At 64.3% G+C, this 136587-nt stretch overlaps 5 protein-coding genes and 1 long non-coding RNA gene across 12 annotated transcripts; 2 read left to right on the top strand and 4 right to left on the bottom strand.

Moving 5' to 3' along the window:
- The first annotated feature begins 3413 nt into the window (after positions 1-3413).
- On the top strand, positions 3414-5973 carry LOC307109889. The gene is made up of 3 exons (XR_013814419.1): positions 3414-3533; positions 3633-3805; positions 5542-5973. It is a non-coding gene; the product is annotated as an uncharacterized lncRNA (long non-coding RNA).
- Positions 3495-28187, bottom strand: CARS1 (cysteinyl-tRNA synthetase 1). The gene is made up of 22 exons (XM_079788846.1): positions 28102-28187; positions 21524-21615; positions 20340-20428; positions 19874-19970; positions 18783-18881; positions 18442-18591; positions 16153-16293; positions 15946-16034; positions 15187-15308; positions 11091-11203; positions 10650-10778; positions 10046-10175; positions 9763-9866; positions 9418-9515; positions 9125-9314; positions 8124-8192; positions 6753-6834; positions 6045-6125; positions 5515-5582; positions 4500-4559; positions 4077-4160; positions 3495-3635 (listed from the first exon to the last, which is right to left on the bottom strand). Exons 1-22 carry the CDS (start codon positions 28124-28126, stop codon positions 3501-3503), a joined length of 2247 nt encoding a protein of 748 aa, XP_079644972.1. The 5' UTR covers positions 28127-28187; the 3' UTR covers positions 3495-3500.
- LOC307108703 (uncharacterized protein) lies at positions 11350-14712 on the top strand (the record flags this gene model as incomplete). Its single annotated transcript, XM_079786850.1, has 3 exons — positions 11350-11448; positions 12872-13673; positions 13812-14712. 3 exons carry the CDS (start codon positions 11350-11352, stop codon positions 14003-14005), a joined length of 1095 nt encoding a protein of 364 aa, XP_079642976.1. The 3' UTR covers positions 14006-14712.
- Positions 28188-39718: 11531 nt separating the features above from the next.
- On the bottom strand, positions 39719-111265 carry OSBPL5 (oxysterol binding protein like 5). Of its 3 annotated transcripts, none has more exons than XM_079788849.1 (23): positions 111155-111265; positions 93105-93261; positions 92728-92810; positions 89128-89208; positions 88765-88866; positions 86857-87060; positions 85675-85759; positions 84599-84770; positions 83719-83914; positions 83118-83302; positions 82780-82861; positions 81146-81244; positions 80808-80904; positions 80439-80537; positions 65130-65227; positions 64642-64731; positions 64423-64559; positions 62987-63172; positions 62659-62785; positions 62058-62190; positions 61481-61577; positions 59543-60658; positions 39719-39832 (listed from the first exon to the last, which is right to left on the bottom strand). In XM_079788849.1, exons 2-22 carry the CDS (start codon positions 93238-93240, stop codon positions 60520-60522), a joined length of 2628 nt encoding a protein of 875 aa, XP_079644975.1. In that variant the 5' UTR covers positions 93241-93261; positions 111155-111265; the 3' UTR covers positions 39719-39832; positions 59543-60519. The 3 variants fall into 3 exon arrangements, with proteins under 3 accessions (XP_079644975.1, XP_079644973.1, XP_079644974.1); XM_079788847.1 differs by having other exon boundaries at positions 64642-64815; XM_079788848.1 differs by lacking the exon at positions 39719-39832 and having other exon boundaries at positions 59402-60658; positions 64642-64815.
- LOC307109770 (uncharacterized protein) lies at positions 46075-58934 on the bottom strand. Of its 5 annotated transcripts, XM_079788650.1 has the most exons (9): positions 58785-58934; positions 53609-53732; positions 53056-53184; positions 52105-52219; positions 51454-51527; positions 50032-50147; positions 49592-49726; positions 49156-49196; positions 48577-48852 (listed from the first exon to the last, which is right to left on the bottom strand). In XM_079788650.1, the coding sequence occupies exons 1-9, from the start codon at positions 58881-58883 to the stop codon at positions 48732-48734; spliced, it is 954 nt and encodes a 317-aa protein (XP_079644776.1). In that variant the 5' UTR covers positions 58884-58934; the 3' UTR covers positions 48577-48731. The 5 variants fall into 5 exon arrangements, with proteins under 5 accessions (XP_079644774.1, XP_079644773.1, XP_079644775.1 ...); XM_079788648.1 differs by lacking the exon at positions 50032-50147 and having other exon boundaries at positions 46075-48852; XM_079788647.1 differs by lacking the exon at positions 49156-49196 and having other exon boundaries at positions 46075-48852.
- Positions 111266-125589: 14324 nt separating the features above from the next.
- MRGPRG (MAS related GPR family member G) lies at positions 125590-126450 on the bottom strand (the record flags this gene model as incomplete). Its single annotated transcript, XM_079788786.1, has 1 exon — positions 125590-126450. One exon carries the CDS (start codon positions 126448-126450, stop codon positions 125590-125592), a length of 861 nt encoding a protein of 286 aa, XP_079644912.1.
- Positions 126451-136587: the final 10137 nt, after the last annotated feature.

The following is a 136587-nucleotide window of genomic DNA, read 5'->3' on the forward strand; positions in this document are numbered from 1 at the left end:
GGCCCGCGACGGTAACCTTCTCGGGGACGCCGCGCGGGAACAAAGCGCCTCCTGACCTTCAGGGCCGCGCCGGGGGCGGGCGGAGCGGAGAGGAACATCCGCCGCCCGCCGCCGCCGCCCGGCCTCCCGGCGGGCCCGCGAGCCACCGCCGCTCGGGGCGCCCCGGCCCCGCCCCTGCCGCCTTGGCCTCCCGAGGGCGCCAGCCTGTTCCCCGGCCCCGAACCCCGGCCCCACGGCCACCCCAGCGCGCCGTTACCCCGCCGAGAACGCGCGTCCGCACCTCACGCCTCCTGCGGCAGTAGCGGCGGCTGTGGCTTCGCTTGCTCCTGGGATAGCGCCGCCGTGGCCGCCAACAACGCCTCCCCCTATTGGCCGAGCCCACTGGCCCCGCCCCCCACGAGGAAGGCGGGCTACGATTGGACTGTTTCGGCGCAAGTCAACTACGCCTCGGCGCCGGCGAAGAGGACCAATCAGAGGCTGCGTCGCGCAAGACCCGGGAGCCATATGCAAATACTGGGTGCGACGCCGGCCCGCGTTCCCTCCGCTTTCTGGGGCGCCTCCTCCGGGGTCTCCTGCCCCCGGGGGCCGGCGCCACCCCCGCGCCCTCCAGGCCCCTCCAGCTTGGCTCCACCCCAGAATGCGCGTCCTGGCCCCGCCGACCTCCTCCGACCCTGTGGCCGCGTGCCTGGCCTCCTTCCAGGAACCCGCGGTCTCCTCCGGTCCCGGGGCCTCGCACGTGGAGTCAGCCCGCCCCCCCCCCACCGGCTCACCCCCTGCATCCCACGCACAGGGGGGCCCCGCGGGCCAGGAGGCAGGATGCGAGCAGTGCGGGTGCGGCCCTGAGGCTGGGCACCTCCCAGGGTGCAGAACATAATGGAACTAAAAACACGGGAGTGATGACAATTGGGTTGGAAAACTGGCCCCCAGGCCGGGGCTGCGAGGAGCTTCGGGTCCATGCTGCACCGGAGCCTGGGGTTTTCATGGCTTTGGTTCGTTTATTCAGAAACTCTCGTTTCTTTGCGTGGGGTTGCTTGGGAAGAGTTTCTAACTAATCTTGAGCAAGGTGTGTCCTGTGCCATGGTGCTTGGGGGGGGACATGGAGCCATCCAGAGGCCCCTGATTGAGGGGCCCTGCCGGGCGTAAGGTCAAGGTGGCCGGGGGCACCAGGCGTGACCCCCACATCCGAGCCTCTTGGCTGGTGCACTGTTGGGGGGCTGCCTTGGAAATGTTCGGTGATAACCTCGCTTTGCTATCAGCCGGGCGGGGGCGGAGCTGGAGGGGGAGACAGACGACTAAGAGAAAAGACAAAAGGAGCATTTTCAGGTTCGGAGGTCTTTCCTCCCGTTTAATGAAGGCGCTCGTTCCCCAGGGATCAGGCCCTGCCCAAACGCCCCTCCCCTCCCCGTGGTTGGGAGGCAGGAAGCTGGTCCTGGTCTTGGGGGTCTGAGGAGGGTGGGCCGGCTGTGGTCGTGGGGACTTCCCTTGGGTCACTTCAGTGAGCTGGTGGGAACGCTGCGTGAATTCCCACGGCAAAGGGCCACGAAGGGGGGAAGGAAGCACAGCAGATGTGGGCTCTCGGCTCAAGGCCAGGCTAGGAATCGAGGTGTCGGCCGGGGAGGCTCCAGGGAGGGTCCCTCCGGCCTCCCCCAGCTGCGGGGGCTCCAGGCACCCCTGGGCTGTGGCCTCATCACCCGTCATGCCCTTTGTCTCCCTGTGGCCTCCGAGTCCCCGTGCCTCAGGAGGCCACTCCAGTCACCGCACTAGCACACACCCTAATGGCCTCGCCTTCACTTGGTGACATCGGCAAAGACCCTACTCAGTGCCCGAGCCCGCAGCCCTGTGGGGTGTTGGTGGGCGGAGTACCAGTACATCCCGGGCAGACGCACCCCTCGGAGGAGGAGCCCAGAGGGTCCCCAAATGGTGCCAGGCTCCCCACGCCCTTTCAGGGACGCTGCCTCTAGACTAGTGATTTTCTGGCTCTTCCACGGGGTTGTCAGCGTCACAGGAGTGAGGAAAACACCCTGCCCTGTTCCAGAGGGTGGGCCCTGCCTGCCATGGTGCCGGCCCCGCCCAGCCCGACACCCCTGGCCACCTAAGGCGCCCTGTCCCCGGTGGGCATCGCTGGCACTGGAGACCTGGATGGCTTCCCCAACCATGACTTTATCGTTGTCCTGAGAGAGCTGTGAGGGGCAGACATGAACATTGGGGACCAGCTACAATGGTAAGAAACATTAATCCTGCTGTTACCGGTGGTGGCTGTTCTGCTTAGGGAAAGCACATTCTAGCCTGGCTGGGAGCTGAACGCCCTGGGACAGGGGAGCCCGCGTCGGAATGCAGTCCATCCTCCTGCCGGAGAGCTGCCTACCATCACGGAAAGACTGACAACCTCGTGGCCGAAGCCACCTGGTCCCGGAGGCACCTGCACTTCACAACCCCCATGCCCTATGCCTGTAATCTGGTCCTGGGGCGCCTGCCCCGTGTGTGACCCCCCCCCCCCCAGCCTGCATGCCTTGTGCCCTGTAATGACTATCCCGTGCCCGCTTCCCCATGCCTGCAATTCCTGCGTTCCCATGTAATCCTTGTCCTTCTACCCAAAATAAGCAGCTGGCTCATGCGGGGCGGGCGAGGGGGGCGTGCAGAGCAGATTTTTGCACACGACCTGCTGCTCTCCCGTGCGGCCGGCAGGAGTGGAATAAGCGCTCATACGGTTCCACCCTGTCTCTGCTGAACTGGCTGAAGGAGGGACAGGCAGCCTGGACCCTCGATTGTCCGGTGACAGAGCTGCCCGTGGCCCAGCTTTCCAGGTGCGGAGCGGGCACGGCTCGGCCAGCACCCTCCGCAATCAGGGCCGGCATGGTGCGTTCGGGTGCAGGTGGCGATCCTGAGCCCTAGTGAGCAAGGACGCGGGAGCAGGGAGGGGAGGGCCCGGTGACCTGGGGCCGCCCTGCTGCGTGGAGGCCTCCTCCGAGCCATGAAGGGCGCACTGGGCAGCGGCCAGCGGCCACCTGTGAGCCAGCCGTGGGAGGTGGTGGCGGTGGCCGAGGGGGACGGCCGCGACAGGCTGCAGCGCTGACTCATCAGAACCCGAGGGAGGCCGCCGGGCAGGCTTTGTGTGGGCCCCGCGCTGAGCCGGCTTTTTCCTGCTCACAGCCTCCCCGTGCGCCCACACGCAGAGGTCAGCAGGTCGCATCTGCATGCGGACATTCCTGGGCAGCTCAGCTGAGCGGGCTCCTGGGGTGACCTGCTGAGCAGGCGGCGCGGGCAGACAGTCGGGCCTGGCTGTGGGAAGACTTTATTACGGCTGAGCCGCGGGGCAGGCCCCGGAGCCACAGGACCGGCGAGGCCGCCGTGAGCGTGCGCAGACCGCCGCAGGGCACAGCGCCAGCAGCTGGAGCTGGGCCTGAGCCTCAGTCCCCACGGTCGCTGAGCAGAGCAGGGACAGTCACCGCGGGCAGAGGGCCAGCGGCCGTGGCCGGACGGCGCCCCCCGCCTCGCCCCGCTCACGAGGAGCCTCCGCACGGGGCCATCTGCAGGTACTCCGCGTGCAGCTTCTGCTGGGCTTCGAAGAGCTTCCGCAGCTTCTTGGCCTGGCCCTTGCTCAGCTCCTTGCCCTCCGTGTCGTGTGTGGGCAGGCCCTGCGGCAGCACCGCGGAGTCAGCCAGGGCACCAGGCCTCCGCCGGCTCACAGGCTCCGCTCCTGACGGCAGCCCGCCCGCCCGCCCGCCCCCCGGGCACCTGCTGACAGCCAGGCTCTGGGCCAGGCACGGCGCCCACCCCACTCGGCGCCGGCTCCCGGGATGTGCAGGTACACACAGGGCGGCGGGGAGGCCGAGGGGCTCGAGGGAGCGCAAACGGCGCCATGAGGGGCCTGGCGCGGCGGGCACACCAGGCCAGCTCGGGGACAGGCCACAGATTCCCAGGCGGTCACCTTCGGCTCAGCCCCGGGCACCCTGGGCCACAGGTGCCAGGGGACCCCCACCTCCCCCCCAGCTGCACCCCAAACAAGACCTGCCCCCCAGGTGCCAGTTCCTGCATCACTGGCAGGTGACCCTGTTTTGGGGAAAAGTGGTTCTTACGTTTTCGTCAAACCTGGAGTACTTGTCGCCTTCGGACAAGAACATCTCGCTGGGCGGGATCTTCATCTTGGCCAGTCTGGCTGCCTGGAACACAGATATGGGCCACTGCACAGAGCCACATGGGCCACTGCACGGAGCCACATGGGCCACTGCACGGAGCCACATGGGCCACTGCACGGAGCCACCTGGGCTGCTCCCGGGACCGCCCGCTCCCAGCCCCGCCCCCAGCGCAGATGCCGCCGCCGCCGCCGCCGACAGGCGAGGGGACGGGAGGCAGTGCCTTTCTGGGGAGCAGTGGGCTTGTCTACGCGGCGCCCAGGGCCGCTCCCAGCCCGTGGGGTGTGCGGGGAGCCTGGAGGGGCCTCGGGGGGATGGAGGCAGAGGGCAGAGGGCAGGGCTGAAGCCCCCACACGCGAGCAGTACCTCCTGTTCTTGCTTTTTCCGGGCGGCCTCCTCTTTCTTCCTCCTCCTCTCCTCCTCCGCCTGGGGGCACAGTGCACGCCCGTGACCAGGTCTGTCCCAGGCCCTCTGGGTGGGAGGTGGGACCCAAGGCCCCCGCTGGCCCCTGGGGTGTGGACGGCCTGCCCCGGGCATGGAGACGCGCCACCGAGTGAAATGGGCTCCAGGAGCACCCTGGGCCGGGCGGGGCCGTCGGGCCTCGGAGTGCCCAGCCCTGCTCTGCACCAACACCACGCCGGCCGGAGGGTCTGAAGGACAGCCCGGGCGAGCTGGCCGGGGTCCCTCATGGTGGCCAGGGGCAGCCGTGCGGCCTGTGTCCCCGTGGGCACCCTGAGCTCTGCCCAGTTCTGGCACCGGCTGTGTCCCAGCCGCTCCCTCCACGGGACACCAAGGCCCTCCAGGGGCCCTGGCCTGGCTTCACCCCTGGCCATGGGGGGGCTCAGCTGCCCAAGGCACGTGGGGGGATGGGTTCTTGGGGGGCAGTTACAACTGTAACACACTGTACCCCGGTGACAAGGGAGACACCCCTTCAGGCAGGAGCAAGGTGTGACTGAGCAGGTCGGCTCCATCTACCCGGGACCCGCCTCCCTCCCCGTCCGGAGCTTCCTCAGAGCGGCCCTTCGGAGGGACGTCTCCTTCGTTTGGTATCAAGTCGCCAGTTACTTATTTATGTTGTTAGCGTTTCCTTCTTACACGTGCAATTCCTGGCATTTAATAAAAGTAGAGCCCGGCCAGCGGGGCTCAGAGGCTGAGCGTCGACCTAGGAACCAGGAGGTCAGAGTTCGATTCCCGGTCAGGGCACAGGCCCGGGTTGCAGGCTCGATCCCCAGTGGGGGGCGTACAGGAGGCAGCCGATCCATGATGCTCCCTCACCGTTGATGTGTCTGTCCCTCTCTCCCTCTCCCTTCCTCTCTGAGAGCAATAAACTATGTATCTTTAAAACGTAAAAAACAGTCAAACCACCCGCGGTTCCACTCACCCTTCTCTTCTCTTCTCTCTCTCTCAGGAGCGTTTCTCTGTCCACCAGCTTGACCACGGTCGGCAGGCCTGCAAGCCAAGCGGCGGAGGGAGCTGAGGCCTGGTGTCCGTCTGTCCTGCCTCCCCGCACGCCCCACGGCCGCCCGCTCACCACACCCTCCCTCCTGCCCCCGGGGGTCCCTGGGGGGAAGCAAGGTGGGCCCCTTCCTCGCTGCTCGGGACAGAAAACCAGTCACGGAGCACGAGTCACCGGAACCCGTGAGCCTCCGGCTGTCTCTGAACCTCCCAGCAGCGCGTGACACAGGCTGTCGCCTAAGTGACAGGAAGTGGCCCGGGCCCTCGGCCGCAGGAGTGGGCGGCGTGGCGCCTCTGACACGCCCCCAGGATCCCCCCCGCCTCCTCCCCCCCCACGTGTCCTCCCCCCCCCGCATCCTCCCTCCCCCGTGCCCTCCCCCCAGCATCCTCCCAGCACCCGCCATCCTGGCGAAAGCTCCTCGCGGTGAGTCCCCAGAGACAGCGGGCAGCACCCACCTTCGTGATCCTCCAGCCGCACCCCAAGTTCAGGCAGGACGTCGTCCCGCAGGGCATCGCTGAGCTGCAGGACCTCGGGGACTGGGCGCAGAGGAGCGAGTCAGGGAAGGCCCGGGACCCACAGGACGGGCGCCTCCCGAGCCTCCGGAGGGAGCAGAGCTGCTCGACCCGACCAGACGGATCGGACCGGACCCCCGGGAGGCAGAGCGTCCAGCGCAGCCAGCAGGCCGGGTCCGCACCCCCAGGACGGTCCCGGGCCCCGTCTCAGGACCTCTCAGAGGAGGGCGGTGTCTGGGGCTGCACAGACAGGCCCGGGGTGCCACGCAGGGAAAAGCTGGGGGGGGCTGGGCCCCGGCAGGTCCACGGAACTAGATGCCGCCACGTGGCAGTGAGGCTCAATGGGCACCCGCGGCCCCCGAGCGGCAGTCCTGACAGGCAGGCGCGTTCCGGTCCAGGCCCAGGGGCCCGGGGCCCACTAGCTCTGGGCCTGTGCCCTGAGGCCACCCAGGAGGGCACACGACGCACCTGGACACATCGGTGGGCGTCACAACTTGGGGGAGGGGACTACCAGGTCCAGGGAGCAGGGCCAGGCGTGTCACTGCCGTGACGGCCCCACGAGAGAGAAGGGCTGGCCCAAACGTCCGCAGCGTGTCCGCGTGAGCCCCCGGCCGAGCGCCCGTGCGGAAGCGGGCCAGGGAGCAGCCTCACCGTGCTTCTCCCGGGCGATCCTGCGCACGTCCGCCCGGAACTCCGACAGCACCTGCAGGTACGGCATGACGGCGCCCTCGAGCTGTGGGGAGAAGGTCGATCCTGAGGGGCTTGCCCTCGTGTTTATTAGCCCCGCCTCTGGCACGGGGGGGGGGGGGGGGGGGGGCGGGGGGAGATGGCCTCACTGCTCACTCCCTCAGCGAGGGACTGTCCCTGGCAGGCCACACCCCTCCTCCTGCCGCCCCTCGGGGTGCCTGCGGGCCACACACACGCTCGCCCTGCTGTCCCTCGAACCCGCGGCAGACGGGACGGCGACGGAGCGCAAAGCCACTGGACAAGCCTCACGGGAGGGGCGGGCACAACTGGAAAAGCCAGGAGGTGGGAAAACTGTTCCATCTGCCACACTTCCCTGGCGACAGCGCCTTAACCCAGATGCTAACCATCCAACACCAAGGCTGGTGAGGGGCGGGCCATCCGTGCCGAGGGCCGTGACCCTGCGGGGGAGCTGGGCTCCGGGGTCTCAGTACTTCTCTGCCCCCTCCACCCCCGGCAGGCGGTCGGGGAGACCCCGGCAGGGAGGGCGGAGGCTTTCACGGCTGGGCCTGGGCCACGGGCAGCGACCACCCAGTGCCGGCCACTGCTCGGTGCTGAGCTGCCTCCCCGGCTCTTGACACTGTTCGGGTTTGGAAGCGAGCCGTGAACTTCAAATGGCGTGGACTGCACGGCACCCTTGTGCCCGGCAGGCTCACCCAGCCACGTCCTGTGGAACCCGCACCCACAGCCACTGAAGACCCCCCCCGGGGCATTTAGGGTGCAAAGCGTTCTCTGTCAAGTTCAAAGGGAGGCTGTCCTCAGGAGGCTCTCTGTAGAAGGGAAGGAATGGCTAGGGTCACGTGCAAGAGAAGGAAGCAGCTGGGGGCTTTCTAAGAGCCGAGGCGGTCCCAGGCGGTGACATCAGCGGCCAGCTCTGAGGCCGCGGGCGTGGGGCTGGGGGAGTTCTGCTGTGCCCGCCCTGGGGCTGCCGGGGGCCGCTCCCTGCAGCTCCCCGACCTTCCCGCCGATTCCCCGCCTCCTGCTCCTTTAGGTCACGTCCTTAGGTCTAAGGCTAAGCGTCTCCACCTGTCCTAACCACATAATCACAGCAGCCAGGTGACCGTCCGCACCGGGAGGGCGGCCCACCACACTCAGCCCCCAGCCAGGTCGGCCGTGACCGAGGCTCGGTCCGGAAGGTCAGGGCGGTGGGACCGGATGCCGGTCCCCCAGTGCCCACAGGCTGACCCCACGGGAGCAGGGAGAAAGGCGGGGTGCTGTGCGCGCAGGAGGGGCCTGGCAGTGGGTACCCCGTCCCAGGGGCAGGGGGGCTGCACTCACGTTTAGGCTGCTTCCGGCTCCCCCGACAGGGAACCCCAGGGAGCTCTCCTCCTCGATGGCCCCGAAGATCTAGGAAAGAGAGGCGTGTGGGAGGCAGAGGTCCTGAGACGCGGCGCTGACGGGTCCTCCAGACACCTGCTGCTCGTGGGAGGGCGCCCGCAGGTGCTGCTGCGGCACAGACCCAGGACCCTGGGCACGAGGTGGGCGCAGGGCAAGGCCTCTGGTTCTGCTTCCCACACAAGATGGAGGGGAAACTGAGGTGCACAGGTGTGATCGCTCAGTGCCAGGGCCCGGGGCTCACCTGCAGCAGGTGGGTGAGGTGGGGGGCAGGGCTCACCTGGAGCAGGTGGGTGAGGTGGGGGGCAGGGCTCACCTGGAGCAGGTGGGTGAGTTGGGGGGCAGGGCTCACCTGGAGCAGGTGGGTGAGGTGGGGGGGGCTCACCTGGAGCAGGTGGGTGAGGTGGGGGGCAGGGCTCACCTGGAGCAGGTGGGTGAGTTGGGGGGGCTCACCTGGAGCAGGTGGGTGAGGTGGGGGGGGCTCACTTGGAGCAGGTGGGTGAGTTGGGGGGCAGGGCTCACCTCTAGCAGGTGGGTGAGGTGGGGGGGCTCACCTGGAGCAGGTGGATGAGGTGGGGGGGGCTCACCTGGAGCAGGTGGGTGAGGTGGGGGGGGCTCACCTGGAGCAGGTGGGTGAGGTGGGGGGGGCTCACCTGGAGCAGGTGGGTGAGTTGGGGGGCAGGGCTCACCTCTAGCAGGTGGGTGAGGTGCGGGGGCTCACCTGGAGCAGGTGGGTGAGGGGTGGGGCTCACCTGGAGCAGGTGGGGGAGGGGGGCTCACCTGGAGCAGGTGGGGGAGGGGGGGCTCACCTGGAGCAGGTGAGGGAGGTGGGGGGGGCTCACCTGGAGCAGGTGGGTGAGGTGGGGGGGGGGCTCACCTGAAGCAGGTGGGGGAGGTTGCGGGGGCTCACCTGGAGCAGGTGGGGGAGGTTGCGGGGGGCTCACCTGGAGCAGGTGGGTGAGGTACCGCGCGATGCTCTCCAGCAGGGCGCGGTTGGGCCGCCTCCTCGCGGCCTTGCGGGCAGCCATGTACAGGTTGCACTGGCTGACCAGCGCCCGCATCTCCTCCAGGGCGGAGCGCGTGTCCACGTTGTCGCAGAGGGCTTCGTGCACCGCCGTCTTCTTATCGTAAAAGCTGAGCGGGCGGGGGAGGGAACGGGACAGGAGCCCACAGCCTCAGCGTCGCTGGTCGGGGGGCACGGGGCCCAGCACGCCTGCGACCCCAGGAGAGCCCTCACCTCTCGTTCAGCGCGGCTTCCTCCTCCTCCCACTTCTCGAACTGGCCGGTGACGTCCACGGGCGTGCGCAGGAGGTCCTTCACGTTTAGGAAAAACTCCTGAAGGGCGAGAAGCCGTCAGCAGCAGGCGACAGCCTTCCCCGCAACCTTTCCCGCAAGAACGCTGACCAAGAGCGGCCGCACTGAGGCCCTCACGCGGGCACGGCCCGGGCACAACACGCACTGCCCACCCAGGGGCATGTGGCTCCTTCGCTCCTGGGCACTCAGACGGCAGCTCAAGGCCGGCGGCCGGCGGGTCCCCTCACGCCCACACGCTCACCCACGCCCCCCTGAGCAAGGAACTCACGTTCATGAACTTCTCGTACTGCAGGGCCGACTCCATGGTGTTGCTCGAATAGTCCAGCGTGTCCTTCCACGCGTGCATGAGGAAGGCCAGGCGCAGCTGCCTCGCTGCAGAGACGGCACCGCCGACTCATCGTCCTGAGGGTCCCGGCCCGTCCACATCCCGATCTCAGCCCCCGTCCCCGTGCCCATCCCCATCCCCCATCCCCATCCCCGTCCCGTCCCCGTCTCCCCCCGCCCCCCGGTCCCCGAGCCCGAGGGGCAGCGGCCACGGGAGGGGTGCTCACCCGAGTGCCTCCTCAGGGCGTCCTTGATGGTGATGAAGTTTTTGAGCGACTTGGACATCTTGCAGCCCGCGATGGTCAGGTGGCCCGTGTGCAGGAAGTACCGCACCCAGCAGTCGTTCTCAAAGTAGGCCTGTGCGGACACGGGGCGTGGACACGGGGCGCGGACACGGGGCGCGGACAGGGGTGCGGACACGGGGCGCAGACAGGGGCGCGGTGGGGCGTGGACAGGGGCGCGGACACGGGGCGTGGTGGGGCGCTGAGTCCACAGCGCGGCTGCTTGCGGGAGGTGCCCGCGCCGGGTAAGCCCTGTGCGCCCACCTCGTGGAGGGCGCTGCCTTTCCCAGGGGGCCCCGGGCTCAGAGGGTGGCTGGGGACGAGCGGGAGGGAGCCAGGGGCTCCAGTCCAGGCCTGTCTGCGGCCCAGGCCAGGCGCTCGTGTGGGAAACCAGCCTAAACAGTTAGGATCCAGCCCCACGGCGAGCCCCCCTTCTTCCCCAGCTCCCGCGGGCGCCAGGCTTTACTCCCTGCCCCCCCCCCCACCTGGCGAGAGCCCCCCTTCTCCCCCAGCCCCCGCGGGCACCAGGCCCGCCCCGGGGACCGCCTACCTCCGACTGCGCCAGCTCGTTGTCGTGGTGGGGGAAGCGGAGGTCGAAGCCGCCCCCGTGGATGTCCATCGAGGCGCCCAGGAGGGTGCCTGCCATGGCCGAGCACTCGATGTGCCATCCCGGACGCCCCTAGGGACCCAAGGACCCAGTGACCGGCGGGCCCACCCTCCGGCTGCCCTCCCCCCGACGTCCCGACCCGGAGCCTGAGCTTCCCGGGAGCAGGTGGTGAGTTGCACCCGAAAGCGAGGGGACCCGCCTGCTCGGACCCCCGCGGCTCCGGGCGAGGGGCGTGTCACGGAGTTCAGAGGGGGCCTCGGCCCGGAATACTCAGGGTGAGAGCCATTGGGTGCAGCCTCCTGGGGGGTCCCCGCAGCCCACAGGCCTCGAGGCTCAGGGCACCCGGGCCCAGGAGGGGCCTGCCCACGCCCTCTCGGTGCTCACCTTCCCCCACGGGCTCGGCCAGGACGGCTCTCCCGGCTTCGAGGCCTTCCACAGCGCGAAGTCGTTGGGGGACCGCTTCTCGCTCAGGCGCTCTGCCGAGACGCTCAGGTCGCCTGCACGGACAGGGGTCGGTCAGCGCGGCCTGGATGCCATCGCCGCGCGTCCCTCTGACTGCCTGCTGTGCCGTGGCCAGGCACGCCTCTGGGCGCTCTGCCCAGGTGCTGGGGGGCTCCACGTCCAGGCTGGCAAAGTCCTGGTCATGAGCTCGTTCGTCCTGCTCCTGGCGAGCGACGGCTCTGGTCTCCGTGAGGCGACGTGGCCGGCAGCTCGCGGGGGCCCTGGGGACCTGGCTTGCGAGGCGGGGCCGGGGTAACACCTCAGCTTGGTCCTGGGCAGAGTGAGGACCAGCCAGGCCCGTGCGGCTTCTCGGCCAGAGGGGGCCCATCGGGACACTCGCCCGCCTCCCGTGGTCACAGCCAGAGGTGCCGGGAGGAGCTGCGGCCCCAGAGAGCAGACCAGCGGCCGCTGTGGCCCCGGGCCTGGCAGGAGCAAGGGGGGTACCTTCCCCACGGCGCCCCCGGGACACGCCGGGCGGTGACGGGAGGAGCTGGGCGAGTGGGCCGAGCAGGCCCGCCGCCCGCACCGAGGCCCCACAGGGTCTGCCAGGCCCCTGTCCTGGGAGCGGCTGCCCCCTGGTGGACGGCTCCAGCACAGGCAGCCGACCTCACAGATGCCAGGATCCAGCTACCAGCTCCCAGCTCCGGTCCGCTGCCCCGAGACCACGCGGGGAGCACGCGGGAGGCGCTGGGAAACAGGCGGGAATCAGGGCCCAGGGCCCAGTTCCTCTTCGCCCTCCGACGCTGAGCTGCAGGTTTGTGGGCTCTAAAACCTGTGCGAGCACAACACCGACACCCCACACGCTCACCCGCCCAGGTCCTGTCTGCCCCCGGCGAGCTTCACCCGAGCGTCCAGGCTGTGATGGGCGCCTGGCACCCCTCGCCCCGCCCTCCGCTGACAGGCAACGGGCGCTTAGGTCCGTGGCTCCACCCGCGGGTGTTTCTGACTTTTAGGAACTTATTCCGAACAAATTCTGCATTGGAGGGCAGGGCCTCGCTCTCACCCTGCCCCTCGCCAAATGTCGCTGTTGGGCGAGACGATTTGCTGGAGGTTTCTGAGAGAGGGAAGTACCCAGCCTCTCCCTCGCCCCTGCTCTCCCCCTCCCGTGTCACTCCCGCACCTCGGGGCCCGTCAGGAGGGCCTTCACTGCCACCCACGCCCGTAGTTCTCGGAGAGCGAGCAGGCTGCCCGCCCCGGCGTCCCTGCAGCAAGTGGCCGAGTGTGACCGCGAGGGGAGGTGGCCCTGTCCCTAAGGGGCCTGTCTCTCCTCGCCCTTTGTCCGCTGTTGGACGCCTCTCCCCGTCTCTGGGACGTGGACTCGGAGGTCGGCGGGGAGGACAGGCCCAGGACGAGGCTGCCTAACAGGACGGCCAGCGGCCCAGAGGCCGGGACCCCAGCTCCGGGAGGCCCTGTTCCGCGTGACTTTGGGGTCCGGCTCTCGCCCTGCGGCCCCTCCGGCTTTGCCCGTCCCCTCCTGCCGCGGACCTTCGAAGGCAGCCCGGCAACCCTCCCACAACCCGCCCCCTCCCGGCACAGGAGCCGAGCACCTTCCCAACCCTCGGAAGCACAGGCACGGGTCTGGTCCATCCAGGGAAGCTGTGGCCGCGCCGGCGGGCTCAGTCTACTGGACGGTCTGAGGGGGGGCGGCCGGTGCCGGCTGACAGTCAGGGGGCGCCGGTGAAAACCACCTGCCGAGCACCGCCGCGTCCACCGTGGGCCTGACGGTCCTCGCGTGTCCGGAATCTTCCCACGAACCGTCTCCCCCGGCGCTGTCCTGCTTGTGCGTCTGTCTGTGCAGAGCCCGCTGTGGACGGCTGTCTCCTGCCTGTCCTTCCCCCCACCTGCTCCTGGACGCAACGCGGCACCTCGCCCAGGTCTGCGCCCCCGCCTCTGCCGCGTGCAGTGCAGACGCCCGTCCCGTCCACACGGGGGCGCCCCGCCCTCCTGGAGACCTGGGATGGCCCCGGGCTGGGAGGGTGGTATTTCCCTTCTCCGCGAACGCGTTTCAATCGGCGCTGGCCTCGCCCGATGACCCAGTCACACACGCCTTCTCCGCCGCGTCCGCACGGCCTGTCACTGTCGGCCTGGTGCTGGGGCCCTGCCGTCCACAGCGACACAGCGCGTCGCCGCCGTCCTCGGTGCCACGTGAGGCCTGTTCTCCGGGGGCGCCCTTCCCAGGAGGGGGGGCGCCCGGGGGCCGTGGGAAGGCGGGTGACGTGCGCGCCTCTTCCTGTGGCCGTGGCGCGGCCGCGGGGCAGGAGGGGCCCCGCCCCAGGTTTGTGGTCTGTGTCCCTGCCGTGGGAGGGAGGACGGGGGACGGACAACACGTCTTCATCCTGGCCGGGCCCACGAGAAGCCACGCCCCGGGACTTGCAGGGACGCCTTTGTGTGGCCTGCGGTGCACGTTGGTGCGGCCCCGTGAGGAGCCCTGTGTGTGTGTGTGTGTGTGTGTGTGCGCGCGCGCGCGTGTGGCCCTGTGTGTATGTGTGTGTGTGTGTGTGCGGCCCCGTGTGCGGCCCCGTGTGTGTGTATATGTGTGTGTGTGCGGCCCCGTGTGCGGCCGTGTGTGTGTGTGTGTGGTCCCACGTGCGATCCCGTGTGCAGCCCCATGTGCGGCCCTGTGTGTGTGTGTGTGTGTGTGTGTGTGTGTGTGCGGCCCCGTGTGCAGCCCTGTGTGTGTGTGTGTGTGTGTGTGTGGCCCTGTGTGTGTGTGTGTGGCCCTGTGTGTGTGTGTGTATGTGTGTGTGTGCGGCCCCGTGTACGGCCCACGTGGTCTCCCTAGGAGAGCACACGCCTAGCTTCCTGGGGTGACGCTGTGACCGTGAGGCTCGGCCGCGAGTGCCCATCCTGTCCCGGCCCAGGCCCCGGCCGGGTCCATCCTCCTGGAGGAGGAGCCCCCATGGACGGGTGTGCCCACCTGCTGGGCGCCCGGACGAGGAGGCCCTGCCGTCTGGTCGGGCCGGAGCCCACGCGGGTCCCCCTGGGGGACGGGGTGGGGGGGTGAGACTTCAGCGTCACGAACTCGCCTCGAGCGCCATCAGGCTCATGGCCCCTCAGTCTCCCTGCGAGGTTCCCCGGGGTCTTACTTCGGTTCTGGGGTTTCTGCAGCACAGAGCCCGAACGGTGAAGTCACTGGAGCCAAACGTGCGAACATTTTAACGCCAGACTGCCTTCCGGAAACACCGCGGGTGATGCGGTGTGACCAGCCGTGGGGGGACCATGGGGGGCCATGGGGGGCTGTGGGGGGCCGTGCCTGGGGGGCTGCTGTGGCCCGCCCCATCCCTCAGGGCGCGAGGAGAGACGCTGAGAGCCACTAGGACCCGACCCAGTCCCGAGAGACCTGGTCCCGAGAGAGCCTCCCATCTGCTTAAAACATCAGATCAGGAGCGGGGGGGCGGGGGGGGGGGCTGCTGTTGCGGACATGGGCGCGCCCATCACTCCGCGGCCGGGGTTTCGCCTCCGCAAGTGGGACTCGGACCCAAGGGAGCTCCTGCCCAGCCCGGGGCGGCCGCACCCCCTCGTCCCGCCTGCGCCCGCGTGCTCCTCGCGCCCGGCTCCAGGCTCCCCGCTCGCAGCTCCTCACCCTGCCCGGGGGGCTCGGCCCCACCTCCACCCGCCAGCCGTGCTCAGGCCCGGGTTCGCCCAGCTTTTCAAGCGGCACAGCATCCACGACGTGACGGTCAGGGCGCCACGCCCCGTGGAAAACCCAGCATGACCGCTCCGACCCGACTCCCCACAGCCGCCGACTGCAGCGTCGCCGCGCCGCGGGGCCACAGGCCGCAGGTGAAGGTGCGGTTCCCTCCCCGCTCCGGGCCACAGGCCGCAGCCAATGAGCGCCGAGTGAGTGAGGCGGCACACCGGTGCCCCCCGCACCCCACCCACGTCAATCAATAAAAATAAGTAAATAATGCTTTTCACAGCCTTCGTGTGGAAAATCCCTAAACCCCTTCTGGTCCGCACCCCCGGCCGCCCCGCTCACCTTCCCCCTCCTGCAGGGCCTGCTGGTCCCCCACGGCCTCGGGCACCAGCTTCCCGTACGAGTGCCTCTCGCTGGACGCGAACTTCCCCGTATCGAAGTAGACGGACCCGCTGGAGACGTAGCTGGAAACAAGGCAGAAACTGGGAACGTGTGGCCGACCCAAGGCCGGCCCGGAGCCGCCGCTGGGCGCCCTGACACCGAGGGCCGGCAGGCTGCGGCCGCCCAGCCCCGGCTCCGAGACGAGGTGCTCAAATGCACGGCGCTGTGCGGCCTGAGCCGGACACGACAAGGACACGTCACACGCAGAGGCCCAGGCCTCACTCCCCGGCCGGAAGCGTGTCCTGTGAGCACGCAGCTGGCGCGGGGGAGCGCGAGGGGGGCCGCCAGCGTGAAAGGGGCGCAGTGACCCACTGCGATGGGTGCAGTCCTGAGCCCAGTGCCTGAGTGGCTGTCAGCTCCCAGAGGCGACCGAGGGGGCCGGGCCAGGTGGCCGTCAGCAGGGCGGTGTCCTGACCCGAGATCGGGGCTCAGGGAGACACGGGTGCACGCAGAGCCAAGGCGTGCGGGCAGCACCTGCCGGCCTGGAGGGGCCTGGCCCAGACCTGCCCTCGGGGCCCGGGGCCGGGCCTCTGAGCGCCGCCCCAGGCCCCTCACGGCCGCAGCTCCGACAGCGCCGGTCCCGCCCCCAGAACCGACTGGGATGGGGAGACGCTCGCCCGGGAAACCCCCCCGGGAGCCAGGGGCTCGGGGCTGACTCACCCGTAGCCGTTGTCCACGATCCTCTGGACAAAGCGCACGATCTCGGGCACGTACTCGCTGACCCGGGTCAGGACGTCGGGAGGGAGGACCTGCGGCAACAGCCGGTCAGTCCTGCCCTCAGTCCTGCCCTCCTGCCCTCAGCTGGGCCGGGCAGCGGGGCCGGGCAGTGGGGCAGGGGCGGCGGGGCAGGGGCGGCGGGGCACTCACGTTCAGGGCCGCCATGTCCTTGTGGAACTCGGCCTCCCAGAACCGGGGCAGCTCGGAGAAGATGGAGTTGTCGGTCACCCCGCTGCCCAGGGTGGAGTCCAGCCAGTCAGACAGCACATCCCGGGCCTCCTCCAGCAGCACCTGGGGAGCAGGCACACGCGTGAGGCCCACAGGTCACATCCACCCACACGTGTGAGGCCCACAGGTCACATCCACCCACACGTGTGAGGCCCACGGGTCACACCCACCCACACGCGTGAGGCCCACGAGTCACATCCACCCACACACGTGAGGCCCACGGGGTCTCTCACACACACACACACACACACACACACACACACACACACGTGCCCCGGCCAGCGGTGCTCCCGCACATGGTAAGAGCACGCAGTGATACAGCTGGGTCACCGGGAAGAGCTCACAGCCCTCAGACGCAGCTCACACCAGGGCCAGGCCCGCAGCTGCAGGAGCAGGAGACGGGTCCCCGGTCCCGCGGAGACCTCCACGCGCCTCCCGGGGAGACCTCCGCGCGCCTCCCGCGGAGACGGGCAGATGGGCGCGGAACCAGCCCGGCAGGCCCGGCTGTGACGGGCACACAGACTACCTCATCCAGCACACGCCTCCCAGGCCCCACGGAACAGTCAGCAAGACCAGCCACAAGCTGGGCCGTGACCAACGGCCGAACAAACATTAGAACAGAAGTCAGACCCGGCCGGTGTGGTTGACCATCGACCTACGAACCAGGAGGTCACGGTTCGATTCCCGGCCAGGGCATGTGCTCGGTTGCGGACTCGTCCCCGATCGTGCAGGAGGCAGCCCACCCACGACTCTCTCGTCACTGACGTCTCTCTCGCCCTCTCCCTCCCTCTCTGACGTCAGTAAGGGTTTATGTTTTTAAAATCGGCGCCGGGGAAACCAGTGGGGAGGGCCCAGCAGCACTGCTGAGGCGGGGAAGCAGGAGCGGCCCGGGAGCGGGGCCCCGGCCTCCACGCAGCACACCCACCGCGTGGGGCCTCTCAGCACACCTGAGGGACGCCCTCGTCCGAGACCAGGGCCCCGACCCAGCACCCACGCCACCTGCCACGTGAGGACACAGGGTGACACCCAGAGCCAACCACAGGGCGGGGTAGGCCCACGTCCTGCTGTGCCGGGACACCAGCCGCAGTGCCCTCAGCGGGTTTCACAGGGTTGGAGGGCGACCAGCAGGGGGCGCAGGTGTGAAGGAGAAGGGCCATCTCACTGGTCTGCTGGGTTCTGCAGGGCATGGCCCAGGGAGATGGGTCTGCAGGGCATGGAGGGGAGGGAGGGGGTGGTCTGCAGGGCATGGGGGGGGGGTCTGCAGGGCATGGCCAGGGGTGGGGGGCTGAGGGCATGGCTGTGGGGGTCTGCAGGGCATGGCCAGGGGTGGGGAGCTGCAGGGCATGGCCAGGGGAGGTCTGCAGGGCATGGCTGTGGGGGGCTGCAGGGCATGGCTGTGGGGGGTCTGCAGGGCATGGCTGTGGGGGGTCTGCAGGGCATGGCCAGGGGTGGGGGGCTGCAGGGCATGGCTGTGGGGGGTCTGCAGGGCATGGCCAGGGGTGGGGGTCTGCAGGGCATGGCCAGGGGTGGGGGTCTGCAGGGCATGGCTGTGGGGGGCTGCAGGGCATGGCTGTGGGGGTCTGCAGGGCATGGCTGTGGGGGGCTGCAGGGCATGGCTGTGGGGGGCTGCAGGGCATGGCCAGGGATGGGGGGCTGCAGGGCATGGCTGTGGGGGGCTGCAGGGCATGGCTGTGGGGGGTCTGCAGGGCATGGCCAGGGGTGGGGGGCTGCAGGGCATGGCCGGGGGGGGGGGCTGCAGGGCATGGCTGTGGGGGGCTGCAGGCTGAGGGTGGCAGGTGACAGCACAGCCCCGTGTGGCAGCTCGGGCAGGGAGCGCCGGGGGGAGGGGCCCGGGCACTGGGCAGCGGTGCCCTCACTGTCCGCAGGGAGGCCTTTCAGAGGCAGAAGAGCCGCCCCAGGAGGGCCCAGGTCGGCAGGTGCCCCCCCACCTCCAGCTTTAATCTCCCCTCTTTCTGCAGGTGCTGCCGTTAAACGCCGGGAAGGGCCCACCTGAGGACCTGAGATAATTCCGAGGGAAGGCTGCTCCCCACACCTCGACCTCGCTCCTGCTCATCTGAGGGCGTTGGGGGAAGGGGTGGGGAGCAGGGGCAGGAGAAGGGGGGGAGGGGCAGGAGGCGCACTGCTCGCGGAGTGCCAGGACGCAGGATCACCGTGGCCAGCCCCGCAGTGCAGCGCGGCCGGGGCTCTCACCTGCGCACGGCGGTCGACCTCCTCTGCGGCCAGGTCGGAGCGCACGGCCTCCTCCAGCGGCTCGGTGGCGAGCTGCACTGCACGCTGCATGCGCTCCAGCATCTGCTTCTTGTCGGGATCCGTGGTCTCACTCAGTTTCACCGAGAGCGGCTGCGACGCGGCAAAGAGGGCGCCCATGAGCCCTGCTCACAGCCCCGCCAGAGGCCACAGCCCGAGAGGCCGTCTCCCCGCGCCCACCGGACGGACTGGCCTCGGCGCCGAGCCCGAGGAGCCCCTACTCCAGGCCAGCGACACGCGAACACGCAGCCGTGACCAGGATCGGGAGCACAGCCGGGACCCACCTCCAGCGCGGCGCGCACGTCCTGCAGGAGCTGGGCCGGGCGGGGCCGCTGCCCCCGGTACTGCTCAAACAGGTGGTTCTGCCGGGCCCTGCGGATGATCTGCCGAGAGAAGGCCACGCGGGCGCAGCTCAGAGCCCACGCCCGTCCCTGCGGCAGGCGCACCCGGGGTGAGGGCCACCGTGCCTGAGTGCACGCCACCAGTGACCGCGAACACCCCCTCCAGCGCCCACCCGCCGGCCCCGAGCCTGTCCCAACGTGGCCCCAGCGGCCCCCGGGGCCCCTCCCGTCATCATGTGACCAGCCGGGTCCTGAGCAACCTGCCTCTAAGGTCTGATTCCTGGGCACGGTCATTTGCACGGACTGCGACACTCATTCAGGGGGTTCCAATCACGCCCAGCAGGTCAGGACCCCAACCGGCTCAGGCCGACCTCGTCCTGTTTCCTTTTCCCAAAGTCGTTTCTTTAACATGTTATCTTGCCCTGGTCGGTGTGCTCAGTGGTTAGAGCATTACCCTGTGCACCAAAGGGTCTCGGGTTTGATTCCCGGTCAAGGGCAGGTACCTGGGTTGCAGGTTAAATCCCCGACCCGGTCAGAGCGAGTACAGAGGCAACCAATTGATGTGTCCCTCTCACATCAATGTTTCTCTCCCACCTCCCTCCCTCCCTTCCACTCTCTCTAGAAATCAAAGGGAGAGGGGGGGAAATATCCTTGGGCAAGGATTCATAAAAGATAGGAACTAAAAACGAAATCTATATATATAAAAGCCTTAGCGACCATTCGACCGGTAGTTATGATGCACACTGGCCACCAGAGGGCAGACACTCTGACCGGTAGGTTAGCTTGCTGCTGGGGTCCGGCAGATCAGGACTGGGTGGGACAGGCCGGACACGCCCTGGAGCCCTCCCACGGTCCCTCCCTGGCCCCAGTCGTGCACCAGTGGGGTCCCTCAGCCTGGCCTGAGCCCTCTCGCAATCTGGGACCCCTTGGGGGATGTCCGCAGGCCAGGCCGAGGGACCCCACCGGCGCACGAATCCATGCACCAGGCCCCTAGTAAATAAATAAAATGACGTGTGCTCTCGGGCACCCATTACCTTGTCGTCGATGTCCGTGATGTTCATGCAATAAAACACGTCGAACTGGAAGTAGTCCCTCAGCACCCGCCTCAGGATGTCGAAGGAGATGTAGGACCTGGAGCAGAGAGGCCGTCTCCCACTGCACGCCAAGCCGCCCCAGCCACGGCCACTACTGCCACGGCCACGGCACACCCCCCGCCACGGCTCACCCCTGCCGGGGGCCGCCCGCCTCAGGTCAGAAGGCGGGGAACCCAGCACCTGGGCCCTCCTCCCTCCCCCCACCCCCTCCCGCCCGAGCTGCGGGGCGTGCAGGAGGCAGCCCATCCGTGATTCTCTCTCATCACTGATGTTCTCTCTCACCCTCTCCTGTCCTCCCTGAAATCAATAAAAATATATTTAAAGAAAACAACAAGAGAAGAGACGTCTGGCTGACCCCCCTTTCAGATGCCAGGCTCTGCGGCAGGTCCCGGCCGTGGCCGCCTACCTGGCGTGCCCCATGTGGGACGCGTCGTAGACGGTGGGCCCGCAGCAGTACCAGGTCACCCGTCTCCCGTTCTGCGGTACGAACACGTCCTGGGCAGAAACGAAGGCACGGCCGTCGCAAGGAGCGCAGGGCCCAGGCCGGACCAGCCGGGCCCGCGGCCACCACGCCGCAGTGCGCGCTTCACCCAGGCCGACGAGGACCGTGAGGTTTGAAAAGTCACACCGTGGGGGCGGGCGCAGGCCCGTGAGACCCGAAGGCGACTTCCCACGGAGCGAGAGGCCCTGGTGGTCGCCCTCTTCCGCCCCGGGCGCTGCTCCCGGCGCAGGCGGGAGAGGGACCGTGCTTCCTGCTGAAATGCTGTTTCCCCACCAACAGCGCGGGCCGCCGGCGGCTCAGTGAGCACCCGCCTACCCGTCCGCCGAGCCGGAGGTCCCGGTTCAATCCCCGGTCGGGGCACGTGCCCGGGTGGTGGGCTCAATCCCCAATGGGGGGCGTGCAGGAGGCAGCCAATCCGTGATTCCCTCTCATCACGGATGTTTCTCTCTCTCTCTCCCTTCCTCTCTGACATCAATAAAAAACACACAAAACCAGCAGCTGTGATGGGCCACCGTGTGCCGGGCCCCGCCGAGCGCTCGGATGGCCCTGGCCTGGCTCCTCGAAGCACCCGGGAGGCGGGCGCTGTGTCCTGTCCCCGGGAAGACACGGCTCCACGCACCTGCCCGGCCCGCACCCGAGTGGAGCAGCTTGGAAGCGGGACCCCTCGCCCCGCCCCCCGCCCCCCGCCCCCCACCGCCCGCAGCCTCAGGCCACCAGGGCCGGCCGCCGTGCGCTCGCTGATGGAAACCCCACGGCCCGACCCCTGGGGCCACTGGCCATCCACGCGGAACCAGCACCGCACACGCCCGGCTTCGCGGTCCCGCTGGCCACACGGACATCCGCCGTCCCCGGGCGCCTGAGAGCAGCCGACACGCGGCTCGGCTCTGAAGGGCCGAGGGCCTCCTCCGCACCCACAGGCGAGGGCGGGCTTCCTGCCAGGCGTGCCCGCGTTGCCCGGCTTCAGAGCACAGCGCTGCCCGGGCCGCCGGGAGGGCACCCGGTGAGCGGCGAGGTCTCACACCCGGACTCTCGGGCCCGGAGCCCAACAGGCAGGCGACACGGTCCCCACCCCACGCCGGCCCGCTGACCTTGTTCCGGGTGAGGCTGTTGTACAGGCGCAGCTTGCAGGGCTCGGAGCCGGCCGGAGGGGCCCACGGGGGCTGCGCGCGCCGGCCTTTACCTGCGGGCAGAGAGAGCAGCTGGTCTCACGCTCCAGGCCTCGTCCTCACGGGGAGGCACTGAACATACAGTGAGCACGACACGGCACTGAACATACAGTGAGTATGACACAGCGCTGAACATAGAGTGAGCACGACACGGCACTGAACATACAGTGAGCATGACACAGCACTGAACATAGAGTGAGCATGACACGGCACTGAACATAGAGTGAGCATGACACAGCACTGAACATACAGTGAGCATGACACGGCACTGAACATACAGTGAGCATGACACGGCACTGAACATACAGTGAACACGACACAGCGCTGAACATACAGTGAGCATGACACAGCACTGAACATAGAGTGAGCACGACACGGCACTGAACATACAGTGAGCATGACACAGCACTGAACATACAGTGAGCACGACACGGCACTGAACATACAGTGAGCGTGACACGGCACTGAACATACAGTGAGCACGACACGGCGCTGAACATACAGTGAACATGACACGGCACTGAACATACAGTGAGCACGACACGGCGCTGAACATACAGTGAGCACGACATGGCGCTGAACATACAGTGAGCACGACACAGTACTGAACATACAGTGAGCATGATACGGCACTGAACATACAGTGAGCACGACATGGCGCTGAACATACAGTGAGCACGACACAGCACTGAACATACAGTGAGCACGACACAGTACTGAACATACAGTGAGCATGATACGGCACTGAACATACAGTGAGCACGACATGGCGCTGAACATACAGTGAGCACGACACAGCACTGAACATACAGTGAGCATGACACAGCACTGAACATAGAGTGAGCACGACACGGCACTGAACATACAGTGAGCATGACACAGCACTGAACATACAGTGAGCACGACATGGCACTGAACATACAGTGAGCATAACAGAGCGCTGAACATACAGTGAGCACGACATGGCGCTGAACATACAGTGAGCACGACACGGCACTGAACATACAGTGAGCACGACACGGCGCTGAACATACAGTGAGCACGACATGGCGCTGAACATACAGTGAGCATGACACAGCGCTGAACATACAGTGAGCATGACACAGCGCTGAACATACAGTGAGCGTGACACAGCACTGAACATACAGTGAGCATGACACAGCACTGAACATGCGCATCCACCAGTGCCGCCGCCGCGTCGAGCAACTGCTCCTCCTCAGCTCTGCTCGCCATCTGCGGAGCCCGCGGTCGCCAGCCCTCCCCTGCCCTGCACACACGGTGCCCCGCTCGCTCACACGGGTCCCCTCCCGCTCACACGGGTCCCCCTCCCGCTCACACGGGTCCCCCTCCCGCTCACACGGGTCCCCCTCCCGCTCACACGGGTCCCCCTCCCGCTCACACGGGTCTCCCTCCCGCTCACACGGGTCCCCTCCCGCTCACACGGGTCCCCCTCCCGCTCACACGGGTCCCCCTCCCGCTCACACGGGTCCCCCTCCCGCTCACACGGGTCCCCCTCCCGCTCACACGGGTCCCCTCCCGCTCACACGGGTCCCCCCCCCGCTCACACGGGTCCCCCCCCCGCTCACACGGGTCCCCCCCCCCCGCTCACACGGGTCCCCTCCCGCTCACACGGGTCCCCTCCCGCTCACACGGGTCCCCCTCCCGCTCACACGGGTCCCCCTCCCGCTCACACGGGTCCCCTCCCGCTCACACGGGTCCCCTCCCGCTCACACGGGTCCCCCTCCCGCTCACACAGGTCCCCCCCCCCCCCTCCAGGGAGGACAGGCCCCTCCCCGCTGCCTGTGGGGGCCGGGATGGGCGGGCGCAGGAAAGTTCATTCCCTCGTGTCCATTTTCCTTAATAAACACTTTTTATAACAATAAACACGCCCACCGCTCTGCGCACCACACGGCCCCACAGCCGGGGGCTGCCCATCCCTCGTAATGCTCGGTGCCGCCCACCGCCCGGCACAGCCCGCCCGGCACAGCCGCGCCCGCGAGGCCTTTACGAGCAGCTTTGCCGGCACCGCCCCGTGCTGCCCCTGTCATTACACCGGCCCGAGGGGTTCCCGGCGTCACCGCCGTGGGCACTGTCGGGGCAGCTGGCGCGTCCAGAGGGCAGGGCGCCGGCTGGGAGGGCACAGACGCCCGGAGCCCGTCCCGCGGGGCAGACAGTCACGGGGTAATTGCAGCCGCTGCCTCAGCGCGTCGGGAGGGAGCAAAAGCAGGTCAGCTCTGGGGTGACTGAGCGGCTTTTGAGCAGGGGACCCCCTCCCCCACCCTGCACGTTCCCTGGGGGACGCCGCCTGCCGGGGGTCGGGAAGGGGCTGGGAGAAGGGCTGGAAGGCAGCGGAGAGGCCGTGCGCCCGGGGCCCGGGGCGAGGCCATCCGAGGACCCGGGCCTCCTCCCCAGCCTCCTGCCCCAGGGCCCTCGCCAGCCCCCCTCCCTCCTGAGCGCCAGCCCTCACCTGCGCGGGGGTGTCCCAGGGCTTCATGTCTCCCCCAAACCTGGGCACAGGCCCCAGGGAGGGGGTGGCCGCGTTCCCCACACCTCCCTTCTTACTCCCCGGATGGAGCCTGCGCCTACCCCAGGCCTGCCCCCTGCGGCCGGCCAGGCCACCGTGTCCTGGGTCCTCCCTGGCCTCCCGGCCTCGGAGCCTCTCCTGCCGCCCCCTCCACCTGAGGAGGCACGAACAACACTTTCCACCGCAGAGGCAAGACCGAAATCCCGGAAATGTGCGCCAGGCCCGGCAGACCCGGCCCAGAGGCCGACCTGACCTTGAGCGCACCTCCCGCTCTGGCCTGCGGAACTCGCTGGAAGCCACGCAGCCCTTACTGAGGGCCCAGTGCCAGAGCCCCCCACCCGACCCCACCCCCCTCTCTTCCCGGTCCAGAGCAGAGGCTGGGGCTGCGAGGAGAAGCTGGGTGACCACGTCTGAGTCAACGTAGGGAGGGGACCCGGGAGGTGACCAGGGCCTCCTTAAAGAGCTGGGAAGATGCTTATTTATTTTTCTTTTTAATTTTTCCACTGATTTTTAGAGAGAATGGGGGAGGGGAGAGACAGAGAGAAACACTGAGGTGAGAGAGACACATGGATTGGTTGCTCCCTGCACGCGCCCCAACCAGGGCCCAGGCTGGGGAGGAGGCTGCAAACGAGGTGCAAGCCCTCGATGGGAGTCGAACCCGGACCCTTCAGTCCACAGGCTGACGGTCTATCCACTGAGCCACACCAGCCGGGGGGGAAGATGGTCCCTTTGCAGGACTCCAGGCCGGGGATCCACCAGCCTCAGAAACGGAGATGCCCCGGCACCCCTAGTGCTGGGGGGCCTCCGGCATCTCAGAGGCCCCTCGAGGAGGGGGCGCCGGGGACGGGGCCGCGTGGGTGGCAGCAACACAAGCGCTCGAGGCTCAGTGCCGGGCGGCCCGGCGGGCGATGCCCGAGGTGAAGGCCCAGGAAAACCTGTCGGCAACGGGCATCCTGGGCGGCTGGTCCCAGCCCAGCACCAGCCTCCACACCAGGCCGCGTCCCCCGGGCTCCCAGCCTCGGGGTCTGGAGCTATGGCTTTGAAGGACAAGAATTGAGTAACAATAAAGACTGGATTGTCACCCTGGCCGCTTTGGCTCAGTGGATAGAGCATCGGCCTGTGGACTGAGGGGTCCCGGGTTCGATTCCGGTCAAGGGCACATGCCCGGGTTGTGGGCTGGATCCCCAGTGGGGGGCGTGCAGGAGGCAGCCAATCAATGGTTCTCTCTTATCATTGATGTGTCTATCTCTCTCTCCCTCTCCCTTCCTCTCTGAAATCAATAAAAATATATTAAAAAAAAAAAAAAGACTGGATTGTCCAGAACAGCCGGGGTAAAGCTCGGGGCAAGGATGGCTACAGAGAGATGCCAAAGACCGGATCCACCACTGTGGAGTCACCCCCGCGGCCAGCTCCCCCCTGGGTGAGACGCCGGCGGTAACGGCAGGCTTCATAGAGAGCGGGGCGCCCGGAGGAAGAATTCTCTCTGAACTGACTGCACTGGACTGAAGGGCAGACAACACTTGAACCTGGAAGGTCCAAACTGTGATTTTGAACTCTGTGACGTTTTACACTGGTTTAATGTGACTGCTTCTTCCACAAATAGGTATGTGTAGACCTTTACCATTTAAAATAAAACTTAATTTTTATTATCCTATATAAGAAAAGGCTAATATGCAAATCCACCGAATGGGGAGGGAACAACCGGTCACTATGACGCACACAGACCACCAGGGGGCCGACGCTCAACGCAGGAGCTGCCCCCTGGTGGTCAGTGCGCCCTACAGGGGGAGCGCCACTCAGCCAGAAGCCGGGCTCACGGCTGGCGAGCACTAAGGATGTCCGACTGACGGCTCCTGGACTGCGAGAGGGAGCATCCCCCAAGTATACGAATTTCATCCACTGGGCCTCTAGTTAAAAAAATGAAAAGAAAGAAACGGAAAGCAAAAACAATGTCATTTACGGTCAAAAACGAACCAAGCCCTGGCCAGTGTGTTCAGTGGTTAGAGCGTCGGCCCAAGTACCAAAGGGCTGAGGGTTCGAACCCAGTCAAGGGCACGTACCTGGGTTGTAGATTTGATCCCCAGTCCCACTTGGGGCATGTGTGCAGGAGACAACCGATCGATGTGTTTCTCTCACATCAATGTTTCTCTCTCTCTCTCTCTGTCTGTCTCTCTCTCTCTCTCCCTCTCTCTCTCTTCTCTCCTTCCCTTCCACTCTCTAAAAATGAATGGGGCCAGCTGGCGTGGCTCAGTGGTTGAGCGTCAACCTATGAACCAGGAGGTCACAGTTCGATTCCCAGTCAGGGCACATGCCTGGGTTGTGGGCTCGATCCCCAGTGTGGGGCGTGCAGGAGGCAGCCGATCGGTGATACTCTTTCATTGTTGATGTTTCTACCTCTTTCCCTCTCCCTTCCTCTCTGAAATCAAAAATATAAACAAAAAACAAAACAAAACACACCATTATGGTCAATTATTAAAAAATAAATAAAAATAAAAATCAGCCCTGGTTGGTTTGGCTCAATGGATGGAGCGTGGGCCTGCGGACTGAAGGGTCCCGGGTTTGATTCCGGCCAGGGGCACATGCCTGGGTTGCAGGCTCCATCCCCAGCAGGGGGCGTGCAGGAGGCAGCCCATCAATGATTCTCTCTCTTCATTGATGTTCCTGTCTCTCTCTTCCTCTCCCTTCCTCTCTAAAATCAATAAAATATATTTTAAAAAATAAAATAAAAACCAATGGGAAAGATTGATTAAGATCCTGGGGTGAGAATTAGCAAGGACACCAAATGAACCAGGAACACACTTCTCTAAAAGACAAGGAGACAAATATGTGATACCTTAGTCAATAAAGAAATTTAAGGAAAAAATAAAATAAAATACAATAAAATACAATAAAATACAATAAATAAAAGACAAGGAGAACCAGGCTGCGGGGGGCCGCTGTGTGCCCGGCCGCCCACACCCCGCAGGAGGCCGGCGCCTTCCCGAGGGCGGGGCCTGAGGAAGGGGCAGAGCTGAGACCCCGGCCCGCACCCAGGTCCCGAGTCCGGCGCGACCCAGGGGAGTGCGTGTGGGTGGACTTCTGGGCCGCCTGGCCCCGGGTGGAGCCGGACGGCAATCCGGGCGCACCGGTAGGTGGCAGCCGCGTGCCGGGAGGGTGGGTGCCCGGGTGGCTCCGCAGCCCCGGCGTCGGTGCCGCCCACTCAGCCAGCTCCCAGCCGGGGACCCCAGGGCGCCCGGGGAGCCTGGCACGGCCCCCCGAGGTCGGGGGGAGAAGCGGGCGGGGGCGGCGTTCCCGAAGACCGGGCGTGTCGTCCGCCAGCCGAGGGCACAGGACCGGCACCCCGCGTTCCCCGGAGGCGGCGGCTGCCCGCGGTCAGGAGCGCCCGCTGCGCCCTCGGCACCTACAGCGCGGCCCCCGGAGGTCCCCTGCGGGCGCCCCGGTCCACCCCGGGGGACACCAGGGACCGGTGGGCCGCGCGCGGTCGCTCTCGGAACCTCCCCGGGCGATAAAGCGAGTCGGGGCGCCGTGTGCCCGCCGCGGGGAAAGCCTTCCTAACACCGGCCGGTCCGGTGCGCGCGCCCCTGCTTCCCAGCCCCGGCTCCCCAAGTGCCAGCCCCGCGCACCCCCAGGACGCTGGCGAGCTCGGCCCGACCCGAGTGCAGCGGGGGCAGCGGGGACCCCGGCTCAACCCGACGCGGGACGGGCCGGGGGGTGGCGCGGCGGGGATCGTCCCGCCCCCGGGCCCCGTAGGGTGCGCCGAGGTCAGGGGCAGCCCCGCTCCCCCCTCTCCCCCCGCCCCGGGCCCGCTTCACCCCGCCAGGCCCGGGGTCTCCCCTCTGCCCCGCAGACCACGGTCGTCCCGGCGCCTCGGCCCCCGCCCAGCCCCAGAACCCACCCCTCTCGCCCGGGACCCAGTCCCCTGGCCCGGGTCTCCCCCGCCAGGCCCGGGAGGGACACCCACGCCGCGCTCACTCACCCTGATCCGCGGAGGAACCTGCCATCCTGGGAATCCCGGACCCGGTCCCCAGCCACAGCTTCCCAGAATCTGATGCAACTGCCGGAAGTCCCGCCCCGCTCCCGGTCACTCGCCAACCTCCCGGAGGGCATTCTGGGAGTTGTAGTTCTGACTTAGCTGGCTGGAGTGGCGTCCTCCGGACCACGCTGGGTGCTGGGCAGGAGCGCCAGGCTGCAGGCGAGGCCGCCGGAGAGCGAGGAGACCGCGTGGAAGACACAGCGTGGAGACTCGGGCAGAAAGCCGGGACGAGGGGACAGGAAGCGGAGCAGCCAGGGACACAGCGGTGCGGCCAGCTGGGAAGGTCAGATGCCCAGCAGGCTGCAGCCACCTCGCCCACCCCATCTCCCCTCAGCTAAGGACACTTCAGAGCACATGGTTCGCCCTTCTCCTCCCCAACCAGCGGGGAAAGAGCCGAAGCCACCCACTCAGGGACAGCAGAAACCCAGGTCCTGTGGGACCTCAATGCTGGACGTTTCCCATCTCCAACAATTAGCTTCTCACCCTGAAAACCCAAGTCTCTCGGGTGAAAACAAGAGAGAACGCGCCACGGAGTCCGTTTCCCTCTGTTAACGCCTCAGGGGGTGGTCCTGGGAACGTTCTTTACTGTATATTTCCTTTCCTTTGTGTTAAATTGTCACCTACATTTTGTGTCCTTTTTGTGTTTAAAGTGTTTATTTGTAAACAGTGAACAGACACGGCTGTAGATAAGAAAGGTTACAGCAGGGCGACCTCTGGGGGCTGGAAGGGACAAGTCAATGCACACACTTCTGGTGGGAAAGCACGATTCGGTGCACACAGGTCTTTGGTTCATCTCTTCCCTCCCACCCCCACCCCCTTCCCTCCACCCACCCCGACCCCTTCCCTCTGAGACTCCACAGTCTGTTCCTGCTCCATGGCTCTGGATCTGTGCTGTTCATCAGTTTATTGTGTGCATTAGATTCCACATGAGCGAGATCATGTGATCCTCGTTGTTCTCTGACCAGCTTCTCTCGCTCAGCAGAATCCTCTCCAGGGCCCTCCGTGCTGTCGAAAAGGGTCAGGGACCTTCTTTCTACGGCTGCACGTACTCCCAGGCGTACATGTGCCACGGCTCCTTATCCAGCGTCTGCTCGGGGCACCTGCTCTGAACATAGGGCTGCGTGCATTCTTTCTCATTGGAGTGTCAGGTATGGAAGGATGTATTCAGTCACTCACACAACCTTCGGCTAAAAGAACATCTTAGCAAGGCACTTAAAAAAGGTCTCTGACCCTGGCTCAGAGGATGGAGCACCGGCCTGTGGACTGAAGGGTCCTGGGTTTGATTCCGGTCAAGGTCACATGTTGTGGGCTCAGTCCCCAGTAGGGGGTGTGCAGGAGGCAGCGGATCAATGATCTGGGATGGTTCCCGTGGGGTGGAGGCCGCTCCCTCCTGGCGGGTCCTCCCAGCCAGCGGCATCTCAATACAACGAGCGGCATCTCGCTACAACGTGGCCGTGGGTTCCGGGGCTGCCGTGGCCACGCATCCCGCAGCCATTTCCTTCCAGCCCGACTGCCACCATGAGGCTCTAGTCACATCCTGGGGCCTCAGGTCCAAGTTCACAATGGAGCCTATCGGCGGCTGAAGAGGGAAATCGGAGGGAAGACGGGACTCACACTTCCGGAAGGTGCGTGTGGCCAGGACCTGGCGCGGCTGCTGACCTGCCTGCCTGTAGCTCGCTCGTCCTGGAGCCCATGACCCCGGCAGAAGGGACCCAGGACCCGGGGGAGTCGGCAGCCCTGGGGGCGGGGAGGGAACGGGTTTGGGGAGGTTGGCCCTGCGCTTCCTCTCCAGCTCCCAGGCGGCTCCGTCCAGGGCAGCCAGGCTGGGTCGGAGGCCGGGGCGAGTTCTGCAGCCTCGTGGGCTCCGGGCCGCTGGACTTTGGCCTGTGAAGTGGGAGGTGTCCCAGAGCTGCCGAGAGGACGGGGTTCCAGAAAGCACCTGGCAGCCTGGCTGGTGTGGCTCAGTGGATAGAGCATCAGCCTGTGGACTGAAGGGTCCCAGATTCGATTCCAGTCAAGGGCACCTGCCCAGGATGTACGCTCCATCCCCAGTGGGGGGCGTGCAGGAGGCAGCTGATCCATGATTCTCTCTCATCGTTGATGTTTCTCTCTCCCTTTCCCTCTCCCTTCCTCTCTGAGATCAATAAAATATATATTTAAAAAAGAAGTCCTTCCTCTTACACCAGTAATGGCAGCCCACAGCCAGGAGGGCCCCACTGGCGAGGTTACAGAGTACCCCACCTGCCACGCGTGGTCTCCTCAGAAACGCGCACGCGTTCTAAAACCAGGCAGCCCGCCACCTTCCTTTAGGGCAGTGGTTCCCTGCCTTCCTAACGCCGCGGCCCTTTCATACAGGTCCTCACGTTGGGGTGACCCCCAGCCATACAATTATTTTCATTGCTCCTTCATCACTGCAATTTTGCTACTGTTAGAGAACCACTAGCAGGGTCGCCTAAGACCGTCGGAAAACACAGATATTTACATTACGATTCTTAACAGTAGCAAAATTACAGTTACGAAGTAGCAACGAAAATAACTTTATGGTTGGGGGTCACCACAACACGAGGAACTGTATGAAAGGGTCACGGCATTAGGAAGGTTGAGAACCACTGCTTTAGGGCCAAAACTTATCCTTGAAAAAGGCCCATTTCCCCAAGGTCATCGGTGAAGGTGAGAGTGAGTGGCACCCTCAGGCCCTGCCCAGGAATTGCTGCAGAGCCGGAGCGGGATGGCTCACCTCAGGGCGTGTCCTTCACAAAACAGGTGTTTATGTTCCTGCAGAGAGAAGAGAGCATTGTCCCAGGACAGCCCTGGCGGTTCGTGGGGGCTCGGCAGGGGCGGGGACGGGCAGGCGGAGGTGTCAGCCCTGGAGGCTTCATAGGGGCGCAGCCAGGGCGGGGGGGGGGGGGGGGGGGGGGGGGGGTTCGGCCCCCGGCCCATAGGTCCCGCCGGTCCGCGCACCAGCCGGGCTGCGGGCGGCAGGAGGCAGCCTGTAGGTCCATGTCCCTCGTCCCTGTTCCTCTCTCTCCATCCGTCTCCCTTTCTCTCTCTAAGATTCAACAAAAACATGTTTTTTTAAAAAACAGCCTTCAGCCCTGGCCGGTGTGGCTCAGTGGATGGAGCGTCGGCCCCGCGGACTGAGGGTCCCGGGTTGGATTCCGGTCAAGGGCGTGGACCTGGGTGGCGGGCACATCCCCAGTGGGCGGGGGGGGGGGGGGGGGGGGACAGGAGGCAGCCGGTGGGTGTTTCTAACTCTCCATCCCTCTCCCTTCCTCCCTGCAAGAAATCAATAAATTATTTAAAAAAACCAAAACAGCCTTTAAAAGATCACACGGGGCCACCTGGGCTCACCGCGCCTCCGCAGGTCCACGGGGCGCCCGCACCCCTCCCCTCCCCACCCCCAGCCCCCCCACCCCCCACCCCCCGCACCCCTCTCCCCCCACCCCTCTCCCCCCACTCCACCCCACCGCCCGCACCCTCTCCCCACCCCCACCCCCCGCACAAAGTCCCCCCCGGCCCCGCCCTGGCCGCGCAGGATCGCGAGGGGGCGCTCACCGGGCGCTCTGGGCTGCCCCTCCGGCTCCAGTCCCGGGCGGCCTCCCCGCCGAGGCCCGTGGGCTCCGGACCCGCAGGAGGGAAGGGTTAGGGTTAGGCGGGCGGCTCTGACCCCGCAGGTGGGTGCGCGGCCGGACGTCCAGCCGGCCTCTCAGGCCGGCACCCTCGGGCCCAGCTCCGGGCCCCGCCGCCGGTCCCCGGGGCTCCCCGAGGGGGCGCACCCGGCACCCGGGCTCCCGCCCCCTCCCCGCCCCGCCGGTCCCCGCGGCTCCCGGAGGCGCCCACTCACCCGGGCCGGCGGCGGGAGCAGGAGCAGGAGCAGGAGCAGCCGTCGCGGGCGCATCGCGCGGAACTGAATGAATGAAAGGCCTGGCTGGGGTATATACCCCGGATGTGGGCGGTGGGCGGTGACCTCCGGTGTGATTCCCGGACGGAGGAAGCAAAAATCTGCAGAGAATCAAATAACCCACTTAATAAAGCGGGGATGTGCGGACCGCCCTGATGGCAGGGCCACTGGCAATGAAAACAATACAGGAGACCACGCTGCCTTAAAAATAATAATAATAATAATTGTGGACGAAAGGAGCCACATGCTAACCTGACAAGCTCAGGGGAGGCCTGCGTGGCAGTCTTGCAAACTCAGAGACCTGGAATAACCACAAAGGATGGTTTGAAAATTAAATATTTAACTACAAACAGGTTATAGTGGGCAGTCATTCCTAAGCTGATACCTTCCCTGACAAAGATCAACTTAGATCTTCTTTCCTGAGCCCATTTGCCTTTTCGCCTCTAAGATAACATATCTGTGAGATGTCTGGGTAACTTGTAACTTCCTTCTTTTGCTGGAGCCCCTGGGGCACAACCAAATGTGGTAGGCGCCAGGACAGATGCCTCAAATTCCTTCATTATCCTGTTAATTGTTCCTGTACCCACCTAAGTATGTGTCCATCATTTTACTTTTTGTCCAATCCCAGGGGTTTCCCACCATTTGACTTTATCCAATGAATTTCATGTAGCCCACCTATGTCCCTCCTTTGATGGCAATGCTTAAATACAGATGTAACCCACCATTCTTCGGAGCATAATCTCAATTCGTTGAGGTTCTGCTTCCCGGCATATGTCGACAGTTTGGCTCAAATAAACTCACTAAAATTCTTTACAGGTTTCAATGGTTTTTTTTCGTTAACATTACTTGGCGTAGTCGTGGCAGGATTCCAAAGAAAACTCACCCGGGATCATCCCTTGGACATGGACTTGGAGCTAGGATCCAGCAAAGGGCCCCTTGAGCCCACCGGTTCTCCGCCCATTGGGTGAACGTGGGTGAGTCGTCTCTTGGATCCAGGACCTTCCCTCGCTTTGGTAGAGGGTCTGACTTTATTTGAGCTGTTTTAAAATCCTCGAGGTGGAACCAGGGTTGACAGAACCCCAGGTTAAGGGTTGGCAGAACCCAGGCTAAGGCGGGACTGGAGAAAAAAAAAATGGGTGGCTGGTTTTGATTTTGGCTTTTCAATTGGAATTGCTGAGAGTCTGAGCAAAAGTAACTTTCGCCGTATAAATGAGCTGAACTCATTCAGCTCCGAAGATAAAGGGGCAACATTTTCTTTATTTTTAAAGAATAGTCCGATTCTGAGGTGTTCTTAGGTGACTAAGAATTTTGTGGAAGTGTCAGAAATGCAGGAGCCCCATCTGGAAGTTCCGACACAACTGTAATTAACTAAATGGCTTTTCTAGGGGGCCACCATAAGGTTTGGTCTGCCCGGGCCCCAAAATTTTTGTGGTTTTAGACAGCCGGGAGAGAAACTGAGGCCACATTTGACCTACTACATAACATATCTAAAGTTTGCTCAGACTACAGATATCCAAAAATAAAAAAATTTAACATGGGAAATTGTGCCTCCAAGGCTAGAAGCTCCCAAGACCCCAGCCCTCATTTAACACTCCTGATAAGAAGCCTTTACTTGCAAGTACTTAACAGAAATGAGAAAATTTAACCAGAAAATATTAACTGAGGAATGGCCAGAAAAAAGAAAGAAAAAAAATGCAGTTTGTTTGGGGTACCTATGTTAATATTTTGCATGCAGGAAAAAAAAAAAATGCCGGCTCTGAAATTAAAGTGAATGAGTATATGGGAAGCGTATCTTGATTTGGAAACTAGAAGCTTCTAAGAAAAAATTTTCTTCCAATAAGATGGAAATTAATAAAAAAGATTTTCAGAGACTGTTTCAGAACTATTTTGAAGTTAACAAATGTCTACAGCCATTTTTGAATAGTCCTTTGGGAATGTACTGAAATTCTAGAGAGAGGCAGTTCCCGAACCGGGGACAAAAGACACTGCTTTGGTAATTTTAATGCTAGACATTCTCTGGTGTAAATTCTTAGTGTGTTTTCTGCGCGCCTGTATAAGAGTGTTGATGTTTTTGTGTCTCTTTGTTGTTGTTTAATTTGTTGAAAGAAGAGGCAACTCCCGCTTTGGGGAAGCCTAGTTGTGTGTTGTGTGGTTGAAAGCGTGAGAGAGATTGCAAGAACGTCCCAGCAGCTGCCAAGAATTCTTATTAATCTTGGGGGCTCTTCTTGCTCTCCCTCTCAGGGTTCAGCCTCCAGAAACAGCTAGTGAGATTTCTGTCTGTTTGTCTGAAATATAATTGTGGCTGTCTATCTTTTAGGGATTTGGTTTGCTCTTTCCTTATTTGTTGTGAGAATAAACAAATCATCTTCTCTGTCAAAGAATAGTTTAGACAGCCTCCATTTTGGACTGTGACTTGGCAGCCGCCATGTTGGCCGCATGGTTTGCTTCTTCCCTTGAAAGAGCAAGGGCCAACCCCTCCCTTTGAATTAGCCAATCGGGAAAGACCGTGTGCCTGAGCTCCAATCAAGAGCAAGGACAGGTCACGTGCGTTGTTAAGGCACTCTGCTTCAGAAAGAAACTTGCAGAGATTCTCAGAGCCAGGTTCAAACAGGAAACTTTAGGAGGGTAGCATGTGTCCAGTCAGGGACACTGGCAAGCCAAGAGTCATGATTCCCTGTGGGGGCGTCTGCCAGTGATACTCTGGGTATTTGCGTTTCACATATTGGGAGTTTATGTATTATTTTCAATGCTCAATACACTGCTTGCAATAAGCCATGTGCCTCATTTTAAACTCTTACATATTATTCTTTATATGTTGAAATTATAATTGAATCTAAAGGTATACAAATTTTATATTATTCTCTATGTCATTTTACAGGGATTATTACTTACCAAGAAGTTGTTGTCTTGGAATGTTATATTTTATAGAAAAGCAAAGTTTTTATCAAATCTATAACCATGCCACTTTTAAATTTTTGTCATTTGTGGACAGCTTTATTCTGATGCATTTGTAGGTATATATGTCTAGAAAAATCCATGAAAAGGACTCAGATTTACTCTAACTTGCAGGCTTCTAAGCAGGTCATATTTTGAACTGGATGAAGATTTATAGAACTTCAAGGAATAAATAAACAAAAACAACTATGGGACTAAATGAATTGAAGATAATTATTCTTATGATTCTATTTAAAATATTGTTGACTCTTAAATCTCTTGTTTCCTGAATATAGGGAAAAGTAAAGAGCAGACATTCTGCATTATAGGAACTAACAAATTGGTAACAGATTCATTTCACAGTGCGCTCCCGGGAGACGAAGCATTCAAAGATCATGGCTTACAACCAGGAGATTTGCTGTCTTAGAAAAGACACCAAATAAAAAACTCTCCAACCTCATTGGAGGGGACCTTACCAGGTATTACTAACTAACCCATGTGCAGCTAAGCTTAAAGGAGTTAGCTCATGGATTCACATTTCTCATTTAAAAAAGGCATCTGACTGAATGGACATCTACTCCCATCTCTGACACCATCTCCGTCTGCAGCGGAGATCACAGACTTTTCAAGGACGAGAAGTCGCTGACCACGGAGGCAGACAGCTATCCCAAGATGACGTCAACAAGGCCTGTATACTCACAAACTGATAGCTTGTTTTTATATCATCTGATTGATACTGATTGAATGTACATAAAATGATTTTCATATTATTATTATCCTTATGGTTCCCTAGTGGAAACAATGTCTACCCCCCAGACCTCTTTCTTTATTAGATATGAAAAATTTAACTTAGATACCTGCTAACCTTTCCTACCTACTATACAATGATGTTCTGGTTATCAGGTATGATAGTGAAATTAATGCCTTGTTAGCCACACATTGGTCTTCTGCTATCAATATAAGCTTTGGTTGTTGTTGTTGTTTTCTGGCTCTATCTATTATAAAGGACCCACCTTAGGCAAATACCTCCAAGAATATTTCCCTGATAATTCCACTGGTAGAATTGTATATGGATGTAATCTGGATGAATATTGTATGGCTATAGAGATGGGTGATGAATAGCTAAGAAAAACACCTGGATATGATGGCCAAAGGCTTGCAGCAGCCTGTCCTATCTGTCATAGCATACCATGTCCTCGGACTCACCAGCCATGCTCTTGTGGCTGGATGTCTGTGAAACAAGAAAGAAATCAATGGATCCCATTTCAGAAATTATTGACATCATTTGGTGGGTAGAGATGTTTATAATTACCCCTCCATCCTTGCATCCTGGATGCTTGTGGGAAGCCCTATGGAATACTCAAACTCTAGCTCATTTGGGGGTCACCTTCCCATTTAACTATGGCATGGGAAACTCAACATTTTGGGCTCCACTCAGTATACCCTAACTGCTCCCAAGCCATAGCTACCCAATGGCAACAACATTTCTGGTGGATCCAACAACATTGGTCTCCCTAAAAGAAGCAAAAGAGGAATACTTGGAGGAGCAGGGGCTGGCCTTGGTATCCGGGACAAGCTGAAGTTGTATGTAGCTAATGAAGAATGTCATTCATTAGAAAAAGATTTTTATCTCAAATAGGTCACATAGAGGGAATGCTGTTTCTGGAAGAAGGAACAACAGTGGGAAGCAGCATGGAAAGATAATAAAGCCTTAGTTTAATGGATAGAACAGGCTCGACAGACTAAAAACTCATGCCCAAACCCAACAATGGGAACATGCTTGTGCCCTAATTCAACTGGGCCTGTTGTCTATGCTAATGCAAGGAATCTGAAGTGGCTATGAAACAATGGCCAACTATAATGGCTGCAGAAGCCCAGGCCAGACACTTATGGGACTCATATGGTTCCCCAGGCATTTGGAAAATTTTAAATGGGAAATGTGATCTACAATATTGTGTTTTTAAAAGCCCAGGTGCGAGTTAAATCCTAGGCTTAAATTCCCAGTAGTTCAACTGGCCGGCATAGGGACCATCCTCAATAATACTAGAATACTTCCAATGGGAAGTAGATGGGCCATATTTAAAAATAATAAACAATGTGAACCCATCTCACTGTCTGAAAATTGGAAAAGTGAATGGTTATGCCCTCAATCCATATGGAATACTGAATTCACCCAGTCCTGGCTTATTGTATCTACCCCAACAAATAACAATATAGTATATAGGAAAGGGGCGTTTTTGCTGGGAAGGGTTAAAAGCAATCTTTACTGTAGTATCACCAAGTTTACATTAAATAATACTAGAATATGGTGTAATACTGAAATTATAGTCAGAATGACTTTGCCTGGTGTTCATAAAATCTGTGATAATATTGATACTGAAAAACCAATGTATTGGGAAATTGAACTCCTCCCCATGAAGCCATTTTTATGGGAACTAATTGGCCAGAAGAAAATTAGAGCTTCTAGATAATGAAATAGTAGAGTCTTAATTCATTTGGCCAAACATATCATAAGGTACAAATGACAGTGGATGAAGGAGGAAAGCATAATTAGCTTAATAAAAGATTATGATAATACATGTAAAGGGTTTTTGGTTAGCTGTGATGCTTGTTCCCCTTAGAATTTTCCTTGTCTAGTATTAGACATTTTCTGTTCCTAATCAGTGTTATTGGTTTACTATTGTTACTTTTGTTCTTGATATGTAAATGTTATATTAGATGCAGAAAAGCAAAACCTAAGACAAACAGCAAAAAGACTCGGATCATGGTGGCTCAAAATTAGAAATGATCCAGAATACTTTTTAACAAGGACATATAGGATTTGACTGCCTCCCATTTACCTGCCTTTTTAAAATATATAATTCGACCTTAAATGCCATCTAAGGTTATGGTCTTGCCCCATCCCCAGTGGTCCACCTGTTCAGCAAGACATGCTGACACTGAGACATCCTAGGAATGAGCCTTCCTAGCACCGTGGGACTCCATTATCCAACCAAAAGGTTGGTCATCAATGCATCCTTTGGATTGATTTATGACCAAAAGGGGAATGTGTGGACGAAAGGAGCCACATGCTAACCTGACAAGCTCAGGGGAGGCCTGCGTGGCAGTCTTGCAAACTCAGAGACCTGGAATAACCACAAAGGATGGTTTGAAAATTAAATATTTAACTACAAACAGGTTATAGTGGGCAGTCATTCCTAAGCTGATACCTTCCCTGACAAAGATCAACTTAGATCTTCTTTCCTGAGCCCATTTGCCTTTTCGCCTCTAAGATAACATATCTGTGAGATGTCTGGGTAACTTGTAACTTCCTTCTTTTGCTGGAGCCCCTGGGGCACAACCAAATGTGGTAGGCGCCAGGACAGATGCCTCAAATTCCTTCATTATCCTGTTAATTGTTCCTGTACCCACCTAAGTATGTGTCCATCATTTTACTTTTTGTCCAATCCCAGGGGTTTCCCACCATTTGACTTTATCCAATGAATTTCATGTAGCCCACCTATGTCCCTCCTTTGATGGCAATGCTTAAATACAGATGTAACCCACCATTCTTCGGAGCATAATCTCAATTCGTTGAGGTTCTGCTTCCCGGCATATGTCGACAGTTTGGCTCAAATAAACTCACTAAAATTCTTTACAGGTTTCAATGGTTTTTTTTCGTTAACATAATAATAATAATAATAATAATCAACCTGCGGAGGAGCGCCTTCCGCGGGGCAGGGAGAGCCCGCGGGGCTGGCGGCGGCGGGTTGGGTTCGGGCCGGGCACCCACCTGGTGGCGGGCGGTCCGGTCCGATCGGATGCGATGTCCGCCCTCCCTCCGCTCTCAGCGCGTCAACGGGAAAGTCCCCGCGTGGTTAACAGCAAACTTTACTTATTCATTTTTATTTTATTTAAAAACCCGTGTGGGTTTAACCGGCGTCTCCCCAATAAATTCAAATAGGGAGGAGGGAGGGAGAGAGAGAGAGAGAGAGAGGAGGGGGGGGGGAGGAGGGAGAGGAGACGATCGGTCCGCGGGTCCGGGAGCCCCGCCTCGTTCCGGGGTCAGTCCCGGCGGCGGAGAAGGTGTCGGCACGGCCTCCCGGGAGCGGCTCGTGCGGCGGCGGCGCCGGGACCCCTGGAGCCGGAGAGCCCCACCCCCCCCGCGGCCGGGACCCGGGAAACCCTTTCACTTTCAACCACCGGCCGTGCCCCGCGGCCCCCGCGCCTGCTCCGCCCCGCGCCCCGCCTCCGGCAGCGCTGCCCTCGCTCCCGGGTGACTGCGGGCCGGGCGGGCGCACCGGGGGGCGGGGGGAGCCTGGGCGCACCGGGGGGGGGCGGGGGGAGCCTGGGCCGCGGGGCTCCCCAGACCAGCAAACCCTCGCCTCGGGTTTGGGCTTGGTTTTTGGCTTTCGACCGGGTTTCAGTTTCACTTGTCGCTTCGAGGGAGGGAGCGGGGAAGGGGCGCCGCCACCCTCTCCCCCCCCCCCCTGGGCCCCCCCTGGGCCCCGGGCTGCGAGCGCGGGAGCCCGGCCAGAGCGCCTGCAGCCGGGCCGCCGGGAGCGCGGAGGGCGCAGTCGGGCGGAGGCCAGACGAGGGCGCCTCACCGGACGGTGGTGGGACCCGCCTCCGGGCACTCGCTCCGCAGAGCGGCCTCTTCTCAGGGCTCCCCGCAAACGGCGCCCCACCCCGCCCTGGGCCCCTCCACCTCAGGGCCTCGGAACCCCTCAACGAGACACCAGCGAGGTGTGTGCCTTTATTTCAAGGAATGGGGCACAGACGTGTCCCCGAAGGGGGGGGGGGGCAAGAACATGGATACAAAATCTGGAAAACGAGGCCATCCGCTCAGAGGGCCCCCACCTGTGCAGGTGCTCACACATGCACACACATGCACACACACGCACACATGCATAGCACACACGTGGCATTGACACGTGCATAGCACACACGTGGCATTGGACACAGGAACTGAGGCCAGGCGCTGCCTAAAATACTGCGACTGCGTTTATTTAAAAAGTGTAGAGCCCTGGCCGGTGTGGCTCAGTGGATAGAGCGTCGGCCTTCAGAGTGAAGGGTCCCAGGCTCCATTCAGGTCATGAGCACATGCCCGGGTTTCGGGCTCCATCCCCAGTAGGGGGCGTGCAGGAGGCAGCCCATCAGTGATTCCCTCTCATTGATGTTTCTATCTTTCCCTCCCTTCCTCTCTGAAATCAATAAAAATATATATTTTTTTAAAAAGTGTAGAGCCCAGGCCTGGTTGGCTCAATGGATAGAGCGTTGGCTTGGGGAGGATTCTGGTCAAGGGCATGTACCTGGGTTCCAGGCTCCGTCCCCCAACCCAGTCTCAGCATGTTTCTCTCTCTGTGTCTCTCACCCTCCCTCCCATTCTCTCTAAAAACCAATGGAAAAATTACCTCAGGTGAGGATTAACCAAAAAAAAAAAATTTTTTTTTAATAAAAAATGAAAGAAATTGTCCTTGCTGGACTGGTGTGCTCAGTGGTTGAGTGCTGAGCCATGAACCAAGACTCCTAGTCAGGACAAATGCCTGAGCTGTGGGCTCCGTCCCCAGGAGCCCATCGGAGCACATCGGTGTTTCTCTCCCTCTCCCACCTTCTCTTGTGGACGATGGGGCCACGTGCTGACCTGACAGCTCAGGGGAGGCCTGCGTGGCCGTCCTGCAAACTCGGAGGCCTAAAGCGACCACAGGATGGTCTGGAATGAAACTGTAACTAAAGCAGTGATGGTGGGCAGTCACCTCCTAGGCCGGCATCTTCCCTGACAAGGTCAACCTTTACCTTAACTGACCCTGTCTTTTTGCATCTATGGTAACATGCGCTTGAAATGTCTGGGTAACTTGTAACTTCCCTTTTTCTGGAGCCCCTGGGGCCCAACCTAATGTGCTGGGCGCCAGGACAGAGACCACACATTCCTTCATTATCATGTTAGTTGTCCCTGCACCCACCTAAGTGTGTGTCCATCATTTTACTTTTTACCCAATCCCAGGGGTCCCCCCGCTCCCCGCTTTGCTTTCTCCCGCCTCTCTAGTCCATCCCCAATGGATTTCGTGTCACCCACCTTCGTCCCTCCTTCGATGGCAATGTATAAACACAGGCGTAACCCGCCCTTCTCCGGAGCATTCTCTCAGTCCGTTGAGGCTCTGCCTCCCGGCCTATGTCCACAGTTTGGCTCAAATAAACTCACACGAATCCTTCACAGGTTTCAGTGGTTTTCTAGTTAACACTCTCTAAAAATCAACGTAAAAATGTATTTTTTAACCAAGAGCCATGCGAAGCACCTCCCCCACTTTTGTGAAAGGCCAAAGGTCAGCCAGTCAGTCAGGCAAGAGGAACGCTCCCTTCCTAGCAGGTGGGTCACCTTCTATGTGGCAACCCCAACACATCCCAGGAAATAAACAATTCGCGCAGAGGTCAGGGCCAAGCCCCACCGTGACCCCTGACCTGTGGACCCAGCCCGGGGAGGCTTGGCAGCAGCTCACAGCCCCCCCCCCCCCCCCGCCCCCAGTGGCCCTTGACCCAGAAACAGGCCTGGGGCCCAGTCCCTGGACGGACCTGGTGAAGGCCAGGCGGCTGTGGGGGCTGGGGCTCCCCTGGTCTCTCTGCCCCTCACGCGCCCACCCCCTCCCCACCCCCCACCGCTGCCTTTCATGAGTCAAACACAACTTCAAGGGCTGAGAGCTCCTCCTGAGCCCCCCCCCCCGCCCCCTCCCTCCTAAGGAACCCCAGGCCCAGGAGGGCACGAACCCGGGGCAGGTTCCAGGAATCTGGGCCCAGGAGACCAGGGGAAAGCCCCGGCCGAGGGCGCTGGCAGCCCGGGAGGGCGGGCCCTCGGGAGGAAGGAAGCATGGCCAAGCTGCAGAGGCGGGGAGGGGAGGCAAAGGCAGGGTGTGGGGTGGGGGGACCCCCCTGGGGCAGAGGGGGCCTGGTTGGCTGAGCTCAGCTGGGGGTCTGGGTTCAGGAAGGCGCTCCTGGGAGGCCAAGTGCTCCGGACCTTGTCGCTGTGAGTCCCTCTTTCCAGGCCCAGATCTGAGCTCGGGTTTGGGTCACCAGGGGAACCATCAGTTCCGCTTTGCAGGTTCCTGCGCATAAACCACACTTTGACACTGAACTTGGGTGGTTGTTGGCTGTGGTTTGTGGTTCATCGTCACCTGGGCGTGTTTTTCTATGGATTCTCAGAGAGAGCGTGAGAGGGAACCCCTCCCACAGGGCCCGGCTGATGGACGCTGCACCCACCCACCTGCCGGGCCCGGAATCCGCGCTGGACCCGTGGGTGCCTGGGCCCAGGCGCTCACCCTGGGCCCCGCCGGCCCGGGCCGGAAGGGAACGTGCAGATTTCACAGAACCATCTCCCAGCTCCGGAGAACAAGCCCCGTAACCGAGTCCTTAAATCCAGCGGGACCGCGGCCCGGCGCACCCTGGTCTCCCGCGGGGACCCTCTCCGGGGGCCAAGGCCGTGAGGGGGAACAGGCGCCCGGAAAACAAGAAGCCCAGGGGCCGATGCGGACGGGGCGCTGCCTGGGGGGGCAGGGAAAGCGAATGGCGACCTCCTGGTCCCTAGGTCGACGCCCCACCACTGAGCCACACTGGCCGGGCAGGAAGGTGTGTGTTATTTTGGTAATCCTCATTTGAGGATGTTTTCTTTTTTTAAATTTCTTCATTGATGAAGGTATTACATATGTGTCCTTATTCCCCCCATTAACCCCCCCAACCCCCCCTTCATGCCCTCACCTCCCTGGTGTCTGTGTCCATTGGTTAGGCTTCTATGCATGCACACAAGTCCTTTGGTTGATCTCTCCCCCTTACCCCCACCCTCCCTACCTTCCCTCTGAGGTTTGACGGTCTGATCGATGCTTCTCTGGATCTGTTTTTTGTGTTGTTTTTTTTTATCCAAACTGGTTTATTTTCAATACAAGATAAATACCATGCTTGTTACTAGTGCAGTTTAAGGCCAACAATGGCCATATAGTAAACTGCTGAACAATCGCCTAAATGCTAAAGAAAGGAAAGACAGAAAGTAAACATTAAACACAAAATTGCAATTACAAACATTTTAATAAAATGGAATGAACTTTCTAGTGAAAGCAAATATGGAAGTCTAGTTATCATGGACACCAAAAATATGTCATTTGATTACCTTACCTTTTGCACAGAAATCTTATTGTGTGAAGTCACCATAGAGTCTCAATAGCTAAAATTTCAAGACTTCCTTTGGCCTTCTGGTATTAGACAAATTATTTACAAACCATGATTCAGTAATTCATGGATACTGGAATATGATACAATATTTTTGTTAAGGTCTTTCCATCAAAATTGTAAAACAACTTTGTAAGGCTGTACAAGGCTGTAAACTACTTTGCTAATATACCAGTGGATGAAGAGGAAGAAGGAATAATAGACCTTTTTTAAGGCTAAAGTCATCAATGTTATAGATGCATTCCTTTTTTTCTTTTAATTTCTTTATTAAGGTGTCACATATTTGTCCTCATCCCCCCATTCCCATCCCCCACCCCTCCCCACGGATGCCCCCACCCCCCTGTTGTCCTTAACCATTGGTTAGGCTTGTATGCATGCACACAAGTCCTTTGGTTGATCTCTCCCCCCCCCCCCCCACCCTCCTTCTGAGGCCCGACAGTCCAATCGATGCCTCCTTATTTCTGGGTCTGTTCTTGTTCATCAGTCTATGTTGTTCATCATTTCCCCTAGATGAGTGAGATCATGTGTTACTAGAAATCTATCTAATAATAGAGTAATATGCAAATCATCAGTCCGCTACACTCACAACACTCCGCTACATCACTCCGCTACGCCCACCAGCCACGCCCCAGCCACGCCCACCATCCAATCTGAGTGAGTATGCAATTAAACTGAAAACATGGCGGCAGCCCTGCCCCCCAGCCTCTCCAGGTCTCTGGGAGTTGGAGAAGTCAGGCAGCAGCACCTGAGGCTGGCTGCAGCCACGGAGACCAAGAAGCCACCTGCCCCATGATCCCAGGCTGCAGCCAGCCTCAGAAGCCTCAGGTCTGCCTGCCCAACGTCCTGGGGAGACGGAGAAACCGGGCCCCAGCACCTGAGGCTGGCTGCAGCCACGGAGACCAAGAAGCTGCCTGCCCCGTGATCTCAGGCCTCAGCCAGCTGGAGAAGCGGTTCACCCCACGTCCTGGGGGAGACAAGAAACCAGGTGCCAGTGCCTGAGGCTGGCTGCAGCCCGGGAGATGAAGAAGCCGCCTGCCCGGTGATCCCAGGCTGCAGCCAGCAGCAGAAACCTCAGGTCCGCCTGCCCCACCTCCTGGGGGAGAATGAGAAACCGGGCGTCAGTGCCTGAGGCTGGCTGCGACCTGGGAGATGAAGAAGCAGCCTGCCCCGTGATCCCAAGCCGCAGCCAGCTGGAGAAGCCGCCCTCCCCACGTCCTGGGGGAGACAAGAAACCGGGTGCCAGCACCTGAGGGTGGATGCGATCTGGGAGACGAAGAAGCTGCTTGCCCTATGATCCCAGGCTACAGCCAGCTGGAGAAGCTGCCCACCCCATGTCCACCCGCCCCACGTCCTGGGGGAGATGGAGAAACCGGGCCCCAGTACCTGAGGCTGGCTGTGGCCTGGGAGACAGAGAAGCCGCTCACCCTGCGGTCCTGGGCACCAGTAACTGCAGCTGGCTGTGGCTTGGGAGACAGAGAAGCCGCCCACCCTGCGGTCCAGGTGCCAGCACCTGCAGCTGGCTACAGCATGGTAGATGGAGAATCCGCCCACCCTGCAGTCCCGGGCACCAGCACCTGTGGCTGGCTGTGGCCTGGGAGACAGAGAAGCCGCACACCCTGCTGTCCTGGGCACCAGTACCTGTGGCTGGCTGTGGCCTGGGAGACAGAGAAGCCGCCCACCCTGCGGTCCTGGGCACCAGTAACTGCGGCTGGCTGTGGCCTGGGAGACAAAGAAGCCGCCCACCCTGCGGTCCTGGGCGCCAGCACTTGCAGCTGCAGCACAGGCGAAGCCCCCTGTCCACCATCCCCTGAGGCTGCAGCCAGCCTGGGCGCCTATGGCTGACCAGAGGGAGGGAAGCCCAGATCCTGGGTGCCTGTGGTCAGCTGGAGGAGGGAATCCTGGGTACCAGGTGTGGGCCGAGGCAGAGGTAGTTAGGGGCAATCAAGCCAGCAGGGGAGCAGTTAGGGACAATCAGGCTGGTAGGCAGAAGCAGTTAGGGGCAATCAGGCAGGCAGGTGAGCGGTTAGGAGCCAGCAGTTCTGAATTGTGAGAGGGATGTCCAACTGCTGGTTATCCCATGAGGGGTCCCAGATTGGAGAGGGTGCAGGCCAGGCTGAGGGACACACTCCCCGCTGCCCGCCCCCCCCCATGCACGAATTTCGTGCACCGGGCCTCTAGTATACTTATAAGAACCGAATGTGAGACGAGCAATAATAGTTATGCTGACAGGCAAATGAATCAGTCTGTAGTGAGTTTCTTTCTGGACCAACAGTTCTTTTGAGACCCAATATCAATGTCCACCAGTTCCTTATGTGTACATGTCGGCACTGACCCCTCAGCTCTGGATGGCGGACAAATGGTGGTAATGCAGGTCCGACTCCCTCTGGTTTGGTCTCGCCCGGACGCAGGGGCACGGCTTCACCCGGACTCAGGGGCGCGCGGCCTCACCCGGACCCAGGGGCGCGTGGCCTCACCTGGTCCCGGGATCCAGCCTCACCCGGACCCAGGGGTGCATGGCCTCGCCCGGACCCAGGGGCATGTGGCCTCTCCCGGACCCAGGGGCGCGGCCTCACCCGGACCCGGGACCCAGCCTCACCTGGATCCAGGGGCGCACGGCCTCACCCGGACTCAGGGGCGCGCGGCCTCACCCGGACCCAGGTGCGCGCGGCCTCACCTGGTCCCGGGATTCAGCTACACCCGGACCCAGGGGCGCGTGGCCTCTCCCGGACTCAGGGGCGCGGCCTCACCCGGACTAGATGCATTCCTTAAAATACACTATTACCCAAAAAATTCCTTTCCCATTAAATACCACCTGAGTACTTCCATTTTCAACATAGAAAAATAAACATGAATCCACCATTGTATTTTAAAATAACTAACAAAATGCTGAGAAGTGTTACGTAGTAACAATGTAACAAGAAAGAAAAATCTTCAAAGTGAAATGTTTAATTTCATTTATGAGTCTAATTATGAAATTAATGTAAAACATTGACACCCATGGCAGTTTTAGAATACTACTCACACACGGAACGGAAAACTCTCTGTAGTATATACTATCCGCAGACAACATTTTAAGATTTGTTTGATCTCAATAAAATTCTCCCTAATATTTTAAAAGACTCCCATTACAACTTCAATATAGCAGGAAGTTTTTAAAACATTAAAAACCATACTAGCTGCATACTCAGAGCGAATGCCAAAAACCTGAAATTTTAAAGAAACATTGGTTAAGCCAAATCTGCATTAATCTGAACAGGATACAATTGCCTCCATATTTTGAATATTCATAAAAGTTCATATTGCTTCTTTCTAATGCCAAGAAAGGAGATTACAAGAACTTCCTCCCAGAAGCCTGGACATTTTAGCACATTTTCTATTTCAATTTAATGCAACTTTAATCCTGAATCCTCTGATTTCTCTAAATTAAAACTCTCACATTACTAACACAAGGAATGCTCTATGTAAGGCCACATCTTAATAAATTTATAATTTTTGGTTGAATATTTATTTAAAAATTAGTCTAAGGCTTCTAAGAGTCAAGTTGCTAAAAAAATACACCAGTGTTTAAACTGAAAATTAATGTAAAAAAAATAATAAAACAGCCGAAACCGGTTTGGCTCAGTGGATAGAGCATGGGTCTGCGGACTGAAAGGTCCCAGGTTCGATTCCGGTTAAGGGCATGTACCTTGGTTGCGGGCACATCCCTGGTGGGGACTGTGCAGGAGGCCGATGTTTCTCTCTCATCGATGTTTCTAGCTCTCTATCCCTCTCCCTTCCTCTCTGTAAAAAAATCAATAAAGCCCTAACTGGTTTGGCTCAGTGGATTGAGCTTCGGACTGAAGGGTCCCAGGTTCGATTCCGGTCAAGGGCATGTACCTTGGTTGCGGGCACATCCCTGGTGGGGACTGTGCAGGAGGCCGATGTTTCTCTCTCATCGATGTTTCTAACTCTCGGTCCCTCTCCCTTCCTCTCTGTAAAAAAAAAAAAAAAATCAATAAAATATATTTAAAAAATAAATAAATACACCAGTGTTTAAACTGAAAATTAATGTAAAAAAAAATAATAAAACAGCCAAAACCGGTTTGGCTCAGTGGATAGAGCGTCGGCCTGTGGACTGAGGGGTCCCAGGTTCGATTCTGGTCAGGGGCATGGATCTTGGTTGCGGGCACATCCCCAGTGGGGGGTGTGTAGGATGCAGCTGATCGATGTTTCTCTCTCATCGATGTTTCTAACTCTCTATCCCTCTCCCTTCCTCTCTGTAAAAAATCAATAAAATTTATTTAAAAAAATAATAATAATAGAGGACAAATATGTGACACCTTAATCAATAAAGAAATTAAAAAAAAAATAATAATAATAAAACATCACACACACTTTAAGAACAGAAAAATAGAATGCTTTGCTACAAAACCCCCACTTAATGTATTTTATGGATCTGTTTTTGTTCATCAGTTTATGTTGTTCATTATATTCCACAAATGAGTGAGATCATGTGGTATTTTTCTTTCTATGCCTGGCTGATTTCACTTAGCATAATGCTCTCCAGTTCCATCCATGCTGTTGCAAACGGTAAGAATTCCTTCTTTTTTACCGCAGCGTAGTATTCCATTGTGTAGATGTACCACAGTTTTCTAATCCACTCATCTGCTGGTGGGCACTTAGGCTGTTTCTATCTCTCATCAATGATGAATTGTGCTGCTATGAACATAGGGGTACATATATCCTTTCTGATTGGTGTTTCTAGTTTCTTGGGATATAGTCCTGGAAGTGGGATCGCTGGGTCAAATGGGAGTTCCATTTTCAGTTTTTTGAGGAAACTCCATACTGTTCTCCACAGTGGCTGCACCAGACTGCATTCCCACCAGCAGTGCACGAGGGTTCCTTTTTCTCCGCATCCTCGCCAGCACTTGTCGTTTGTTGATTTGTTGATGATTGCCATTCTGACAGGTGTGAGGTGGTACCGCATTGTTGTTTTTTGTTTTGTTTTGTTTTATAGTTTGGAGTTACATTTATTCCGCGCGGGTCCTCATTGTCGTTTTGATGAGGATATGTCTTCCATGGAGTCTCCAAAGGGGGTGTAAGGGAGGGAGGGAGGGGGGCGAGAGAGAGACACATCGACTGGTTGTCTCACCCAGGGGCTCTGACAGGGGGTGAGGGGTGAACCTGCAACCCAGGTCCGAGCCCTGGACCGGAAATGGAACTTCCGACCCCTCCGTGCACAGTCCGACGCGCTAACCACGGAGCCACGCCGGCCACAGTGGGAACGTTTTGATTGCAGACCGTCCTGTGTGGCCACCAGGTCTCCGAGGCGGGACGGCGGCCTCGCGGGCCTCCCGGGCTCCTCAGCGGCTGCACGTGGCCCCTCTGCGCCCACACGACCCACCGGGACCTCAGCCTGACCCCAAGGCCGGGGGGGCGGGGGGTGAAGAAGGGTCAGGCCGTGGTGACCAGCGTGGGGGCCCGGCCTCGTCACCCGCCTCCGCCTCCGCCTCCGCCTCCAGCCACGGGCCGTCCACCCCCGCCGGGCTCTCCGGGGCCCCGGGGAGGATCAGGGGCTCGTACGCCACGTCAGGGCGGCCTTCAGGCAGGCGGCGGCCCGTCCTGGGGACCGGAGCGTCTGCATCTCGGGTCTCAGGCGATGACACGAAGGGCCCTGAGCTCTCAGGCACCTGGAAAGGCAAGACGAGGGTCAGGGGTCAGCCCGGGCACCCCCACAAGAGGTAGGGGCCCACAGACCCCACGCTCAGTGGGGCCCGGCCGCCTCTGGTCTCAGCTCTGCCCTCACGGCTGGCTCCGCGGGCCTCGGTGCCTCGGTTTCCCCATGTGGATTGGGCCCTCCAGAGACTAAGGCACATCCAGCTCAGGCCCTCGGCTTGTGTTCGGCTGACGCTCGGGCAGCGAGGGCCTCGCTGGAGCTGGAGTGGGTCCCGCCTCCTCCCCGCTCGGGGCCGGCTGGCCTGGGCGGCACTCACCAGGCTTTCCCTTCTGTAAGGGCGTCCGGGGGAGACACATCCTGGGGAGACAGACGGCGGGTGGTTACGGAGGTGCCGGGGGTTCCTCCGAGCTGAGGTGGCTCCACAAGCGATCACCCCCCCCCAATCAGGGAAGCTGCAGGAAGGTCCCCTGTGCCTCGTCCCCGTTTTCTGCTTCCAGAACCTGCCAGGAGCCAGCGCCCGAGCTCAGCCGCCCCTGGCTCTGCCCCACTGACCTGCCCACACCCTGGCCTCGGCCAGGGCTGCCACCCGGGATGGCGCTGGCACCCATCCATGGCGCAGGAGGGACCCCAATCTAGCCAGACCTGTCCCTCAGCCCCAGGAACCGGCAGCAAAGGCCCAGCCCTGTCCCCCCGGCGCCCGGACCTGCCCGGGTGTCACTGCCTCCCGTCCAGTGCCCGGCTCCAGGGCCCACCTGCAAGGGGACAGCAGCGGGCCGCCGGGCGTCCTCCGCCTCCGGGTTTCCTGACGTGGAGAATGACGAGGGCCCCAACCACCGCCGAGAAGAGCCAGCCCGCGACCCACAGGAGCCGGTGCCTGCTCGCGGCCCCTGCGGAACAGACGCGCCTCAGCAGGCCACCCCACCCTTCGCGGCCCCGGGACCGAGGCCCAGACCCAGCGCCGCGCCCAGGAAGGTGCCTGAAGGACACGCAGCACGAGGCTGAGGAGGTCGGCACCCCGTGTTCACGGGCCACGGCACCGCAACCCCCTGTGCTCGCGGGCAGAGGAAGTACAGAGAAGTTACGTGTAGCTCACATGCGTGTGCACACACATGCACATGCATCACACGTATATGCACACTTGCATGCATCACACATATGCATGCACACGCATGCACACGGGAACATTATTCACCCTTAACAAGAAGGACTTCCTGCCATGGGTAAGAGCGTGAATGGGCCGGAGGCGCTGCTGGGGGCTGAGTAGCCGGGGAGACAGACCCTGGGGATCGCATCCCCGGGACGTGGACCCTAAAACGAGACAAACTCCGAGAAAAGGAGGACAAACCAATGGAACGGCGTCTCCACTCGCCGGCCCAGCGGACGGGCCCTGGGGAGAGGCCTGGGGGCGGGCCCGTCCAGCCGGTGAGCCTTCCTGGGGGCCGGCACCCCCAGGGCAGGTAGCGCTGACCCCGCCCCCACGCGGAGCCCAGGGGCCGGGTCTCAGGGGGGTCACGGGCCACGTGAGTGTTGGCCGAAGTGGAGCTCTGAGGTCCCCCGCAGGGACGTCCCGGGTCAGGCCGTGTCCCCGGGGACCCACGGGACCCACACCTGACGTCAGGACACTTTCCTCTGCTTTCCCCGCTTTTTAACCAAGTGGACATTTTTATTAACTTCAGAAAGGGAGAGGGAGAGACAGACAGAATCATCAATGACCGGAGGGAATCACTGCTCGGCTGCCTCCTGCACGGCCCCCACGGGGGATCGAGCCCACAGCTAAGGCCTGTGCCCTGACGGGGAATCGAACCCTGACCTCCGGGGTCATAGGTCGAGGCTCACCCACCGAGCCCCGCCGCCCGGCTGTGTCTCCTTCCAGGTGAGCTGCAGCTTCGCTCCGACAGTGAGGGCTGGGCTCCCCGCGAGGCCATCGTTCTCCCCCCAGCACCGCCCCGAAAACTCGCCCACCACGGCCTCGGCTGCAGGGCGGACTCAGGAGAAACTCTGCCCAAGTTCACCAACAGGTGACCGACTCAGGACGGGGCCCAGACCAGCCTCCGTGGGTGTATCAGCCGCCCGAGCTCTCACGGGTCCCACACTCAGCCAGGACCTGAGGACACGCTGCCGAAGGGAAGCAGCCAGACACGCAGGCCACAGGCCACACGACTCCGTGTCCATGGCGTGTGCGGACTGGGGGAATCTGGCACCGGGCGCAGATCAGGGTCTGCTGGGGGCGGGAGAGGATGGGGAAGCTGCTCTTTAATGGGCGGGTGCGACTGTTTCCGAGGAGACCGAGGTGGGTGCTCAGAGCCACTGAACTGTCAGCGTAGCCCGGCCGGCTGTGGTCAGCGGGGCTCAGCGGTGGAGCGGGGACCTGTGAACCAGGAGGTCACGGTTCGACTCCTGGTTTCGGGCGCCATCCCCCGTGTGGGGCGTGCAGAAGGCAGCTGATCCACGATTCTCTCTCATCACTGATGTCTCTCTCTTTCCCTCTCCTTTCCTCTCTGAAGTCAATAAAAATATATTTAAAAAAGTAAATTGTTCACCCTAAAATGGTGAATTTTCTGACGTGGTTCTTGTCCCCAGAACGTACACGTTACACACGACAGGAACGCCTTACCTGGGCCGGGCGGGCCGCACTGCGTGTCCGCCGTGGCGTTGCACGCCTGTAGGATGACCTTCCCCTCCGGGCACCTGTGGGGGGAGACGCCGCTGTTCCTCCCGCCGCGTGTGCCCAGGGCCCAGGGCGCTGTGACCACAGAGGGTGGGCTCCGGGCCGGCTCCCGCGGAGAGCCCCCACCCCGCTGTGGGAGCACCGTGTGCCCCGAGCCGAGGGCCCTGGGCACGCAGAGCCCCAGCGCTCACCCCAGAACCGGCCTCTCAGAGGCCATGGCCCACATCCCACGGGGCGGGCGGGCGGGGGGGGTGGGTGGGGAGCCCCGGAGGTCCCTCCCGGGGAAGCTGCTGGGCCTCGTCCGCAGGCCTGGGAGCGGGGGAGCAGGGTCAGTCCTGCATGTGAGAGGCCCGGCCGTCAGGTGTCCCTCGTGGACTCCAGGGGGGCTTTGGAGGGATGGGCGGGCGGTGGCTCCGGGGGTGGACGGAGCCCTGGCCTGAGGGCGGCCCGGTGGACACAGCCAGGCCGTGGGCTCGCTTTCCTCTGCAGGCGCCTCCACGCGGCAGGTGCTACCAGGCTCCGGACGGGAGCCCCGAGGGGGCCGCAGCGTCACCGAGGCAGACAGGCCCCGGGCGGGCGCGGGGACCCAGGCGGTACCTGGTGCAGCGGTGGCAGCTCTCCGGGCAGGGCTCCGCGTCGCAGTAGTACTTCCCGGTCTTGCACCGGCACCGCCGGTCCCGTGTCGGGGTGCAGTCACTCTCCATCTCCTGATCTGCGGGGGAGGGGAAGGCTGGGTCAGGCACCAGGGCTGGTCTCCGTGGGGGGCACTGTGCGAAGTCACGTGTCGCTGTACCCCGCCCTCTCTGCCAGTGGACACGGGGTGCACACCCCGGCTCTGACACCTGGGGAGAGCGGGCCCCGGTCTTCACGGAGGCGGGCGGGCGGGCGGGGAGTGGCGTAGGCCCGTGGGAACGTCACCACTACACCCCAGTGTTCCTTCCGAGGGCTGGCCCTGATCCCACGTCTCCCGTCGGCCAGGAGTCCCCGCTGCCCTGCGCCCCCACGTGCGGCACCGGCTCTGGCGGACGTGAGACGGTCCACCGCTCCACTCCTCAGAGACCCTTTCTTTTTCTCTCTTAAGTATATTTTTACTGATTTCATTCATTCATTCATTCATTCATTCATTCACTTATTTATCTATTTATTTATTTGGTTAATCATCACTCCAGGATATTTTTCCCATTGATTTTTCTTTTTTGGATTATCTTCAAGTTTAGATAAAAAAGTTTGGAAAAGGCTTTTTTTTTTTAATTAAAAAAAAATATATATATATATTCTTGCCATGGCTGGTGTGGCTCAGTGGATAGAGCGTCGGCCTGCGGACTGAAGGGTCTCAGGTTCGATTCCCGGTCAGGGCACATGCCCGGGGTTGCGGGCTCTATCCCCAGTGTGGGGCGTGCAGGAGGCAGCCGATCCATGATTCTCTCTCCTCATTGATGTTTCTCTCTCTCTCCCTCTCCCTTCCTCTCTGACATCAATAAAAATATATTTTAAAAAATAAAAAGGGGCTTCGGGGTCAAGGTCAAGACTCGAGGGGCCGGGACTCACCCTCGCGGCAGGTGGTGCACAGCAGGCAGGACCGCAGGCCGTTGGCGTGTCCCATGTACGTGCCCGTGTCACACGCCACACACTCGCTCCGGGTGTGGGGGCTGCTGCACGGCTCCTCCACATAGTGACCTGTGCAGGAGGTCGGGGTGCGGTCAGACCACCAGGCACGCCCGGCGCCCCCCGTGCGGCCTCCACGCCAGGCCTGGGCGGGCTCTCCGGTGAGAAGACACAAATCCCTGTCCCTGGCGTTTGCATTCGAGTCGTCTCCGCACGTTACCAGGCCGTGGAAATGACAAAGCCACTGCTCCCCGACAGCTGTGTGGTGGGGCACCCGGGGACCCGACCCCCCCCCCCCAGGACACCCCTGAGGCCCCCCAGGCGCAGCCCAGCGTCCAGGTGGCCATGGGGTCCCGGGTCCAGCCCGGAGGGCCCCGCGGTGGACACGCGCTCCGCTGGCCAGCACGGTGCCGGGCCACCCCCTCCCGCCGCCCCGTCAGAGCCAGGCCAGCCGTGCATCTAGTGCGGGGCCCACGGACGGAACCCGCCGACTCACCCGCGGGGCAGCACCGGCAGCAGTGCCGCGCAGACCGGTACTCGCCGGGCCCGCACCTGCTGCCCAGGCCCGGGCACGCCGCGCTCAGCTCGGACGACAGGTTGCTCCAGGTGCTCAGGGTCAGCTGCAAAGACGGGAACCTTGTTTCCCCGCGTTCTCGCCCTCCGTCCCTCCCATGTCACCCCTGCGGCGGCCAGAGCACGCCCGCCCACGCAGAGCACCGCCCCGGAACGGGAGGGTCACGCGTGCACTGGCTCTGCATGCAGCAGCCTCGGGAAACAGGGGGCCGGGGGCTCCCCGTGCTGGTGGCCCAGGAACCGGGGGTCACGCGTGCACGGGCTCCATAGGCGGGGTCAGCGGCCTTCTCGTCCCACCTCCTCGGGGTGAACGTGTCCCCACGTGTCCCCACTTACAGGTTTTACACGTGACAAGGATTTAGCAAGAACATGAACATCAGCAGAGACACCCCTCCGGCCAGCGGCTCTCAGGAGCAGGCCGGGGTGCCCGGGGGAGGGGGTGGGCCTGACCCGGAAGAAGCAGGCTGAACCCCTCAGCGGGTCTGAGCCCCGGCAACCCCCCTGCAGAGAGAGCGGCCGGGGTTGGGGGCGGCTGACAGATTGGGGGGCAGGGCAGCGACAGTGATGTGACCACATGGTTGAGGGCAACATGCGTGCGACTCTGCTTGATTTCAGGAGAGAAAGCGGGGGGGGGGGGGGGGGGTGCCCACCAGCACCTGGGGCCCCAGCCAGCACCCTGGCAGAAGGTAGACCCTCCTGCACAGTAACTGCTTTACATGCAAATGCGTCCGACTCGCCCATCGCAGACAGAGAGGAGGATGGGGGAATAAACCATTAGCCGCACGACCTCTCCGAGACCCCTCTCTGTCCAGATGCACCGAGGCGGAAGGTGAGCCGAGGGGCCCCTGCCGGTGTGGTTAGAGCACTGGCCTGTGGACTGAAGGGTCCGGGGTTCGATTCCAACTCAATCCCCGGCCCTGGCCTGGGCGCGTGCAGGAGGCAACCAATCGATGTCTCTCTCTCTGTCTCTCTCTCTCTCTCTCTCTCTCTCTCTCTGTCTTCCCTTCCACTCTCACTGAGAGTCCATGGAAAGCTGTCGCTGGGTGAGGATGAACAGGCACGTGGAAGCCGCGTTTAAACGGCCGTAGCAAATTCTCCTGCGAGTGCTTCAAAACGACCATTTCAGCAGGAAGTCATCTCACTGTAAGTCGTATGAGGCCAGATGTTGATGTTCAAACTAGACGTCTGGTGCACGAAATTCGTGCACTGGGGCGGGGGGTGCGGGGGGTGGATTCCTCAGCCCAGCCTGCGCCCTCTTGCAGTCCGGGAGCCCTCGGGGGACGTCCTTAGCGCTGCCGTGGAGGCTGGAGAGGCTCCCACCACCGCCACTGCGCACGCCAACCATGAGCCCGGCTTCTCGCTGAGCGACGCTCCCCCTGTGGGAGCGCACTGACCACCAGGGGGCAGCTCCTGTGTTGAGCATCTGCCCTCTGGTGGTCAGTGCGCGTCATAGCGACCGGTCGTTCTGCCGTTCGGGTGATAGCCTTTTATTATATAGGATGGAATATTAAATTAGCCTCCCTCCAAAGCAAACCATGAAAGGCAACAGTGTTCTAACCCTCAGGACGGCGCCCCTCACTCCACAGTCCCCGGCCGCAGCCCCGTCAGCCAAGGCACAGAGTTCATGCACCTGTTCCCCACGGAGCGCTCAGCGGCCGGACACAGACCCACAGGGAGAATCCTGTGGTTTGTATGGATTTTAAAAGACTTTGGACCCTGATCTCAAGCTTTGGTGAGGAGCCTCTGGGAGCCAGCTCCCTGGGGGCTGGCCGGTGAGCAGGGCGAGGGGGGGGCACTTTTGGGGGTGAGGGCTGCACCCACTCTCCTGCAGGGCCGGTTTCACTCACGTGAACACGTCAAAACACCAAACTGCACCCTGTTTTTTTGCCACGTGGTAGAATAACTAATGAGAACAAATTCCATGACAAATCACATAAAAGAACCTTCTTTTGAAAGACACCCCAGACCACCTGCACACAAACCCAGAGGAGGCCCCGCGCAGCCGGACAAGGGAGTTACAGACCCCAGGCCGGGCTGGAGGGGACACACGTCCATGAATAAGACAAGTGCACAGCAGTCCGGGCGGGTGCGCGTGGGGAGGGCGGCACGGCCGGAGGAGCCGTGGCCACCGCGTGTGACCCGGCGGCTGTGGGCGCTGCGTGGGGCATACGGGGTGGGACCAGGACTCGCACCTCCTCCGAGGGACTCCGCAGGCTGTCGGGGGGCGCCAGGCAGGGACCTCACTGCCACTCACACTCGTAGACATCGGGCAGGCGCAGGCCACGCCCCGGCACCCAGTGTGACAGAGCCACGACCCCGGGCAGGCCCAGCTGCAGTGACTCCCCCTCCCCTGCAGTCGGTCCCCATGCAGACGCGGGGGTGGGGGGTGCCCGGTGCACCCACACCGCTCTGGTCGAGCGGGCACCCCCCACCCCCCAAACGGGCTCTTTGGCTTAGAGGCTCCAGAAACACAGGCCCCGGAGGGGCCGCCTGGCATGTTCCCACCAACAGAATCCTGAGAAGACGAACCTGCTCCCGGGCCTGTGCCTGCGCCCGCCCTGCCCATGGGACCCGGGCTGTAGGCCCGAGCCGTGCAGATGCCCTGCTAATGCCCGGCGTCCGGGACGGGCGGCGTGTTGCCTCGGGAGTTCCTGGGAGCCCGGCTGCAGCCACCTTGGCCTGGCACCCGCCTCCACCAGCCCAGAGCCACCCACACCCAGAGCAGGGGCCCGGCACCCCCACCGAGGCCGGCCCTGCACACGCGGGTGCACCCGGGCTGGTGGTGGGGAGCAGCTGTGGGCATGCGTGTGCCCCTGCGTGGCAGCCGGCACTTGAACCCCACACTTTAAACCTATCGATGACTCCTCGGTAAAGCTGGTACGACCCCCCGTCCCCTGACTAAAGAGAAATCACTACGGGGGGCAGGGGGATAAGGACACATATGTAACGCCTTAATCAATAAAGAAAAAAATTACCTATATATATAAAAGCCTAAGCCACCATTATGACCGGTCAACCAGACAACCGGACGACCGGCCAGTAGCTATGATGTGCACTGACCATCAGGGAGCAGACGCTAAACACAGGAGCTGCCCCTGGTGGTCAGTGCATTCCCACAGCCAACCTCCCGCCCCCCTCCCCCCGCAGCCAGCTGGCCCAGACCCGATCGGGACTGGGAGAGAGGGCCCTGATTAGCCCAATTGCAGGCCAGGCCAAGGGACCCCACCTGTGCATGAATTTGTGCACCAGGCCTCCAGTAAAAAATAAAAATAAAGAAATCATTACCATGGCCTCTCGCCAGCATCGCGGCCCCGGGTGATGGGGAGCATAAGACATTTTGGGGGGCTAGCAATCTGAATTTGTCTCAGTAACCTGCCTGCTGTTGCACAATCTTTTTTTTTTTTTTCTGTTGCACAATCTTGTGAGCCGATGATTAACTCCATTTGTGAAAGAAAGTAGGAAATTAGCAGCTGGACCTTGTACCTAATCACACGCACATTCCTGGAGTTCCTGCCCCTTCCTTAATCATCTGGTCTCGCAAGAGCTATTTACCTACGTACGGAAAGTCTACAAGGGGCCCAATCCAAAGCCTAAGCCACCATTATGACCGGTCAACCAGACAACCGGACGACCGGCCAGTAGCTATGATGTGCACTGACCATCAGGGAGCAGACGCTAAACACCGGAGCTGCCCCCTGGTCAAACCAAGGACATAACAGCTGAGCTCGAGGGAGGTCACCGGCGCCATCCAGGGTGGAATTAGATACAATCTAGGTTAACCATCGAACTGATTCTCGAGGCGGGGGCTGTGAGAGTCCGCTACAGAAGCTGGTAGTTAGGAAACAGAGAAACTCAGGAATCTATACTAATAAAAGGGTAATATGCAAATTGGTCAGGACACCCTCACAGTAAACACTGAACAGCAGGCTACGTGGGGCGACCAGGCCTGTGGGGGGGGGGGGCAGTGAGGGGCGACTAGGCCAGCAGGGGGGGGCAGTTTGCAGCAACCAGGCCGGCAGGGGGGGCAGTGAGGGGTGACCAGGCCGGCAGAGAGGGGCAGGGAGGGGTGACCAGGCCAGTGTGGGGGGGCAGATGGGGGCGACCATCTGCCCCCCCACACTGGCGGGGGGAGAGGGCAGTTAGGAGCCAGCAGTCCCGGATTGTGAGTGATATGTCTGACTGCCAATTTAGGCCTGATCTGGCCTAAACCAGCAGTCGGACATCCCCTGAGGGGTCCCCGATTGGAGGGTGCAGGCTGGGCTGAGGGGAACCCCTCCTGCACAAATTTCGTGCACCGGGCCTCTAGGATATACACCGAGTGGCCAGATTATTATGATCTCTGAACACATAATAATCTGGCCACTCAGTGTGTGTGTGTGTGTGTGTGTGTGTGTGTGTGTGTGTGTGTATGAGGCCCGGTGCATGAATTCGTGCATGGGTGGGATCCGGCCAGCCTGGCCAGGGGGAGGGGACATGGGCGGTTGGCCAGCCTGCCTGCCGGTCGAACTCCTGGTCGAGGGGACAATTTGCATATGAGCCTTTTATTCTATAGGATAGACATGGAGCGGCCAGATTAGTATGTGTTCAGAGATCATCATCATCTGGCCACTCCGTGTATAAGGAGGAAATCTCACTGTCTGGGGTTCAGGATCCAGATCTTAGGGTCCCCTGAGCCAGCAGCGCTGCTTTTCCTGAAACCTCCGGGTGTCCAACTGCCTCTTCTGTGCCAATTCCATAAACGGCACATTCCGTAGCAAGGTGGGAGGCAGTCGGGCCTGGCCGCATCCTCCCCGCCACCCACCCTCCCAGCCCCGGGGGGGGGGGTCACCATCCAGTCACCAGAGAGCCCGGGGCAGGGGCCGCTGGGGACTGTGCCGCCCGGTGCTCGCCCTCAGCCACGGGTACGCCCGGCGCGCGGAGCCTGGGACGGCAGAGCGTCCCTCCCCAAGCTGCTCGGACTGCGGGGCGGGTGCCGCTTCCCTCCGGACTCTGGAACTCAGACTCCGTCCTGCCCCCGGCTTGACCCCTTCCCCCTTCCGGCTGGTGGGGTCTTCCCTCCCCCGAGCCCCCCCCCCCCCCCCCCCCCCCCCGAGACCCACCGGTGTGCCCAGGAGCAGGAGCGGCGGCGGCGATGGCGGCAGCAGCAGCAGCAGCAGCAGGAGCAGGAGCAGCGGCGACAGAATGGAACTCCAGGCCATGTCACTCCTCTGGGCCAGGCGGGCGCTTCCTGCGCCTTTTATAGGACGGTGACAACCCCCCCCACTCCCCCCACCCCCGCCTCCCAGTCCACGTCACGCTTTTTACAGCCAATCAACCAGTGCCTACCCACCGCCTCTGGACTGCATCCCCGCCCTGTAAATGAAAGCTGGAGAACTTCCTCACACTTCCCCTGCCCTGCAGGCACCAAGCTCCCGCTTGTTGGCGCCCTCTGGCGGCGGCCAGGCTCTCAGCACCAGCTCCCGGGCTCCCCGCCCCATTTGTCACTTCCCAGGGGGTGGAGGAGGCGCCCCACCCCCTCCTTCCCTGCGTCCTGGCACCCGCTTCACAGGGTGGGCCTGCTGCCCCGTGCCCCATCCTGCCCCGGGCCCTGCATCCTCAGGGCCTAGGACCCTCCCCTGGCCCTCCAGCCCCAGACAGCGCCCGGCTGGCACGGAGTCTGCCCCCAGCAAACCCCTCGTTCCCAGAACCCCCCCAAGAAGACACCACGCAGTGTGTGGGTGCCTTTATTTCAAGGAATGGGGCACAGACGTGTCCCCGAAGGGGGGGGGGCAACAAGAACATGGATACAAAATCTGGAAAACGAGGCCATCCGCTCAGAGGGCACGGCCACCAAGTTGAAGGCTCCGTGGGCCCCCACCTGTGCAGGTGCTCACACGCACACACACGTGGCACACGCACGCACACGTGGCACGGACACAGGAACTGAGGCCAGGCGCTGCCGAAAATATTGCAACTGTGACTGTTTGAAAAGTGTAGAGCCCTGGCCGGTGTGGCTCAGCGGATGGAACATCGGCCCTCGGACTGAAGGGTCCTGGGTTCGATTCCGGTCAAGGGCTGCAGGCGCCATCCCCAGCCCTGGTCGGGGGGCGTGCGGGAGGCGACCCGTCGATGTGGCTCTCTCACATCCATGTTTCTCTCTCTGTCTCTCCCCGCCCTCCCACGCTCCGTAGACATCAATGGAAAAACACGTGAGGATTAACAACAGCAAAAGCGTGGAGTGCGAGAGCACGCATCCGCCAGCCCAACAGTCCCCGAGTCCCCGTGTCCCCGTGTGGGCAGCTGAGCCGCACCCGCGGTCACGTGTCCCCACCCGCCTGCAGGACCGGCTGCCCCAAGCAGCACACGGGCAGGGTAAACCCCACGAGCCGAGTCAGGGGGCCCCGGGGTCCCGCCCGAGGCCACTCCAGGCGACACGGGCAGGGTCTCGGGAAGGACAGCCTGTGCTTCGGGCCCGAGGTGGCCCCCGCGGCCCCCGCCGGCTCCTCCACCTGCAGCCCGGCCGGGAGGAACCGTCCAACCCTGGCAGCTCCCCACTCCCCCCACGCCAGCCCCGCGGCAGGTGGCGCTGCACCGGGAGCGAGAGGCGGGCACCAGGCGGTGGCATGTGGCTGAGCATCCAGGCCGGCGCTGGGCGGGGCCCCGCCGAGAGGCCAGCCCCTCCCCGGAGGCGCCAGGTGGCCGCCGGGTCCCTCCTGCTGTCCTCCTGCTGCCGGGAGCCCTCTGTCCACGTGGCCGAGCTCTGCGCGCCGTCCTCCTGCCTCCGGGGTGTGAAGTGCTGGGTGCCGGGAAGGCGGCGGGCGGCGGGTCTGCAGGGGGCGCCACTCCCGCGGGCTCTTACGTGAGCACGTGGTTCATGAGCAGCTGGCACGCCAGCAGCACGCACAGCAGGCCCCAGGCGCGCGGGCTCTGCAGGAGGCCCGGGGCCGCCGCCCGCCGCGCCCTCGCCGAGGCGCTGAGCATGGCCGAGAGGTGCCTGCAAGGACGGGGGGGGGGGGGGGGGGGGGCTCAGCCAGGCCGGCCAGAGGGACGCTCACCCGCCTCAGGGGCGCTGCGCGAGGGGGAGGCGTCAGGGGCGGGCACCCAGGACACACGCTCGAGGGACCGGGGTCAGCACCAGGGGAACTGGACCTTCCCCACCCCCCCCCCTCCGCCGGCTCTGATGGTGAGATGCGTCCACCCCCAGCGTCATGTGTTAGGGCCTGACCCCGGGACCTCAGATGGGGCCCCATTTGGAGACGGCCTTTACAGAGAAGATTAAGGTCAGATGAGGTCACTGCCGAGGCCTCGTCCAAGGGGACCGTCCGCACAGCAGAGGCCAGGACACCCACAGAGGGACAGGGCGGGGCCGCGGGGGCCGCGGGGAGAGGCTGGTGTGAGCCGTGTCTGCGGGACCTGTGTTAGGTGACCCTGGACACGCAGACACCGGCCTGACACGGAGCCTCGGGCGGGCGGGCTGCGGCAGGCTCCGGGCTGTCCCCCAGGTCCCGGCCTTGTCTCCGGCTTTGTCTCCGGCCGCCCGCTGCCGGGAAGCCGCTCAGAGGCCGGCGCTGCCTCAGCGGGTGCTCTGACTCACCGGGGCTCCGGCTCGCCCACGGCACCCGCACCCTCCTCGGCCCTGCACTGCCCAGGGCTGCCCAGCAAGCAGGACTCCCCGTGGCCGCCGTCCCGCGAGGGGCAGGAGCCAGGCGTCCTCCTGTGCCCCCAGGCCACCCAGACCCTAGAGGGTTCCAGCTCCCAGTGGCCGCCATGCGTGTCCCCCTGGCCCCCCAGCCCTCGGGGTCCCGCCCTCTCCTACCTGTGCAGCTCCTGCTGGGCCTCCCGGACGGACAGCACGGCTTCGTGCAGCGCCTGCAGCCGCCCGGCCTCCTTCCCGCACCGCGGGCACGGGCTCTCTGGGGCGGCACCGCCAGCCACGGGACCAGGCACGAGGGACACGCAGGGGAGGGGAGAACCGAGGGTGAGCTGGGATGTCGGGGGGCCAGCGAGTGGGGTCCCGGGGTGGTGCCCAGCTCGAGCCCCTGCCCGCCTCACGGGAGTCCTCGGGACAGAGCTACCAGGATCGGGGGGCGGGGGCAGGGAGAGGCGCGAGGGGCCTTTCAGGGGGCCCCAGGCTCAGCTGCCCCGGGAGACAGAAATGGCCAAGGGGAGCTCACCACTGCGGAGGCGGGGACCAGAGGGCCACAGGCCGAGAGACACCCCGCCCCCCGCAACCCGCCCCCGCATCAGCCATGGGCACGGGCCTCGGGAGCCCGCCGCCTGCCCACACCCTCGTCTGTCCTGGGCTCAGGGAGGCCCCTGAGGCCGCTGGGGGTGGGGGATCGTCCTGGGCACCGGCCCCCCCAGAGGTGCCTTCCCACCTGCCCGCCGCTCACCGGGGATGAAGCTCCCGTCCTCGTCCGAGAGCTCCGGGCAGGACTCGGGCGTGGAGCCGCTGCTCTCCGTGGCCTGGCTGCGGCCGGAGGGCTGGTCGCTGGCCTTGCGGAGCCGCCGGTCGGGGCCCGGCCTCTGCAGGGAGACGGAGGTGCTGGGCCGGGAGCGCCCCACGCCCACCGCACCCCACGGGGACCTGCAGCACGTGGGCTGGCCACGCCAGACGCCCCTCAGAAAGCTCAGCCCCCTGCACCTCCCTCCTTCCCGCCGCCCCTCAGGCCCCGGCATCTGGGCACGTGCCGCCTCCTTCCCGCCTGGGCCAGTCCCCGAGCCTCAGTTTCCTCCCCTGGGGAATGGGCCCAGGCGCTGACACCATGAGGGCGGCGCTGGGACCCGTGGGCTGGGCCTGAGAGTCCCGAGTGTCCAGGAGTCTCGGGTCCCATGGGGAGGGCGCGGCCCACAGGAGGCCCTGCTTGGTGGGGGGGGGGGGGGGGTGTGAGTGGGTGACAGGGCAGGGGGCAGAGAGGAGGCCAGGCGGGTGGGGGCAGCCTGACAGTCCCCCCTTGCTGCTGAGGACACCCCAGCAGGGCCCTGGGTGCTGACCTGGCGCCTGGGCCCTGGGCTGCCCCCCAGACGGGCCTGGGGGGGGCGGCTCTCCCGCTGCAGGGTGCACAGAGCCCCGTCCTGCTCAAACTGGGCGACGTCCTTCCGGGGGTCCCAGGGGCTGTGGCTGCGGGGCCAGAGGGTGTCCGTGGGCGGGGGCCAGTGCCCCTCAGCCAGAGCCCCCCCGACCAAGAGCCCCTGCCGCCAACACCGCGTGCAGGGGCCGCACACAGGACAGCGGGAGCCCCGGCACGGCCCCGCCCCTCCCTCGCTGGCTCTCAGGCCCAGGGCCAGACTGGCCGGGGGCCCCGCCCGCCCGCGCACTCACTCCTCGAAGCGGTAGCGCCACTCCTGGGTGGCGGGGTCCCAGTGGAAGAGCCGGGGTGCCCAGGGCTCCAGGCGCTGCTGCTGCTCCCGGGTCCGCTGCCGCTGCGCCTCCTCCAGAGCGAACTTCTCCCGCGTGGCCGTGTGCTGGTCCCCCTCCCTGATGGCCCTGGTGACGTGCTGCCACAGCCTGGGGGGGGGGGCGCCGCGCTGAGCTGGGGCCTGGGCGCCCCCCCACCCCCAGCGTCGGCGGGGAGGCTGAGCGCCTGCTCCACGTGATGCCCCCAGTGACAGGGAGCTCACTGCCTCTCGGCACCGTGTCTCCTGGGACCCTTTATAAAAATGAGCCCCATTTTAAAATTAGATTCAACAACCCAGCTGGCGTGGCTCAGGGGTTGAGCGTCAACCTATGAACCCGGAGGTCACAGTTGGATTCCCCGTCAGGGCACAGGCTGGGCTGTGGGCTTGATCCCCAGTGGGGGGCGTGCAGGAGGCAGCTGGCCCATCTCTCCTCACTCTGTCCCCGTCTCTCCCTTCCTCTCTGCGTCTGTGCCTACAGGTTTTCTCACACGTGAAGGGGGGCCCCTGGGGGCCGGGGGGAGACACCAGTGCGTGGCCCCTCGGGGAGCGCGCCCCAGGCCCCGGGCCCCGGCACGTGGCAGTGGAGACGGTACCACGTGGAGCAGTGAACGCGGGCTTTCTCCCCTGGTCCCTGCCCACCTCCTCCGGGCGCGACTGTTCCACGAACAGACAACAGGCTCAGCGGGTCAGACCCTTCAAGGACGGGGTGACCTTGGCGAGGGCCCTGGCCGAAGCGCAGCCTCCGGGAGATCCCCGCCCACACCTGTCCTCTGGCGGCTGGGGGGGTGGGCGGAGGCCACGGGAGGCCGGGACGGGGCCAGGGCGCCTGCCCACAGAGTGCCCGCGGCCGCTCACTGGTGCCCCACGCTACCGGCTCTAAGGCAGGCGACCACGCCACCCCGAGGCCGGGCCTTCCTGGGCTAGATGGAGCTCAGGAGAGCTGCCCCGGGACACTGTGCCCCCCCCACGCCCCCCCCAACCCCTCCACCCCCACCCGGCTTCCCCCTTCCCACCGCCCCGCAGGGTCCTCCCTGGAAAGACAAGGACACTGCGGTTCAGAGGGTGTGACGTGGGAGGAGGCCGCGTAGGCTCCCAGCAGGAAGTGGAACCTCCCCCGGAGACAGGAGCGCCCACGGAGACAGCGCCCTGAGGGGCACGGGGTCGTTCACCCCCCTCCCCCCCACAGCTCACCCTCCCCAGCAGGGCTGCCCCTGCCCCGCAGGACAGCTCCCCGGCCATGCAGGGTCCCCCTCCCTCAGCGACATCCTGGGACTTGCTCACAGCCCCGCAGCCCCGCCCACTGGATCGTGCGGGGCGGGGGGAGGGGGGGCCGCGGGGTCAGCGGGGCGGCGGGCTCACCTCTCGGACTCCAGCTCCGTCTGCTCCTCGGGCAGCACCGTGCGCAGCTTCAGCCTCCGCCCGCGAACCTCGGGGCTCGGGTTCCAGAAGAGCTGGGAGCCCCCGCGTCCCTCCTCCCTGATGAACACCTCCCCGTCCTGCAGCAGAGGCGGCGGCTCAGCGGGGCCAGGCCACCCCCATCCCCCATCCCCCGGGCCAGGCCCCAGGGCGGCCTCTTACCCAGCGCCCCGACAGATGCGCCAGCACCTCGTCCCCCGACGCGATCCGGCCCGAGATCTGGTTGATGCTCGCGCTGCCCCCAAAGAACGGCTGAGGGGACACGGCGTCCGTCCGTGAGGGCGGCCTCCCCGTGGGACACGGAGTGGGCACCTCCCGGGGGGACCGGCTCTCAGCCTGGTGGGTGCACAGGAGCCCAGCTGTGACGGGACCCCAGCTCGAGGCGGCCACTGGCCAGTGCCTCAGCCTGAGCTCAGGGTGCGGGGGAGGGGGGCTGCCCCCCACGAGGGCCTGTGGGCAGCGCCTCCCCGGGGGTGCACCTCGGAGATCCGAGAGCTGCTGCCCCAGGTGCGCTTGCTCAGGAAACCAGCTCTGGGGCACCAAGAGGCTGGGAGGGGTCCCCCAGCCCGTCCTCCGCAGCCGGGACCGGCCTCCGCGCCCTCCGAGCAGGAGTGGCGGGGGTGGGGGGCGGGGGGCGGCGCCCGAGCTACCTTGAGCTTGAACTCCAGTTCGGCCTGGAAGTTGCTCTTCTTGCACTCGATGGTCACCCGGCCGCCCAGCTCCATGGTCATCGTGCCGTACAGGATTCCTGCAACACGCGGCCGTCAGCGCGGCTCAGCCCGCCACGCGGCCGGGCAGGAGGACGGAGGACGGGAGGACGGAGGACGGGGGACGGGGGACGGGGGACGGAGGACGGGGGACGGGGGACGGGGGACGGAGGACGGAGGACGGAGGAGGGAGGACGGGAGGACGGGGGACGGGGGACGGGGGACGGAGGACGGAGGAGGGAGGACGGAGGACGGAGGACGGAGGACGGGAGGACGGGGGACGGGGGACGGGGGACGGGGGACGGAGGACGGAGGACGGAGGAGGGAGGAGGGAGGACGGAGGACGGAGGACGGGAGGACGGGGGACGGGGGACGGGGGACGGGGGACGGGGGACGGAGGACGGAGGAGGGAGGAGGGAGGACGGAGGACGGGAGGACGGGGGACGGGGGACGGAGGACGGAGGACGGAGGACGGGAGGACGGAGGACGGAGGACGGGAGGACGGGGGACGGGGGACGGGGGACGGGGGACGGAGGACGGAGGACGGGAGGAGGGAGGACGGAGGACGGAGGACGGGAGGACGGGGGACGGAGGACGGGAGGACGGAGGACGGGAGGACGGAGGACGGGGGACGGAGGACGGAGGACGGAGGACGGGAGGACGGGGGACGGGGGACGGGGGACGGGGGACGGAGGACGGAGGACGGAGGAGGGAGGACGGAGGACGGAGGAGGGAGGACGGAGGACGGAGGACGGGGGACGGGGGACGGAGGACGGAGGACGGGAGGACGGAGGACGGGGGACGGGAGGACGGGGGACGGAGGACGGGAGGACGGAGGACGGGAGGACGGAGGACGGAGGACGGGAGGAGGGAGGACGGAGGACGGAGGACGGGAGGACGGGGGACGGAGGACGGGAGGACGGAGGACGGGAGGACGGGGGACGGGGGAGGGAGGAGGGAGGACGGGGGACGGGGGACGGGAGGACGGAGGACGGGAGGACGGAGGACGGGGGACGGAGGACGGAGGAGGGAGGACGGAGGACGGGAGGACGGGGGACGGAGGACGGGAGGACGGAGGACGGGAGGACGGGGGACGGAGGACGGGAGGACGGAGGACGGGAGGACGGGGGACGGAGGACGGGAGGACGGAGGACGGGAGGACGGGGGACGGGGGACAGAGGACGGAGGAGGGAGGAGGGAGGACGGGGGACGGGGGACGGGAGGACGGGGGACGGGGGACGGGGGACGGGGGACGGAGGAGGGAGGAGGGAGGACGGAGGACGGAGGACGGAGGACGGAGGAGGGAGGAGGGAGGACGGAGGACGGGAGGACGGGAGGACGGGGGACGGGGGACGGGGGACGGGGGACGGAGGACGGGAGGACGGGGGACGGGGGACGGGGGACGGAGGACGGAGGAGGGAGGAGGGAGGAGGGAGGACGGGAGGACGGGGGACGGGGGACGGGGGACGGAGGACGGAGGAGGGAGGAGGGAGGAGGGGGGACGGGGGACGGGGGACGGGGGACGGGGGGACGGGAGGACGGGGGACGGGGGACGGGGGACGGAGGACGGAGGACGGAGGACGGGAGGACGGGAGGACGGGGGACGGGGGACGGAGGACGGGAGGACGGGGGACGGAGGACGGGAGGACGGGGGACGGAGGACGGGGGACGGAGGAGGGAGGACGGAGGACGGGGGACGGGGGACGGAGGACGGAGGACGGAGGACGGGAGGACGGGGGACGGGGGACGGAGGACGGAGGACGGGAGGACGGGGGACGGAGGACGGAGGACGGAGGACGGGGGACGGAGGAGGGAGGACGGAGGACGGGAGGACGGAGGACGGAGGAGGGAGGACGGAGGACGGAGGACGGAGGACGGGGGACGGAGGACGGGGGGACGGAGGAGGGAGGAGGGAGGACGGGAGGACGGAGGACGGAGGACGGAGGACGGGAGGACGGAGGACGGAGGACGGGGGACGGGGGACGGGAGGACGGAGGACGGAGGACGGAGGACGGGAGGACGGAGGACGGAGGACGGAGGACGGAGGACGGGAGGACGGAGGACGGAGGACGGAGGAGGGAGGACGGAGGACGGAGGAGGGAGGACGGAGGAGGGAGGACGGAGGACGGAGGACGGAGGAGGGAGGACGGGAGGACGGAGGACGGAGGACGGGAGGACGGAGGACGGAGGACGGAGGACGGAGGACGGGAGGACGGAGGACGGAGGACGGGAGGACGGAGGACGGAGGACGGAGGACGGGAGGACGGAGGACGGAGGACGGGAGGACGGAGGACGGAGGACGGAGGACGGAGGACGGAGGAGGGAGGACGGAGGAGGGAGGACGGAGGACGGAGGACGGAGGACGGAGGACGGGAGGACGGAGGAGGGAGGACGGAGGACGGAGGAGGGAGGACGGAGGAGGGAGGACGGAGGACGGAGGACGGAGGACGGAGGAGGGAGGACGGAGGAGGGAGGACGGGAGGACGGAGGACGGAGGATGGAGGACGGAGGACGGGAGGAGGGAGGACGGAGGACGGGAGGACGGAGGACGGAGGAGGGAGGACGGGAGGACGGAGGACGGAGGATGGAGGACGGAGGACGGGAGGACGGAGGACGGAGGACGGAGGACGGAGGACGGAGGACGGGAGTGGCAGGGCAGACCACGGGGCGCAGAGCCAGGGAGCTGGTTCCTCAGTGACCTCCCCCCTCCGCTGCCGGCAACGGGGTCTCCCCCACCATCGCTCACGCGGGGTGCTCCGCGCAGGGGACGCCCCCCTTTGCTGGGTCACCTTCGTTCCGCTACAGGCCCCGCCCAGCGCCGTCCCGCCCCCGTTGCTTTGGGACTAACACGCACAGGACGGAGGCGCGAGGCAGGACTAAGCCCTCCGTCCGTCCGTCCGTCCGTCCGTCCGTCCCGGCCGGGGCACCTGATGGAAACACGCAGCTCCGCTCCGAGAGGCTGAGACCCGGGCCAAACCGGCTCCTCAGGGAAGGCACGAACAAGGGACCCCGATAGCAAAAGGGGGGAAAGAGGGCCCCCCGCACCTGCCGGGAGTGGGCGGGGCTCTGTGTGCCGGGCCGGGCCGGGCGGGGCGCCAGAGAGACTGGACTCTCCGAGCACCCGCACACCCGGCTTTCTAGTTCCGAGGCCCGGGACGCACCTGTGACCGGACCGTGCAAATGAGGTAACTGTCCCGTACAGAACTACCGCAAAATGGGACGGAGAAAGCCATTCCTAGGAACCAAACGTAAACCGGCTGAAGGCCCAAAGCAGCCACAGCCTTGGGGAACCCCATAACCGCACGCGCCCAGAGGGACGCCTTAGGGACAGGGACAACCCGGAGACCCGGCCGCTCCGACGGCGTAAGACCCAGAGTGACGGCTGCGAGGTGGTCGCCACAGAAACATTTCCGGCCCCGGCCGGTGTGGCTCAGTGGGCAGAGCCTGCGGACTCAAGGGTCCTGGGCACAGGCCCTGGTTGCGGGCTCCGTCCCCAGTAGGGGGCGTGCAGGAGGCAGCTGATCCATCATTCTCTCTCATCATTGGTGTTTCCATCTCCCTCTCCCTCTCCTTTCCTCTCTGAAATCAATAAAAATATATTAAAAAGAAACATGTCCGTGTTGGGGGAAGACAGTTCAGAGGTCAGGACTCGGGCACTGACAAAGCGTGTGAATTCATGGTCTATTTCATATTTTTAAAAATGTATATATATATATTGATTTCAGAGAGGAAGGGAGAGGGAGGGAGAGAGAACATCCATGATGAGAGAGAATCACTGACCGGCTGCCTCCTGCACGCCCCACACTGGGGATGGAGCCAGCAACCCGGGCATGTGCCCCGACCGGGAATTGAACCCTGACCTCCCGGTTCATAGGTCGAAGCTCAACCCCTGAGCCACGCCGGCCAGGCAAATAATGTGGTTTTAACCTTTTGCACTCGGATTCGAGATTAAAATTACTCTTTGAATGTATCAATAATTTGAAATATAAAAAAAATCCAAATAAATAAGTTTGTATGAAAAGAAACTCCAGTTTTTTATTCTACTGCCACGCTTTGTAAAATCTGGGGTATTTATAAAAAATTAAATCCCGAGTAGAATAAAGGAATCGAGAAAAAAGCAAGCGAGTGCAAAGGGTTAAAGGTCACCCTCACCAGGTGCACCCCCAGGCCTCCGCTTCCCCCCAAAGCCTCCCTGATGGTAAATGAGGTGCCTCCTAGTCACTCAAAGACAGCAGCATCTTGGTGTCTCTCAGACGCCCCATTCCTCCCAACCGCCCTCCCCCCCCCCCAATCAAGAGACTTCTACTCCCAAAGCAATGCCAAGCCAGTGACGGGCCAGCACGAAGAGGAGACAGACTGCGGTTCAGAAGAAACGAGAGGGAACCTGGGGAACCATCTCCGTGGCGCGCCGTGCAGGCCCCCAGAAGGTCACAGCGGGTCACGTGCTCTGGACGCATCGAAGCACCTCTCCCAACCGGTGGGTCCGCACGCCTCTCCGCCAGGCCGTTCAGCGTCCACCCCGGGAACAGCCTCTGCAGAGCCCAGGCCGCTGCTCACGCCCACGAGCCTCTCTCCCGCCTCAGCTCCTTTCCGCCCAGCCTGCCTCCTGGGCGCCCCCATCCAGCCCCACGGGTGAGCCCTTGGCCTACGGTCACCTGTCGCCCTGACCGGTGTGGCTCAGTGGATAGAGCGTCGGCCTGCGGACTGAAGGGTCCCAGGTTCGATTGCGGTCAAGGGCATGTACCTTGGTTGCGGGCACATCCCCGTTGGGGGGTGTGCAGGAGGCAGCTGATCGATGTTTCTCTCTCATCGATGTTTCTAACTCTCTATCCCTCTTCTCTCCTCTCTGTAAAAATACATATATATATATTTTAAAAAAGGTCACCTGCTGTGTGGCTCTCTCCTTCCAGACCCAAAACAAAACGGCTCGGAAGGAGGGACCCCTGTCGCGGAGGGAGGACCTCGCTGACCCTCAGAGCCCACAGGCCAGCCCGCCCTGCTGTCTGCTGTCCGCTGTCCTCACCTCTCCCTTCTCCTAGGGCGGGCGGGCGGCCGCCTGCAGACGCACGAGAACTCCCCTGCCTTCCTCTCCACGACTCACACTCTGAGCCCACGGCCGGCTGTACCCCATCCGGGAACCTAACCGCCCCCTCGGGGCTGCCGGCCACACACGGGGCTCAGCCCACGGGGAGAGAATGCAACGCCTTAAACGCGCAGTGTCTCTTGGCCTCGCTACACGGACCTGACAATATGGACTGCAACGCACACGTGTGCTCGGACGCAGACCCAGCAGCACGCGTGCGGGGCGGGGGCAGGGGGGGCGGCCCGTCGGGTCGGGTGGTGTTGCCGGAGGAGCCTGCGTGGTGCTCGTGGTGTGAAGACAGCTCGTGGCCGTGGTTGGGAAGGGACCCTTATCTGTGGGCGACGCAGCGACAGCGCAGGTGCCCCGAGTGTGGGGTGCGCTCTCAACAGTCAGGCGGGGAGAGGGCGGGGTGCAGAGGAACCCAGACCGGGCGCCCACAACAACACGGTGAGAAAAATGTAGAATGCTGTTTTGGGGAGACGGAAGGAAGCTGGGAAGGCAGGGACAGGACCACGTGGGGGCGCGGGGGGGAGGGGGAGACCCGGGACCCAGCCAGGGGGAAGCGCGTGGGCAACCCAACTGGGCGGGGAAGGAGGTGCACCCGGGAGCCCAGAGCTTTGAGAGGTAAAGGCTCTGCTAAGACGGGCAGCTTGCAGATAACCAATCACAAGGCAGTGAGGCGTACAGGCCAATCCCAAGGAGGTTGCTAAGGCAGATTCTTGGAAAGCACCAATCGGGAGCTAGCAGGGCATGTGTCCACCCCTAAACAAAAAAGCACGTGCTTTCTCGCTCTCTGCCCCCCAGCTCTCACTTCCCCTCTCATTTCCTCTCCCGCTCCTGCTCTCCGATGGAAGGGGGTGCCCTGGGTTCCTGTGGCAGGAGGTGGGCTCCCTGCACCCACGTGGCTCGGGGTCATGGGGGCCTCCCCACGTGGACCAAGAGTTCAGTTAGCTTGGGTGCTGAGCTACCGGCTGCACGTGGAGCGGAAGCTGGCCTGCTCCCGGACCGGCTGCCCCTTAGCCAGGACCGGCTCCTCGCAATAAACTTCCCTTCCGCTGCGCCTGGCCGTGGCTCAGGGGTTGAGCGTAGACCTAGGAACCAGGAGGTCAGGGTTGGATTCCCGGTCGGGGCACAGGCCCGGGTTGCAGGCTCCATCCCTACAGCGTGGGGCGTGCAGGAGGCAGCCGATCCATGATTCTCTCTCATCACTGACGTTTCTCTCTCTCTCTCTCTCCCTCACCCTTCCTCTCTAAAGTCAATAAAAGAAATATATGTTTTAAAAGTTCAAATTAAGTTGGGAGGAATTATACGGTTGTGAAAATAGAAGGCATGAGGTATGAAGATTTGTTTTTGAGGAAAAAAACAATTCATGCTTTTTCTCTGCAAAAATTAGTGATTCGAATTACGCTATGGTCTAGGGCAGTGGTCGGCAAACTCATTAGTCAACAGAGCCAAGTATCAACGGTACGACGATTAAAATTTCTTTGGAGAGCCACATTTTTTAAACTTAAACTTCTTCTAATGCCACTTCTTCAGAATAGACTCGCCCAGGCCGTGGTATTTTGTGGAAGAGCCACACTCAAGGGGCCCAAGAGCCGCAGTTTGCCCACCACAGGTCTAGGTCAGTGGTTCTCAACTTTCCTAATGCCGCGACCCTTTAATACAGTTCCTCATGTTGTGGTGACCCACAACCATAAAATTATTTTCGTTGCTACTTCATAACTGTAATTTTGCTACTGTTATGAATTGTAATGTAAATATCTGTGTTTTCCGATGGTCTTAGGCGACCCTGCTAGCGGTTCTCAGCCTGTGGTTGGGGGTCACCACAACATGAGGAACTGTATTAAAGGGTCACGACATTAGAAAGGTTGAGAACTACTGGTCTAGGTACACGGTTTTTATGTGTGTTTGGTCTGTATGTGGTATGTGTTTGTCTGTGTTTTACGTGTGGCAAATTTTCAGCCTCCAGATGGCATTACTAGGCTATATCTTTTATTGGCCTAATAATTTTTAAAAAAGGATTAAATATGTATATAAATTAAGCAGAATTCTGTGGTCTGGACAAAACATTGGATATTAAAACCAGTTTAAATTTGATTAATTTCTTTTAGAGTTATTACCATGCAATATATGTTTTACTGACATTTACAAAGAGTTTTTGCTATAATCTTTTGGTTAAGTATATTTGACAATCTTTCCAAAGTTTAAACTTTAAGACTTTTTAACTGAGAGAAGACTTTGAGTCATTGCAATGGGCCCTGGAATAACTCAAGGATTTATTCTCTCTTCTTAAAAGATAAGTTTTTAAACTAAATTAGGCCTATTTAATATACTTGAAATTACGTGGGAAGCTGTCAAATAGAAATTAACAACTACGTCCTACTTATATACATGTATTTTGTTAAAATGGGTGCTGTAGAAATTTCAGTCTACTGGAGGAACCAAGATGGCGGCTAAGGTAAACACCGATACTGCTGCCTCACACAACAATTTCAAAACTGCAACTGGAAGACAGAGCGGGCACCGTCCAGAACCACCGGAAAGCTGACTGAGTGGAAATTCTACAACTAGAAGGAAAGAGAAAAGCACACTGAGACCCAGAGGAGCTGTGGAGGACAGGTGCGAAGACCCGCATGCGCGGAAAGGGTGGGCGGCTGAACACGCGGCTGGCTTACTCGCGGCGCTCGGAGAGGGCGGGCAGCAAACGTGCGGCTGGCTTTCTCGCTCGGGAGGAAAACAAAACCTCCCGACTGCACTGAAATCCAGCTCCGGGTGAGACTTTGAATACCCAGACTCATTCGGGGAGAAACTGGACTGTCTGGCAGCGGGCGAAACTCAGGGCAGCCTTCTCTCAGGGGTGCGTGCAGCCATTGCCGCGAGACACGGAGACACAGGGGCCTCGTAGGGCGGGGCTGACGGGAAACCAAGGCTGCCTACTCCGCCCTGAGACTCCGCCCCATCCACGCTGAGCACAGAAGCACTCCCAGCGGAGACACTGCTGATCCTCACAGCCAACTGGCCTGGAGGTCAACTCCCCCAGTGACACCAACAACAATCAAGGCTTAACTACAACAAGACTGCACACACAGCCCACAAAGGGGTGCACCAAGAGTGTCCACCTCAGGTAACTGGGGAGGCTGAGCCACTGGGCCCTATAGGACACCTAGCACACAAAGCTACCCTACCAACTCAGGGAAACAGCCAAAATGCGGAGACAAAGAAGCAGGCCACAAACGAAAGAAATGGAGGAAAACAAATGACTGGATATAGAGTTCAAAACCACAGTTATAAGGTTTTTCAAGAATTTCCTAGAAAAGGCCGATAAATTTAATGAGACCCTCGAAGACATGAAAAAGGACCAACTAGAAATTAAAAATACACTGACTGAAATAAAAAATATTATACGGAGACCTAAAAGCAGACTAGAGGATTGCAAGAACCAAGTCAAAGATTTGAAATACAAAGAAGCAAAAAACACTCAACCGGAAAAGCAAAAAGAAAAGAGAATCCAAAAATATGAAGACAGTGTAAGAAGCCTCTGGGACAACGTCAAGCGTACCAACAATCAGAATTATGGGGGTGCCAGGAGAAGAGAGAGAGCAAGATACTGAAAACCTATTTGAAGAAATAGTGACCGAAAACTTCCCCCACCTGGTGCAAGAAAGAGACTTACAAGTCCAGGAGGCACACAGAACCCCATGCAGGCCTCCCCTGAGCTGTCGGGTCAGCATGTGGCCCTCAGGGGAGGCCTGCGTGGCGGTCTTACAAACTCACAGACCTAAAGTCACCACAAAGGATGGCCTGAAATTAAACTTTTAACTAAAGCAGTGATGGTGGGCAGTTCCATCCTAGGCTGGAATCTTCCCAGACAAGGTCAACCTTTTACCCTAACTGAGCCTATCTGCCTTTTTGCATCTAAGATAACATTCCTGTGAAATGTCAGGCTAACTTGTAACTTCCCTTTTCCCCCCCGACCCCTCGGGGCACAGCCGAATGCCCTGGGCGCCAGGACAGAGACCGCAAATTCCTTCACTGTCATTGTCATCCTGTTAACTGTGGACGGTTAACTACCCCGCACCCACCTACGTAGAAGCAGCAGGTGTCCATCATTTTACTTTTTATCCAATCCCAGAGCTTCCCTCCCCAACCCCACCTTTTGCTTTCTCCCGCCTCCCTAATCGCTCACCAGTGGACTTCATGGAACCCACCTGCATGCCTCCTTCGCTGTCATGTATGAAACAAGGTGGAGACCCGCGCTTCTCCGGAGCGTTCCCAAGCCCCGGAGATTCTGCTTCCCGGCCGAGTATCGGCAGTTTGGCTCAGATAAGCTCACAACTGTTCCTTACAGGGTGGAATGTCTCCACGTTCACATCACCCACAGCGACACGAAGAGACTGCAGACGCGGCCACGGAGCAAGGAGGAAGGACAGAAGGAGCGCCTTCCTGCTTCCCTGCTGTCGCTCCCACAACTTAGGAGAAGCACCTGGGAGTCAAACCCCACGGCTGTGGCCCCCTCGGGTTCAAACTGCCCTTCTGCTGAAACTGGGGACAAGAGAAGCTACTCTCAAGGCTGCATTTTAAAAAATATATATTTTTTAAAAACTGATTTCAGAGAGGAAGGGAGAGGGAGAGAGAGACAGAAGCATCAATGATGAGAGGGAATCATTGACTGGCTGCCTCCTGCACGCCCCCACTAGGGAGCGAGTCTGCCACCAAGCATGTGCCCTGACCGGGACTCAGGAATGGAGCCGTGCCCTCCTGGTTCATAGGTCAACACTCCACCACCAAGCCGTGCTGGCAACCTACATTCTCACCTGCATCCCCCTCCTCCCTGCTGGTTTCACAGCTCAGGGGTACTGAGTGGAACGTTCCCTCTCTCCTCCCTGTCAACAGGCCTCCTGCAAACTCTGTAACTTTCACTCTAAGCTCTTTTACAGCAAGCATGTCAAACTCGCGGCCTGTGGCCCACAATGGATATTTTTGCGGCCCAGCCAATGTAACGGTAAGGAACATTTTAATAAAAACTTCGTAACTTAATTTTTACCATATCCTGTGAAACATAATCTATATCTATAAGAGGCTAATAGGCTAAGTATCCAACCATCCGGGTAATGCGTCACGTAGCAACATCCGGCTTCCTCTCCCTGGCGACTAGCATCCTTGGGGTTTCTGCAGCCCAGGAACACGACCTGCTTTACAGCCAGGTGCAAACATTTCACACTTTAACCAAATGCCTGTGAAGCGTTTTCCGTGCCTCATCTCATTTGATCCTCACAGAAGTCCTGGAGCAGGCAGACAGGAGACTCGGTAGAATCCTATTTTCTTTTCATTAGCGGAGAAATGGAGATTTAGAAAGCTTAGAAACTTGACCTGACTGAAAAGAAGTAAGAAATGGTGGACCTTGAAAATGACTTCAGGTTTACTCACTGTGCAGAATTTAGTCAGACACTGCTGCAGTTAAATATTTTACCCTCTGTTCTCCCTGCGTGATCTGCAATAATAATCTGCTTCGTGCTGATATTTACTGCTGTGTTGCTGACAATTACCTGAAAGAGAAGTTGGGGTGCTTCCCTGGGCTGGAAAAAGTTTAGCTGCATCAGAAAGCAGCTAATTAAGCAAGTTTATTCTATATCTATAAAAGGCTCAGTTGACTCACACATGCACGATACATATAAAGCTCTCACTGGTGCCAATGGCATGTGTGTGTTTCGATCTGTCATTGTCGATCGTGAATTTGGTTGACACTTCTATTATAGAGAAAGGGCGAATAGCGATATTAAAATATTTCTCCTAATTAATTTCATTTCAATGTGCATGAATCCGTGCACCAGGGCACAGTTATTAATAACAAACTACAACGTTCGCTAATGACTGATGACTATCATCGTGTTGCATTCATTTCCCTTACTCAGCTTACAGGCAGGCGCACATTTCTCTCCACTAATACCAGCAGCGAATATTTAGCAGCCGATGGCCACGTCATTAGACTTGGACTGACTTGTTTGGTGTGAGCAACAGGAAATATTTCGCTTTCGGAGAACGAGAAAAACAGGTTTATTTGCGTTATGCTTATTAATTTGTGCAGTTATTCAGTGTCTGGTAAGTTCATGTTCTATTATTCTATGCTAACGATGACTCATTTGTTTCAGCCCTTTGTATTCACATGTCTCTATCGAAATAAACCTATGTTTTTTTATTGATTTCAGAGAGGAAGGGAAAGGGAGAGAAACATCAATGATGAGAGAGAACCATTGATCGGCTACCTCCTGCATGCCCCCTGCTGGGGATCAAGCCCACAACCCAGGCATGTGCCCTTGACTGGACTCAAACCCGGGACCCTTCAGTCCACAGGCTGACGCTCTAGCCACTGAGCCAAACCAGCTAGGGCTTAACCTACAATTCTATGAAAATGGAAGCTTTTGTTTTTGTGTGGCCACATACACGTAAACCTTGTTTAGCCCGTGTCAGCCTTTGAGCTTGACGTGCTTGCTCTACGGGCTTGGGACGAATACCGCTAAGACACGTCCCTGGGACTGTGCCCGACTGTCTCCTGAAGAACTAACAAAGCGCCCCCCCCCCCCCCCAGGTCTGCTCAACTTCAGGCCTCGAGCCCCTCCTCCTGGCCTGAGGCTCGAAGAGGAGGAGCGTTTTGTGGCCTCGCACTGAGCAGCCAGGCCCCGGGACGTAAACGTGAACTTCCTCTCTGCTTCTCTCTCTTCTCTCCGTTGTGACTTCCTCCACAGCCCACGTCACTGGCCTTCCCTCCCCTCCGCCCCCAAAAAACAACCCTAACACAAGGTACGAGTATAGAACAGGCAGGTTGGAAATGGATCCACGGAGAACGTTTAGGGGAAAACCCACACGGAACATCAACACTGAACTCAGGGTAACCCGCGTGGAAGGCCGGCCCGATGATCTGGAACGCACAGAGGCCAGAGGCAGGAGAGAGAGGCGGGGCGCAGCGACGGTTTCACACAGTGGCTCCCGACGTGGGGCGCACGCCCACAGGGGGGCAATGGGGTTTTTAAGGGGGGCAACTCGAGAATGAGCTATTCACAGTGAGCTTTTTGCATTTCTTACGGTTCTAGGGGCCTCATATACAGCGTAAAAATATATATTGCGATATATTTGTGCATTTCAGGTCTCTATTCTATTTTGAAACATTATTTGCTATTTTTCCCTATCACTTCCTATTATTACTATTATTTTAAAATATATTTTATTGATTTTTTTTACAGAGAGGAAGGGAGAGGGATTGAGTTAGAAACATTGATGAGAGAGAAACATCGATCAGCTGCCTCCAGCACACCCCCTACTGGGGACGTGCCTGCAACCGAGGTACATGCCCTTGACCGGAATCAAACCTGGGACCCTTCAGTCCGCAGGCTGACGCTCTATCCACTGAGCCACACCGGTTAGGGCACCTATTATTATTTTTTTAAACAATTTCTCAGTGGTTTCTTCCTCAGGACTTCCACTGTCCTGGCGTTCTTTGATTTTTCTCCTTCGTGGATGCCCTGTTCTGTGGAGGTTTGTTAGACCAAGTTCATGGCCCTTTAGGCTTCCTCCACGTGAACAGGGGTTCGCTTTTTGAATAAGAATTATGTCACAGGGGGGCATCAGGATTTGAGAGACGCTTAGGTGGGCGTGGCGAGAAAAAGGTTGGGACCACTGGATTAACATATCTAAGTGGAGGTCTAGAATAAACTGAAGGAACGAGGGTGAGGTGGTATTCCAAGAATAATGGCCAAAAAGAAAGAAAAAAGAAGAAGAAGAAGAACGGCTAAAAAACTTCCAGACTTGGTCAGAGCCAGGAAACCTTACTGAGAAAGTTCCAACAAGCCCTGGCCGGGCAGCTCAGTGGGTCAGAGCGTCGTCCCAACACGCCAAGGTCACGGGTTCGGTCCCATCAGGGCACATACAAGCACCGACCAATGAACGCACCGACCAGGGGAGCAGCAGATGCAGGTTTCTCCCAAATCAATACATACAAACTTTAAAAGTTAAACCCCCCAAAGCCCTCAAACCGCGAAAATAAAAAAGAAAGTTCAAACAGCCCTGGCCGGTGTGGCTCAGTGGACAGAGCGTCGGCCTGAGGACCGAGGGGTCCTGGGATCGATTCCCGTCAAGTGCACGGACCTCGGTGGCAGGCTCGGGCCCCAGCTCTGGTCAGGGCACCTGGGGGAGGCGACCCATGGCTGTGTCCTCTCACATCGATGTTTCTCTGTCTCCCCGCCCCCCGCCTCCCCCTGTTGGTTACTCAGGGGGGTCCACGTGGCAAGGGCCTCTACATGCCTTGGCCCGTGGTCGGCAAACTCCTCAGTCCACGGAGCCAAACATCAACAGCACAACGACTGACATTTCTGTGAGAGCCACATTTTTTAAACTTAAACTTCTTCCAACGCCACTTCTTCAACATAGACTCGCCCAGGCCGTGGTATTTTGTGGAAGAGCCACACTCAAGGGGCCAAAGAGCCGCATGTGGCTCGCGAGCCGCGGTTTGCGGACCACGGGGTTAGGCCATCTGGAAACCCAGGGGGGCTGAGCCCCCACGTGGCGCCAGCACCAGGGAGGGGAGCCAGCGACGGCACGGACTGCAGCGGGCTTTGCGGTGGGAGCTCTCCGGCGGGTCCGGTCCCAGGCAAGGCGGAGGGAAAGGACTGTCTTTAGCCGACGGAATGCGGTCTGGGAAGCGAGAGAAGGTCGGCGGCGAAATGACCTACAGGTCAGTCCCTCAGCGGAGAGGACTGACCACAACAAAGACACCCAGAGCGGCCGCGGCCCCGAGAGGCGTGGAGGGACCTGCACTCCCAGCCGCCGGCAGGGAGCCCGTCTGAGCGCCCGCCGCGCTCTCCGTGCCCAGCTCCACGCCTCCGGGGAAAGGCACGCGATGGAGACAGAGAAGACACGTGGCTGTGGGGGGCGGGGAGAGGGGAGGGGCGGACGGGAGTTCATCTCTTCCGTCCAACCAGGACAGATCTCCAGGCGGGGAAACTAGTCTGTGGCTTTATAACGGCAAAAACGTGGCACGATGCCTTTGTCCAAACCCAGAGCATGTACCGGGCAAAGAGCAAACCCTGCCGTGAACTGTGGGCTTTAATTAATAATAATGTATTATTATTAATGTGGGCTTTAATTAATAATAATGTATCAGCCCTGGCGGGCGTGGCTCAGTGGACAGAGCGTCGGCCTGTGGACTGAAGGGTCCCAGGTTTGATTCCGGTCAAGGGCACAGGCCTGGGTTTCGGGCTCCATCCCCGGTAGGGGGCGTGCAGGAGGCAGCCGATCAATGATTCTCTCATCATTGATGTTTCTCTCTCTCTCCCTCTCCCCTCCTCTCTGAAATAAAAAAATAAATAGTAATGTATCAGCACCAGCTTGTTTTAACACACTAATGCGAGGTGCTAATAATAGGGGACCCGTGTGTGATGTGTGTGTGTGGGGGGGTGGGAGGCATAGGGAACTCTATGTACTTCCTGCTTAATTTTTTTTGTAAGCCTAAAGTCTCTATAAAGAATAAAGTCCAGCCCGGCCGGCGTGGCTCAGGGGTTGAGCGTCAACCTATGAACCAGGAGGTCAGGGTTCAATTCCCCGTCAGGGCACAGGCCTGGGTTGCGGGCTCGATCCCCAGTGTGGGGCATGCAGGAGGCAGCCGATCCATGACTCTCTATCATCATGGATGTTTCTATCTCTTGCTCCCTCTCCCTTCCTCTCTGTAACCAATAAAAAATCTATTAAAAAAAGAATAGCTCCATTAACTAAAAAATAAAACAAGAAGTCCAAACCTGACGTGCTCTGTGGGACTGAGAACACCAAAGACAACACAAGATGCACAGGAGCTCCAGATAAAGCACCTCGTGCACCCAGCTGGCTGATGGCCCCCCCACAGGCAGGCCTGAGGCCACGCATGTTTCCGAGAGGAGGGGAGGGGAGGGGAGGGGAGGGGAGGAGGGGAGGGGAGGAGGGGAGGGGAGGAGAGGGGAGGAGAGGGGAGGAGAGGGGAGGGGAAGAGAGGGGAGAGGACCACGTCCTGGGACGCCCTGCGGGGCTGAAGGTCCCGGAGGGTGAGGGCGGAGTGGCCGCACCTCCCAGTAACGGCCGAGCGTCCACTGCCCGGCCCCCTCCCCGAGGCGCAGCGGGCCCTGCCCCGGGGACGGGGAGGCCCTCACCTTTGCAGTGGGCGTAGGGCATGGTGAGGGTGTAGTCCTCGGCCCGGTGCAGGAAGGTGAGCGTGGCCTTGCCGTCCAGCAGAGCCGACAGCGAGTTCCCTGCAGAGATGGGCGATGGGGCCGGTGAGCGGAGGGCCCCTCGGAGCCCGGGCCCCCCCTCCCACCGATGCACTGAGCCGCCCCCACCCTCGCCCCGCCTGGTTCGTCCTCTGACCCTCAGCAGCCCTCGCTCAGGTTCTGAGGACTCTCCCACCCGCGTGGTCCCCGAGCAGGAGAGGCGGGAGGGGCGCACAGGTGTGTCCGGTCTCGGTGACCCCGAAACTGGGAGCTCCCCCCCCCCCCCGCCCCGTTGCCCCGGGGAGGCCTCACCGTAGAACCGGGACCTGGCCGTGACGCTGCCGCTGATGCAGAAGCCGTCTTTCCGGTTGCTGACGTGGAAGGCGGACACGGGCGGGTGGTGGGACACCTGGGGGCACAGAGGGGGCTCCTGGAGCGGCCCCAGCGGCGGGCGGCCCCTTCCCGGCCCCGGCCCCCCCGCCCCCCCGCGCCTGGGCCAGGGGAGCCGGCCCCCATCGGCCCGACGCTCAGGGGAAGTGGGGTGCACGCCCCCTCCTACAGTCCCAGTCACGTGACGGGCAGAGAGGGGCCCCCGGGAAGCGTGCCCTGGGCTCAGAGCCCCCCGCTCCCCCCCGGGCGCCCGGCCTTGCCTGCTCCGCGATGTAGAAGGTGAGGCTGTGGGTCTGGGGGTGGAACCAGCTGCAGCGGAAGGTCTCCCCCAGGATCGGGTTGTAGGGCTTCTTGATTCCCTGCGGGACCCACCGGAGCCGCGTGAGGCGGGGAGGCGCTCGTCAGGGGGTGAGGTAGAGGGGGAGCGTGGACCCAGGGCCAGGTGGGGTGCCCGCGGCCCAGGCCCTGCGTCCTGCCGGCCCACGTCTCGGGAACGCACAGCTGGCTTGCCGGCACCTGGGAGCAGCCCCTCCTGCTTGGGGGACATGCTTCCCCCTGGTGTCTCCGCCTCTGGTTCCTGGGGGACCCGAGACCCTGACCCGGTCACCCTCCCCAGGACTCTGGGCAGAAACAGTGGCTTCTGCCCGGCCAGCGTGGCTCAGTGGTTGAGCGCTGACCTAGGAACCAGGAGGTCAGGGTTCAATTCCCAGTCAGGGCACATGCACGGGTTGCGGGCTCGATCCCCAGTGTGGGGCGTGCAGGAGGCGGCCGATTAATGATTCTCTCTCATCATGGATGTTTCTATCTCCCTCTCCCTCTCCCTTCCTCTCTGAGATCAATTAAAAAATTAATAAAAAAACAAAACAAGAAAACAACAGTGGCTTCTACTCCCCTGGCCCTGCCTCTCCCTCCTCTTCTGCCGAGCTGGCCACCTCTGTGCTCCCCAAACAGCCCAATCCGCCCCCCCCCCCCGCCACTGCCGGGGGACCTTCTGTAGACGGGAGAGCCCTCCTTCCGGTCCCCATGTGGTCCAGCTCAGACCCCTGATCTGACGCCCTTCACAGCCCCCGCACCCCCACCCCATCACTGTAGCTTTGCCTTCACCTCACCCCACAGACTGTGGGCTCCCGAGTGACAGCCACCTGCACAAGGCCCGGCCGCCACCTTCCCACCTGCCCACAGCTCCCATCATTCCTCCTCCCCAAGCTTCCCAGATCCACCTCTGAACTGACCCAGGTGCACCCCACTGCCCTGTGCCATTCAGCCTTGGAGAGGGAGCCTCCCCCTCCGAGAAGCCCTCCGGGATTGTCCCCTCTGCGCCGACAGCCCAGGTGCTCAGTGCTGCTAAGTGTGTACCCACCCCTGGCCCTGCCGAGGGCTGTGGGGTCCACCTCTGTGGGGCCCTCGGGCAGAGCCAGGCGTCCTGGTTCCACACCCAGCCTGCTGGCTCACCCTGGGCTGGCCCTGGACCCCCCTGAGCCTCAGTTTCCCCACCTGCACAGTGAATTGTGGAGCCAGAATTGTGGTTTCACACGGTGTCCCAGGGCACCCAGGTCTGTGGCGGGGGGGGGGGGGGGGGGTCCTGGCAGGGACGCAGGCCTCCCGGCACCCCCAGAGCTGCCTCAAAGGGCTCCAGGACTAGAAACCGGGGCCCAGGGTCCAAAGCCCCTTTGCCGCCCCATGTACGTGGCAGCTGTTTCTTTGAGGGCCAGGAGCACCTTCGGAGGCCTGGCCAGGCCCGGGGCCCCCCTGCAGCCAGTCGGGGCCTGTCCCCCACCTCTGAGGCCGGGGCCCCTGAGGGATGATCAGGACCCTTCATGGCCGCGTGGGGTGGGGGTGCCCGGGGAGGGGGTGGGGGCGCCCGCTGGGCGGGGGGTGGGGGGCCTGTCCTCACCTTGGGCTTCTTGTAGAAGCCAGACAGGTACCACCGCAGCACCTGCTTCATGCGGCTGTAGGCGTCTTCCTCCAGCGCCGCCCTGGACAGACGGACAGACGGACGGACGGACGGACGGACGGATGGATGGATGGAGAACTCCCTCACTCCGCCTGGGCACCCTCCCTGCCCCTGATGCTCCCGCCCTCGCCCCAGGGGCCCGCCCCGAGGTACACAGAGGTGCTGGGGTGGCCTCACCGCTGCCCACCTTGCAGGCAGGGACAGTGGGAGGAGGCCAGCGGCCCGGGGACCCTGCGGACACCTGGGTGGGGGGCGGGGGCGGGGGCGGGGCGCCTCACCGGGAGAGCAGGTCGGCGTGGCAGTAGGCGTCGGAGAGCTTGCTGAGGAAGGAGCGGGGCTCCAGCACGAAGGTGGGCAGCACCACGCGGGACAGGTCCATGCCCGGCCGCAGCTGCTTCAGCAGCACCCAGATCAGGCCCTTGTTCTCCTCCGACACCGTCTCCACCTGGGCCGCCTCGCCCGGCTGCGGGCGGAGGGTGTCAGGCTCCGGGCAGGGCCCGCGGGGGACGGGGGTGGGGGGGGGGGCGCCAGGGGCAGGGGGGCAGAGGCTGGGCTCTGGCTGGGATGTGGGTGTGGCTGGAGCCCTGGCCTGGGCCCCCAACCCCGACCCCTTCCAGCTGTGTCTCTACCCAGCAGGCCCAGCCCCTCATACCTGCTGCCTCCTTCCTTGCCCACGGGCTGCCCCCCCAGCCCAGCCCACCTGGGCCCCCCACACCCTCAGCCCGAGCCCGGGGGTCCTCGCCAGCTCCCAGCATCCCGGCCACCGAGTCCCTGCCCAGCCCCTGGGGCCCTGCGTGCTCCTCAGGGGACCCCGTGGCGGCTTCAGGGGTGGGACGAGGTGCGGGTGACAGGGTGGGGGCTCAGGGGGGCGGCTCTCACCTCCCCCAGCTCCTCGTGGGCCTGCTCCACGTACGTGGTCCCTCGCGGGGCGGGGCCGCCGGGGGCCTCCGACAGGTCGCTCCCGCTCCCATTGGTCCTCTGGCTGTGGTCCTGGGCCTCGGGGTCCGAGTCCTCGCCCGCCTCCCGCTCCGACTTGTCCGAGAAGGCGTCGTTCTCCAGCGAGGACCCGTTCAGCCTGGGGGGCAGGCCCCGCGGCCCCTGGTCACGGGTGGGGCCAGGCACCCCACCTCAGGCACCGCACCCCATCCCAGGCACCCCATCCCAGGCACCCCCACCCCAGGCACCCCACCCCGCACCCCATTCCAGGCACCCCCACCCCAGGCACCCCACCCCGCACCCCATTCCAGGCACCCCCACCCCAGGCACCCCACCCCGCACCCCATCCCAGGCACCCCCACCCCAGGCACCCCACCCCAGGCACCCCACCCCAGGCACCCCACCCCAGGAACTCCCCACTTGGGTGCCCCTCACTAGGTTTATTTTTAAAAAATATTTTAAAATTAATTTCAGAGAGGAAGGGAGAGATAGAAACTGCACGCCCCCCACTGGGGATGGGGCCCCAAGCGGGGCTGTGCCCTGACCCGGAATTGACCCGTGACCTCCTGGCTCCTAGGTCAGCCCTGAGCCGCGGGCCGGGGCTCACTGGGTTAGTCCCCTGGGCAACAGCGTCTGACACCACTGGCCCAGTTCACGGAGGAAGACACAGGCTCCCAGGTCCCCACGGAGCGGAGGGTCGGTGCCCAGCGCACCCCTTTGTGGCGTCGGCCCCTCCCCACCCACACGAGGGCACCCACCCACGAGTGCGGGGTCCGGGAGGGGACTCCGGGAGGGCTGACCCCGCGTCCGCACCCCCACTCACGGGAACAGGTCCTGGTCGTGGATGGCGGCCGAGGGGAGCAGCCCGCAGAGCGAGGAGGGCGACCCGTCGGGCGAGGACCCGGGCTCCTGGTCGCTGCCGGGCCTGCTGGCGCTGAGCCGCAGGAGGCTGGAGCAGCGCAGGGCCAGCTCTAGGGCGTCCAGCCAGCAGCGGCCTGGGGGGAGGGGCTGTGAGCCGCCCACAGCCCAGCTCTCCCCCCGCCCCCCTTCCTCACCAAGGCGTCCCTGCCCCGGACCCAGAGCCCTGTCCCATCCACCTGGCTGCACTGCCCCCGCCCCAGGGAGCCACCCCACCCCACCCCACCCCACTCCCGAGCTCCCTGATTCAGCTGCTGTGTGTGAGGTTATCAGCCTCTCTAACTGGGAGGCAGGTGCTACTGTCCACCTCTGCTCACGGAAACTGAGGCTGAGCGAGGTCCTGAGGGGCAGGCCCCTGGCCCAGGCCTGGCCCAGGACAGCAGGCTGCCTCCTTTTTAAAAAAAATTATTTTTTTAATTGATTTCAGAGAGGGAGAGAGAGGGAGGGAGAGATAGAACATCCATGATGAGCCCTAGCCGGTGTGCTCAGTGGATAGAGCATCGGCCTGCGGACCAAAGGGTCCCGGGTTCGATTCCGGTCAAGGGCATGTCCCTCGGTTGCAGGCTCCTCCCTGGCCCGGGCCTTGGTTGGGGCTCGTGCAGGAGGCAACCCATCGATGTGTATCTCTCACATCGATGTTTCTCTCTGTCTCTCCCTCTCTCTTCCACTCTCTCTAAAAATCAATGGAAAAATACCCTCGGGTGAGGATGAACAAAACAAAATATCTACGATGAGAGAGAATCATGGACCGGCTGCCTCCTGCACGCCCCTCACTGGGGATGGAGGCCGCAACCTGGGCACGTGCCCTGACTGGGAACTGAGCCCTGACCTCCTGACTGGGACTCAACCACTGTGCCACGCCGGCCGGGCAGGCTGCCTCTTACTGAGTGGAGGTGACCGGGCCTGACCGGGCCTGACCGGGTCCCTGGTCTAGAACCTACCGCAGGGCCTTGGGGACCTGCCGAGCAGGCGGGGACTCACCGTCCGACTCGGAGGCCGCCCTGAAGATCAGGTAGCTGCTGGGCAGGGGCTGCGTGATGGAGCCCACACTCTCGCCTCTGGGGCCCTGGGGGGGCACAGACCACGTCACCCGGACACCCCGGGCAGCGGAAGCACACGCAGAAGTCCTCGGCCTCTCGGACACACAGGCCCTTCCAGGCCTCGGGGTCTCCGGGTGGGGCCGGCCGCCAGCCACGCACCCGGCCTGGGGGCAGCAAGGCAGGGGGCTGGGCGGGGAGCTCTGCCCCCCGACTTGCTGGCTCTGAGCTCCCCGACGTAGGGGGGCCAGAATCGGGATGTGCAAGTCCGGGAGGCCCAGCTAAACGGGAACCTCAGAGAGATAAGGAACACCGTGGTTTTGTGGGGTTTGGGGTGAATCCTCGCTGGAGGATAATTATTTCTCCCATTGATTTTAGAGAGAGTGGAAAGGAGGGGGGAGGAGAGGAAAGAGAAACATTGATGTGAGAGACACACATCAACTGTTTGCCTCCTGCCTGCCCCCCGACCAGGGACCAGGGAGGGGATTGAGCCTGAAACCGAGGTACATGCCCTTGGCCGGATCCAACCCTCGGCCCTTCAGTCTGTGGGTCGAAGCTCTAACCACTGAGCAAACTGGCCAGAGTGACAACTACCTTTCTTTAAAAGCTTAAGTATATCCCCCGAGGTATTGGGGACATACTTATTCTAAAAGAGCTCCATGTCTGTCTGAACCCGTTTAACTGGGCTTCCCGGGTGTGATCAGGGGCCCTGAGCCCAGAAGCCCTGGGAGCGGTGGGGGGAGGAGGGGGCTGGGCTGGGAGCCGCCCGCCATGGCCCACGCCTCCGCCTCCAGGCACGTGTGACCCTGACCTGTGGTCACTAGGCCTGAGCCCCGCGGGTCCGCCACCCCAGGGCCGGGACCATGGCTGATCACACTGAGAGACTTAACCCAGCACCCCTCCCCGAGGGTCCTGCATGCCTCCCCAGGGGCCCAGGCCTAACCCCCCTCACTCTGCCTCCCCCTGTCCCCTCATGGCACCCCATGTCCTGCGTGCCTCCCCGGGGGCCCAGGCCAGCCCCCCTGCACCCCGGCCCCCCGGTCCCCGGCACCTTCACGGCCCCCCCGGCCCCCGGCCCCCGGCCCCCGGCACCTTCACGGCCCCCCTGTCCCCCGGCCCCCGGCACCTTCACGGCCCACACGGACTGGTCCAGCGGGTGGAAGAGCTTGAAGCAGAAGCCGTCCTTCTTGGAGGGCCGCTCCAGCAGCCGGCAGCAGTGCAGCAGGACGGTGCCCACCCACTGGCCCACGTCGGGCGTCTTGTAGATGAGCAGGGCGCCCGGCTTCAGCACGCACCACAGCTTGGTCCAGCTCTTCAGGGTCCCCCGGATCTGCGGGCGGGGCGGGGCGGGGGTCAGGGCCCGGGAGGCCGGTGCCGGGCATCGGGGCGGCTCAGGGGCGGGCAGAGGCCTTTTACTTTTTTAATGTGTTTTTTATGGATTTCAGAGCGGAAGGGAGAGGGAGAGAGGAACATCCATGATGAGGGAGCATCATGGATCGGCTGCCTCCTGAACACCCCCTACCAGGGATCGAGCCCGCAACCCAGGCCTGTGCCCTGACCGGAATTGAACCTGGGACCCTTCAGTCTGCAGGCCGACGCTCAACCCACTGAGCCAGACCAGCCAGGGCACTTTGACCTTTTCAAAGGAGTTCATAGGTCGTTCAAGCTCAGGGTCAGGCCTCCCTGGGTCCTGGGAGCGACTGACACTGAGCTGTGTCTGTGGCATGAGCCCCGACCGGACTCAAACCCGGGCCTCCCGGTTCCTAGGTTGACGCTCAACCACTGAGCCGCACCGGCCAGGCAGCTTTGTACAGTTTTTTCTTTTTCAAAAAATATTTTTTTATTGATTTCAGAGAGGAAGGGAGAGGGAGGAAGAGAAACATCCATGATGAGGGAGCATCATGGATCGGCTGCCTCCTGCACGCCCCCCACTGGAGACTGAGCCTGCAACCTGGGCCCTGACCGGGAATCGAACCCTGACCTCCTGGTTCATAGGTTGACGCTTAACCACTGAGCCACGCCGGCCGGCGGCTATGCACATTTCGGTACTGGTCATTTCTTTTCTCATTGTAAAAATGGGTTCACGTCTGTGCCTGATTTCTTATCCGTAGTTTTGTCAGAACATAGAAGGCGAAGGCGGGCCCCCCAGGCCCAGGGTCGCCGACGACCGGACACCTGTCTGGTTTGCCCCCCCGCCCCCCGCACTGCACGGCGGGGGCACCACGCTGGGGCTGCGGGAGCCACCGTGGCCTCAGCGAGGTCTGAACACAGGCCTCGCGCCCCAACCCTGGTCCTTTCTCACAAGCTCGCCCCCTCCTCTGTGCCCCGGCCAAGGACTCCGCCGGCCCTCAGGGATCCCACCAGTGGGGACACAGAGAGGCTGGGGAGGCAGAGGCTGGGACACAGAGAGGCTGGGACACAGAGAGTCTGGGACACAGAGAGGCTGGGAGACACAGAGGCTGGGAGGCACCGTGGCCCCGGCCAGGACCCTGGAGCCTGAACTGGGGGAGCAGGGAGCCTCCCCGGAACCTCGGGTGGGGGGGGGGGGAGCACGGCCCCGCAGGCACCTCAGTGTCGGGGCCTCGGCCTCGGGACCAGAGAATAAACTCTCTGGTTAGAAGCGGTTTGTCAGGGCAGCCCCGGACACAGACACAGATTTGCAGTAACAAACGCCTTCAACGGCCTGGCCGGCACGGTCAGTGGTGGAGCGTCGACCTGTGAACCTGGAGGTCAGGGTTCGATCGCGGTCAGGGCACGTGCCCGGGTTGCGGGCTCCCTCCCCAGTGGGGGGCGTGCAGGAGGCAGCCGATCCGTGATTCTCTCTCATCATAGATGTTTCTCTCCCTCTCTCTTCCTTCCTCCCTGAAATCAATGAAAACACATTAAAAGAAAAAAAACATGTATCTATTAAAACAAATAAACACACAAAAACCAAAACCAACGCCCTGAACGGTCCCCTGAGCGGCGGAGTGTGCACGTCCTCGGGGAGGCGCCGCACGAGCCGTGGACGCGGGACAGCGGGGCCCGCGCCTACCTTCAGGCTGTCGGCCATGATGACCACGCGGGGGTCGGTCAGGGCGCTGAGCAGCTGCTTCGTGGCGCGCTTCTTCTCCTGCCGGTAGTTCTCCTTCTGCACCTGCTCGGGCACCCAGCCAGCATCAAGGGGCACGGCCGGGCCTGCCCCCACAACCCCCGGGCTCCTGGCGCCCACCTGCGCCCACACCATTCCGCCCGGAGCAGGGCCAGGGCCAGGGCCAGGGGGAGGGGGGAGGGCCGGGCGTGGGGGTGGCGGCCTGGTCTGTGCCCTCCCCTCGGCCGGTGGGGGGCGTGGCCTCACTGCCCAGGTGCCCACTCACCCAGCAGAGGACACACCTGGGCCCCCCAGGCCCGTACCCACCTTGAGGGTTTCCTTCTTGGTGACCTTGGCCGTGGGGGACACACATTCCTTGTCGGACCCATTGCACAGCCTGGACTCCGCCTGCAAGAGACCCAGGTGCGGGGCAGGGGCAGCGTGGGCTGGGGCCGCCGAGGGCGCGGCGGACAGAGCACTTAGTGGATCCGTGAGCAGGGACCCTAACACACACACACACACACACACACACACACACACACACACGCTCACGCGCACACGCACATGCACAGGCTCACACACACGCTCACGTGCACACGCACATGCACAGGCTCACACACACGCACGCACCCACGGCAGCATCATTCGGAACAGCCGCAAGTGGAAGCAGCTGGAACGTCCCCTCTGACGGATGGACGGGCGGCTGTGGCCCACGGGCGCACGCAGCCTGGAGGGCGCAGACTGACAGCGCCACCACGCCGAGGGTCTCAGCACGGCCTGCTCGCCGCGAGCAGCCCACACGAGGGACCACCCGGGGCGTGGCTCCCTTTACACGAAACGTGGGCGGATCCGGGGGGTGAAAGGGGCGCAGAGGTTGCCAGCAGCTGGGGGAGGGGAGGGCGGGGAGTGGTGGGTGCGGGGTTTCCGTCTGGGGCGATGGAACGTTCTGGAACTGGACAGGGGGGAGGGGGCTGCACAGCACTGTGGGTGCCCCAAATGCCACTGAGCTGTGCGCTTGAGGGTTAAACTGGTTTCATCTCATTAACATAGAGAAGGTGCACACACACACATGCACGCACACACATGTGCACATACATACACACACGTGCACACACATGATTTAGAGTTCGCCCCAGGTGCTCGTGGGAACCGGGGTACAGAGCGCTCCCTTCTCTCCCCGCGCCCCCGACAGGGCACCGGCGGGTCTGGCCGCCCCCGCCCCCCAGGGCTTGGCTGGGACACGGCTCCCAGCGGGTCCCGGGCTCCCTCCCCGCGGCGGGAAGATGCTCAGAGGAACGGAGCCGCCATGCGGGAGGTGACTCACTGGGCCTGGGACGCACCCACGGTCAGTGTTTGCGCAGGAAACGCGAATCTTAAGAGAAGTGACCGCTGTCCAGCCGGGGGACAGGGGTGCCGCCCGCGGCCTCGGCCTGAGGGGGAGGGAACCTGCGCCTGCCCCGGCGGACGTGGGCCGGCGCCGTGTGACCCGCTCAGAGGTCCCCGAGGCAGGTCCACAGACAGGAAGCAGGCGGCGGTGACGGGGTGGGGAGGGGAGTGAGTGTCGGTTTGGGAGGATGGAAAGTTCTGGAGGTGGTGGTGGTGGTCACGGCTGAACCACATGTGAATGTAAATGCCACGGAGCCGCCCTGGCCGGTGTGGCCCACTGGATAGAGCGTCAGCCGGTGTGGCTCAGCGGACAGAGCGTCGGCCTGCGGACCGAAGCGTCCCGGGTGGGATTCGGGTCCAGGGCACGTGCCTCGGTTGCAGGCTCCTCCCCGCCCAGACCCTGGTGGGGGCTGAGCAGGAGGCAGCCAATCGATGTGTTTCTCTCACATCGATGTTTCTCGGTCCTTCCCTAACCCTTCCACTCTCTCTAAAAACCAAGGGGAAAACATCCTCGGGTGAGGATTAATAAAAAATAATAATAATAAAGTAAATGCCATGGGCTGTGCACTAAAAAGGTAAGGGGGGGGTCTGTGGTATCTATTTCACCGCCATTAAAAATATTAAAAAAATTATTAAAAATTCCAGACACGCGAATACATACATACACACACCCACACATACATATACATACACACGCATACCCACACATGCATACACACACACACAGATACACCCACACACTCACACACGCAGGTGCTTCCTGGCCGAGGTGGGAACGGAGGCTGGGGTACCCCCAAAGGCCCGGCTGCCGCTTCTCCTGAGACGGACACGGGCAGACCATCCCCCCCAGACCCGGGCGCAGGCCAGGACGGGGGCGCAGGCCAGGACAGGGTCACAGGCCAGGACGGGGGCGCAGGCCAGGACGGGGTCACAGGCAGGACAGGGTCCCAGAGGAGCAAGGCCGTGCTCTGGGTCCCAGGGTTGCAGGAGGACTTAGCCTCTGTCTGGGCTGCCCCCCCAGCCCCATCGCCGGGACCAGAGCCACCGGCTGAGCGTCCGCGTGTGGGACCCCGAGACCCCGGGGGGAAGAAGGGCTTGAAACCGCAGGTGGAGACGGTCGGCACCCTCCCGGGACTGATGGTTCCGCCTGCAGGCACCACGGGCCTCGCTGAGGGGCTGCCTGTGTGGGGGGGAGTGTGTGTGAGTGTGTGAGTGTGTGTGTGTGTATGTAAGTGTGTGTGAGTGTGTGTGTGTATGAGTATGTGTGTGTGAGCGAGTGTGAGCGAGTGTGAGTGTGTGGGTGTGAATGAGAATGTGTGTATATGTGATCACATGTGACCGTGTATGTGAGTATGTGTGAGTGTATGTGAACGAGTGAGTGTAAGTGTGTGTGTATGAGCGAGTGAGTGTGTATGTATGTGTGTATGTGAGTGTGTGTGTGTGTATGAGCATGTGTGTGTGAGTGTGTGTGTATGTGATCACATGTGACTGTGTATGTGAGTATGTGTGTGAGTGTGTGTGAGCGAGTGTGTGTGAGTGTGTATGAGTGTGTATGTATGTGAGCGAGTGTGAGTGAGTGTGTATGTGAGCGTGTGAGTGTGTATGTGAGCGAGTGTGTGTGTATGTGAGTGTGTGGGTGTGTATGTGAGTGAGTGTGAGTGTGAGTGTGTATGAGTGTGTATGTGAGTGAGTGTGAGTGTGAGTGTGTATGAGTGTGTATGTGAGTGAGTGTGTATGAGTGTGTATGTGAGCGAGTGTGTATGTGAGTGTGTATGTGAGTGTGTATGTGAGTGTGTATGTGGGTGTGTATGTGAGCGAGTGTGTGTGCACTTTCCCCCACGCAGCCCCTGCAGAGTGTCCCTGTGGGGGGGGGACGCACGGGCTCGGCTGAGGGGGAAGGCTCACCCCAGGGGTGTCCCTACGACAAAGGGCTGTCACCATGGTTTTCTGTCCCGAACGAACGCCACCGGCAGCCCCTTTCCCGGCCCCTGCCCCCCTCCCCCCACCCCTCCTCCACGTCACCCCACCCCCACGTCACCCCTCCCCCACGTCACCCCAGGAGGGAGCTGTCACACGGCAGCCCTCCCAGCTTCTGTCTGGAATTCAACGCGGTCCCGTGCCTGTGCTGGGAGGGACAGGCTCCGGGGCCCTGCGTCCCCTCCTCAGCCTCCTGCTGCCCCTGGGCAGGCCCTCTGCCCGGTCCCCCGTGGCCGGGCCCTCTGCCCGGGGTCCCCCGTGGCCGGGCCCTCTGCCCGGGGTCCCCCGTGGCCGGGCCCTCTGCCTGGTCCCCCGTGGCCGGGCCCTCTGCCCGGGGTCCCCCATGGCCGGGCCCTCTGCCCGGGGTCCCCCGTGGCCGGGCCCTCTGCCCGGGGTCCCCCGTGGCCGGGCCCTCTGCCCGGGGTCCCCCGTGGCCGGGCCCTCTGCCCGGGGTCCCCCGTGGCCGGGCCCTCTGCCCCGGTCCCCCATGGCCGGGCCCTCTGCCCGGGGTCCCCCGTGGCCGGGCCCTCTGCCTGGGTCCCCCGTGGCCGGGCAGCAACTTACCGGTGGCAGCTTCGCGGCGGAGCCGGGGGTCGGGGGCCCCTCCTCCCTGGACAGCGAGGGGCCGTTGTGCTCCACGTCCGTCCCTGCGGGAGAGCCGGGGTGAGCCGTGGGGGGCAGGCAGCCGCTGGGAGGTGGTAGCACTCTGCCTCCGCCCCGCCTGGCGTCCCTCCCCGAGCTCCCCGCCCGAGAGCTGGGCCGGGAGGCAGGAGGGGCACCGGCCCAGAGAGGTCCCCCTTTCCAGCCCCCCTGACCAGGCCCCCCCTGATTAGGTCTCCAGCTGATCAGGATCCCCCTTGACCAGACCCCCTGACCAGGTCCCCCCCTGACCAGGCCCCCCCCTGACCATCCCCCCCCCCCCCCAACCAGGCCCCGCTGACCTGGGCTGAGGAGGTCGAGCTCATTCTCGCCGCCGAGGAGCAGGGCCCGGGCGAGCCTGCGGGGCTCGGCCTTCTGGGGGGTGGAGGAGGGCGGGCACAGCGAGGAGCGGCGCCGCAGCAGGGCCTCCTCCCTCATGGCCTGGGCGCCGGGCGGCTTCTGCGAGGCGGGGGGCGGGGGGGGGGGGGTCAGCTTCAGCCGGCACGGCGCTGGGCCTGGCCCTGCGACCCCCCACGGAGTCAGGCTGAGGGGCAGGGCCGCCCCGACCCCAGGTCCCCACGCAGGGGGCGTCTCAGAGAGGGGCCTGCAGGTCAGGGCGCAGCCCGTCCGGTGCCCTGTCTTTCTCTGAGCGCCCCACCCCCGCCCCGCCCCGGTTGGCTGTGGGACCCTGGCCCCACCCGACGGCCCTGAGGTGGCAGGCCCCACCCTGGCCAGCACCTTCCTTCCGGGGAGGGAGCTCGGTGGGCGGCACAGACCCAGAGCTGGGGGTGAACCCACCGTGAGAGCCTCCTGCCGCCTGCACCCCGTCCAGCCCGCCCCTCCTTGTAGGGAAACGCCGACACGGAGAAGGCCCAGGAGCGCCCACAGGTGTGCGCCCGCGTCCCGCTCAGTCCGGCTCTCACTCCAGGGCGAGCTTCCGCCCCGCCCAGCCTGCCTCTCTCCACCATCTCCCTCACAGCCCAGCCCCCGGGGCGGGGAGGGGGGCAAGGTGGACAGTTGAGGGTACCGTCCCCGCCACTCAGCCGTTTCCTAGATGAGAAAGTCGCGGCCCCGGAGCCGAAGGCCTTGCCCTGTGGTCGCGCCTGTGGGAGTGGGAGAGCGGGGACCCCTCCCATCCCTGCGGCCGGTCCACTCCCAGGACGTGCTGCACGCCCTGCCCTGCCGCCTCGCCTCCCGGGTGCGCCGGCCGGCGCTTCCTGCCAGGCCAGGACAATGGCCACTTTCTCCCTGGCCCGGCCTCCAGGTGGGCGGCTGCAGACACAGCCTTCTCTGTGACCGGGTGGGCGGGCGGGCGAGCCGGGGGGGCTTCGGGAGTGGGCAGGGTGGCACAGGGTGTCCAGGGCCTGGTGGCTTCCCTCAGCAGCTCCCAAACCTCCGCTGTGCCCACTGCCCGGGTCAGAGGGAGGGCTCCCGGCTGCAGCGAGGCCGGGCCAGCCCCCAGCCCCCCTCCCTCGTCCCGTCCTGCCACCCGTCCTGTCTCCTTGGCCATTTCGCAGGTGGGGGAACTCATTCCTAAGAGGCTGGGACTTGGGCCCAAAGTCACAGCTAATTGGCAGTGCCCAGGCTTGAGCCCAGGTGGGCTAATGACAAGGCCATGTACCCATCCATCCACCCATCTATCTACCCACCATCCATCCATCCATCCACCATCCATCTACCCACCATCCATCCATCCATCCATCCATCCATCCATCCACCATCCATCTACCCATCGCTCACCTATTCATCATCCCTCTGCCCACTGGCCTATCCACCTACCCAGCCTCCAGGCACCCACTCATCTCTCTACCCACCCATTCACCTGCCCATAACCCATCTGCCCACCCATCATCCACCCACCCATCCATCAATCCATCCATCCATTCACCCATCCACCCATCTACCCATCCATCCATACATCCATCCATCTACCCATCCATCCACCCATCCATCCATCCACTATCCATCCACCCAATACATCCATCTACCCATCCACCCATCCATCTACCCATCCATCCACCACCCACCCATCCATCCATCCACTATCCATCCACCCATCCATCTACCCATCCACCCATCCATCCACCCATCCATCCATCCACCCACCCACCCATCCATCCACCCACCCACCCATCCATCCACTCACCCACCCATCCATCCACTCACCCACCCATCCATCCACCCATCCATCCATCCACCCATCCATTCACCTGCCCATAACCCATCTGCCCATCCATCCATCCATCCATCCATCCACATCTCCCCATCAATCCTCCCCTCCCTCCCTCCCTCCTTCCGAGGCTACTTCTAGCCAGCCCCCCAGCATCTGATTTCCCTTCTTCCATCCCCCTTCCTTCCTATTCACCCAATAATCAGACACTCAAATGACTGACTGAAGGCATGGAACAGACACCCACCAATTCGAATGCGATACAGGTGAGTGCGGGGAAGCCCTGTCTCCTGTCACCCCCAGCTCAGGGCCCCTGCGAGCCATCGGCTCAGACAGGGGGTGGCACCTCAGTGGCTAGTGTCTGCATGTTTCTTCCTCCCGACGCCCACCCCTGGAGCACGGGGCTGAGGGCTGCCTCCACCGCCTGGCGGGCGGGTGACCTCTGAGGGGTCAAGGGGGGAATCTCCTGTTCATTTTCTGATCCCTCTCCCCAGCGGCCCTCGCTGGTGGGAGCACAGGCGAGCCTCCATCTCCTGCGATTTCCGGGTTCTCCACCACCCTGCTCGCTCCGCCCACCTCACCCGTCACCCCCTCTGCCCCAGCGCACTGCCCTCTATGTTCCTCGAAAATGCCAAGCTCCCCACTCCCGGGCGCCTGCCTCCCCCTCCGAACGCCCTCGCCCTCCTGACCAGCGGCCGGGCCCCCTGGAATCCCACAATTCCACGCGGAGCTGAGCACGACTCTCTTCCCAGTGGCTGCGCTCCTCTCACAGTGGGGACCCCCCCCACCCCCCGCAATGGACCAATGGACGTCCCGTTCCCTCGCACACTCAGTGGCTCTTTGTTAGCTCTTCCCCGGGCGGGGGGGGGGGGGGGGGATGCGAGTTCTAGGAAAGGGAGCCGTGGCTGCCTGTCTGTCCAGGGCGTCTCTCGGCACAGGAGCAGGGGCCTATCACCGGCTTTGGGGCTCTGTACCCCCGGTGGCCCCGGGGTGAATGCAGATGTCAGAGCAAAGGCCCTGGGCTTGCCCGGCCAGCATGGCTCCGTGGGGGAGCATCGACCTAGGAACCAGGAGGTCACGGTTCCATTCCCGGTCAGGGTGCATGTCCAGCTGCGGGCTCGATCCCCAGAGCGGGGCGTGCAGGAGGCAGCCGATCCATGATTCTCTCTCCTCACTGACATTTCTCTCTCTCTCTCTTCCTTCCACTCTCTCTAAAACCAATACAAAATTATGTATATTTTAAAAAGGCCCCGGTTCCTTCCTCCTGGGCTGCGGCTCAGGTGGGTCCTCTGAGCAGTGGCCAGGGCCGCTTTGGGGGCCGATTTCCCCTATAATCCTGGGGAGGCTCCTGTCTGGCCGCCCGCCACCCCCACACCCGGCGTCGTAGAGACAGGAGTGCCGGGCGGCCTCCAGGCACTGGCAGGAGGAGGGGGTCGGGCGCCTTGGGGTCTGCAGACCCGGGGAGGCCGGGAGCTGGGCGGACCGTGGTGAGGGCGCCCCTAGTGAAAGCTGCAAGCCGGGCCTCTGGAGCCATCCTGGAGGGCGGGCGGGAGGATGGGTGAGGGAACAGACCTCCAGCTGAGCCAGCAGCCACCGGACTGACGTTCCCGGGCCACCGGAGGTCACAGGCGAGGGGGGTGGGGGAGACAAAGGGTGGAGCACAGGAGGGATCAGCTCTGAGCCCAGCTGGGCCCCTCCCACCCCGTGAGCTGAGCACCCCGTGGGGGCAGTGGGTGCAGGCTCAGACACGGTGCAGGCCAGCTCCGCCCGCCCTCCCGCCCAGGGGCTGAGCCCCAAGGGGCCACTCGTCCACCTTCCACCTGCAGGGCAGGGCCTGGGGAGCACTCTGACCACACCCTCCCGGCCATCGCCACCCCCGGGGGCCGGGGAGCACAGCCGGGGAGCGGCCAGCCTGCGTCTGAGCCCCGGTTGTAAGTGGGGTTTGCTCTGGGCTGGCAGAGGCCAAGGCAGCGGACAAGTGTGGGCGCACCCCCTGCCCACAGTGCCCGGGGGCGTTCTGACCAGCGGGACAGGCGGGCCCGGCTGTGCCCGAGGGAAGTGGACGGGGCTCCTGGGCAGCGCCGACGCGGCCCGGGCCCCACGCGCCCACGCTGCCTGCAGGTGCACTGGACACGGACGCAGGGCAAACGCTCCGAAACCACAGGCGAGCCGTCGGGAGCAGCGTCAGGCGCCCCGCTTGCCTCCCCGCACGCCGGCGCCACGGGGAGGTCGGCAGGTCCGGGGAAGGACAGACAGCCACCGCCGGGTCAGGGCCAGGCACGGAGCCCGGGGTCGCTCGGTCCAGAAACTCGCTCAGGCCCCACGGCTGGGACCACGAGGGCAGAGAAAACCACGCAGGCCCAGAGCCCCCGTGGCACCCTGCGCCCACCCTGCACCCCGGCCCGCCATGAGGGTCCAGATAGCACAGCAGCCTCGTCACAGCGCCCGGCGGAACTAGGCCTGCGGGGGCCTCCCCGACGCGTCCAGCCTGGGGCTCAGGGGGCCTGGGGGGCTTTTTCAGGCCCGGAGAGGTGAGGGGGGAGCAGATCCCGCCATCCCGCCCCGGGGTGCAGAGGCCACGGCCCCCGAGGGGACGAGACCAGCCGTGCCCAGGCCCCGGAGGTGGCCCAGCCTCACGCTCCCGTGCCCCCTGCATGGAGGGGATGCCGAGGGCAGACAGGAGAGAGGCAGGCCCGGTCCTGGCTGGGGCGTCCCCGGTCATGTCCCCGACGTGGCGGCTGAGTGGCAGAGCCGGGGAGAGAGGCAGGACAGCGACGGCCACACCTCGAGGTTCTCGGGCAGACTCAGCCAGGTCACGTGGCTGTGGGTGAGGGCAGGCCCCTGGCACCCGCCCTCCTGGCCTCCTGACCCACACGGGCCAGCAGCCAGCTCAGTGCCATGGTGAGCAGCCGGGCCACCGCCCACGAGCCACTTCCTGTGCCGCCAACACCCCAGCCGGGCTGCCTGGGCGTGGCCCCTGCTGCAGGCTGACCACCAGCCGCCAGACCAGCGGCCCCGCCCCAGCGGCTGCAGAGTTTGCTGTTTGGATGTTCTCGGGCTGTGTGGCCAGGCAGGAGTGGGTGCGGGGGTGGGGAGTGAGGAGACGGTGTAGAGGGGGTGCCAGGAGCCCAGCCAGGAGTCGGGGACCCGCCCTGGGTCTCACGTCCACACCTGCAACAGGACAGCGGGTTTGGGCCCCGGGCGACCTCACGCCCACGTCGGTGAAGCCCCTCCTGCCCCCGCCACCGAGGGCACGCCGACCTGCGTGCATCCTCCCGGCCTGACGCCACGCGGGCCCCCTCCCCCTCCTGTCTGCCTCCCACCGTCCAGGGGCTGGGAGGATCCTAAACCTTGGAAGCAAAAGAGCCTCCCAGCATTCTCTCCATTTCACAGATGCAGTAACTGAGGCCGGACCCCGACTCCCAGCTCATCAGGGCAGGAGGCCCCAGAGCCCCACATCGCCCCGAGGGAGGGGCCCGCCATGTCTGCGGAGTCGGTTCTGAGGGCCAGGGTGGCATGTACCCTGGACTGGGCCCCCACGGCACGAAGCCCACTGCCTCCCTGCCACCCCCCAGCCTCCCGCCAGCCCCAGGGGCCCGGACCCTCTCCCCACCCCAGGTCCTTGGCACAGTCAGCCGGCCCTGGGCTGCGAGAACCAGCTGTGGCCGACGCGGCAGCCGACCCACCGAGCACCCGAGTGCCTGTCCCGCACGCCTGGTCTGCAGGCCGCACCCTCTGAGTGAGGGCTGCCTGCACCCCGCCCGGCTCAGGCCCGGGGGTCCTCAGGCCTGCACACCCGCGGCCGGCTGGGCAGGCAGCTGGGGGCGTGAGCAGGAGCCCCGCCTCCCGGGCCCTTCGGGGACAGCCACCACTACGGCGGCCCTCGGTCACGGCCTCCCCCTGCCCTCCCCCGGGCTCAGGGGAGACTGGCTCTGCCAGGAACCGTGTGTCTGGCGGAGAAAGCGGCCCTGCCCGTCGGGCCGGACCCGCCTGGCACTGTGCCCAGCACCCGTCCGCGTCCCGCCACGGTGGGGACACGCGGGAGGGGCCCTGACAGGTGAGGGTGGCGACCGGCCAGCAGGCCCAGCCCTTTGCTCCCCGGACCCCGAGCCCACTGTCTGCCCCGCACAGCGCACGGGGCGCCCGGCGTCCCGGTGAGACCGTGTGACCCTGAGCCAGGGACGTGGGGCCACATCGAGGGCCACGGAGACCAAGAAGGACGAGAAACAAAAACATGCAAGGAGAAAGGAAACGTGCACACGGCAGGGTGGCCACGCGTGTCTGCTCCACACGTGTCTGCTCCACGCATGTCCACACGGCACGAGGCCCACACCCGCGGGCACCTTCCGCCGGCCGGAGGATCGGGCACCACAGCCGGCAGCTCTTTCCTTTCCTTTCTTTTAAAAAAAAATAATTTGTATTGACTTCAGGGAGGAAGGGAGAGGGAGACAGAGAGGAACATCAGTGAGGAGAGAGAATCACTGATCGGCTGCCTCCTGCACGCCCCACACTGGGGATCGAGCCCACAACCCGGGCCTGTGCCCTGACCGGGAATCGAACCCTGACCTCCTGGTTCCCAGGTCAACACTTAACCCTTGAGCCACGCCGGCCGGGTAGGTGGCTGTTTCTTAAAGAGAAAGTGGAGTTTCCACCACTTTTCACATTGTCATTGATCAGAACCACAATGGCCAGTACCTCGGCCTTGACCCACGACCTCTCACACCCGACCCCATTGTACAGATGCTGAGGCAGCCGCCTGTGAGGTGCCTGGGGGTGTCGCTGAGATGTGGGTGGAGGGTCCAGAGGCTCGCAGGGTCCCCAGAGGCGTCAGGCCTCAGTCCGGCCTGTCCCCGGACACCGGCTCACACTGTGAGTGACAGGTCCCGAGCAGGAAGCCCCTCCCCCCCCGGCACCCGGTGAGCAGCAGGCGACAGCGAGCACCGTCACCGGGACCAGGGGACACGGGGCGCGGGCTGGGAGGCAGGTCTGCGTCCAAACCTGTCCGAGGCGGGCCTGACGCCCAACGCCCCTTGGCCTACCCGCACCTGTGGGGACCCCCCGGAAACCCAGCCCGCCCTGGGCACTGCCCCTGGCACCATCATCCTAAAGTGCCTCCCTGATTCACGGGGCCACTCGTCCCAGCCCCGGGTGAGGGGGCTCAGGGAAGCTTCCCAGGGGCTCCTGGGTCACCTGGGGTGAGGAAGGGGCCCCGTCCTGAGACCAAGGACACCTCCTCCAGGCTGTCCTCTCTGACTGAGGCAGAGCCAATGAAGGAGCCAGGAAGAGCTCAGGTCTCCCTTGCGGCTCCAGCGTGGGAGAGAGAACGGCGGCCACAGGAAAGGTGAGCTCCGAGCCACCGCCACGGTCAGGTGTGGCCAGCTGGGTGGCTCACCCAGGCCCGAGGACACCGGGTCGCCCTGCTGCTGAGCTGGGCAGCCTCCCGGGGGCTGGGCCTGCAGAGCCTGGCAGAGCCCGGGCAGAGGGGACCCAGGCCGGGTGTCTCACACTCCGGGACCCCAAGGGGCCTGGTGCGGGGCTGGACACGGCTCCTGTCTGCGGTCACCCGATGTGGTGACAGGCAGGGCGGTCCGTGGGGAGCGCCTGTGAGCACTCGGCCCGGCGATGGCCCGGCTGGGGGGCAGGTCCTGTGGGGACGGGGCGGAGGGCCGTCTGTGAGCCTGAACCACACGCCCAGCGCACACGGCCATCCCACCAACAGCTGGACTTCGGAAAACTCGCCGCCAGGGAATCAAGTCCCGTGGGGTCCACGCGGATGTGAGGAGCCCACGCAGGAGACACGCTGCGGTGCTGCTCACAGGTGAGGACTGCCCGTCGGCAGGTGGTGGGTGGGACGCTGCCGGGGCCCTGCAGACGGTGGGGAGCTCGGAGGTGCCGAGTACCGAGTGCCGCAGCCACAGAGCGGCTGGGGGTCCCGCCGAGGACGGGGGCGTCTGCGCGTGAGCCCAGGGCCCCGCCGAGGGCTGGGGTGTCTGCGCGTGAGGCCAGGGCCCCGGGGCCTCTCGTCGCGTCTGAGCCCCCTCTTCCTGACTGCAGAGCCGTCTCCAGGCTGCAGGCAGTGAGGGGTGAGGGCACTGCACCCCAGGGGCGCACAAGGAGCTCTTGCCAGACCCCAGGACATAGGACAAGACGGTCTTGTCAGGGGCAGAGGGCGGGGGCGGGGGCGGGGGAGGCCCCAGTGCCCAGCCAGCACCCTGCAGACAGGAGGTGCTAACGAATGCCCCGGGGTCCGGCCCAGGGCGCTGTGTATCCAGTAGGTGCTCAGTGACCACCTGAAGGCGCGCCCTCTCACCTTCACAGCTGCTCCGCGGGCAAGAACAGGTGGGGGGCGCCGGGCGGGGCGGGGACAGCGCCGAGTCCTCCTGGCGTCTCGGGGAGGGTGGGCTCCGTCCCCCCAGGAGCGCCACCAGGGGTGTGGGCTGACCTTCCAGAACCTTCCCCACTGCCTTCTGCTCGCCAATGCCGGGTGTAGGCGGTCACGTGACCCTGTCCGGGCCCCGCACCGGCTGGAGGGCCGCTCTCCCCGGATGCCTCCCTGCCGGCAGCTGCCAAGGCAGGTGCGAGAGGAGGAGAAGGGGGGGAGGGGGGGGCACAGGGCCTGCCCGCCGCCCCGGGAGAGGAGACGGCCCTGGGCTCCGGCCACGGCGGGTGTCCGCCCCGCTGTCCGCTCTGCCTTGTGTACGGTTTCCATGACGCAGAGAGGAGCGGCCCAGCCTCGCTGCCAGGGTCTCCCGGGCTCAGCCTCCCTCCCGCCGGCGCAGGGAGAATCCATAAAAGCCTTACGGGGCCGGAGGCTCAGGGGCTGGGCATCGACCTGTGAGCCAGGAGGTCAGGGCTCGATCCCCAGTGGGGGGCGTGCAGGAGGCAGCCGATCCACGACTCCCTCTCACCATGGGTGTTTCTCTCTCTCCCCCTCCCTTCCTCTCGGAAACCAATAAAAATATGAAAAGAAAAGAAAAGGATCAGCAGAGAGACTGCGTCCCTCCGGGCACCAGGTGTCACGGCCGCGTCACGTGGGAGACCCCGGGGTGAGCCCCGGCTCCTGGTGGGTGGCCTCTCCGAGCCCGGGTGCCGTCTGCACTGGGGGGTGGGGGGAGGGGGGATGACAGAACCCGCTGCCTCGGGCCGTGGTCAGGGCCAGAGGAGACGCGTCATTTGAAAAGCCCTTCCCGGCATGCGGATCACCAGAAAACCCACCGCCATGGCCCCAGTCACCAGGAAAAGGGGGTAATTGATCGCCGACACGTCCAGGTTGCCGGGCGCCGTGGGGAGGCGGTTTAGAAAGGTTTCCACTGAGTGCGGTCAAGTTCCTGGCGGCCGGCGCTCTGAGGGGGAGGCGGCCCTGGCGGGCAGACCTCCGGCCCGAGGGAGCGGTCCCCAGGCGGGCGCTCCACGGGGCCGGGCCGGCGGCTGAGGCCCGGGCTTCTGGCTCGGTGGGCGGTGACGAACGGCCGCCGGGGACACAGCCGAGCTAAACAGCCGGCTCCCTGTGCTCCCAGATTTAGAAAAAAACGGAAAAGCAGACGCGGTTCAAAAATAACGGCCTGGGCCGAGGCCAGTCACCGGCCTGTCTTCGCCCCGGCGTCTGTGAGACCGCGGTTAGAGCCGGGACGCAGCACGGAGCTGGGGGCCCAGCCCGAGACGGGGGCGCTCCTGAGGGCCGCTGGCCGCGGCCGGAGTGAGGGGCGGGGTCCGCTTTGCACGGAGAAGCCCTCCCCCCCCTCGGCCCCCCCACCCCCTTTCCCAGGACAGTGGAGGCTCTGGGTCGGAACCCACATAACATCAGCCTGGTACCCTGGGGTCCCCTCCTCCCCCGGGCGATGGGAGGGGCTGTGGCAGAAGAAAGGTTCCCCACCCTGTTACGTCACCGACGCGTGACGTCACGTACAGCGGCGGTTTCCATCGCCACCCTGTGACTCAGCCTTGGCGGTTGTTTACTGTTCATCCTCACCTGGGGGTATTTTTCCACTGACTTTTAGAGCGAGTGGGAGGGAGAGACACAGAGAGACACATCTATGGGCTCCTGCGCACACGCCCCGACCAGGCCCGGCGAGTCTGCAACGGCGGGACATGCCCTTCGCCAGAATCGAACCCGGGACCCCTCAGTCCGCAGGCCGACGCTGTAGCCACTGAGCCGGAGCGGCCAGGGCAGGCGCCCTGTGTTTAATCAACTGAAGGCGCGGGTCACGAAGGGACCCCTGGGGAACACCTCTGTCCCGCGTGCCCGGCCTGAGAGACGGCTCCCTCGGGGGCGGGGGGGGGGCGGCCTGGGGTGTTCCCGGAGGACGGGGAGGGGGCCAGCAGGGCCTTCATCGGGAGACTCCATGCCCTTCCCCACGCCCTCCGAGGCACCCGCCCCGCCCCCGCCCCCCCCCCCCCCCCCCCCCCCGGCCTGGGCGGGACCTGAGCGCCCAGTTCCCTGTGCATCCTCCTCCCCTCTGCTGGGGAAAGGCCACACACACACACACACACACACACACACACACACACACACACGTGAGCCGGGCAGCCGCGGGCCGCGTCCAGCCGTGCACCCGGGCGCCCCGCCCCACCCGGCCAACACCCCAGAGGAGCCCCGGACACAGCGCGCCCCGGGGTCGGATGGGGACTCCCTGGCAGTCCCGCAGGAGGCGGGTGGACGCACCGGCGACTATTCACACGAAGCAGGGGCGCGGGAGCAGCCGGGGCCGGGCCACCAGCACAGCAGCTGCGGCGGCCGCGTCTCCGCCCCGCGGGACCACGAGGCATCAGCAGCCTCGTCACGTCTGCACCGCAGCCAGGGAGCGTGTTTGTTTGTGGCTTCATCCACACAGAGCCACACCGCAAACACGCCTGGGAGCGCGGGCTGGGAGCCGCTGGGGAGGCGGCAGGAGGAGGCGGGCAGGGGGAGGAGGGCAGGGGGAGGCTGGTGGAGGGAGGCGGGCAGGGGGAGGTGGGCAGGGGGGAGGCGGGCAGGGGGAGGAGGGCAGGGGGGAGGTGGGCAGGGGGGAGGTGGGCAGGGGAGGCGGGCAGGGGGAGGCGGGCGGGGGAGGCGGGCAGGGGAGGCGGGCAGGGGGAGGCGGGCAGGGGGGAGGCGGGCAGGGGAGGCGGGCAGGGGGGAGGCGGGCAGGGGGGAGGCGGGCAGGGGGGAGGTGGGCAGGGGGGAGGTGGGCAGGGGGAGGCGGGCAGGGGGGAAGCGGGCAGGGGAGGCGGGCACTGGGCGGGAGCTTTCGGCAGGCGCAGCGGAGAGAGCGGGCCCGGCTCCATTGTCCCCGGTTCCTGTGTTTAAACCTCCCACGGTCATTAATCATGAATCGCACTTTTCATTAGTGACGAAGAGACGGTCCCTCCGGCTCAGAGCTCAGCGGCTTGGCAGCGCCTATCCCAGGCTGCGGCCGGCAGATCCACATTCGCAGGCCGGGCCCTGGGAGGCCCATTTCACAGGTGAGGAAACCGAGGCCGGAGCCCAGGGCGCCTTGGCAAGGGAAGCGTCTGGGCTGGGCCCGGCGGGCGTGGCTCAGGGGTTGAACATGGACCTATGAACCAGGAGGTCAGGGTTCGAGTCCCGGTCAGGGCCGGGAACGCCTGGCGGTGGCCCATGCCCCGGGTACGGGCTGGGTCCCCAGTGCGGCACGTGGGCGGCAGCCAATCAATGGTTCTCTCTCATTGATGTTCTTATCTCTTTCTCCCTCTTCTTCTCTGAGGTCAATAAAAAAGTAAAATTAAAATAAAAAAGAACTCGGGGAGGGGCGGGGCGGGCTGAGGGGAGCCCACGCAAGGCCACCCTGAAGGGCAGGCTCCACAGGGAAGGTGCTGAGCCCGGGACGAGGGCCCCGGACGCCGGCGTGCCCTGCGCACCGCCAGGGGCTGCCCTGCCATGGGTGCTGAGCCACAGGAAGGGCATCAGGGAGCAGCATCTGCGAAGGCGACAGGCGCCGGCCAGGCCCGGGGGCCCCACCCCTCCCGCCCGCGGGCCCCATCCCAGTGGGCAGCCCGACCCGGGGAAGCAGAGGGCGGGCCTGCCCGACGGAGGGACCCGCTCCCCTCTGATCCGATGGCGCAGAAACCAGCCCAGCTGCAGGCCGCGTGGCCGCTGGAGGCTCGCCTGGCACTGGCTGGCAGCCGGGCACCGTCGCCGCCAGGGAGCGTCTGGCTGGGAAGCCAGCGGAGGGCCCAGGCCGGGCGGTGAGGGCTCCCTCCAGCGTGCGCGCCCTCTCTCCGCCAAGGACAAGGGCCCGGGACGCCTGGGCGGCACCAGGGCCTGCTTTGGGGTCCGGGAGGTCCCCTCGCTGCCCTGCCCGGCCCACAGGAGGGGGGTGAGGGGAAGCGGGGTTCTCTCGGGCCGGGCCGCAGGCGAGCAGGGGGCAGGGCGGTGTGGGAGCCTGAGAGGGGGGAGGGACGACGGGTGTCCCGCGGCTTCCTAACTTCTTCTTAGTTTGTGGGAACTTCTTTCCGTTTGAAACGGGCCACGCGTGGGCGACCCTCACTCCTCCGGGGCTCGGGGCTCATGGTTGGGCTTCGACGCCAAGTCCCAGCGCCGCCCTCCCCAGCACCCGAGGCCCTGCTGCGCGCCTGGCCGTGGGCTAAGGAGGAGGCCTGTTCCTGCCCCACGGGGAGCTACGCCAGAGGCGCCAGCACTCGGCTGATGCTCACCCACAGCGTGCGGGACCAGCGGGACGCCTCCCGGGACTGCGGGGCCGCCTTTGCGGGCGGGGGAACCGACTCAGGAGGGAGAGGAAGCCCTGGCCCATCTCCCTCGGCCGCCCGTCCACCCGGGTCCCTGGCACCACTGACCCCTCGGGCCCTGGCCCAGCCTCTTCCCCTCCTTCAGCCCCAGGTCTGTTCAGGGCACTGGGCCTGGGCCCGCCGCCTGCCCGCCCAGCCCAGCGAGCGGGGACCCAGGCCGCCCGCCGGGCACAGGGTGGTGCGGGAGAACCTGTCCTACTCCTTCCGGGACAGTGTCACCTACAGACCCGAGGGGGCTCCTGCAGGGACCCCTCACAGAGATGGGACACAGGCCCTCCCTGCCCCACGCCGCCCTGGCCACGCTCCGTGTCCTGCCCCACGCTCCATGTCCTGCCCACACTCCGTGCCCTGCCCACGCTCCGTGTCCTGCCCACGCTCCGTGCCCTGCCCACGCTCCGTGTCCTGCCCACGCTCCGTGCCCTGCCCACGCTCCGTGTCCTGCCCACGCTCCGTGCCCTGCCCACGCTCCGTGTCCTGCCCACGCTCCGTGCCCCACGGGGGCCGCCCTGGCCTTTAGGCTCCCCCGGGGGGGGGCTCTGCCGGGCTCTGTCCCACAGGGTTGGGGTGAAGAGCTCACCACCCCAAGGCCATGGGAGGACGGGGCTGCCACGGCCCCCAGGCCCCGGGGCGTCCCCCAAAGGGTGACGGAACTGGTGGCAGATGAGAGAATGTGCCACACCCCAACCCCCGTCCAATGAGATCCAGACGCTGCTCTCCCTGCTCCGACCAGCATCCCACGGCAGCGACGAGCAGCTCTCTGACCCCCTGACCCTGGATGTCCCGCCGGCTCCCTGGGGATGGGCCAGCCCCGCCTGCGGCCCTCAGCCCGCTCTGGCCTGCGTCCGCTGGACGGGCGTGACTCCGACTTGGGGTGGGGTGGGGACCTGGCCTTCCTGTGTCGGCTGCTGGGCGAGCAGAATGCACAGCCCCCAGCACGCAGCCTGGGGCCCTTTAAGCGGCTCCCGCCCACGTTCGCCCCGATAGACGGGCATACAAACCCCTGGGAGCCACTGCCCGCAGCGATCTGGACATGAGGCCGGGCTCTTTAACGGACCCTCTGCCGTCCTCACCCCACAGGCGGGCATGGGAACCCTGCCTCGAGCTCAGACACCGCCCCCCCCCCCCCCCCGCCTCAGCTCACAGCCCTGGCCCTCCCCGTAAGCCTCTCCCCTGCCGTATGCGCCCCAGTCAATGCCCCTGTGCCCCCTGCCCTCTGCAAGGACGTCCTTCCTTCCCGGGCCGGGGTGGGACGGGGGCAACGCGGAAGCCGCTGAGACTCAGCTCCTGGCAGGGCCAGGGAGGGGTCAACGTCCTCGCTCCTCCGGGCTCTGGGCCGGCCTGCCAGGCCACCACGGCCCGCCTTCCCGGGCCCTGCCTGTCCCCATCCGCGGGGCCGACCCCCGGCTGCCAAGTGCCCCCTGCCGTGGACCAGGGAACGTGACCCCCATCTGGTCACAAGGGGCAGCCTGGCCGTGGCCTGGGGGATGGGGTGTCCCCGAAAACCTGCAGGAATAGGCAGGTTGTGGCGCTTTAACCTCCGGCTGAGCCCTTCATCGGCCGGCCGGTCAGAGGGCCCGGGCAGGCTCGTCCACCTCCACTCGCCAAATAAAATGCCAGGTCCTCCCCCAGGTTAGCCGCTCTGCCCACTCCCCCCCCCCCCCCCCCGACTCAGGAAGCACAGGGCCGGGCAGGGAGGGAGGAGCTGGTGAAGCGGAGGGGGTGGGCGGGGGGGGGAGGGGGGGCGCGCGAGGGGGCGGAGATGCAGGAGGGGCACCCGGTCCCAGCCACTGACCTCCCTGGGCAACAACAACTGTGTGCTCAGAGCACCTACTGTGTGCCAGCCACCCCCCCCCCCCCCCCGCCCCAGCACACATTCAGGCAACAGGCGAACAACGACCGCGGTGCGAACAGCCCGTGGGGCTGGCTCTGGCCCGGCTGCTCAGTCCTTCAATGACACAGCAGGTGGAGCGGACTTGAGAGGCGGTCAAAGCTGCTAAGCAGACACAACGCAGCCGCCTCAGAACGCCCTTCGGTCGGCACAGAGGGTCCCTCGGCACAGAGGGTCCCTCGGCACAGAGGGTCCCTCGGCACAGAGGGTGTCTCGGCACAGAGGGTGTCTCGGCACAGAGGGTCCCTCGGCACAGAGGGTCCCTCGGCACAGAGGGTCTCTCGGCACAGAGGGTGTCTTGGCACAGAGGGTCCCTCGGCACAGAGGGTCCCTCGGCACAGAGGGTCCCTCGGCACAGAGGGTCCCTCGGCACAGAGGGTCCCTCGGCACAGAGGGTGTCTCGGCACAGAGGGTGTCTCGGCACAGAGGGTCCCTCGGCACAGAGGGTGTCTCGGCACAGAGGGTCCCTCGGCACAGAGGGTCCCTCGGCACAGAGGGTGTCTCGGCACAGAGGGTGTCTCGGCACAGAGGGTCCCTCGGAGAAGGGACCTCTGAGTTCAGGTCAGAGCCAGCACCCTGGGAAGAGAGGGCATCCTGGGCAGAGGGCATCCCGTGCTAAGGTCCTGGGGCTGGGTGCCCACGAAGCCAGCGGGCAAGGAGGTGAGAGAGCTGACAGGTGGCAGGGACCAGAGTCGGGGTTACTCTGAGCCCACTGGGAGTCACAGGGGACTCTGAGCAGGTGGTGTGGCTCATATATATACATATATATATATATATATATATATATATATATATATATTTTATTTTAATTGACTTTAGAGAGGAAGGGAGAGGGAGAGATAGAAACATCAATGACAAGAGAGGGACATTGATCCGCTGCCTCCTGCACGCCCCCTACTGGGGATGGAGCCCACAACCCAGGCACGTGCCCTTGGCCAGAATCCAGCCTGGGATCCTTCCGTCCACAGGCCGACGCTCCATCCACTGAGCAGACCGGCCAGGGTGGCTTATGTTTCAGATCGTGGGGGCTGGGGGGAGGCAGGACTCGGGGGGCCAGAACGGAGGGCCTGTGGGCCGGTGTGTCCTGCAGACAGAGCCTGGCGCTGGGGGAGAGGGGTGTGGAACAGGCTTGGGGGGCTGGGCTAGGCTCGCTCTGCGATTTGCAAGAAGCCCTGGGGGCACCCCACATCCCTCAGAGCGGGCCAACCAGGCTCAGGCCCTGCAGACGGGGCTGCCCTCACTGGCTCCAGGGCCCCGGCGACCTTGGATGGCCCAAGCGACCTTGGCAGTGCTCCGCTGGCCCCTCCTCGCTGGCCCCTCCTCACACCGCTCAGGGCGGTGACCCTGGATCCAGAGGTCCCTCCTCGGGGTGGGGGGGCCCCCTGAAGCCCTGCCAGGCTGCCCCCAGCTCAGCCCTGCGACATGCCTCCCCTCGGTGGCCTGTCCCAGCCACCCAGCTGGGCAAAGAGCGCTGAGCCAGAGGGGTCACTGCTGTGTCTGCCCCCACGCCCGCCCTGGCCTTGGGTCGGGCCGGTCCTGGGCACACGGCAGGGCCCACTCCCCTGGCACAGGCGCCAGCACGAGCCCACACCACACCACACGCTCCGGGCCTGGCTTGGAACAGCTGTGCGCTGAGAGGACACGGCGACCCAACAGCCGAGTTCTCCGCCGCCTCACCGCCGTCCTGACCAAGGACCAGGACCTGCTCACGCAGCGCCCGGAGCGGCCAGCGGGGAGGACACGCGCACGGACGAGGGGCCGCTCCCTCCCAGAGCTCACCCTGCCCTGGAGCGTTCCCTCCACCCGCAGGCGACCGGGCACCGGGCGGTCCTCCCTCCCTCTGTGCCGGCACAGCCCCTGCCAGGCCGCACCCCGCGCCTGGCTCCCAACACGACGGTGCCCGCCGGGCCCGCTGCCACCCTGCGAGGGCCTGCCCGTGTGCGTGTCCGTGCACACGTGCGCCTGCGCCAACGTGGCTTCCCCACAGAACAGCGCGAAGCACGCGTCCCCCAAACAGCCGCGGAGACGAACCCGGTCTCATCACGGAGCCCCTCCTCCCTCCCCACGGGGAGCTGGTCCATTACTCCCAGGAAGAGATTCAAAGGAGAAGCTGATCCTGGACACACGCAGCACAGGGAACCCCACCGCGGGGAGGGGCAGGGCGGGGGGGGGGGGGCTGCGTCCTGCGGTCTCCCCTCTGCGGGCTGGACCGGCCCCAGACACAGGGCCTTCCCGTGGCATCAGGGGCACTGCCAGCCGCAGCACCTGCACCGCGGCCCTGCCCCGCCACCTGCTCTGTCACCTTCCTACACAGCCCGGCACCACCACCCCGACCCCACGCCCGCCCGGCACCGCCCGCCCCGCCCCGCCCCGCACACGTGCGGGCAGACACGGGCAGACAATGGGACCGCAGACCTGGAGCCGCCCGAGGGGAGGCAGACGCCCAGGAGCTGCCTGCTGTCTGCACAGCCGGTCAAGTTCAAGGAGCCGCCAGACCCCACGGCCAGGGAGGCGGGTACAAAGGCCTGGGCAGGCAGCCCCCCCCCCCCCCCGCGCCTGGGCCGTCCCGCGGGCACACAGATCCCAGGGGGCACCAGCCCACCCCAGGCGGGGTCCACGCCCCCGGCGGTGCCCTGCGTCTGTCCCGGACCTGGTGGCTGTGCCAGGGGGACGATGCCAGGGTCCACCCGCAAAGGGCACCCTGCGGGGGCCGGGCAGACGGCAGACACACGCACATGCTTCCTGGTAGGAAGTGAGGAGACCCCGCGGGCAGAGCTGAACTCCAACGGGCGGCCGGTCCCGCCCAGGCAGCCGGGGAGCCCACCTCCTCCTGGGGCCTGTCCGCACCCAGGAGCCACTGGCACCCTCACTCCGGCCACTGCCCCCAGTGCCCCCAAACCATGCCCCGCTCCCCGAACCCAGGACCCTCCTGTAGGCGCTGGTCCCAGGACAGTTCTCCAGGCTCCAAAGCTGTGGGGTCGGTGGAGGCGGCGGCTGGAGGGGGAGCAGGTGGCCCCTCACCCCCTCACCCTATGGACCCAGACACGGCGGCCGGGAGCCCAGCCGGAGCCGGAGGCCGCACCGAACCCAGGGCCGGTCCAGCCCCGCAGCCCCGCCCGGCCCGGCCCTCCCCCGCACACCCCGCCCCTCGGCACCGGGCGGCCGGGCGGGGGGCGCAGACCGGCTCCCCAAGGCGGACCCCGCCGCTCCCTCCGGCCGCACCGCGCGGGGAGCCGGGCTGCGCGCGCCGCTCCCACCGGGCCCCGCCCGCGCCCCAACCCGCCCGCGCCCGCGACGGAGCCGGCCCGGCCCCTCCCGGCGCCCCGGCGCCCCGGCCCCGGCGGGTCTCCCAGGTCTCCGGTCCGAGGGGGTGTGCCCCGTCCCGGTCCGGGCGCCGCGGCTCGCCGTTCCCCCCGCCCCGACGCTGGGCGCTGGCGGCCAGCTGGACGCTCCGGGCCCGCTGCGCCTCGGCCTGTCCGGCCCCTCCCGGTCCCTCCCGGCCCCTCCCGGCCCCCGGGCCCTCCCGGCCGACCCGCCCGCAGCGCCCCTACCGTGCGGGGAGCGGGGCGCGGGGCGCAGGGCGCGGGGCGCGGGGCTCGGCTGCGGCGCTTCCCGGGCGCAGGAAATGCCAGAGGACTGAGCCCAGCGTCGGAGGGAGGGAGGGAGGGAGGGAGGGAGGGGGAGAAGGGGGAGGAGGGGCGGCCGCAAAACCCGGGCGGGATCGCCAGGAGCGGGAGCGCAGGGATCCAATCCCTGCCGGCTCTCAGCCCTCCCCGCCCCCAGGGACCCCATCCCTGCCCCTCCCCTCCCCCAGGGGCTCCATCCCTGCCCCTCCCCGCCCCCAGGGACCCCGTCCCTGCCCCTCCACTCCCCCAGGGACCCCAGCCCCTGCCCTCCCCTCCCCCAGGGGCTCCATCCCCTGCCCCTCCCCTCCCCCAGGGACCCCAGCCCCTGCCCTCCCCTCCCCCAGGGACCCCATCCCTGCCCCTCCACTCCCCCAGGGACCCCAGCCCCTGCCCCTCCCCTCTCCCAGGGGCTCCATCCCTGCCATCTCCCCTCCCCCAGGGACCCCATCCCTGCCCCTCCCCTCTCCCAGGGACCCCGTCCCTGCCCTCCCCTCCCCCAGGAATCCCATCCCTGTCCTCTCCCCTCCCCCAGGGGCCCCCTCTCCCAGGCGCGCTCCGGGGCTCACACTCACCCTCGAGAACACGGAGGACTTTCCTCCTTCGCAGGCCGAAGACCATCTCCCCTGCGGCTGGGAGGAGGGGGAGAGCCAGGTGGTGCCCGGCCCCCAGCCTGTACCTCATCAGCCCGCCCTCTCCAGCCAGCAAGGCCGCAGTAACTGCCTCCCCATTTCCCAGGCCAGCAGACTGAGGCCCAGGTGGTAAGGGGCACGCATCCCTGACTCCTGGTTGGGCGCTGGGCTCTGGGCAGCAGCCGTGACCCAGGGGTGTGGCCAGGGTGGACGCCTGGTCCCCGCCGCCCTCCATGCTGCCCGAGGGCCAGCCCACCCCCGGGAGCAGCCCGCAGGCTTCGCGGACACTCAGGGAGGCTCCGGAAAGTCACGGCTGCGAACCCTTCACCCGTCTCAGTCCTTTCCCGGCGGAGGCCGCGCTCACCCCGAGGCCCCGCGTGCTCTGGAACGCAGTCGCTAAGGATACAAGTGGCGTGGCAGTCCCTGGCCGGTGGCTCAGTGGTTAGAATGTCGGCCCGCCCACCGAGGGGTCGTAGGTTTGATTCCTGGTCAAGGGCACGTACCGGGGTTGCAGGTTCAAATCCCCGACCTCAGTCAGGGCATGAGCTGAGCAGGAGGCAACCAATCGGTGTGTCTCTCACATCGATGTTTCTCTCTCGCCCCTCTCCTCCCTCCCTGCCACTCTCCTAAAAAATCCACGGAGCCCTGACCGGTGTGGCTCAGTGGATAGAGCGTCGGCCTGCAGACTCAAGGGTCCCAGGTTCGATTCCGGTCAAGGGCATGTGCCTTGGTTGTGGGCACATCCCCAGTAGGGGGTGTGCAGGAGGCAGCTGATTGATGTTTCTCTCTCATCGATGTTTCTAACTCTCTCTCCCTCTCCCTTCCTCTCTGTAAAAAATCAATAAAATATATATTTTTAAAAATCCACGGAGAAAACATCCTCGGGAGGATTAAAACGCTGTGGCATTTATCGCCAGACCAGACCAGCACGTGCCTGGCCCTGAGGTCCCCGCTCTCCGCGTCTGACTCGGTGCGTCCCCTCTGCTCCACAGAGGCGGGTCCCCGTCTCCACGTCTCCTCCGGGCGGAGTGCCCAGCTCCAGGCCAGGCAGCGGGAGCGTGGCCGAGGCAGGACCACAGGCCAGGGTCTGCCCAGCTGGGGCCGCACCCCGGGTGCAAGAGGGGGCTGGGCGTGACAGGGAGCCCCCGTCCTCCAGCCGGGTCCCCGTGACCTCCACCCCTGCCGTGGAGCAGGAGGTGGGGTGGGGGGACAAGCAGAGAGGCAGCGTGACCTGTCGCGCCCCCCCACCCCCCGCCGGGGGCCCTGTGAGGTGACGTCTCCTGGGCTGAGTCACCCTCAGGTGTGGGCATGAGTAACAGCTGCTTTCTGCTGTCTCCTCTGCAGGGAAACGTGGGGCTCCCAGCTGCAATCCCCCGTGCGGCCTCTGGGTGGCTGGCACCGCCTGGGGCTTCCTGACCAGGCCTGCTGCCCGATGGCTCTGTCTTCTCTCTGTCCCTCTGTCCATCTCTCTGTCTCTCTGTCCCTCTGTCCCTCTGTCCATCTCCTTGTCTCTCTGTCTCTCTGTCCCTCTGTCCCTCTGTCTCTCTGTCCATCTCTCTGTCCATCTCTCTGTCTCTCTGTCCATCCCTCTGTCCCTCTGTCCCTGTCTCTCAGTCCATCTCTCTGTCCCTGTCCCTCTGTCCCTCCGGCTCTCTGCCCATCTCTCTGTCTCTCTGTCTCTCTGTCCCTCTGTCCCTCAGTGGCTCTCTCCCTCACACACACGTCTCAGCCCCTGGCTCAGGCTGACGCCCGGGAGTAATAACGAGGTCTAATGTAGTAGAGTTTCCCACCTCCCTTTTTTTAAAATATATTTTTTTATTGATTTCAGAGAGGAAGGGAGAGGGCGATAGAAACATCCATGATGAGAGAGCATCACTGATCGATCGGCTGTCTCCTGCACGCCCCACCCTGGGGATGGAGCCCGTAACCCGGGCCTGTGCCCCGACCGAGAATCAAACCGCGACCTCCTGGTTCCTAGGTCGATGCTCAGCCCTGAGCCCCGCCGGCCGGGCTCCCCCCTCTCGGGGCAGCCGTGCTGGGAGGACCGGGCGGGGCACCTGCCTTGGGCTGAAAGGCGCTCAGGCCCGGGGAGGCTGCCGTCCTGGGGACGCTGGACACGCGCGGGGCTGAGCTCCGACCTGCTCGCGGTAACGGAGCCAGTCCTCGGAGGTGGCCCCGGGGCCAGCCGGCAGCAGACGCCCTCCGGCCCTCCTGTGCGGGGCCAGCGCCCGCTTGGCATTGAGGAGGGCGCAGGGCCCAGGCGGGTGTTGCCGTGAGGTGGGGTGACAGGCCTGGGAAACCCCTCACGGAGGTCCCACGAGCTGGACAGTGCCCTGAGGAGCGGACAGGCCTCTCCGCCGAGGCTGCGCCCTCTCCCGGCCTCGGGGTCCTGCGGGGCCGCCCAGAGCTCATCAGGACCGCCTGCCCCCGGGACCGCCTGCCGCCCCTCCTCCGGGTGGAGCAGCTTCAGACTCGGGGCTGGGACTCCGCGGGAGGAGGGGCTGGCAGCCTGGCTCGTGGGCACAGCCCTCCAGTGGCTGCCTCGGTCGCCCGTGGGCATGTCCCCGTGGGTCTCGAATCTCCCTCTCTTTTCCCCTATAAGGTCACAGGGTCCACCGAGCGCCCTTCACTTAATTCCATGGTCGGTAAACTGCGGCTCGAGAGCCACATGCGGCTCTTTGGCCCCTTGAGTGTGGCTCTTCCACAAAATACCACGGCCTGGGCGAGTCTATTTTGAAGAAGTGGCGTTAGAAGAAGTTTAAGTTTAAAAAATGTGGCTCTCCAAAGAAATTTCAATCGTTGTCCTGTTGATATTTGGCTCTGTTGATGAATGAGTTTGCCGACCACTGACTTAACTGTTTGTAGAGACCTATGTCCCAACAAGGGCACGCTGCAGGGCTGGGGGTTGGGGCGCGGACGCAGGCCGGTGAGGGGGGGGGTGTCTGCGAGGGCCCTGGTTTCTTGGCAGCACCCTCCCTGCCCCCTCGGTCTCCCCCTCCCTCTCCAGGCCCAGGGCCAGGCCCCTCCTCAGACAGGGGTGTGGGGGTGCTTAGGCGGGACCAGGGGTGGCCCATGGGGCAGGCCTGCCGGGGCTCCCGGGTCCCACGGTGCGCAGGGTTGAGGGTGGACCCTCCTCTTTCTTCAGGGCCCCCTGGGCTTTTGCTGCTTGCTGGGGCTCCCTGGCAGAGTGCACCCCCTTTCTTAGAAAGCCCCCCTCCAACCCAGGATGAGGGTCTCTGTTTGTGCTTAACGGCCTCTGGACACCCACTGCTCCGCGTCCTATCCTGCTGGGAACCGGCCCTGACAGGCTCCCTGCTCGCTCTCACTAGGGTGTGAGTGGCTGCTGCCAGCTTCTCCTGAGCCATCCGTGCAGAAGCTTTGCCCCTCACAGGAAGTGAAACCTTGTCTTGACCCAAAAGGTAACCGTGGAGCGAGGGTGGAGAAGGGAGGGATGCCTCACCCACCCCAGGAACAGCCCCGCAGGCCGCACCCCTCGCTGAGCCTCGGCCCCCATCTGCAAGGTGGAGACCTTATCACGCCGTCTGCGCCAGGGTGAGGAGCCTGGAGGACAGAGGCCTGTGAGGGGCGGGGCCCTGGGCCTGGTCAGGATGGTGCGTTCCGGTGCTGGAGGGCCTGGTCCCTCACCGCAATCCCCGCTAATTCATCTCCCTGTCCGTGGTGGTCACTCTGTGGACTCGGGTAGCCTCCGGCTCAGGCTGCCCAGCTGGGCACAGCTCTAGCCTCAGCACCTCCCCGCGCCCCCCCCCCCCCCCCCCCCGGCCCGGGGCTCCTCCCTCCCCACCTGTCCCGGTTCCCGCAGCAAAAGGATGGAGACCTACAAAACCCTCCAGTGGCCGTTCAGCAAACGCTTACCCCACAGTGACCCCTGCTGGGCGGAGAGGAAGTTGCTCCGGGGAGACCCTGGGGAAGCAGGAAAAACCATCCCCTCCCGGGGCCAGAGCCGCCTGGCGGGGGCTGCCCAGCTGCCAGAGCCAAGGCGATGCCTCCAGGAGCCGCAGGGCCGCTGAGACGGGGCCTGGGCCACCAGCCCTGCCCACACCTCGGTCTCGGACGCCCAGCCCCCAGGCTGTCGGAGAACAAAGGCCTGTTGTTTAAGTGCCCATCTTAACCAGGTGCACCCATTGTGCAGGTGGGAAGACTGAGCTCCCAGGGCTCTGATGAGGGTCCCCGGTGCGCTCACGAGGGGTGGCAGGCGGAGAGCCGGTGTCGGCAGGGCACTGAGGTCGGGCAGTGATTGGCCAAACCCAAGGAGGCCCTTCTCCCTTGGAGGAAGGGAAAGATGGCTCAGGCGTGGAGAGAAGGGGGCATGGAGGGGGCTCACCAGCTGGGGATCCGGCCAGGCCTTGGGGACCCAGGATCTCTCCACCTCCTCCGGGGAGGCCTCCTGCAGCTTCCTGTCTGGCCCTGCCCCCATCCTTCCGTCCTCCCTCCTGGAGCTCTGGACCGTGAGCGCCCCAGGCTGGGTGGGCCGGGCTCTCTCCGCCCTCCTCCCGGGGTCTGGTGACGCGGGTGCAAAGTGCCCGCTCCGTGACAGCACGCACAGCCCCCAGCTCGGGGCTGGCACCGAGGCCTCCGCGGAAGCTCTGGGCACAGCCCTCGCCGACCCCGCGGGTGGCGGTAATTTGAAGCAGCTGACGGGCATCCGTGCCAGGAGCCTGCACCACCTGGCTTTCTCCTTCACACCTGGCAAGGACGGCCAAGGCCAGGCCCGTGGCAACTGCGGCTGCAGGGTGCCAGCGGCAGCGATGGGGCGGCCCCCGGGCCTGGACAGCAGGCGCTGTTGCATCTGTGGCCGTGGCCTCCGTGGCCTCCGTGGCCTCCGTGGGCTCAGGCCCAGGGCGGGCACATCTAAGGGCGAGATGAGCAGCTGTGCCCTCTGAAGGCTCCGTGCGTCGCTGGGGGCAGGGCCTGGCAGCCATATGTCAATCTGGGACGGGCATGAGGAGCAGGTCCCCCGTGGCCCACGGCTCCCGGGGTGGGCAGGGGCCTGACTGACGTGTGTGTGACAAGGACGAAGGATGTGCCAGCCAAGGACTGCCATCCGGAACGCTGCTCCTGACTCGCTGAGGCGTGAGGCTCGCCAGCTGGCATCCAGGCTCCGAAGAGCCTCAGGACGTATCCGGGGTCACCCTGGCGCTGGGCACCCAGCAGGCCTCTCTGTCTGGCAGCATCAGGGGTGCCCACTGTGGGGCCACGCACCCAGTCCCAGCTGGTGTGGGAGGAGGCTAGAGCTGGTGGGCGCCCAGGCAGGGGGGCCCAGGAGAGGCCGGAGGCAGCGAGGGCCTGGGGGGAGGGCGCCCCGGGCTGAGGGAAGGAGGTGACTAGAACATGGTGGGCAGGTGCCCGGGCCCAGGGACCCCGGGACGGGGGAGGGGGAGGCGGGGGTCCTTGGGAAGGGAGGCAGGGACTCAGCCCAGAGGCTGCCCAGCCCCCTCACTCTGCCCTGCTCCCCACCAGCCCAGTCTCCCCCAAAGTACCTGCTACAGCTCACAGCTTCCTGCGCCCCCAGGCCCCGCCTCCCTGCCCCCCCCCCCCATTCCCTGGAGGAGGAGAGTCCCTCACCCTCAGGCCGGAGCTGCAGCCCGGCTCGGGGAGGAGGCCCTCCTTCAGGGTCAGGCCCAGCAGCTGGGGCCCCTGGGAGGAGCCGGGAGGGACAGGGACCTTCCCCTCGGCGGCCCCCTTCCCTGGCTCGGGGAGAAGAGCTTGAGTATCTGAGGTTTGAGGATCCCCTCAGCCCAGTCAGATCTCTCCCCGCACCTCCTCCGGCAGCCAAGGCGAGGGGCCAGCCAGGCCAGGAACCGCCAGAGGCTGGAGCCGGGTCCCCGGGGGGCAGCGGGGGGACCCAGCCTCTGGGCCAGCAGACGGCTCCTGCCGGCACCGGGGTGCTGAGAGGCTGACTCCCCGGCCGCGGGGCGGGCTCCTATGGGAGGTCTGGGTGCCTCCCCTGCTGGCCTCTGGGGGGGGGGGGTCCCACCTGCTGGGTGAGGGGCTCAGACCCAGGGCTGCTGCTGCAGAGCCTGGGGGCCCCCTGTCGGGACAGCCGCTGGGGGCGGAGCCCAGACAGACGCCCTGGCTGCGCACGGTGGGGCCTCGCGCCCCAGGCCCAGCGACGTCTCTCTACCTCGCCCGTGGGCACCGAATCGTGTGCCAACCAGCGACGCCCGCTCACCCGAGACGCACATCTGTCGGCTCTCGAAGGAGAGTGAGGCCCGGCCGGTGCCGCTCAGGGGCTGAGCGTCAACCCATGAACCAGGAGGTCAGGGTTCGATTCCCGTCAGGGCACGTGCCCGGTTGTGGGCTCGATCCCCAGTGGGGGGCGTGCAGGAGGCAGCGGATCAATGATGTTTCTCTATCATCGATGTTTCTATCTCTCTCCCTCTCCCTTCCTCTCTCTCTAAAAATCAATAAAAACATCTTTTTAAAAAGGTGAGTCGACAAGGCCACGTCAGCATTAAGGGTTCCATTGGACACCTGGTGACCACAGCCACACGCACAGCATCTGTCCACGCCGGGCACCCCACACTCGGGACCCGTCTGATTCTCACAGAAACGACGAACGGGCGCCATGATGAACATCACGCTCCCATTTCACAGACGGGAAAGTGAGGCAGGGAAACCACGCGGGCCCTGCCCAGGGACCCGCACCGGGAGGACCGGGATGTGAACCCAGGGCTGATGTACCCTTCACCCCGAGCAGGCCCCGGTCTGACCCACAGGCCCATGAGGGTTCTGGGCCAGCGATGCTCCCCGCACCGGCCTCCCTCCCCCGTGGCCCGCGCCGGCCTCCCTCCCCCGTGGCCCGCGCCGGCCTCCCTCTCCCGTGGCCCACACTGGCCTCCCTCTCCCGTGGCCCACACCGGCCTCCCTCCCCCGTGGCTCATACCGGCCTCCCTTCCCGTGGCCCACACCAGCCTCCCTCCCCCGTGGCCCGCGCCAGCCTCCCTCCCCCGTGGCCCACACCAGCCTCCCTCCCCCGTGGCCCACACCAGCCTCCCTCCCCCGTGGCCCGTGCCAGCCTCCCTCCCCCGTGGCCGTGCCAGCCTCCCTCCCCCGTGGCCTTGCCAGCTTGTTACGTAAACACCAGTGAAGACAGTGCCTGCCCGTGGGGCCGGGTCCCTGGGGGGCAAAGAGGCGGAGCTTCCCCGGCACCTCCGTGGACCCACAGCTCCCCACCGACCTGAAGGCTTGGGGGAGGGGGCTTGGGCCACCACGCGCCCCTGAAGTGCCCTGGGGGAGCCCCTAGAGCCTCAGTCCGAAGGGCTGACCCCGCTGCTCCCTGTGATGCCAGCTCCCGACCCCCAGGCCAAAGGTCAGCTCCCCCTCCGGGCAGGCGTCTGGGGCTGGCACTGTCGGCCCTGGCGCTGGGGTGCCCGATGCCGCTCAGCTTTGTCCCCACTGTGCCGCGGCCGTCGGCGGACATCACAAATACCCTCTCACGTCTGTTTTTTCAGAAAGTACGTGTTGTGGGCAAAGAAGGCAGACACACGGGCGCTGGCGAGGGGAGAGGGGGCTTCAGACCCCGAAGGGACAAGCAGCGGCTGAAGTCCTACCTCCTGCCCCCCTGCCCCCCGGGGATCCCTCCCCTCCAGGGGGCGCTGGCCTGTGGCAGGAGGAGGGACGGGCGAGCTGGGGGTGCAATGCAGCGGGCTCTGCAGGGGGCATCGCGGGCCGCCCTCTGCCCAGCGCGCCGGCAGGAGGGGCTTGGAGGAGCAGAAACCTCGCTCCTGCCGCTCCGGCCCCAGCCCCCTCCCCCCTCCCCCCTCCCCCCTCCCGGCCCACAGCCCCCCTCCCCCCACCCGGCAGCGCTCACCGTGCAGCAGGGCATGAGGGCCGGCGGCTCCCCTCCAGGCGGGTCCTCAGCGCGGAGTCTCTGCTCGGCTCTGCGGCCGGGCCCCGGTGACCGCCAGCGGCTCAGCCCGGCTCTCCTCCGGGACCTGCGGCTCGGTCCCCAGCTGGCGGGTGCGAGGGGAGGGCCCGGGTCGCGGTGCAGGAGTGAAGGCGGGGACCGGCTCCCAGGGGGTGGAGGAGACACCCCCGCTGGACACACAACTGCCCCCGCCCCCGCCCCCCCCCCCCGCGCTCCTGGGGAGCTGCAGTGTCCGGACCGCGGGCGCCTCCTCTGCCTCCGCCTCCGCGGCTGCGGGCTGCGGGCTGGGCCGGGTGTTACCTGCCTTGCCTCCGCCCGTGGGCAGGCTTGCTTAGGGGTCACAGTAAGGAGCACCCCCAGGAAGATCCTCCTGCCAGGGCACCCCCCCCCCCCCCCCGCCGTGGCCTCTCCCTGCAGCCGGAGTTGGGGCAGAGCCCGAGGCACAGAGAGGGTGGGGCAGGCCGGACCGCACAGCACATCCTGGGGCAGGGCTCAGCGGATTGCAGGGTCCCCCCCACTCCCGGGGCCAGCACCCCCTCCCTCACCCACCCAGCCTAGTGCTGCGCCCCCTGCTCGGCCCACCTCCCGCCTGCCGCCTGCCCTGCGGGGGTGGGGGTGGGGGTGGGGTGGAGGTGGGTGGGGTGGGGCGGGGGTGGGGGTGGGGGGCTCCCCCAGCAGCCTGTCCTGGGAAGCCTGGAGCCCGCAGGCCCCACACAGCCTCCTGCAGGGGCAGGGACAGGCTCCTCGTCTGGAGTGTCCGCTGCCGACCCTGGTCCTCCTTATGGTGTCTGCCTCCTGGGTGCAGCCTCTCCCTGACACACCCCTTCCCCACTGGCCCCCGCTGCAGGCTCAGGGCTGGGGGTGCTCCGAGGGGCGGCCTGGGTGCCTGCACACTCTCCTGAGCGGGACCCTGGGCGCTCCCTCACCCGTTCTCACATCCAGGTGGAGGCAGAACGCCTACAAGGCGGTGGCCTGGGCTGTGTCAACATCTCCCAGAGCTGCTGGGTGACCCACCCCACCCCTGGGCAGGCCCCTCAGCCTCTGTGCCTCAGTTTACCCTACCTCATGAAGACAGGTCATCTCCCCCCCCCCCCTCTCCCTCCGTCAGCCTTACTGAGCACCAGGCAGCCCAGGGCCAGTACAGGCAGTAAGTACTACGTTACCAACAGCCCACGGCCCGTGCTCACCTGAGCTTGCCAACAGGTGAGTACCTGCCAAGGAGGCTGGCTCAGGCCAGGATTTAGAGACCTCTGAGGTCAGAGCCGTGGACGTGGAGACCTGCTCAGTGAAGGAGGCTCCGTGTGTGCGTGGGACGGGGCGGGGCTGAGGCTCATGGAGGCGCACGTAGGGCAGGCAGGGACCTGAGAGGCGCAGCGTGGACGAGGGGTGGGCGGCTCCTCCCCCTCCTTTCCCGTCTTTGGCAAAGAGGTGGGGAAGCCTTGAGGAGGAGGAATGAAGATGATGGTGGTGATGGTGGTGGTGATGGTGGTGATGGTGGTGATGATGGTGGGTGATGGTGGTGGTGGTGATGGTGGTGATGGTGGTGATGGTGATGGTGGTGATGGTGGTGATGGTGGTGATGGTGATGGTGGTGGTGGTGGTGATGATGGTGATGGTGATGGTGGTGGTGGTGATGATGGTGGTGGTGGTGGTGGTGATGGTGGTGATGGTGGTGATGGTGATGGTGGTGATGGTGATGGTGGTGGTGATGGTGGTGGTGGTGGTGATGATGATGGTGGTGATGGTGATAATGATGGAGGTGATGATGGTGGTGGTGATGATGATGGTGGTGATGGTGATAATGATGGTGGTGGTGATGATGGTGATGGTGGTGATGATGGTGGTGGTGATGGTAGTGGTGGTGATGATGGTGTTAATGATGATATAATAGATTAACAGAGGTGGGTGCTATGCCAGGCACCTGGAGTGAGGTGGCATCACTGACCCGGGCTCTCCTAGAGGCCTAGTGGGTCCCCCACTCCCGCTCAGAGTGGCAGCCGGAGCCACGTTTATCCTTGAAAAGCTGCTCCCCCTCCTGGCTGCTGGCCCTGGGAGCCCACTTCCCTCTGTCACTTCCCGCTCTGACTGGTAACCAGTTACCCCTCGCCCAGAGTGCGTGCCGGGGGTGGATGTCACACCGCGAGGGCAGGGAGGCAGTATTGTGGATCGGGCAGCAACCCGTCCAGCGAGGCTGCCTGCACGGGGCTGGCCCTCTCCCTGCAGCAGACGCCGAGCGGCCCCCTAACGAGCCGCTAATGAGGAGGCGGCCCTGCCGGCTGCCCCAGCTCCGTCTGTCTGCCCGGGCTCCCTGCCCTCTCTGGCCAGACAGGGCCTGGCTCCCCACAGGAGCCGCCAAATGTCCTTAATCGGTAGTCCCGTGCCGGCCACCTGCCGCCCCCTGGACCGGCTGCTCCGGAGCTGCGGGAAGTGGCTGAGACGGGGGCGGCTCGCCGGAGCCCCCAGCCGGTGCCCAGCATCTCAGACGTGCTCTCCGGCAGAGGGGGCCTGGCCCGCGCTGCCCACGGAGGACCGGAGGCAGCCCGCCCTGCCGGGCCGTCAGATGGATGAGGGCTCACTGCCGCCGGGGAACTCAGTGCCGCATTAAACGTGGAGGAACATCCGTGACGTCCATCGAAAACGGAGCTCTCCCCGTCCTCTCAAAACATGGGCTCCCTGGGCCTGTTTGCCTCAAAAAAATAAAAATAAAAAAAAGGAACAGAGGACGGTGTATCTCGCTCTTCGTTCTGGAGAACAGGCGCGGTGGGGGAGGAGCCCCTGGCTCAGTGACAGGTGACAGCAGACCGCCTCCGCCCGGTGGCCTGGGGACGGGGGAGGCCGGCGTGACATCCAGGCGGCCAGAGTCTGGATTTTAAAGTGCAGTTTCCGGTTACTCAGTGCCGGCAACAGGGAAAGGGCCGTCCCGGTGAGCGCCAGCAGGTGCCCGTCTGCAGCCTGTGGTGCCCAGGGCTGGCCCCCGGCCCAGGAGCTGACGAGGGCCTGCCTGTGCGCCCGGTGGGCTGGGGCTGAGCGGGGCCCGTGCCCACTGCAGAGGCCGGGAGGTCTCAGGCCTGAGGGCGTTCGGAGGCGCTGGGCCTCTTCTCAGAGACCCCGCCCGGGCGCCCGCGGGTGGTCACATGTGGGCAATGTGGGGGGGGGGACGGGGGGGCGCTCCGGCCACAGCGGGGAGGCCAGGACCCCAGGCCCAGCGCCTCCCTGGGCTCAGAGCAGTTTTCCTCCAGGTCCCACATCCATTCGCTCGAGCCCTCGGCTCCTGCCCGGGCCGCCCGCACCCTGAGCGGTGCCCAGAGCTGGCTCAGAGCCAGCCCCTCAGCGAAGGAGCAGCTGGGCAGCGCCGACAGCCGGGCCTCTCCTGGGGCGGGAGCGCCCACCCAAGGCGCCCTGGACCGGAGAAGCCAGCGCCACAGCCAGCTGGTCCACAGCTCCGTCCCGTGGACGCCCACAGGCCACAGCCGGTCCCTCCACGGTGACTGCATCCGGGTGTCCACGCCCCGGCCCCTGTGTGGCCCGAGGAGGCGGCACCTTTGGGTGATTAGGTCTCAAGGTCTGGATGCGGGCTCCGTGGGGACAGGCGCTCCCGCCCAGTGCCCAGCAGGGTGTTGGCCACACGATGTTTGTTGGCGTGAGGGGTTGCAAGGGTCTGGGATGGCTGCCCTCTGCCCTCTGAACTCTGCCCTCTGGGCTCTGCAGGGAGCCACCTGAGCCTTCCCATCCCACCTCCCCTCAAGCTCCAGGTCAGGGGTCAGGACTGGGCAGGCCAGGAAGGTTCCAGATCCCAGGACCAGCTGGTCAGACTCCATTCAATTTCAGCCACACCGTCGTACAGCGAGGAGCTGAGAACCCTCCCTCTCCGCCAGGAAGCTCCCGGTGTCACGGGACAGACAGACAGACACAAGGACCGACGCCCGTGGCTGGGCGGGAGGTCCGAGCGCGAGGCCGCAGAGCCGCTGGGCGGGAGCGGAGCCTGGCAGGCTGGGCACACGGCGCTCCGTGCCGGACGGGAGAGGCGTCCTGTCCCTGTGGCCTTGGGGGCCGGACTGGCCCTCAGTGCCCCCGGGACCCCCGTGCTGTGGGGCGGCTTGCTAGGGGTGCCCAGCGGAGCCGTGCCAGCAGGACGGAGCCCGACCCGCGCCAGCCCCGCCAGGAACAGGACGCGCAGCTCGGTCGGTCGGTCGGTCGGTCGGGCTCAGACTGGCGTCCCCGCACCCCAAGCTCGCCATCTGTCTGGGCAGCTGCTGATCACACGCCCAGACACTGCCCGCCTGTCCCCACGCGCACGCCCAGTAGGGGACCCGCAGGGGGCCCCGCAGACAGTTCCTGGGGCAGGAGGCTGGGCTGACCCTTGGCACCCCTCCTCTGGGACTGCCCCCCCCGCACCCCATTCTGGCCTTCCAGGAAGGAGGCCACACCCTCCTGGGCGTCTGGCAGGACGCATTAGGCACAGAGGCCACTCTGGCTCCACTCCCACAGCCAACCCCCCCCCCCCACACACACACCCGCTGGAACCACCCAGGCTAAGGGCGCGTCTGGGAGACAAACGGGGGGGGGGGCGGCTGGAACCACGGGGGTCCCGGGGGGAGAACACCTGCGAGGTGGCGTCTCGGGTGAAGTGTTTCCTTCCAGCTCCTCACGCCCCCCCAGATCCCGACAAGAACCAGGCCGACTGCTCGGGGAGAAAGCGGACTTTATGGGGCCTCCCTGGCCGCCCGCGGGGCGCGCGGGCGTCTCCATTTGGGTGAGAACAGGCATGTCGGGTCCCGTTAACAATAAACGTGGCTGGACCGTCTGCACCCAAACCGCCTGCCCTGGGGTCCGAAGCTGGGCGGCTCCTCCAGCGTGTCCTGCGGGGCTGCGTGTCAGGGCGATGCCGGCCGTTTTAAATCGGAACCACAGAGGGTGGATCGTGCTGTGACCGCTGGAAAGCACGGCTTCTGGCTTCCGCCGTTACACCCCAGTCTGTCTGTCTGTCTGTCTGTCCACAGGAGAGCCAGGGACCGCTGGCTGGGCGGGGCGGGGAGAGGTGCGCAGAGGATTCCGGGAGGGGAGGGTGGGGGTGGGGCTGGGCAGGAGCACCCTCCAGGCAGCAGGGTGACCAGAACGCTCGGTCCCTGGGGGTGGGGCGGGAAGGGGGCGCCCCTTGTCCTTCTGCAGTGACCCCACTTTGGGATGCAGTTGGTGGGGAAGCAGCCCCACCTGGTGGCCAATGAGGGGACTGCGGGGAGGCCCTGGAGGTGGCCACCTGGGTGTGCTGGAACCTGGGGTTCTGGGACCTGGGGTTCTGGGACCTGGGGATCTGGGACCTGGAGGTTCTGGGACCTGGGGTTCTGGGACCTGGGGATCTGGGACCTGGGGTTCTGGGACCTGGGGATCTGGGACCTGGAGGTTCTGGGACCTGGGGCTCTGGGACCTGGGGATCTGGGACCTGGAGGTTCTGGGACCTGGGGTTCTGGGACCTGGGGTTCTGGGACCTGGGGATCTGGGACCTGGAGGTTCTGGGACCTGGGGTTCTGGGACCTGGGGCTCTGGGACCTGGGGATCTGGGACCTGGAGGTTCTGGGACCTGGGGTTCTGGGACCTGGAGGCTCTGGGACCTGGGGATCTGGGACCTGCTGTGAGGCAGGGCAGAGTCGAAGGACAGCCCCCCAAGAGGCTCCCTCATGCTCCCCACATCCTCTGCGGGGATCAGGACCCGGCTGTCACTCTGTCCACGGCCCTTGGGTCCCAGAGCAAGTGAGGTGGGGTGAGGTGGGGTCCCACTGGGTCCTGGGAGGGCTTGGTGAGGGGTGAGGGGGGAGGGGGGAGGACCGTGCGGGGTGTGGGAACCCCTACACGGTGGCCATGGGCAGGGCCAGCCCCCCCGGCCCCCGCGGGGCGCCGTCCCCCAGGGCCCTCTGCAGCACGGCCCGCAGCGGCTGGCGCTTCCCCGGCTGCCGGCCGGCCGTGAGGTAGAGCAGCGGCCTGGCGCTGGCGTGGACGCAGGCCAGGAGGGTGGCCAGCGGCGGGAAGGGGGGCAGCAGGAAGCGCAGCAGGGGCCGCAGGCTCCAGTAGAGGACGTAGGGCAGCCCGCAGAAGGCGAGCAGCAGCGCCGAGCCCAGCACGGCGCCGTAGAAGCGGGGCCGCGGGCGCGGCGAGCAGCAGGCCGCCCGGAGGAAGAGGACGAGGCCGGCGCCGCAGGCCCCGCAGGCCAGCACCAGCAGCCAGGCGATGCCGGCCGCGTGGAGCCGCACGCAGGCCCCCAGGCGCGCGCCCCCCCGCAGCAGGCCGCAGGCGTCGGCGGGCAGCAGCACGGCGGGCGGCGTCAGCGCCCACAGCAGCCCGCACACCACGCCCGACGTGTGCCGCGGCCGCCAGCCCGCGTGGCAGGCGGGGAAGACCTCAGCCACGCACAGCTCCAGGCTGAAGGCCGCCAGCAGCCAGAGCCCCGCGGCGAAGGCCAGGAAGGTGACCACGAAGTACAGGGCGTCCTGCGCGCCCAGCGCGGCCCCCGCCGCCGAGAAGGCCACCTGGCAGCCCAGGAACAGGAAGTCGGCGGCCGCCAGGTGCAGCGCGTAGACGGCGAAGGGGCCCTTCCGGATGTGCAGGCCCAGGTGCCAGAGCACCAGCCCGTTGCCCAGCAGCCCGCCGAGGCCCACGGCCAGGCTGAGGTAGAAGACCACGCTGGCGAAGGTGCGCCACAGCCCGAACATGGTGGCAGAGCAGGCCCCTGGGGGAACACAGAGAGCCGCTGGCATCGCGCCCCCTGGGGGGGAGGCGGGGGCAGGGCCCATGTGCCGGTGTCCCCCGGGGCTCCCGCTCGGGGCCACCCTCCCGGTGAATTCCGAGCCTCCGGCCTCACGGGCCGCTTTGTAAGAGGACGGCGAGGCGGCCAGTGCCTCAGAGATGAAGACGGGCAGGCAGCCCCGGCCGGTGTGGCTCAGTGGATAGAGCGCCGGCCTGCAGACCCAAGGGTCCTGGGTTCGATTCCGGTCAAGGGCACACGCCCGGGTTGCAGGCTCCTCCCCGGCCCGGGCCCTGGTTGGCGTGTGCAGGAGGCAACCAATCCATGTGTCTCTCTCACATCGATGTTTCTCTGTCTTGCCCTCTCCCACTCTCTCTAAATGATCAAAAATATCCTTGGGTGAGAGTTTAAAAAAAAAAAGACTGGCCAGGTGGGGGGGCCCTTCCCCATCCCCTCCTCCCCCTCCCCCGCCAGCCCCCCAGCTACCCGGGCACAGCATGCACCAGGTTTGCAGGTCCTGCACAGTGAGGGGGGCCCTGCACGGTGAGGGGGGGCCCTGCACGGTGAGGGGGGGCCCTGCACGGTGAGGGGGGCCCTGCACGGTGAGGGGGGACACTGCACAGTGAGGGGGGGCCCTGCACGGTGAGGGGGGTCTGCACGGTGAGGGGGGCCTGCAGAGGCTGGTGGGGGGCACCATGGGGACCACACGTGTGGGACCTGGTCCAGGGCCCTGAGCGGGGAGCCGGGGGACAGGGCCAGGCCGGCCTCTGGGGAGAAGCTGACGCGGTGTTTGCTGCCGGCCGGTCCCGGCAGAGAGGACGTCCTTCCAGGGGGAGCTGGGCCCCCAGGACCCACCCGTCCTTGTTCTCGGCCCGGAGGGGTCAGCTGAGGGACCATCAGGACTCAGCAGTGAGGTGAGGGGGTGGGGTGGGGAGGGCAATGGGGGGAGAGGCAGAGACAGACAAGGATGTAGAGACACAGAGACAGAGAGACACAGGGAGAGCCAGGGAGAGAGACAGATGGGGAGGGAGAGGCACAGAGCGGGGGGCACAGAGGAACCCACTGGCACCCCTGGGCGCCCCTGCTGGCCGTGCCCCACCGAGTACCCTTGTCCCCCCCCCACTTACCTGGGTCCCACCTCCCGTGAGGCCCCGGGACCTCCCGTCGGCTCTGAGCCCCTGCCTGGAGCACACCCCATGTCTCCTCACCACTCATTCCCTGTGGCTGGCCCGGGCCCCAGCGGGGGTCTCACCTGGCCCCCTTGGGCCTTGCCGAGATCAGCACACAGTGGTCCTCTCTTGGGGGTGCAGTGAGCCGGCTTGGCCTCTGGTGTCGTGGGGTGAATGCGCTGACCCTCCCCCTCTGGACCTGTTTCCCCAGTGTGTACCGAGGGAGCTGACCAGCCTGCCGGGCCGTCCTGGGAACGTGTGTGTGTGTTGGGACAGGGGGCTCTGCTCCTGGACGGAGGTGAGGGGGGTGAGGGGGGTGAGGGGGGCATGGGGTGGTCCAGGTGGTCCCCAGAGCTCTCAGGTGGGCGCACCGGCCCCCACACCCTAGGAGGACCCGGAGCCCTGGCTGTAAAAACTGCCCTTAGCCCGGCCAGCGGGGCTCAGGGGTTGAGCATGGACCCGTGAACCAGGAGGTCACAGTCCGATTCCCGGTTAGGGCACAGGCCCGGGTGGCGGGCTCGGTCCCCAGTGTGGGGCGTGCAGGAGGCAGCCATCAATGACTCTCTCATCCTTGATGTTTCTCTCTCTTCCTCTCCCTTCCTCTCTGAAATCAATAGGAAAATAGAATTTTTTAAAAACTGCCCGGCTTCCCACCCCCCTGCCTCCCTCCCCGTCCCGCCATGTCCCTCCCCCGGGAAGCCGGCCCGTCCTCAGGTCTCAGCCCAGCGGGGTGAGCGGGGTGCTCCTCACCTGGGGGGCAGGTGCGGGCGCGGGGGCGCTGAGCTCTCACCTGCTGCCTGACGCCTCTCAGAGCAGCTGGGGCCGCTGGGCTCACCCGGCTTTAATCCTCCCCGCCCCCCGGGGCCGGCGGGCTGGCCTGGGCCTGGGGCCAGTTCCCTGGAAGTGGGCGGAGGGAGCTCCCGTCGGTCCGCGGGGTGAGCTCAGAGGAGCTGTCCATGGCCCGTCCTTCCCTCCCTCCTCAGCCCGCTGGGCCGCCGGCTCCAGCACACGGGTGCCCCTCCCCCGGCCACGGGTGGGGCCACCCCTGCCAGGTGGTCCCCGGGTGGCACCTGCTCCGGCCCTCGGGCTGGGTGTGGAGGTGCGTGTGAGCCACGGCCTGACCCTGCCTGCCTGTGAGAATGCCCTGACCCCGGGACCTCAGTTTCCCCCCCTCCTTGGCCTGACCGATCACGGACCCGGGGCACCTGGCTCGGGACTGGATCCCGCGATGGGTCAGTGGCCGGTGCCGCTGTGGGTGGTCTGCAGGGGCTGCCACGCCCTCCAAGACCCCGCCCCCTTACCGCCCACCTGCCACCTGCCTCAGCCCCGGTCCGTGCCCCCCAGTCCGTGCCCCCGGTCCGTGCCCCCCGGTCCGTGCCCCCCGGTCCGTGCCCCCGGTCCGTGCCCCCCGGTCTGTGCCCCCGGTCCGTGCCCCGGGTCCGTGCCCCCGGTCTGTGCCCCTGGTCCGTGCCCCCCCCGGTCCGTGCCCCCCGGGTCTGTGCCCCCCGGGTCCGTGCCCCCCGGTCCGTGCCCCCGGTCTGTGCCCCTGGTCCGTGCCCCCCGGGTCCGTGCCCCCGGTCCGTGCCCCCCGGTCTGTGCCCCCGGTCCGTGCCCCGGGTCCGTGCCCCCGGTCTGTGCCCCTGGTCCGTGCCCCCCCTGGTCCGTGCCCCCCGGTCTGTGCCCCCCGGGTCCGTGCCCCCCGGTCCGTGCCCCCCGGGTCCTCCGGGGTTGGAACGCTTTCCCAGGTTTTGTCTGCAGAGCTCCACACCCTGAAGGTCCCCGACGAGGGGTCCCCATCCCGGGGCCGCGGGGGGCCGTGTTCTGTGGCTCCCGGGACCCCAGCTCACCCGCGAGGACGCAGGTCCTGAGAGGGTGTCTGTCCTCACGTCGCGGGGGTGGCTGCCGTCTGTCACATGGGCCAGGACCCGCTCAGCTGCTGGGGCGCCCCCGCCTCCAGGTGGCCCCGCCTGCCCGGCCCTGCTGCTCCCTGCACGCGCCCGGCTGTCCCCTCGCTGCCGCGCCGGCCTCGGGCACACGGAGCTCCCAGCGCAGCACCCGCCCCCCCGCCCCCCCCCCCCCCCGTGTCGGCAATGACGGCAGCACACTGTGTGGCCTGGCTCCCGGGCTGCTCGGCCCGAGGCGCGTCCCTGTCCAGGCCCAGCTGCGTGGTTGGGAGGGAGGGTCTTCGCGGGAGGCAGTGAGGGTTCTGGGACGAGGTCACCTGGGCCCAAGTGCACCCGGGACCCAAGTGTCCTCGTGAGAGAAGGGAGAGGAGACGCACAGGGAGAGGCAGGGGGCTCGCAGTGGGGGGTCCCGGCGCCGCCCGTCCGGGGAGGGCTCGCTGGAGACGGGGTCTCCATGTTCACGTTGTCAGGAGGCAAAGCACCCACCCGGGACGACTGTCCCTGAGACAGAGTGTTACTCACAGTTCTCGGAGGACCCGCCACGGGACCCGCCACGGGACCGCCGCAGGGGAGCCGGCTGGGCTGGGCGGAGGCAGAGGGGCGGCCGTGGGCCGGGAGCCGGGCCTGGGGTTCCGGGGAAGGACGGGTGGCAGGCGGTGAGCAGGCGCGGGGCTGGCTGCTTGAATCGTTTGAGGGGCTCTGGGGGCAGGACCGTCCCTGGTGCCGGGGACCTGCCCGGGTGCGGCGGCCAAGGTCGTGGCCCTGAGCACGAGGAGGAACCGGAGAGGCGGTCGGAGGGTGAGGGCTGAGCCCTGGCTGGTGGTATTTGAAGACCTTGCCCTGCAGTGGTTTTTATTTCTAGGAACTGGTTTGCCTCAGAGGGGCAGCCCCCCAGCCCGACCACAGCATCGGGGAAGAGAAAGGCGGGGGACAGAAGAGAGAGGCGGGGGACAGGAGAGAGAGGCGGGGGACAGGAGAGAGAGGCGGTCGGCACGGCAGGTGCTGTGGGCGGCGGGGCGAGGGCGCCCGGCCTGAGGCTGGGGCCCCGCAGCCCCCCTGCCCCCCACTCCCCGGTTGGGGTCCTGCACGGCCCCTCCCCCGGGGCTGCCTGCCACCAGCAGGGCAGAGGGGCCTGGCCTGGAGTCTCTGTCTCCCCGAGCCTCAGTTTCCCACGTGTGAGGTCTAGGTGATGCCACGCATGTCACATGCTGGATCCGTGCCCAGCACACAGGAAAGCCTGGGCTTGTGCTGTGAAGAGTTTAAAGAATGAGGTGAGGCCCTGGACGGTGTGGCTCAGTGGGTGGAGCGTCGGCCTGTGGACTAAAGGGTCCCGGGTTCGATTCCGGTCAGGGGCACGTACCTCGGTTGCAGGCTCCTCCCCGGACCGAGCCCTGGTCGGGGCTCGTGCAGGAGGCAACCCATCGATGTGTTTCTCTCACATCGGTGTTTCTGTCTTTCCCTCTCTCTTCCACTCTCCCTAAAATCAATGGGAAAATGTCTTCGGGTGAGGATTTAAACATTTTTTAAAAAAATGAGGTGTTCCTGTAAAAACACCCCTTCCTGAAAGTCACCAAGCTCAGCCGCTGTAGGGAGCCGCGTGGCGGGAGGCGGGGGGGGGGGGGGGGGGGCAGGAGGCGGGCGGCTGAGAGGCCCCTCGGCCCCTCTGCAGGAACAAGCCCCGCCCAGCGCCCCTCACCGCCCCCGCCCCCGCCCCCGCCCCGGGATGAAGGGTTCGGGGTCATGAAAAGAAGATAATCCTGCCTGGCGGCTGGCTCAGTGGTTGAGCATCGACCTATGAACCAGGAGGTCAGGGTTCGAGTCCCAGTCAGGGCACATGCCTGGGATGCGGGCTAGATCCCCAGTGCGGGGCGTGCAGGAGGCAGCCGACGGATGATTCTCTCTCATCATTGACGTTTCTCTCTCTCCTCCCTCTCCCCTCCTCTCTGAGTTCAATAAAATATATATATTAGCATACCAGTATATAAAGAACACTCAAGGAGAGGTCATGCTTTAGGTTGAACGTTTTTGTTGTGTTTTCCCAACTTCTTAGATAACTAAATAGTTGAGGCGTGAGCTTGGCCTCACCCAATGAAAAAAACATCATTTACAACTTGTAGCCAGAGTTGGGGGTGGGGGGAATGTGGGCGCCTCCCCTGGGCCCTGGTCCACAGGCCGGGCTGCCTCGTGTCCTGAAACACACGGCCGGTCCAGGCCGCGTTCCTGCAGGTCCCCTGGGGGGGCCCACCCTTCCCGGGAAGCCTGGCTGGGGGCCTGTTCCTGGGACCCTGTCCCGGCCGGCCCAGCCCGGCGCCCTGGGGCCCGGAGGGGGCTGGGGAGGGCTCCTTGGACCTGAGCTGCCCCCCGCCCCCCGCCCTGACCAGGAGCCAGGTGAGGTCGCCGTCAGGGATGTCCCCCGGGGGTCCCTCATGCCTCTGGGGCAGCACAGGAGCTGCGGGCTCGGGGGTCAGAGCGGAGGTCTGGGGTGTCCTTGCCTGGTGTCCTGGGCCCAGGCTCCGCCCAGCGCGAGGACAGCCCTCCCCAGGCCCCGGGTCCTGGGTCCTGAGGTCTCCGGGACCCCAGGAGGGGTGCTGAGCAGGCAGATCCCGGCAGACAGAACACCGGCCCCATCGGGCACACACCGGAGCAGGTGGGGGTGGGCTCAGTTCCCATGGGGACCCCACAGGACTCTGCATTTCTGGGGCTCCTCAGGGAAGCCGCTGCAGGGGCCGATAGGAGGCGTCAGGACACCCCCAAACCCCTGACACAAGGGTGCACCCTCTGGGAAGGATGAGCTCCTGAAGGTCACTGGCCGGGGTCTGCCCCACAAGGCAAGGGGAGCAGGCGGGGGCCTGGGCTCTGCCACCTCCGGTCTGAGCGGCTGAGGGACCCTCGGACCCCGGAGCCCCGTCACCCCGGAGGGTTTGCTGCGGGGCCTGCGCTCCTGCGGGGCTCGCCTGCTTCGGGGGAAGTTGACATCCGCCCCGAGAGCAGAACTCGAGGCCACTTCCTCTTCGGGGTCTTGTTTCCCCAAACTGAGTAATCGAGGTTGACCATCTGTCCTGGAGGTGTGGGGGCGGGGGCTGGAGGTTCCCCTGCGGGGGAGCGGCCGGGGCGCTCCGGTCCCTGCACCCCAACCTGCCCGACGCCGGGGTGCAGGCCCAGCCATGCAGGGCAAGGACAGCATGGCGGGGCCTCTGACCCCCAACCCCTCACCCCTGACCCCTCACCGGGCTCTGGAGGGCAGGCCCACGCACCGGGGACCGGGGACCGAATGCCCTGCGCCCCGTCCGGGCAGGGCCTCCGGGAGTCAGGTCACCTTCGCGCAGAAGCGGGGCTGGTCCTGCTCGGCCCGTGGCCCGAGGGGGCACTCGGGGTGCACGGGGCTCGGGCCCAGGACACGCTGGTTCGGGCGGCCCATCCTGAGCCCGGGGCGCAGGCGCGGTGTCCGGGGCCGTGCCCGTCCCGCTCTCCGTCCTCGGGGCCCTGTGACCAGCGGAGTGGCGGCCGGCACCGTCCCCACGGGGGCCACGCTTTGGGCGGAGTGTTGTTTCTCCAGCTTCTGAGCTCAGCAGCCGAGGCGCGAGCCTGGCCGCACCCGCAGGTCCCCTAGGGACCCCCTTCCTGGAACCCTGTCCTGGCCGGTCCTGCCCGGGCTCCCTGGTCCTTCAGGGACGAGGGGGGCTCTGCCTCTGGCCCAATTGGGAGCCACGTGAGGTCCGAGGGGCGTGGCCACGTGGGGTCCGAGGGGCGTGGCCACGTGAGGTCCGAGGGGAGTGACCACGTGGGGTCCGAGGGGCGTGGCCACGTGAGGTCCGAGGGGAGTGACCACGTGGGGTCCGAGGGGCGCAGCCACGTGGGGTCCGAGGGGAGTGACCACGTGGGGTCCGAGGGGCGCAGCCACGTGGGGTCCGAGGGGAGTGACCACGTGGGGTCCGAGGGGAGTGACCACGTGAGGTCCGAGGGGCGTGGCCACGTGAGGTCCGAGGGGAGTGACCACGTGGGGTCCGAGGGGCGCAGCCACGTGGGGTCCGAGGGGCGTGGCCACGTGGGGTCCGAGGGGAGAAGGCCAGGTGTCCTGCAGGCGGACGAGGACGGCCCGCGGCCCAGCGTCCTCTGTGGCTAAAGGCCAGCGCGAGGCTCTGCCCGGCCCGGCGGTGGGTGCCCAGGGCGGGTGCCGTGTGAGCCGTGCAGAGTGAGGGGTGTGGGCTGCGGCTGGGGGTGCAGGTAGGCACACTAGGCTGGGGCCGGTGGGGAAGAGGGAGGGGGTGCAGGAAGACGGGGCAGAAAGGGGGAGGCGGCGCCAGGGGCTGACCCCTCGGACCCCCTCCCCGCGCCTGGACGAGGCTGGTCAGGCCCTCAGCCCCACGCCGGCCGCCTGACCCCTCACCCCTGACCTGGCCTTGTCTGGGGCAGACCCAGATGGTGTCTGGTTTGCAGGAAAGGCCGCCGGTGACCTCGGTCACTCAAGGCGCCTCTGCGCGGCTTCCTGCTGATAAGAGCCGGGTTCCCCAGGCCGGGGCTCCCTACGAGGCGGGAGGAGGCTCGGGGCTGCCCGCGGCCCTGCACACGCGTGGACCTGGGCCCTGACCTGATTCATCCCCCCCGGCCGGCCGTGCTGGTGGATGTTAGATGGGAGGGAGGGAGGGAGAGAGCAGCCTGCTGTAGGGCCTATGCGGTGTGGTTTGTGCCCTCTCTCTCTTTCTCTTTTAACGTATTTTACTGCTTTCAGGGAGGAAGGGAGAGAGAGAGAGACATCAGTGATGCGGGAGAATCCCTGACCCGCTGCCTCCTGCAGCAACCGGGCAGGTGCCCTGGCCGGACTCGAACCGGGACCTCCTGGCTCCTGGGTGGACACTCGGCCCCCGAGCCGGCCCCTGAGCCAGCCGCCGGCCTGTGCCGCTGTCCCGATGTTCCTGTGGTCCGGACATTTCCAGATGAGTAGCTGCGGGAGGTCCGAGCGCCCCTTGGTTAGCTGCTGCGCGGCCACCGGGGCAGCAAGGCCAGGAGACTCACCAGGTTTAACCAGCAGCGTCCTGCGGCTGCTCCAAGCGGAAGCGGCACTCGGACCCACACCCCGGCCTCAGAGCACGCAGCGCCCACGATTCCCCGCGGAGGGACGTGGAGGCCGCTCCCTGCTTTACCGGCGACGGTCGGGATGGGCCCGAGAGGCCGGCGCTGGGCCGGCTGGTAGCGACGCCGCCGCTGAGAGAGCCGGGCGCCCGGTCCCCGCGGCTCACACCACCCTCTTCTCACGGCCATAAACGACCGGGATGCTCGGACCTCAGAACCTCCCGAGAGCAGCCCGGTCCCGGGACGGCAAGTGCTCCAGGAATGTGCCCGCGGCACCCCCTTCCCTGGCCATTGGGTTCGGTGCCACCTCACACCTGCCCTCACTGTCACTCACGGTGATGGCGTGGCACCAGGTACCGATCACAGGGTGATGGCGTGGCACCAGGTACCGATCACAGGGTGATGGCGTGGCACCAGGTACCGATCACAGGGTGATGGCGTGGCACCAGGTACCGATCACAGGGTGATGGCGTGGCACCAGGTACCGATCACAGGGTGATGGCGTGGCACCAGGTACCGATCACAGGGTGATGGCGTGGCACCAGGTACCGATCACAGGGTGATGGCGTGGCACCAGGTACCGATCACAGGGTGATGGCGTGGCACCAGGTACCGATCACACGGTGATGGCGTGGCACCAGGTACCGATCACACGGTGATGGCGTGGCACCAGGTACCGATCACAGGGTGATGGCGTGGCACCAGGTACCGATCACCGTGACGCCGGCAACGCCGGTCCCGCTGGGGTTCTTCCCACAACCGGCCGAGGGTGACACCTGAGAAGCAGACGCCACAATTGTCGGCAGAGCCGAGGGCCCACGGGCTCGAGTGACCACGCCTTCTCGGTCCCACGCAGCCCCCCCCTCCAGGTTCCACGCAGTCAGTCCCCCCCTCGGTTCCACAGCAGGAGACGTGGTCCCTCCCGGGGCCTGGGTGCCGGGCGGGCCTTGTTCCCGCCGGGAAAGCTGGGGTGTCTCGTGGCAGAGATCCGGGGACCCCGTCCTGGCGGCCGCCGTCTCCCACGCGTGCGGGACTGCCTGTCTCCCGCCCGCGCCCCGTTGCTCTCAGCCGGGCCCCTGGGCTGTGGGTGTCACTCGCATGGAAGGAAACAGGGGGCTCCCCGCTTCCCCTTCTGTGGTCAGGAATCGTGAGACGGGGGAGCCGGTCCGGTTAGATCCGACGTGCAGCCAAAGCAGGCTTCCGGGGAAAGTGATTCATCGGCTCCGGCTCCTTGGAAGCCTGAGGGAGATGGGCGGTCTGCAGCGGCCAGTCCCCCCCCCCCCCCCCCCGTCCCCTCCACGGGGACCCACGGAAGCCCTCACCCAGGCCACAGGTGAGGCGTGCTCCAGGGAGGGCGCCTGTGGGTGCCCGGGGGGGGGGGCTGGCTGCTTCCTTCCAGAGAGAGAAGAGCCTTTTTCTCCCTCCTTTTAAAATTTATTTTTATATTTATTTACTTGTTTTTGGTTAATCCTCACCTGAGGATACTTTTTCCCGTTGACTTTTAGAGAGAGTGGAAGGGAGGGGGAGAGACAGAGACAAAGAGAGACACATTGATTAGTTGCCTCCTGCGTCCCCCGACCAGGGCCAGGGATTGAGCTGCAACCCAGGTACGTGCCCTTGACCGCCCTTGACCAGGGAGCAAACCCAGGACCTTCAGTCCGAAGGCAGACATTCTAACCACTGAGCGACACTGGCCAGGTCACCTTTGTGGAGAGCGGCTACAGCGTTTGGACAGGTTCAAGCCTCGGACTAATGAGAGGGCACGGTCCTCTCGTGGCAAAGCCACGTGCAGGTCCCAGCGTGGAGGGCAAAGCCCTCCCAGCACAATTACAGCCAAAGGCTATGGCTGTAAGCTCGACCTTGTGGTCCGAACCTGTGGTCCCACGTGGCTGAGTGATGTGGGCTGCGGGAGGTGCAGCAAGTGCTGCCAAAACAAAGCTTGATAGCGTTCAGGAGCGTGTG

The sequence above is a fragment of the Cnephaeus nilssonii genome (assembly GCF_951640355.1).
Source record: "Cnephaeus nilssonii genome assembly, chromosome: 13".
NCBI classification, from domain to species: Eukaryota; Metazoa; Chordata; class Mammalia; order Chiroptera; family Vespertilionidae; genus Cnephaeus; species Cnephaeus nilssonii.

Coding starts and splice junctions, on each gene's coding strand:
- CARS1 (XM_079788846.1), bottom strand. CDS start 28,126: ATGGCAGGTTCCTCCGCGGATCAGG. Junction 16,294..18,441: donor AGGTCGACCGCCGTGCGCAG/GTGAGAGCCCCG, acceptor CCTGCTCCCCAG/GTGCTGCTGGAGGAGGCCCG. Junction 4,161..4,499: donor GGAAAAAGCAAGAACAGGAG/GTACTGCTCGCG, acceptor TCTGTGTTCCAG/GCAGCCAGACTGGCCAAGAT.
- LOC307109770 (XM_079788647.1), bottom strand. CDS start 58,883: ATGGCCTGGAGTTCCATTCTGTCGCCGCTGCTCCTGCTCCTGCTGCTG. Junction 52,220..53,055: donor GTGCACCACCTGCCGCGAGG/GTGAGTCCCGGC, acceptor CCTCCCCCGCAG/ATCAGGAGATGGAGAGTGAC. Junction 49,727..50,031: donor GGAAGTCCTTCTTGTTAAGG/GTGAATAATGTT, acceptor TCTGTTCCGCAG/GGGCCGCGAGCAGGCACCGG.
- OSBPL5 (XM_079788847.1), bottom strand. CDS start 93,240: ATGAGGGAGGAGGCCCTGCTGCGGCGCCGCTCCTCGCTGTGCCCGCCC. Junction 80,538..80,807: donor GGCCAGGTCCCGGTTCTACG/GTGAGGCCTCCC, acceptor CCATCTCTGCAG/GGAACTCGCTGTCGGCTCTG. Junction 62,191..62,658: donor GCCCAGGGCCCAGGCGCCAG/GTCAGCACCCAG, acceptor GTCTCCCTGCAG/AGGCCGGGCCCCGACCGGCG.